General features: G+C 41.7%; 1 protein-coding gene across 7 annotated transcripts; it reads left to right on the top strand.

Moving 5' to 3' along the window:
* The first annotated feature begins 8997 nt into the window (after positions 1–8997).
* Positions 8998–85064, top strand: LOC118793453 (LIM domain-binding protein 2). Of its 7 annotated transcripts, none has more exons than XM_036551639.1 (9): positions 8998–9271; positions 26547–26649; positions 53813–53985; positions 60273–60395; positions 68010–68093; positions 74954–75077; positions 77503–77553; positions 78520–78659; positions 82902–85064. In XM_036551639.1, exons 1-9 carry the CDS (start codon positions 9140–9142, stop codon positions 83130–83132), a joined length of 1161 nt encoding a protein of 386 aa, XP_036407532.1. In that variant the 5' UTR covers positions 8998–9139; the 3' UTR covers positions 83133–85064. The 7 variants fall into 7 exon arrangements, with proteins under 7 accessions (XP_036407532.1, XP_036407534.1, XP_036407531.1 ...); XM_036551641.1 differs by having other exon boundaries at positions 77500–77553; positions 78523–78653; positions 82902–85063; XM_036551638.1 differs by having other exon boundaries at positions 77500–77553; positions 78523–78659; positions 82902–85063.
* Positions 85065–121896: the final 36832 nt, after the last annotated feature.

Raw genomic sequence — 121896 nt, 5'->3', positions numbered from 1 at the left:
CAATTGATTGATTTTCTTATTAGTTGATTAATGAGATCAATTGGATCTGGTGTGTTTAGTTAATTAAATAGCTATGCATTCCTGCATATTTTAACATTCTAAAACCTGTTTGAATGGGGTCTTTAAAGCAGTTCACTGTATAACTGTTTCCACCAAACCAACTTCAAGAATGTTGACGGTTTTAGCTGGATGCAATCTACATTAGCAGAGTACACAACCTAGCTGGGACCAACTAGCTAGAAAGTTACAAGTTGGAGTCAACAAGCTGCTGCCTGTCTAGTGACTGACAATGACCAAATGAAGCAGATAGCCACCTTGATATAATACCAAATGACTGTAATATAAGTGAAAAAATACATTTCATGTTTAACATGAATTTTCATGACATTATAGCCTGATTCATTGGATTATATGCGCTCTCTCATCTGGCTGATACTTGGGGTGAAATGACTAAACCGAAAGAGAAAAGATTGACTGGGTAAATATGCAGACTGATCTCATTTCTGTAAAAAATGAGAAGATGTATCAGAGTGTCAGTGTAATTAGAGCTATGGGCAAAACAGAAAGAAATGTTAGATCAACCTTTCCAAGATATTTGCTTCAGTAATTGGTTTAGTAGAAAACAACACATTACCTTGTTTGTGCAAATTGGAGGGAGACACAGAAGGCTGAGAATATTCCTAATTAACTTAAGCCTTGTGAGCCACAAAGTTTAACAATTATGTATAAGAAATGTAGAAGTTTCTAAGTAACAATAAAATCCAATTTGAGGATGCCTTGTCTTAAACTGAGTGATATTGTGTTCATTGGGGTCTGTTATTTTCAAGTTAAACAGTCAGTGATTTTTTTTTTCCATTAAATGCACAGTATCATGTTTGACACTTTGTTCATGTAAACTTTCAGCATCTTCAAGGCAAAATGTAATTCCACCTTGATGCACTTTGCACTAAACGCATTTCAGCAAGTGCTGAGGTTTAATTATTCTTATACACTTAGTTTGCTGTATTTTAAATGACTAGTTACAGTAAATTTCAGCAAGCACCAAATTTATAATGTTGCATAAGTTGCAAAAAAAGTCCTCTTCCCATCCACTGCACAGTATCCTCACCACTAATGTTCTGTGTTGGCCTCTGCGGCTCTGCAGTGACTTGTAAACTGTCTTTTCATATAAATGTAAGTGCCAAATATGTGTGAACAATTATGCACAAAGGGTGCTGTCAAAGTGGCATGCTCATAAATACATAGATGTGATTCAGACAAGAGAAAAAACAATTATGATCAGAACTTCTTCCGTACATAAATTTTATAACATTTTGATGCATCACCACTGGTCTGAACATTAGATGTCATACCAGCGAGTTGGTTGTGAGTGGTAGATAAAATTAGATTAGGTGAAGATTTTTGTTGTTAACAAAATATTGTCACAAAGATATTTTTCCTGAGACCAAAACTCCCAAAATAAATAAGAAAAATGTACGTGTCCGGAGAAAATCGACAAATATATATTAACCCGCACCTGGGTCTTTTGCACAGTGAACTAATCACATCTCTTGTTGTAACTGTGTCATGTGCAGTAGTTGCGTTGCATTTGCAGGTCTGAATCCCTCTCTGACACATGATTTGCATTGTGTTTGCCACCCAGCGGGTGCACAGAGGCAGTACCAGGCAAACACCGAAAGAAATGGGTGGCAGTGTAGCATAGTGGTTAAGGAGCAGGACTTGTAACCGAAAGGTTGCTGGTTTGATCCCCGGTGAGACACTGCTGCTGTACCCTTGGGCAAGGTACTTAACCCACAATTGCCTCAGTATATATCCAGCTGTATAAATGGATAACATTGTAAAGAACTGTAACCTATGTAAGTCACTTTGGATAAAAGTGTCTGCCAAATGAATAAATTTGAATAAATGTGAATAAATTTAATGAAACAACTGTGCATAACAGAAGTAATCCTTCCATTGATTGGTGGTATGGATGAAATAAGATGCCACCTGCAGTGCACAGCAATGCCAACTTTGACATAAGGACTGCCCTGCATGTCTAATAATACTGTATAACACACCAGATCATTGTGGCTGACACTGATCTAAGGTGATATTGAGTTGAGAGAAGTACCTCATACATCATTACTGTAACTGGCAGAAGTAACACAGACTTCCCCTTTATCTCAATACCTGTACAGTCAATATAACAGCAGTTATACTTTCTAAAACATACACAGCACTGAAAATGCTTGCAGTGTAAACATATGCAATAAAAACTGTTTACATAGAGAAAATACCAGATTCTGTGAAGGAAATGAAGCTTAAATGGCTATGAACATCACAATTACACACATTACAGGAGTGATACAGTCAAAATTTTCAGTGTGATGCTGTGCCACCTCATTTTGAGAGCAGCAGATGGTTTTGGACGTAAATCTGCAGCAAAACAGTTACACTTCGTGCGGTTTGTTACCATAGAAACACTTGAGAAGAGTAGCCCAGAAAAGGGGCTAGTTTCTGTATGTGATCTGAACCATTTTGGTCTTCACTGAGATGTTTTTATTTTGTTCACCTCTGCATTTCTGGCCCACGTCTTCTCATCCACCTCTTTCTCTCGTAGTCTTTCACAAAAAGACACATAACACATATTAAAATATGCAGGTATGTTCCTTTTGACACATACAGTCATCACACTCACTTAAGATAGCTTTTGGCAAACAATTAAATCTTGTTAGAAATGTCGAATGAAAGGTCTCTGTAATATTAAAAATGCAGATTTTAATTGAAAATGTATTAATAGATTTTTCTAATTTTTTAATTACTTAACCAGTTGCCACAGGCTTTTGGGTGGGGAAAAATCCGTTTTATCAAGATATATTCACTTTCTATTTCTGAGACTTGATTTCTTTTTTTCTTTTTTCAAAAATTGAATTACATTAGTATGCTTATCATTTAGAGATATTGTAATCCATTCTGATGGCAGAAGACAATGGAAAAAATCCTCATTTCATGGTCTTGGGAATTCTTGCAACACATAAGCGGAGAATATTGGCAGTGTGCAAAATCTTTGACACCCATGCTTCATAGAGTGTGGCAAAATAATCCAAAGCCAATTAAAGGAATACATCACCGCATGAGAGACAATAAACATACAATGCGATCAGCCTACAGATTAACAATCTGTTCTGGGCAGAACAGACTGTCCAGGAGAAAAATGCTTCTGCTGAAAGTGAATCCCTCCTTTCACGTCTTTATGGGGGACCATTCTGTCCCTTTGCTGTGCAGTTTGTGTTTGACCTGCACAAACACATTTCAGCAAGTCTTCCGTTTTTTGAAAAATGAAATGAAAAATGACAAGAATGACTGTATAAATTCTGAAGTCAAAGCTGCAGCCAGACTGTTAAGGACTGAAATCAAATAGTGCTGTGCTATTTCAGTGGCAGTACTGAGTCTTCAATAGCAAGGTGAAGCTGCGGTTTTCAATTCATGTGGTCCATGAAAAATAGTGACTGCATGGCCAGACTACACTACTGTGCTACACTATACCATACCATACACTATACACTATATTACACGACTACAAAATGGTTGAAAATAATTTGAGATGTGACTGTTTTGTGAATTCTACATTCAAGCAATGGCAGTGGTCTATAATAATACAGGGTCCAGACTCAGAGTTAATTAGCATCAAGTATCAGAGATGCCACTGAACTGAGACTATCACAGTTCCTCCTATTAGACAAACATAATTTCATTCTAAATGTCTGCTTTAAGCCTTTATTTTTGAGACCCATGGCCATCTGGGGCAAAACAATGAACATATAACAATTGTGAAATACAGATAAATCAGACAAGATGGTTATGACTTGCTATCAATTATGAAAAAAGTATATGCATTCTACTCACTGATGTACGTAACCTACTGTTGAGGGATGCTGAATTATGTCCATTTCAAATAAAATCAATGGATCCTATCATATGTATCCATCAAGCATAGTGGTTTCCTTGCCAAACAAAACATGGTGGCCAGTATGGATCCTGAGTTAAGGAAAAGACATTTTCCCTCCATAAATAATGTCCTGTTTGGCAGGACAAGTATAAACAGTCAAACTGACATTAAATAGTTGAGGCCAGATGGCATGTTCATAGGAGATACATCTATTACAATGACAACAGGCATGTCAACTTAACTCAAATGTTGAAATTTATTCTTGCTGTGAACTTGGCCTGGGTCTAGCGGGTTAAATCATATAACCATCATTTTTGTCACCAATCTTAGACCAAGAAGCTGTAGAAAATAGACTAACAACTTTGTTAGACGGTTGCTGATTCTCTGCCAAAAGAGAAATTTGACATTGGTTTTGTAAACTGTATTGTGGGTTGCAATACAGAATTGATTCATTCATGCTGGAGTCTCATGCACAGATGGAAATTAAGGGTTCACAAGTCATATTGATTTCTCATGATGGAAGTGTATCTTTTAAGATTTCCATCAATTTTAAGACATTGTTCTATCATTTCTTTTTTTGACAGATGAATTCTCATTTTGGTCACTAAAGGTTAGATTAATATCTTAAATGCAGCAAAGTATAAAATGGCTTTTGTATTATTCTCCCTCATGCTCAAAATTAGTTTTTAGAAATGAAAAAGGATAACATTCATTGCCAGGCCATTGTTGTCTAAATACTTTTCATTTTTCTACAATCATTTTAAGAAAATTAATAACTGCATGGTCCTGTTTTACTGTTTTTTCCCCACATCCTGCCTTTTTGGTTTTTAAGTGCCACATTGACATTATGTCAATAGAGCTTAAATGTGCTTAATTTCTAAAATTCAGACATAATTAGAACCGGACTGAAATGTTACAGAATTTATTACACATCTTAAACTGACATAACCATTTCACATACATTTATTTTCACTGCAGCTCAGTTAACCTCCAAATTCATCAGTGATACTGATGAGCTGAATTTGGAAGACTAGTGTCCTTATATGGTCTTATCTGGTGCTGTCTGGGGTTTGCTGTTCAGAAACCTTTTATGATATTTATATTTTGGTAATACTGATAGCATGTCGCTGTGGTACACATAATAAGTGAGGAATATTTTTTCAGACAGGGAGAGCTGGAGCTTGCTTAATTTGCAGTCAACTTGTTCCCAAGAGATGCTCTGCCTCCCTGGCAGAGTCTGAGATTCACCGCTCTCCAGCTGAATTTATTAAGGGGGAAAAAATCAATCCTTCCAAAAGCATTCCTGAAAACCAAACCTGCTCTGTCTTGCTGTGGACATAAGGAAAGGCCAAGGCTATAGCTTCTTTTAGTAATGAAAACTAATCATTGATACATGTTTTCAGTCTACTTAAAATTCTTTGATAGAGTTCTCAGTGCGGAATGCTTCAAACTACCTATGTGGCTAAGGTCAATGATTCTAATTATTTGTATTTTGTATTAGAATGAATGGTATCTCTCTCCATTGCATGGATCACTTTGAATAGCCCAGGTTACACTTTACAAAGCACTTGCTATTCCAACAAGCCGTTCTTAGGTCTAATTAGACTTTTGTTGTTTTCTTTACATTGACTTTACTTCCATGGACAATTTTGACATGGTAAATAAGCTCTATTTTGATGGAACAGGGCACATAAATGTGTGCTAACATTCACATGCACAACTGTTAAAAGGCTGAAAATGTAGAAACAGAGAAGTGGAAATCAATCAACAACTGATAAAAGGTCTGTAACATTTTTTGAACATGGAGAAATATGAAGAGATTACCTCCAGGAACAAGACCAGTTACTTTTGCCGTAGATCCACTGGATTAGATGGGTAAATAAATGATATCTTGATAGAAGCATAGATAGATAGATGGTTAGAAGGATGGAAAGACAGAAAGATACATAGATTGATAGCTGTGTCTTACAACAAACATCCAAGCAGGCACACGCTGTTGACTTGGTTTTTTTTTTTTTCAGTGTGTTAACCTGATTTCGATTTCGGAGGGCCTGCGCTATGTTTCGCACCTGAGAGAAATGCAATAGCAACAGAGAGACAGGGTCTTCTTATCCTGCACACAGATTGCTCCTTTTCAGAGGGCTGCACAGGCAGTGATATAGCATCCCTGGATATCATTCTGTTCGTGTGTTTTTGTATCATTTGTTCTTATTCTTAGCTTCTGCCTGTCAATCATGTAAGCCCAGGCACTCTGGCATGCCAGCAGTCCCTCTCTTTATCAGCTTAACCACATAAGCCCCTTTAGTTTGTTTCTCTGGAGCCATTCTGCATTTTTGCTCACTCAAACCAATAGTACGGATTGTTGCAGCAGAATATGTATCTCTGTTTGAGCGAGGATAGAACAATAGCTTTGCAATAACGTTTTATTCTTTGCCTTCCACTGTCCTCACAGCCTTAGGATGCTAGCACGCCATAATGCAAATTAAAATAGTTCTACTGGCTGATTGTGGTGTAATACTTTTACCAACCACTAGGGAAGCTACGTGCCCATCAACACTCTGCTCTTTACACAGCCCAATATATTAGGGCCTAGGTTGCTTAAAACGTCTCCATTGAAGGTGAGAAAATTTGCTAAAACCGACTTGTTTGGATGTATAGGGGGTCCTTGAGAGTGAAACACATTCACTATGACATGAATGTACAATAGCTCATTCTCTGTCTCAGGTAATGTCTTTTCTATGCAAAGTGCAGTGCACTCTGCTAAAAGCAATTATATCTGTCCAGGATGATTTGATTCTTACATCTACCAATTCTTAAAAGCAGAATTCCACATCAATGGGCAATGAATAAAATGGAAGACTGTTTTCAGCAACATTTTTTGAGAAATGTCAGTGGCGAAATTCCTCTAACAAGGAACAAAATGTATTAGAATGTACAGTATTGTAATGCAACCATTTATTAGGTAAAATAACAATAACAATATAACTAACATTAACAATTTGAATGTCGCCATGCAAATTGCTAGCACTGTGTGTGCTACCACACTGTGGTGTAGTCAATGTTCTTGAATAAAATAATTAAACATAATATAATCATCTTACTCACGTTGATTATGTTTGAGTGTTTCTGTGATTGGCACAGTGCAGGCCACAAAAGTGCATTTATTGTCACGTGATGCCTCCCTCATTCTTCATGAAGCCCATGGTCTGTTAGGACCTTAGCCATTGTAGGCTGTGGAATGATCAATCTCTTAGCAGACTTTTTTGGGATTAGTCTTAACAATATCACCAAGACTCAAGAAAGCATTCTTCACTGCTTTTTCTGGTATCCAGGCACTTTTAAAACTTTTTTTCCGCATACTATTAGGTACGAGTACATGGTAGGTATTTTGGAAATCCGTGCAACATAAGAGGTGCACTACATTCAAATTGTAGTGTTTTTCCCCCTTTTCTTCCATTTATTGAGCAGATTTGCACTCCATAGAGTATTGTATTAAATCTTGTTAGTGAGTCCAAAATGATTCTTATCTCAAGATTGCTTGATATAAGAGTTTTTAAACACAGGAATGATTCTGTCCCAGTATTTTTGATCACTGCAAGCAGCTAATGGATTATATCCTTATGGGCAGTGCACAGTATTACAATCTGTGATTGAAATATTACCTTAACTATTACTTTCTTACACAGTATGCTGTTCAAAACAGCATGCATGAATAAAATAAACATTAATGTCATTTACCTGCAAGGATCAAACGTCATGCAGAATATGAGGGCCGCTTTTGTGCTTGCATGATCCGCAAAGCAGTTTTCATACGCTGTTAATGGGTAATGTTTAACAAAACCAATATTCAGGAATGACTACGGACATTTTAAAAACTCTACTCACAAAAGCCATTTTATACGACAGTTGAAACATCTGACATTCTTGCATCTACTGTATTAATTCCTAATACAGCAGGATTCCTTAAACAGTTTAGGGGAGGCTCCCGGTAATGCGCTTTTCCAACTATTTGTCTTTGATCTTGCTCACGTTGGCCCTCATACAGCTGTATTTTAATGAATTAATGGTTTTGTTTTCCAATATCTCTGTATTTCTAACACATGATTTAGCTTCGTTTAGCTTTCGCTTGGGTGTGCATTGTATTTTTTTAATTTGTGCATCTCGTTCAGACGTCAATAATTTGTATTTTGTTCTTGTATGTATTGTATTTACTTATGATAGGGATAGTATATTCATACATTAGGTTGTAGCACATGGCATGCGATGACCCCCATTGCTGAAGACAGTCACATTTTTAGTCCGTATGGATTATTTATTCTGTTTTTATAAATAAATACTTTTGTCAAAGAATAAGACCAGCCATGAAATATCGGACTACATGCCTTATTACGCAAAAGGCTGAGGACAGTATCACTAGATTTTCCTTGTTTTCGTAGCCTGATAATTTTGTTGCCCTTTGGAACGGGTGCTTGCCCCACTTCACACTTCAGCTGAAAATAAGTGTGATGACTGGTTGTCAGCAGGAGCCGAACGAGTGGCAAATAAAGGAAACAAACAGCTGTCAAAGTTAGTTTCTTGCAGTGATACAAGTATTTTAGTTTGTTTAAAATGTCTCTTTTCAAGCATGTTTTGCTGTCTTTCCGAGTTTACCAAAAAGAAAATACTTTTGCACATATTGCCAGCTACAATGTAATTAAGAAGTGCCATTATTGGAGCCTACATCACAGTCACAGTACCTAACTTGTTAGAGTGCATGAATTGTTTAAAGCATTTCTCAACTGGTGGGGGCTGCGAGCAAAGAAACGCAGCAGTTTAAACAATCCCGCTGAAATGTTGCAGAGACGTCCCTCTCAGGACCGTCGGTCAAATTAAAACCAAAACCGTTCAATGTCTGTGTCGGTTTCCGAATTACAGTTTTCCAGTAACTCCACGGAACGGACAGGAAATGACCCTTCAACAAACTGTTGTTCTGGGAGCGAACCGCACAGCCTGAAGCCATCCAATAAGCCCCCACCCCTTCCCTCTCTGATCCCGTCCCTCCCTCTCCTGTTTTTGCAAGTGCAGCTAGCTGCTCCTTCGCAACGTGCATCCAGTGTGACTACTGATCGCTGTTCAGTGCTTGCAGTGTGCACTGAACATAACAGCCCATGTGCTCTGTATGGATGTTGAAATCGCGCAGTGTATCCTGAACCGCGGCGAGCAGACAATATGTCCAGCACACCCCACGACCCGTTCTATTCTTCCCCGTTCGGACCTTTCTATAGAAGGCACTCACCCTACATGGTACAGCCCGAGTACCGGATCTACGAGATGAATAAACGGCTTCAGTCTCGCACAGAGGTGAGTTTTTCAGTCTAAGCTGCAGATGTTTATCAAAGTGTTGAGTGCGTGGTGTTTGCGCGTGGTTCGTTGCATGTATGGCAACGCGTCCGTCGTGGTGTCACGCGTCTCTCACGTTACTTTGTATGTGTGACACTTGGTATCAGTCAATTTCTTCACATTCGCCTAAAGGTGCCAGGGTGTACGATGTCAGGCATCGCTCTGACGGTTTTGCAGAATATTTCCTAATCATAACTGTTACGGAATTTCAGAAAACATTGGTACTCCGCAATTGTAGTGGACTGCCCTGTACCGTTTGTTACCTTAACCAATCTTCTCAGTCGCGCTTGAACACCGTCATTCTAAATGGGGTTCACATGGAAGTAAAAATGATCAGGAATTTTGTAGTCGTATACATTTTAAAGGTTATTACATGATGAAAAAATGACTACTGTCATTGTCGGTGACGTTGCTCAGATAAGTTTTTTCCGCAATCTAGCGAATTATCATCTCATGCCGTTGCATTTATTTCTTATTCATAGCCTAGCAGGCTGAGAAATTGAATCAACGTGAATATGAGAAGTCATGCTTAAGTTTGAACTTGATTAAGTGATAATCAATCAGGTCAACTTGGTTCTGGCTCCAGTACCTGCATTATTTCTGGAAAAACACCAGCCTCTCCGTTACCGCTGATCTTTCATTATCTGTAGTACCTACAGCTGTGATTTGTTTCCTTTAATTGTTCTTTTAAAAAGCAGAATTAAAGATTAGCTGTGTTCTATTGATTGTCACAGCTGCCCGGGTGTGCTTAAACCTGTGTATACCTGCTTTAGCCTACCACTGAATTGTGTCGTAATGTAATATTCAATATGCTGCAAATACAACCTGATACTCTAAAATTATTTTCTACGAATCTTACGACCAATTATGATTGACAGCAGTTGTGTTAAACTCTAATGAACGATGAGTACGATCTTCAAATTCCGTCTCGATTTATATCGTAGACAACGCTTAAATTAAACTTAAACTTGATTTAAAAAAAGACCTTACTCCCCCTGTACTCATCAGGTAAATCAGCTTGTTATAACTCCTGTAATAGAATTATCAAAATGTATAAAAACAATGGATCCAATTTCCTAATACTTATATAAAATTGTAGTCTGTAGAAAAGAGCTGAGCCCAGTACATGCTAATGTTGTTTTAAAAAGACAGACTTCATTTAAAGGTGAAAAACTGTAGCCGTTGGGCATAAATGAAATCATTCAGAAGTGTAATGGGAAATGATGCCGGAGTTTACGAAAGGTCATGATTATGCACATTTTATTTGTTTTGTGACATTTCAGTCTGAAGCCTTGTTGGAAATTAAAAGTGTCACTACAGCAAGGGGTACAGGCCTTTGAACTCTCGCTTTCTCCAGGTGGATGTTTGTTTAAATATTGCTGAGGTACACAGCTAAGCAATCGCTATGTTCATCTATTCCAGGAGCATTTGAAAACTGATTCATTTTTGCTTATCAGGATTTTGAATGCTATATGTCCCTTCTCTCCTCTGGTAGGTGTGAAAATTCATGATGCTTCTAAAAAAACATTTAAAATAGTATAGATGGCATACAAGGAAACAATTGCCTCAAACAAACCAGGCACCTTCCTAATTAACCATGAAGAGGCATTGTCCGCTTTCAAATCACGTAGCGAAAGAAATTGATAAATGAATTTGTATACACTGTTTTTAAGAATCAGGATGTGTGCTAAAGAGGAATTTGAATTTAACAATAGCCACAGGTAACTAGGCTGTTGCTCCATTTTTTTCTTTTCATGTACAAGAGTAACATTATTTTGAATTTGAAGAAAATATTCCACTAATCTACAAACCTGAAAACAAAGACAACAGATTAAATGCATACTGCAGTAGCTGAGGCAAACCGCAGCAGAAGAGGTCTCTAAGACATATTGTATTAGACGCTTGCTCTAATCTCATAAATATAGTGTTGTGTTGAGTGCTTAGAGGCTTGTAAATCAGGTCACCTTAGGGATTTAAAAAAGGATCATTTGTCACTCCGATGTGTGACCTACACCAGTAAAGTCTCAGTCTGTGTGACTTCAGTAATCCAGGGAAGATCTGTGACTGGTTTATTGCCACATTTTGTGTTATAATGTGAACATGAACATGTCAACAACCTGTAGGAAAGGGATGCATGGGATATACATGGTAGGCTCATGAAGCCGACATACAGTTCACTCCCAGCGGTCCTTGGTGTCACAGCAAAAGAGGCACCCTTTCTGTGGCTTTATTTTAAGTGTTCTGAGTGGTAGCATTGTCTGGCTTGGGCAAATACATGTGGAGTAAAGATTGTGGCATGTAGTGAAAAGCATGTCCGGGCTCATTCTGATGACAGAGCACTCGCAGAATAAATGGTGAAAAGTGCAGCATTTTTCATCAATATGGTATAGACGCACATACACACTACATTGTGCCCATGATGTGTAGGGAAATATATTCTTTTCTGCTGACTTGTGAACAGGCAACTGGTTTGGAAATATGTTCTCGTGAAAAAATCCTCAGATTGAATGATACTGTGAAATTCTGATATTCTGATCAGGCTGAGTTATGGAATATACATGCAGGGGTTTGAGCAATACAGCTGGAAACTTCAGCACTGTTGGCATGTTAGCTGAGGACAAGATAGCCACAGTTAGGTGAGCAATGTCTGAGTCACTGTAGTAAAGAGAGACTAGCAGATACTGTGACTAGCACTTGGGGAGTCATACATCTCTCTGTGGGGTAATAACAGATTGACAAATTTACTGCTGAATTTGGCTTGCTCAGAGTCACATTCATGCCAAAATGAGTTTGCTGTTTGGTTATGAATACTTAGTCATGAGATAAACCTGAAAGTTTTTTTTTTTTTTTTTTTTTGCTTCAGATTCAACATATGAACATCTCTGGATAACAGTATCATCTTGTTTCCAACAACTAAATCGCATGATTATTTATTATCAGTTTCAAAGCAATTTGTAACAAGATTCACAAGTATCCAAGATGACATTCTATGAGTTGTCAAACATACTTGTAATGGCGAATATAATTTCACAAAAGACACTGCAAATGTGTTATAGGTGTGAGCAGGGTGTGAATCTCACATCATATGGAAGTAGGTTCACTGAGGTGTGGCGCACTGTAGCTTTAAGAAAACTGAAGCAGTGTTGCAGAGGTGCAATGGCAAAACATTATGAATTATTCATGAGAAGTGGTGTAAGCCCCCGAAGACTTCCACTCCCCTACATCCGTTACCAAGGCCGCATTAACTCTATGGCACACCAGCTAATGTTTTTTCTTAATCTTTTAACCAAAGAATCTGCCTGAAGTAGTATGGTTCAATAACACAATTAATTCAATACCTTTAGAAGCCAGGATGACATAGTTCACATAAACTTTCAGACAGAGCTTATGTGTTCTGTGGTATCCATTTAAATGGGCATGGATGGCCACTGCACTACATTCAGTCACCATGAACCGAGGCTGAAAAATAAAACAAATGCAAGGTTAATGAGAAACAAGATAAAAACATAGAACAGCATTCCTTTGTGTTAAGGAAAGGGTCAGGCCCTGACCATAGATGTTAGCACACAAGTGTGAAAAAAAACAGAACAATCATCCTATATGATAATCAGATCTTGCCATGTGGCGTTTGCATTGAATAAGTTGTGTGATAAAATTAAGGAAATCACAGTAATGGCAGCAACAGCCATTTTTTCCTTAACGTGTCACAATCACAGAGCATTTTTGACACTTTAATCTTATGTAAAGAGCTTTGCTGTGTCATTGTTTTTGCAGGTAAATTAAGCGTATATTACAACAGCGATGTCTGAATCTTTATGAGGACAAAAAAGGGTGTGGCCAAAAAGGCATGTCAATAAATAGGCTGTCCTGAGGGGGAGCAAAAGTAAGAAGGAAAAATGGCTAGCATCCCCCCTGTAAAATGAGATTCTACATTACTTAAACTGTGAACATAAAAACCAACACAAGTGACACATTTTGATGAATCAGTTGATTGTTTGCAATGAAATCAGCACACATTTCCACAATACACTTAAGTGTTTCATCAAAAACATTTCACCTCAGTTTTGTTTTGTTTGTTGAAGCTTAAGGAGCCGGCATCTCAATTTTGAAAAATACCGACAGAGCATATTGTTTCAAAAAATAGCTTTAAAAGGAAGAAAGTAATCGTTTGAAAATATATCGGCTCATGCGTGCTTTGTTGTATTGTATCGTCCTGTGTTGCATGAAGCCCTGACCTTACAAGGAGTAATGACAGAAATGCTTGGGTATGCCAGTTATACTCACTGCAGCTGTGCAGGTTGATAGGCAGTAATGTGATTCCTTTTTAAAGAGCAAGACAGGACAATTAGATGGTTTCTAAAATAAAAATAATTCACCTCTGAGGCTGCTTAGGTTACTTTCTCACTTATGTTAGATAGGTTTCTCCCTATCTGAAATTATTCTGTTTTGTCAAGTTTCAGGGTTAAAAAAGGCATAATGATAGAACAGTCTGCCTATAATTCAAATTCTGATAGCGCTGGTGACTGTGTAATTTGCTACTATGGGAGCATTAAGGGCAAAACTGCAAAGTAATGCTGAAATAATAAGAAACTGTTATGTCTGTGCTCGGCATTACTGTTCAGGAAATAATTTACACAAGATATCAATAACCAGGGTTTTTGGGGGCCTCACCTTTGCCGTTACCCTATTCATCTGGCTTCGAGTCATAAGGGAAGTTACGCATGGGTACTGTAACTCAGTGAGCCACATAAAAGTTAATAAACCTGTGAATAAATAATACACTGAAGGAAGAGTGTCATGAACATGCCTTGTGTTAATGGGGGAACTGGGCCTCTCTTGTGCTTTGGCAAGTGAATTTGCTCCTGTTATCGAGTAGCCGCTGCCGGCAGACAGGAAGTTAGCTGCGAGAAGGTGACCCCGGTAATCAGACAGAAACGCTCACAGGCTCGATTCTGACACCGTCACTGTTCTGGGATCACCTTAATCCCACAGCCTCTTTTCGTCTGTACCTCATACCATTATTTGGGCCCCCAAGGACATAGCTTCTGTTTTCATGGAACTGAGTGATGTATGGGGTATCATACTTTACACCTGGTTCAGAAAGCATCAAAGTATGGTGGGACAGGTCCCCCCACCCCCACCCCCCAGGACAATGTTGGCGGGGGAACAGTTCAGCCAGTTTTGAAATTCGTGACACAGTACCAGAGGCCTTAAACTCAAAAGTTATTAAATCAAAATGTTTCCTGATACGGTTTTTTGTGTTTTCTGGAAGGCCTTGGAGCACGCAGGTACTCCTTCAGCTGATGGCTTAGACACAACTCTGGCTTTATATTGTGTGCTGAAATGTGTACAGAATTTTTCTGTGGAGAAGCAAGCTTAACATGCCTGTAATATTTAAAACGCTTACATTTTGTTGTAATGTGTCTCCCTGCATTTTTCGTTTTAGTTTGGAGGTAATGAATTGGTTTTTTGTCCAGTATTAGAAATGTGTACCATTGGGTCTTTAATTGAGCAAGCAAGTCTGAAGAAAATTAAAAGGGGTTTTTCATCAGAGATTTTAGTATTGTCTCTGCCTGTGAAATATGTCAGTGTTTATGCAAGTTTTTTTTTATTATTTTAGAGCAATGAGAATGCCTTGTAGTTACCAAACAACAAAAGACCTTTTAAGGATGAAACCTCGAATGTCCCCCACGAGCAGGCCTGAGGCAACTGTGGCAGGGACTTTTCATTTGAAAGGGGGGTGTAAGGGGCAACACAAGGAAAAGGTGCACTCAGGCCTGGTTTGCTCACAGAAAATAAGCCAGCACAATACAGTGCTACAGTCTGAGAGTGCAGGAAGGAGGGTGAATAGTGAGTACGTTTGGGGGAGTGAGGATGTAATGGGTTATGGGGGTGGGGGTGATAGTGAGGGAGAAATGGAGGGAAATTGAGAGAGGTTGAAGAGCTGATTTTAGGAAAGGGGTGATCGGTAGGTTGTTTTGTGGGTGTATTCTGGGCTAGAAGGTACACTGGAAGGAGGGTGGACTCATCTATAGCTGTGAGGTTAACACATGCTCCCGAGACAGCAGTGAGTGTGCCGTCCTAGACTTTTCAGAAAGTCTAAGAATTTGCACAGCATTCTTCTGGCATCATATCTTTCCTCTTAAATTGTTCCGGTGGAATTTTGATATTGGCCTGTTTTCACGATAGAACAGAGCTGCTATACTTGTTTGACAGTGGAGTCATTAGTTGAAAGGTCACCAGTAATAAGGACAAGGGGAGAAGGAGCTGGGTGATTGGGAGGATGCAGACCAGAGATGATCCATGATTTTCTACGCTGCGGGTAGTCTCATGGAGCATGGCCATATCTGCGTTATGACTGTGTGGATCGCTACAGTTGGGATTATAGATTTTACTGTAGAAATTTGTGTGTGTGTGTGTGTGTGTGTGTGTGTGTGCGCGCGTGCATGTGGGTGTATGAGTGTGTGTGTGTGTGTGTGTGTGTGTGTGTGAGTGTGTGATTATGTGAACACACACACATGCACACAGACTAGGTTTAACATCAGAGGTACTGTTTCCAGACCGCGCAGTGTGAATTTGTTGATCCAGCGTGCGCTCAATGAGAGAGACTGCCTCTGTGCAGGGCGTGACACCTCAGTGAATGCAAATAAAAAGCAGATTAACATTCAGAGGAGGAGCCTCTGTGAGAGCTCATTAGCATACATCTCGTTAATATTCGGCGGGAGAGCAGGCCTTAAACATGTTGCCGTGAGAAGACTGTAGATAGTAAAGGGGGGGGGGACAATTGTGTTTAATAGCATTCCAGATTAATATCAGACTGCATCTAATGTGTTTGTGTACAGTGGCTTTATGTAAATTAGCAAGCATTTTTACCTCCTTTTAAAAAGAGCAATAATGGAGTATACCTAGAGCTGCTCACCAAAAATCTGATCTGAGATAAACTGACCGGTGTGCCATGTCAGTTTCACTACGTCCTGTGACAGCAAGCTGATGCAAAGCCCTTGACTGGGGGCAGTTTCAGTGGTTATTTATTTGTATATACATTCACTGGGGTTTGGAATTTAACTGTACAAAATGGGGTATTTTCAGTTTGCCTGTGGAAAATGCTTTGATTCCTAAAAGTTCCTGTATAACAATTTGAAATGTGATCAATAAGTAACAAAAGGTGTGCATGTGAACACACCACATAGTATCTTTACTGTATGTAGAGGTGAATAAAAACGTAATATTTTTGCAGTCCAATTTTTTTTGTGATCCAAATAGGTTATATGATGTCTCATTTTGGTATCATACAAAAACAACATACAGTATTCTTAATTGGTTTGTGGAATACACAGAAATTTTGATTGCAGATTTTCACCTGATATGTCAGTTCAGCTCATAATAAATGAAGACTCCTGAGGTGCATACAATGCTTACACCAAATTTCCATCAGTAAGGGTGAGAGAGTTGATCAGCAAGATTGTGAGTGCAAGTGATGAAATAAAACCGTTGTTGAACCGGTCTTGTTACTGCTATCCCTGGCCATTGAGGTAAGATCCTATTATATTTCCAGTATCAGATATTCTCTCTCCCCAAAGGTTTAACTACTCTTGTTTTAATCTGCATTTCCGTACCTATCAGTGTATATAATGGAACAGATTATGGCTCTTGACTTTGTAGAGATTGCAATGTTGTTTGCGGTCTCAGAGGAGTGCCAGTGTCTTTACAGAGCACTCCTTGTGATCCACACAGTGAAAATTGTTTCAAGTAATTTGGAATCTTTTCTTGCTTTCTTAGCATTCAGTTATCTTCCCTTTTGTCGGATATTTTTTATATCAACCTCTGTGAGCAACACCGTAATCATTGTTGCGTGCACCTCATAAAACTCATCCAGTGCTTCCAGCTCCGGCTTTGCTGCTGGATATGTTGTGCACCCAAGGTGTGGTTCATTTGCTTCGGGTTCTAGAAGGCCGCTCTGTCGTCCAGTCTGGAAGCCAAGTCTGGAGGTGAAGTCTGGATGTGCGGATGTCAACATTCCCTGCCAAATGAGGAAAGCAAGGCTACCACGCCGTTGCTTTAAATATGAAATTGGTGATCGATCCGGCTCGAGCTAAGGGGCATGCCGCCTGCTCGGACCCGCTGTAAAACCCAAGGCCCCCCCACCCCCCCAACGTTCCTCTTCCACCATCCTGCACTGGCTCCCCTTGCGGTGCTTTTGTCCTCTGCTGTAATCTGCGCCGCTAACCTCACTCAGCCATGCCTGTTCACATGAACGCGGCCTGCCGGAAATGGATCCGCCGAGGTGTAGTATCGGTGCGTGGTTCCTGGCTCGCCACTGAGCGGCCTGATCTTATAGCAGCGCTGGTAATATGGACAGGCGGGCATTAGCAGCGATGCACTTACTGCAGATCGATAAACGGCGTATCAGCTCCCGGCCGGATAGAGGATGTTGCTGGGGCAGAGCATGATTCGACACATTAGACTGAAACAAAAAAAATACATGCCAAACAATAAGGAGCGGGGCCGGCCCTCAGGAAACTGGAACAATGCTTCCACCTTTTTCCTGCGAGTTTCCCACAGTTCCTTCCAGGCTACGGTGCTGCACTGATAACAGATAGGAGAGACGATTCCCGATTCCATTTACGTCTCTGTTTTGTCAGCACGCGAATCAGAAATAGCTTCTCGTGTTTGAATTCGCTGGGCACGACAGACCGTTATGAGAATTGCCAAGTGGCGTGACCGTTTTTTTTTTTTTTTGGAGGGTTTTTTTTTTTTTTTTTGCAAGGCACAAATTCAGAGTCACGTTGATTGTGTAGCACGTGGTGTGCAGTTACTAGTGGGTCTTGCGTCCAAGTTGTGCATGGTGTAGCTTTCGATTTGTAGTGCACAGCAACATCTCATGATTGCTCAGCTTTCATGGGCCTGACTGTAAGTTGATTTTATCAGCTACCCCAAATCTCAGCAGTCTGGGGCAGTTGAGTCTCTAGTTTCTTTCACTGATATTGTGTAGGATTATGAATATGCAAGATATTATTGAGATATGTCATTGATTAAATATAAGCCCCAAGGTAACCCAGTAATTAGCTCAGTGTTTTATCATAAGTAATAACTTATGGAATGTTGGTGGAATGATTTATACTGTTAGTTCCTTTGTATTTAGAAATGAACAGGGAATAGATTTCTATCAAGAAAGTGCAAAATTGTGGTGATTTATAAATTATAATGATTTAGAATTGATCTCATTGAGGGCATTGGCCAGGGTACTACATCTATTTCTATTGAGAATTTAGCCCATTCATTAACTGCTGGAACTATGGCATGAATTCCCTTCGTTTGACAGTTAGAAAAAGAGCAAGGCTTGACTGTTTAAGCTGCCGTTACTCTGCATACCTCATTTGAAAGTCTCAATGTGACACTTCTCCCATTTGACTAGGATTTAAGGAGAGTGTAAATGATTGATTTGTTTACAGAGAACACCTGATGCACTAAAGCCCACGTTCGTCCGGTTCCGACATTTGGGGCACCACAACATGGGACTGTCACATGCCACTAACATGCTTCCACGTCAGTCATCCTCTCCAAAAGTCTCCTCAAAAAGATCAGGAGCCATAAATGTGGTTCGGCAGCATTCCCCTGATCATTCACTCAAAGAAATGCCACCGTATGATTCGGAATAGCCTTTAAGGTGACAAAGGGGATTTTTTTCTCTAAAAAAAATACTATATTATTATTAGTGAACAACGGAGATGATACAGAATTGAGGATGCTGAATGGCTTTGGGAACCAAAAAATGTCCTGACATTTGAAAAGGTTCATGGAGGTCTTAATTTTGCCTGAAGAACAAGCCATCTTAAATTTTACTGTGCGCTTTGAATGAATCATCCCCGTGAATTAAGAAAAACGAACTGGATAGACCTCAGTTTCAAGAACAGATGAAAAGCTGTTGCATTTTACTTTTTTGTAATACATTTTGCAGTATTTATTTATTTTTGAGTTAATGGGTAAAGGAGTTGTAGTGGTGTTGTTGAAAATGAAGGTGAATCTACTTTGTGATTGAATTTCTCCGAAAGCAAGCAATACAAGACTACTCTTAGTCTTCACTGACTTGGATAACATCCCTGGAATTTTCCACAAATTCAGCTGCTCTGTGTTTGGTCTCATATTATCACAATATCCAGTGGGTATGTCACAGGACTTAAAGGATTGAATGAATCTGAATATGTGTAAATGTATTACATTGTAAACAAGCATTGGCATTTTTTGTCTAAAAGTCAAGTCAGGGGAGTGTTTCTTGTCACTTTTTGTATTTAATTAATTCTGAGCTAAGATAAGGGAGCTAATTAAAACTGTATGAAGGAACAACAAAATTTAGTGAAAACAGGGTGCTTAGGTACACTCCTGCTCGCCTTAGCCCATGTTTTAAGGATAGCACTTGATAGCAGACCTTAGACTAAAAAAGGCTTTGTTTATTTCACTTGTTTAGTAATGAATATTAATGTTGGTGAAACTTTATAGTCCTGTGGTGTCACCTTCCAACACTCTGAAGCATGAAGTGGCGGTTTCATCTGGAGCAGTACAGTAGAAACTGAATCAATCCTCTGACCCACATGGCAGTCCCAAATTGCAAGCCCTGCTGCAACAATGGTTTTAAAATGGCATACAAATTTCATCATTCAGAAGGGCTACCTGTATCAGTAATTTCAAGGACAGTTATACCAACTGACTGCCTGATATGTAGTGGATTGACATCAAAGATGACAATTTTGATGACAAAATGAATAAAATAGCATACAGTTTAAGGAATGCCTTTTACCTCTGACACTGAATGTACTCTCAAAAATCCAAGACGCACAGCCCTGGAATAATGGCATTAACTCTGAAAACTAAATATCAGTATCATTGTCTCATTTAATACACTGTCATTTGGAATGTGGAGACAACTGCTCTTGAGAGTTTTTTTTCAGGTGAGCCGCAGAAGCGGATCTGCGAAACATCTGTGACGTCGCCCCCACAGTCAGTCTGGGAGAGAGCGCTGCCGCGAATAGCTACAGCGCTGTTTCCCGCGTCTGATCAATCGCCAAGACCTTAGGGAACGACTCCCCTGACCTGTGATGCAATACCGCTTTCCCGCACATAACGCGTCCAAAATTGCTGGCTGACGAGACGGCATCATTATCTGTGGCCAGGGGTGCCATCGGCTTGCTGCGCCCCAGAGTCACCATTCTGTGGATGGTGCAAATCCGATATACCATGATGTAGATTATGTCCGGAGCTTCACTGCAATAAGGCAAGCTAACACGTAGCTCGCTCTGGCCTGCGGTGTGTGGAGAAGGAGCACTCGAGTTGAGCCACTGTGAATTGCATGAAAAGGAAGCGTGGAGTGCACCTGACATTGTGTGCCCTCTACATCTGCCTGGAAATGGTGAAGACATAATAATGAGAGCCAGGACAGAGCTGCTTTTAACTAAGAATGTAATTGCTTAGTCCTAATGTGGCACAACGCACTGTACATTAAAGCGTCCTTGCCTTTTGAGGCATCGCCATTGTTGTTTTTTAATTGTAATGTTTTTCAACTCTCGAGGGAAAGACAGGCAGGCGGTACATCGGCTCCAGCTTTCATACATTGCTTTTTCTTTTACAGCTTCATATTCGTATTTTTTCAAGGCTTGAATATGATGTTGACATTGTTTTGAGCGTCTTGCACAAACAGGGCTTTGTCATCACCGCCTGTTTACTTAAGAGTGGACTGACATGTTTTTCTTTGCTATGCGTTTCAGAGTAACTACTTGCGTCGCTAGCACCATGCAACTGGATGCAGCAAATCACTAGCCTAGCTTTCGTAGCAGTGTGTTTTTGACAGAGGGTACATGTCTGGTGTTGCTTGCCTGTGCTTTGGGGTGGAGCTTTGGGGTTACAAAGCAAGATGCTTATATTAATTGCCCACATAACTGTGCGTTCCAGGAGTTCTATAACTTTCTCTGTTATACGTTGGCATCTGTACTCAACCTGACATATTTTATCTTCTTGAGCATTGTTTATTCTATCTTATTGTTTAAAGTAAGCAGTCTTATTATCTGTCTTATTGTTTGAAGTACACCTTTGCCACACTCTCTCTCACGCACACACACAAGTTCGCACGCACACGCGTGCACACACACACACACACACACACATACGGATGCCTCTCACTCGCTCGTGATAGAATCTTAAGAGAAATCCCAGGTGGGACATCGAGAAACCGCCACTCAATATTGACATTGAGCAGTGTGGCTTATTTAGCCCTCAGTGAAGCAGGTATCGTCAAGAAGGAGTTACAATTATTTACTCCCGAGCCACAAGGCTGCAGTCCCTCAAATCCTGTGGATCCAACATAAATCCTCCCAGCTGTCTCACTGTTATCCTTATGAGAACAGGCATTGACACATTGATAAATCCCTTTGACAAGGGTGATATGTAAAAATCAATATCACTTTATCAGCTGGGCTGCCACAGACAAGCATGTTAGTTCACCTGAGGTCCCACCGTGTGGTAATTTGCTGTGGCGTCTTACAAAGACTGCTTCAGCTCACTGTTACATATTGGCCATATTAGATTGTATTTTTCTGAGGGAAGAGCTGAATGAATTAAGGCTAGAGCACAGGATTTGGCATGCTTTGCCCAGAGTGTAAGAGGATAATGGGTGTTAAAGGAAGCAACGCTGTCGGGGCATATTGAAGAGGAAAAAATTGACACTTTTATATTTCTTTCAGCTCTTTAGTATCCTGAATTAATTTGGAAATTTGGAAGTTTCAGTTTTGTAATTTTTCATGTAAATGAATGTGGTATATTTCAACACCATTGCAACAGCTTAAAAGAAATAATTTGTTTTCTCTTGTAATTTCTTTCAAAAGATTGCCTCAGGTTGCACTGATTGAAGACACCTTTACTGGCTATTGTTTCCTTAGCTGGTGTTAGAAAATATCCTCTCTGCAAGCACTGTTACCTCAGGAAGGCTACTGTACATTGCCAGATTTGCCAAAAAATGTCTAGTTGTGCTAAAAAAGGTAAATACTCTAAAAATGCCAAGAGTATAGACGCCAAAATCATTCTCCTCTGGGCTGTGAAGGAGTTGCTTAATTAGTTACATTACCGCTGTGCTGTACATTGTATGGAATCACTGTTCTCTTCACTTCCTGTCTTAATGCTTGGACAACAGAACAGGGGCCCAAACAATGTGTTTCGGTGTAGCTGTACACGAGAATCGCCACAGCTGTTTCTCGCCATAATCGCTACTGTCGAGCGAGAGTACACGATCGGTTCTCTGTGCCACAGGTCCTGTCTGGAAGGAAACGATTAGAAAATCACAGCGAGCTGTCACACCGGTAACACGACGCAGAGTTTTAATTTGCCTCGCGTGACCTTTTCCTCAGAAGTGCTCATTCGGGGGTGGGACGTTTTCGCAATATTGCAGTCGTGACGCCCGTCACTCGGGACAGGGCGCCTTCCGCTCGACGTGAGGTGTCACTGTCATACGATTTTTATGTCAGATTGTATCATTTTGTGGGTGACGGGAAGCCATCCGGCCCGTGAGACGGGGACTCAGCTGCGCTGAAGGTTATTGGCGCCTGCATGGTAAACAAAGGTTATCCTGGGAGCGAGTTATTTTCTGCTTGAGGGATTTCCCCGAAGCCGGATGGCTGGGCCGCCGCCGCATGTCACAGAGCGCGAGCGTCCTCTTCCTGGAAGCGGGGTTGTTTTCAAAAGATTTTTTTTTTGTTTTCAGGTTACCGGCCGCGCTTGGATCGAGTTCACCTATAGGTCAGATAAGCTAGAATTCTTGCAGGTGAATTTGGTGAAGTAATTCATACTTTTCGATGGTAGAACTTCAGATGATGTTTTTATGGTTTCCGTGATCCTTCCATTTGTGGATTTCGAGGCTTGCACTGTAGGATTTTTGTCGCCATATGTCACTGCGCTTCCTTCCTGTCCAAGTGTTAAGACCGAAACCTTTTCTCTGACCTGTGGAAGAGGTGATGTCGGAAAGTGTATTTGTACGTTTGTGCATGTGTGTGTTTGTCTGTGTATATGCTTGTGTGTATGTCTGTATGTGCATGTCTGTGTCTGTCCGTTTGTGTGTGTGTGTGTGTGTGTGTGTGTGTATATTGTATGTGTGCATGTGTTTGGCATGTGTAGTGTTGAGACAGCTTCATACTGACAGGGAACACAGGTCAGCTGCTGAAGTAAGGCAATCCAAGCCAGCGAGCATCACAGACGTTGACCCCAGTATCGGAAATGTGTCTCTGCAATGAAACCAAAGCATTGAGCCATCCCACTGTGTGGATTTCACCTGCTGAAAGAGAAATTTTGGATTTGAAGACCTGTGGCAGAACAAAGGTCATTCAAGTACTCCAGTGCATCACATTGAATTGATCAAATGTGTTTAAAAAAAAAAAAAAGATTCTTGTAGAGCCATGCTGTGTGTGTGTTATGAGAGGTGGTACGGCAGAGGTTTATTTTTGTGAACAAAATAAAAAATGTTTCAGTATTTGCATTTTTTGTTTGTCATTGTGTGATGATTTGCTTTCTCTGAAATATGTTTGCAGTAGGAAATCTGGGAAAAAACAAAGTGTTTATAATATTCAATTAGCAAAAAGTAATATACCTTTAGTATGACTGTTTGTTGTAGACTGCTTGATTTCATGTTCAAATGAGGGAAAGTGAACTGTTCTGTAGTCATACTAAAAAAAAAATACTAAAAACAGGAAAAAATATATAGTTCTGTATGTAGTTAGTTAGTATGTTTCATTAGTACGTGGTGGTGGGGACTTGTGTCATCAGACAGCGGGATTTTCTGCAGAGGTCGCGGAGGCTGCCGAGTCCCTCTCCGCCGTTTAATCGTGACCCCGGCTGACAGCCTGAACCAATCCGGTCACATTCGCCCCCTCAGACCGAGCCTGACTATTGTGGTCAATTATCCAGTGTCGGAGTCCTGCTGTGTTCGACATTAATGCATCAGAGCCGCCCGCTGCTTTCCTGGCTCAGGTCCCTGAATCCTGTGCTCTGGTGTGGGCTTTAATGCAGCTCCACAGTTCTTGGGGACTATGCCATCGTTATGTACAAACGTACTGCCTATTTCTTTGAACACTTACTCCTTTTATCATACCTGGATCACATTTAACTCACTTTTCACTACCCTTGATCAAGTATAAGTAAGACATCAGTGGTGTGTGTGGTTTTATATTGTAAATGTGCAGTGAAGACTATGCCTCTTTAAATGAATTGATCTGTGAAATTGATTCAACTGGATGTATTCACTGCCTTCCTCAGCAAGTCACTGCATTTGTGGCATTGCTGAAGGTGCAGTAGGTGGCGTGGCAGATAGGGGGCGCCCCAAGAGCTCCACCAGGCCTGCCTTCATTACGCACAACAGCGCGTCTAGTGATAGCCTGCTCTGCTAGTGGTGCACAGGAGAGCTGACGCCCCTACAGAAAGCGATATGGACAAACATTCAACTGCACAGAACCTGCCTCACTGTATCAACATCGTTTGTCAGGGCATCGCATTCGCTCACACATGAGGGCATGTGCTACAGCCAGACAACCACCGTGTAAAGTACTTCTCCTATTAATGGAGCACTTTTGTTACCTTGTCACAGCCTGTGACTCGTGATAGGAGAGCAGCCATTGGTTTGTGTAAGAACAGTAGTACAGCAAAATGGTTAGCATGTGAGAGTAATAGATACTGTTGGAGGAGGGGCCATTTTTCCTTGCTGTGAGGCATTTACCGATTAAAACCAAATGAGATGAGGTGGTTCTGTTGCTGCTACTGTATCATGCGAGCACAGTCACTGTCACCCATGCTTGCTTAAGTGACGACGCATCATGCTGTTTATTCAAATTCATGTGGACTACCTGTGCATGTGGAACAAGGCTTTTTCTGAGGTCCTCTTTAAATGTTTAACATAGTTTTTTTCCTTTAATAAAGACAGCATCTCCTCCATTACTAATAAGTGATTGACAGATGTACTGAAAGCCATTGAGAACAGTATTGTAATTGCTATGGGCCTTTATCATAACTTATAGTAATGAGTATAAGCAGTTATTACCAAGCTATTAAATTCTCACACATCAATTCTTACACGCCTCAAGCTCTGCAGTCCCTGAAATCGATGAGCTGTTGTGTCACTCAAGAATCAGATCATTACTAAGGATCAATTGTAAAATGTAATGCATGCTTGAATATGTTGCTTATCGTTATCCATTTTGGTAAGATTGAAGCTCTCCCTAGGTTTTCATACATCTGCACATTTTGTGCCCTTTCCTAGAGCGGTCTGGAGGAATTGTGGGATGGATGTGTAGCCCAGCGCACATAAAGACTTTATGACCCCGTCTGTTCCCGGCGAAAAGACTGTAATTCAGGGCAGTGTAGGTTTGGGTGCAGACGGTATACCTCTAATGTGACCACAAACGGCTGCCCCATGCACGTTTTTCATAGGAAACTCAGTGAAATTGTCATATAGGTGTGTTTGTTGAAAAATACTTGTAGTGAATGTCAGTCATAAGCTGAAGAACAGAGCAAGTGTTGTTGCACATAGTCTAGACTACAAATAGTCTTGACCTATTGTACCGTGCTTGTCAGGGTCGTTCAGAAAGGTATTCACTCACATTTCCCTGTAAGAGAATAAAAAATTGTACTGTATCATGGGTCTGTACTGTATCACAGCACATCTTACATCCTGGGATGTGACAGTATGTTTCTCTTGGTACTCCTCTTTTGCACTGGGCTAAATACTGTTTGCTTTGACTACATTTTCATATTGGAAAATGGCTCATTACAGTACGCTTGAAAAAATTCGCCGGCCACAGAAGTGTTGATATAATTTCCCCACAGTTGGCACAAAAGATATGATATGTTTCACAATGCTTAATTCTGCCATCCTGTTTGTATTTACTCTCTTATTGTACTTATATTGGCTGCATGGAGACGTTTGATGGTTTTGCTTGTTTTCAGTAACTAAGGGCTGTTGACACCAAGGTCCACATTCAGTCTGACCATAATACACTGGAGTCATGAATTCAAGCAAGAGTTCATTTTTGAGACCTGAGGTTTAGCCATTACTGAAATCAATGGAACATGCTGTGCAGAGAACCACAAGAAATGCAACACTTGCTTAAAGTCATTACTCAAAGATGGTGGATCTAGTGTAGGCAAGATGAGCTAGATATCTGAACTGGTATCCATACGTGTGATTGACACTTCTTGTCTTCCATTTCAGGAGAGTGACAACCTCTGGTGGGATGCCTTTTCTACCGAGTTTTTCGAAGATGACGCCACATTAACGCTGTCATTCTGCTTGGAGGACGGACCAAAGAGATACAGTAAGGGTCGAAACACATCTGTGCCTGCTTTAGGATCCAGATTTTCAATTTGTCTCATGTGACCTTTTGCTCTGAGATTTGCCTGGTTTAGGATCCAGATTTTAGCATAGGCAACTGCTAATCTTGTTTTACTTCATGGTGTGCAACCAGTCATCAGAACTCACGTGTGCATCTGTGACAGCTCTCTTTGCCCACTGCTTATGTGTCAGAAGTGATTTTCCCTGTATTTAAAATTTAGTAGAAGCAAGATATGAAAAAGATTTTGGTCTCATAAATCTATCAATATAGCTCATTTTACAATCACACATACCTTAATGGGGTTCATAAACATAATCAACCATAATTGCTTAAAAGTTTGAAATTTACTGCACACTTAGAGGTAAGCCATAATGGACAACTGTGAAAGACTTCATCCTAACATTCTCCTTAAAAACGGATCAAATCCACAGTGAAAAATAGTCGTACCACCCTATAATTCTCTCCTGCTGGATGTAGTTGACTGGGGGTTTTCCTGGTTTCGTGGCCAGATTCTCAATCAAGGTCTCTCAAATTGGCAACCTTTGTTTACTTTTTAGCTAAATAAATCACTCATAATTGAACCTGAGCTGATGTGTGTTGAGCATTCCAACACAAAATGGCTGCCCATGAAGGTGCTTCTTATCGGTAGCGGTTGAGGCGAGTCAGTCCAACCAAGTGCTGTGATATGCATGAACGACACAATATAAGGTGGACTTTGTCACTGACAGATCTCGTACTACAGAGAACATAAATAAAAATGTATGTTGTAACTAGAAGGTTGCAGGTTTGAATCTGACCTTCTGCAAATACTCAAATTACTACAAGATACTACAAGAAAAGGGATCAGATGTGTGTAATTCTCCTGAGAGAGGGGAGGCACAGAGGGATTAAGAGGTTCTCAAAGGATGGCGCTATCCTCATCAAGCGGAGTGCTGGTTTTTCTCCATCCTTGTATGTACATATGTGTATTTTTGTTTTCCTTTTCTGCCCTTACGAGCGGCACTGCCAGATCTGCTGGAGCGCCAGCCGTTTGGCAGCCCGGCTCCTAACAGGATAGGCTCTTCATGCTTTCTGCTCACGCCGGAGCCGTGGCGCTACCAGTACACCATATCTGCCCCTTTTTTTTTTCTTCCCCTTTTCTGTTTTTTTTTCACACGCGCTGTAGATTTTGCCAAGGTGATTACGTCTCAGAATGGAGAGGGCAAAAGGGATCAAACCGCCGCGGGGCGTGTGCGCGGCTCCGCGCTCAGATTACGCCGCTTTCGGATTGTTGGGAGCGTTTTTGTGTGGCTTGATAAAAAGGCCCCCTTTCCAAGCTCGGCCAAGCCTAGATGAGGCAAACACAACAGGCTGAATTCATCATGGTCTAGCAACTGTCAGTAGGAAAAAAAAAAAATCTGTTTTCAATGCAGCACACTCCGAATTCTGGCTGGTATTTTTCCTCTACCCCTCATCCTCTTATTGTGATACATTTCTTGTGAAAAAATACCGCATGGGCATCTGACGTAAGCCTGGATGAACTGGATGTTGACATCTATTCATCAAAGGAACTGGGGGTCCTGTTACTGGAAACTAGGGTTGCTTGTGTTCTAGGAGAAAACAACCTCCAGATCAAGGAAACGTTGACACATTGCTAATTGAAGTTTCGTAGCCTTAGGTTTTACCTCTCTTTCCTTGGACTGGTGTCACATTTCACACCACTCCTTCGTGTTCCCTAACAAACCGTGCATACGCAGAACAACAGTGGCACAGTCAGTTGCTACAAATGATCTGATAGTAATTAGCTTTATTATTAGGCTTTCTTCAGATTTAAATGAGAAGTGAAACAATTACCATTTTCTAAATTGTGTAATATTTTTCCGTGCCAAGGCAGCAAATATGATGTCAGTGAAGACAGAGCGGACGTGAACAATGAAGCCAGGCAAAATGATGGAAGTAGTTCGGTAGTTTGTGACCCAGTAGGTCATCTCTAATCTGTAAATTAGATTTTAAATCTCAGTGGAGTTGTCTGGCAAAATAAAGGATAAATTACTAAATAATATCAAAAAATTAAAAATTCAAGTCAGGGTGCACCTTTTTGCAGGTTTTTTAAATCTCTCGATCGCACGTCAGGGCAGGTTTTTCAGTGACGGGAGGTTTTTTTTTTTCACGCCTCGCCTTCATCCGATGATTGAAACGTCATGGGCTGTATTTGGCAGGGCCCCGCTGCCCTCCCCCAGCCATGCGGAACGTGCATCCTGCTGGCCAAAGCCAGGAGCGCGGCCTCCATATTCAAATCGCTCCCATCATCTCGGTACAAACCTCGGCTCAAGCGTGCGAAACGTCTGACACTGAATTCCAAATGAGCTCATTTCCACCACCTTTCCGCCACCTCGCTTTGTACCGCTAATATATTTCGAGCTGCCACGCCGGAGATGTCTCGGTTTCTTGAAGTGGTCCATCAGCGGCGTAACCGTGTGTTGCGAGGGAACATTTATGACATCATTTTATTGTACATATATATACCCTGGCTATGGAAATGTGTATTCACTTTGTGAGTTCTTCTGGAATGTGTGGCAGAAAGGTAAGCGGCTGCAGTACAGCAGAAGGTAGTCATACTTGCCATGACTCAGTTTGTTAGCATGGGAGGATGCGGAGAAGTCCGACCTGTCAGTTTTTTGAAAGTACCCTTTTTTCCTTGGAGAGAGAAATTCAGCTTTACAATGACTCACACTCAGCAGAAAATTCCAAACTGCTGCATACTTTTAGGCCCATTCACCCCCCCCCCCCCCCCCCGCTCAATTCATGACTAAAATGAAAACCCAGGAATGAATGTGAGCCTATAGCACAATAGTGGTTAGCGTTCGCCGTAAGCTGTGGACTTCACTTCCCATCAGCCCCCCTCTGTGATGCAGTTTGCCTATTGATCCTGGTCCAGCCGTTGTGACTGTGGGTGGTGCTTAGTTGCAAGCACTGTAAGTAGCAAGAATCAAAGCTTTTCCTCAGGTTTCTTGCTTCTCCCACACTTTGAGTGCAGGGTTGTAGGAGTAACTCTACATAAACGGGGGGGGAGAGATGTGGCCGACAGCAGCAGTGAGGCCTGACGCAGTCTAGTTTTCAGTGTATGTAACCCACAGATGGGCACTCTCCATGAATCTCACAGAGGAGAGTCCTATTGTAACAGTGTACTTTAACAGAGTGCACTTGAACCACTCAGAATAAAATGTGAATCTAATTGATTTGTACTTTATAAGCGGCCTGGGCTTGTTGTTTTATCTCAGATACATTGCATGGCAGCTGACAGGCCCACAGTGGAATCTGAAGGCGGAGCGGTTGTAACGTTGCTAGATAAGACAGGGCGCTTTGTTACCCCCGACCCATCTGGCAGGTGTCCGTGTTCCGTCAGCCACGGGGGCTGATGTAAAACAGCGAGGCCCCGTCTCGTCTTCCCGCGTCCTTCACTCCGAGGTCTGCGGCACTCCCGCGAGAGATTAGCGTTCGTTATACGCCATCTCCGCCAGAGTGGCTGAGAGCTTCGCCCCGTCGCCGCGGCGGTATCTGCTGATCTGCTGTGATTAGGGTCAGGCCGCTTGTCACATCTCGGATTCCGCGGTTATGTCATCGCGCGGGAAGACACGCATAGGTGAGGGCAGGACGAATTAAGATATCAGCCTCGCTGGTGAAAATTGCCTTTCACAAAGGGGGGAACGGGGCCTTTCAAAGGAGTGTCACACATTCTTAACCAAGCTTTTGGTCTTGAATTTTTAAGTCTCTAACAAGTCTTTGTCAGATACATGCATTCCCATGATGCAGTATTCCCATTGTCAGTAAGCCGTGACAAAATAAGGAATGAAAACCAAATGTAACTAGGAATGTAAAAAACCTCCTCCAAGTTAAACAACAAGCAGTGAAATAAAGTATTGTCAATCAATACAATATAGTCTGCATCTTTTCATAAATAGAACTATATTTCATATCATTACAAATCTCAGTTGGAGATTGAGACTTGATTTCCTATTCTCCAAATGTATCACTGCTTTGTTGCATGCCTGAGAGGTCAGCAGTCCTACGAGGAGTAAATCATGCAAACTGTATAACATAAATATTGTAATACCAAAGTAGGGCTTGAATATACAGGAGCAGATTCACAAAATATTTTTCCTCCAGCATAATAAACATCAGGGTATGCCAAGAGTAGCCATTTTTCAAATGGGTATGGATATTCTTTTAGCAACAGGCCCTGCAAGCATCTGGGGTATTTGTTTTTCTTCATTTTGTTGTTGGCAGCATATGTGTGCCCATTACAGTGTCAATTAATTCTCCCCTGTTGATGTTAATTGTCAGTTAAAAACAGCTGCTTGTTTCCTTTGGTATTACATGTCAGTCTCGTATAGCACTTAATTGGTGAGCAAAACCAACCAAAGCAAAACAAAAAACTTATACAAACAAACTGTAAACTGTTATTTGAGCAATGAGATAATACTTGCCCTCCACATGCAAATCATAGTGAGGAACACACATTGTAAATCAGGTTTGAAATGACAGAATCAACTATAACAAAATATTGTTACTATTGAGATGCCATAAACGTGTCTTTAGACATATCTTATAGTTCATTTGTCACTCTGACCATGATCATATTGTGGTTTTTTGTGTTGACCCCTAAAAGGCTTTGCCAATGCAGCCTTGCACTGTGTATATACAGCTTTTGGGTTGCACAGTGTGTCAAGTAACCACATCGGCCAGGCTGAACTACAGTTCACTTTGTGGGCATAACACAGTTGCTTTGAAAAGATTTATAGTCCCTTCAGTGGGTGTAGACTTCGTGGGGTTAAGCTTCGTCCAGTTTCATTTTGTGAATAATTCTTTTATTTCCTGCAGACCTATGAAGGGCTGCTTTCACTATGACTGATGTTATAGCACAAAAACAAAGCACTCGTTAGAAAGGGAGGAAACTGCTCATTTTCAAAATAATCAGTGCATACGGATATGTCTGACAACAATGGCAGAGGTGTGGTCCAACTATTCATCCTGTGCAATAATTCACCTCCACAATATTCAGATTTGTTTATTTTTAGCGGCGGTGAAGTTCTCAGCGAGGAGAACAGCACCACCTGTCCCTAAGACGGACGGTCCTCTGTTGTGGTCAGACAGTGAAATGTCCCTAATCCCGGGCATAAAAGCAAATTTAATCCCTCTCAAATGAGTGATTGCGGAGAAACCTAAGCGGGCAGGACAGTGCACACTGTGTGCTTTACGTTAATCTGCCTGCTTTTACCTAATTTGCTTTCCAGAACGGGATGAAACGGTCTGATTAACACGGCCGCGCGGTGCGGCGGTGTGCGCGCGGCCCTCCATCTGAACGGCCAACCGGTGAAACGTGCTGAGATTAGTCAGGGCGTTCTCTTAACTTGCCTCCAGTGTGACCGTCGCTGTCGGTTCGCCAAAATCTGAACAAATGGATTATCTTATTTGCTCCCCTTTTTAAATGCCACAGTTCTGTGCTCAGAATAGAAAGCAGTTAAGTATAGAGATTTACTGTATGTTCAGTGATGCACCTGGAAAATGCCAGATGTACCTATCAGCAGCAGACTATGAGGGTACAGTAGAGGATGCAGAAATCTTGCCTTTAGAGTGATCATCGCTCTCACCATTTTTGTTTTTGTTTTATTGTTTTTTTTTTTCTTTTTTGCATGATTAAAGAGCTTTCCAATTAGGGGGATAATCCATACCCTTTGGCAGGTAATTCCCATTCTGTTAATTGTGTCTCGAGTAGTAGCAGCGTTCCTTCCTCACTTCAAATTAGAATTTAAATGTGACAGTTGAGTTCCGTTTAATTAAACCAATTGAATCGTTACAAAGACAGCACTTTTAACATAAAGATGTAAGTCACCCCGTAATTACATTTCGCATGAGATTTGAGGGTGAAGCGTAACTACAACATCTCTGCATTTCCAGCAGTGTTTAAACGGCGGAGTTACGCCCAGATTTCCTCACACCGTGAGCGTCCCCCCGCTGTGGGCCTGGAGGGCAAAGGGGAAAGCTCCTCCTTTTCGAATTCATCGCAGTGGGCCTGACCAAATCCTGCACCTACTTTACATTACATTATTGACATTTGGCAGATGCTCTTAACCAGACGGATTTACGTAGGTTACAGTTTTATCCGTCTATACAGCAGGATATTTACTGAGGCAATTGTGGATTAAGTACCCTGCCCAAGGGTACAACAGCAGTGCCACATCGGGGAATTGAACCAGCAACCCTTCGGTTGCCAGTCCTGCTCCTTACCTCTAAGCCACACTGCTGCCAACTTTCTGTAAATCTGAAGAAGAGGAACAGCATCACGAGATACAATTAAGGGAAAGGCAGCCAGCGGCCAACTGGTGCAGATTATTTTGCCAGTTAATTTCTCAATACGGCACGGCACGGCACGGCAAACCAAAACAGGTGAAGTAAATTGTCAGAGTAAAGACAAGGGTTCTAAATGATTGGTCAAAAAGTAGGCGGTCACTGGCACCCCTATGTTGCTTTCCAGCGTTTATGACCTGATGCCTCGTATGGGCTTGCGTGGCGAAGGCCAGTCCCCGAAGTGAAGCGGCGCAGGTCTGATTATCAGGTACGGGAGGCATCAGCAACACGGAGCTCCTTTCCATCGTGCGTCTCACCATGGTAACAGGACCGCTGACTAAGTCAAGTAGGGATTTGCCTGGGCGAGAGCTGTCAGCGGTGCTCTGGCGGGAAGTGGATTGGTGAGCCGCTCCTTTTCGGGCCGACTGTCTCTCCTCCCCGCTGGCTGGAGTAACCCCGAACGACACTCGCCTTAGACAGCGGAAGGCCTCAGCCTCATTGCACTCAAAAAATGGACCTGTGTGCTAAACCCTTACAGCAGTAACAGCCCTTAAATGTGTTGGGAAGATTCTTTAAATGCACTTTTCTGAAATCAGAGAGGGTTTTTAAAAGCACACCTTGACACCCGTCTTTGGTTTTGGCTTATGTGCTGGTATGAAACGGGAATCAGCTTGTGCTGTTAATGTGTAAAATGTACACTGTGTTGTTGACAAGCCAACTGCTGTATACCTATAACAGCAATTGCTTGTATTAGGACATATTCAGATGCCTTGTTGATTTTTGCTCTGTCTACATGATAATAGCTTTTGTAACAAAAAAAAATTAATTGCAGCGGCTTTAAGCACACCTAGTGGGTGAAAGCTATGATCAAGGTGTGATTCAAATTTGTCGTCAGGATCAGCTGTCACTAAAATGAACAGGCTTTAATGGAACGTAGACTAACACCCATGGAGTAGTTTTACTCCTAAGCTGGAACATGTTTTTATTCTCCTTCCATGCTCCCATCCCCCATCATCTGTCTCTGTCCTCATCTGCTCGCTCGCTCTCACCCTCTCCCTCTGTCTCGCTCCCTCTACCTCCCCTCTCTCTCGTTCTCTCTTGCCCTCACTCCCTTTCTCTCTGTCTCACCCTCTCTCTCTCTCTCTCTCTCTCTGTGTGTAGAGGAATATTTATTTCCTCTGGTTCTCTGAGCAGAGGATTGAAGCTGCAGCTCCATGTGTGTATATAAACAAGAATACATTCCATCCATTGTTAAGAAATACAGAGGAGAACAGTTAATGCGTTAGACTGTTCAGCCCTGTGTCACTCACCTGTGTGATCTCATTCATTCAAACGCATACATTGTATCAGGGCAGGAATCTTTTGTGTTCATTTGTATATATAATACAATGCATTATTGACATGATGGGACTATAGTTTTTCAGACCGTAATCAACTCAATGATGATTTGTAAGTGATACTTTACTCTGAAGTAGCATGTTATTACTTCACTGTTCAATGGTAACTAATGTGCTAAGGTGTTGTTTACTTTCGTAGAAGAAATTACAGCTCTTAACGTTGTTCCCAGTATGCACAAAAAAGTGCGCATCTGGAAGTGACCACAGTAAACTGGTATGCACTGTGGTTTTTGAAGACGATGATGCAACTGCAGTCTTGATGCTTAAGAGTGGTTTGGCCACCATCACTCTCCGTTCAAATAAATATGAACCAGAAAATAGCCACGATGCAAATGTGCTCAGCCAGACTTGGAGTTATGAGTTGAACTCCTTTTCCATATTTACATGCATCATCTTACTAAAGAATTTTAAGTTATGGTTTAAGTAACAGACATCTGTTTAAATTAAATGCAGAAGAATCTACTCTACAAGTGCAGGGGAACAAAAACCCTGCTGTCTTGAAGTATAAGATCCATTTTATGGTGCTTAACAGTGACGGGATAGGAGAAATTAGAGTCTTTTTGATAGATAAAGAAAAGAGAAGACTCCACCGGTTGTGCGCTGTTATGTGTAATGTGATGGACAGACTGCTACAGGGCACTGTAGAAGCACCATGCACCTGTACGCAGGCAATTTTAACTTGAAAAAGGACAGTTTATTTTAACCAGAATGTCAGCTGAAAATCATTACCCGTCGCCTTTAAAAGCACGTACCCGCACTGAGCAGTGCTTTTTGATCTGATTTTCACAACCAATCGAAAGCCTTGGCTGGGATTAGACAGAACATTTTGGAGGCGTAACAGGATAATACCGCCTGCCACTGTGCTGCCGGTATGATGACCTGGTTAGGGTGGAGGGCACTAAGGTGATATGAGTTAGCCACCCCAGTCAGCTGACTGAGCTGAGAACCGTTTGCCCTAAATGGTGACCAAGAAACATGACCAGACTCCGTGGAACATCTTACTAGGTGGATCGAGCCCGCATGAGCTAATCAAAATGAGTCGGACTATCATGAGAATTATGCATTGCCTCGTTAATATGGGTCAGTGATTGACAGCTTACCTCCATGCATTATGAAGTAAAGGAGGCCCTCTAATCACTGCCTGTTGGGAACTCCTGTAAACACCTTGTGGGACCACTGCCACAGGACTGCCTACCAACCCTGTTTAGTTAGATGCCAAGGAGGTGTAAAGCTGGCACTAAAGCAAAAGTAACACAAGGTAGTGATTGACAGTGTGAAGCATGTGTACTGCCACGAACCGTGTTATGCAATCAAGTGATCCACGATCCATGATCAAGTGATCGTCTCCCAGGCATGTGATCCATCTTTTCAGGGACCAGCACCACTTCCACCCCTGGGACAGTGGAACAGACAGGGGAGGCGGGGCTGCCGAGGTGTCCCAGCGTGCACGCGCCCCTCCCCGGGCTGAGGAGGAGGGGACGCGCGCGAGCCGGGTGATTGACAGGCCGCTCGGCTCCTGCCCCGCCGGTGGAGCGGCATAGGTCCGCCTGGCGCTGCGCTGAGTGACAGCTGACTGACAGGGCCGGCTCGGGGAGCAGCCAGGATGTGCACCGACTCCACTGCACTGCAGAGAGGAGGGGTGGGGGGAAGGGGGGGGTGCAGGGGGAGGGAGGGATCGAACAGAGGAGAAAGAGACAAGTGTTCAAGCAAAAGAGTTGAACGAGAGGGAAAGCGAGGGAGACGTTTAACCCATTCCCCGTCCCACGCGCCCCAAAGCTGTCTGTGAGTGGCGACAGGAAATGGAAACTCTTGCCGAGTGCAGCAGTTCTGTTTTGGATGGCCGTGCGTCTCATCTTCCTGCTTTCTCACCACTTTTTGCATCCCGTGGAAAAACAAACTGTTTCCCTCGCAAATTTTGGAAACAATAGCTGTCAGAAATAACCTCTGCTCACACAAATTCACTGTGGCTCTGTAACTGTAAGAGCTGTTGCTGAGGGGCCTCCCTTGACCCATACTCACAGCTGCTCATGTGGCAACACTTTTTGGGTTAGTGTGTTTGTGTGTGTGTGTGTGTGTGTGCGCGTGTGTGCGTGTGTGTGTGCGCAAAAGTGTGCACACACTTGTGTTTTCACATGTCTGCATGTGTGCACGGCTATGCTTCTGTGTGTGTGGGTGTGTACATGTGTGTGACCGCATGTGATTGTGCACACACGTGTGTTTTCACGTGTGCCTGTGTGCATGCTTATGCCTCTGTGTGTGTGTGTGTGGGTCTGTGTGCAAGCTCATATCTACGCATCTCTGTGTGCTTGTATGTGGACAGCACAGAAGATGGTTCCATTATTGTGTAGGCTGTAGCAGAATATATTTTCAGGAAGAACAAAACATGTCATGCTGACTTATCTCACTGGTTCAGATACATTACTGTTATGAGCAACTATTGAAATGTCGTGTGTAGATGAGGTGTTGCTGTGTTGTATCACTGAGATGATACAACGTCCTCATGATACAGCGTTCTATTGTAGACCTGATCTGACCATGGAATATCTTATGAGCCTTAATTTTTCACATTTCACATTTTGTAACAGAGTAATGATCACTGGGTGTAAGGATTCAGCCAGTTCATATCACGTCTGGAAGCTGTTAAAAACAGTTTTCACAGTTTAAGATCAGCTGCAGGCTTTGGAATTATTAGACTATGAATTTGCTAGTGCCACTTGGTGTGAGAAAATGCCACAATAGCCTTGTTCAAGTTTGTTAGACCAGTAGGTCAAGTAGTGTCACAATTTCAAACAGAAGACGAGGTATAAGCGGTGACAGCCAGACTTGAACAGATCTAAAGAGATAGTGGGAAAATAACCTCAGTGTTGCTTGACCAGTCAATGTTGTACAGCACAAATTGAGAAAACAGAAGAAGTCTCCTACCATGCTGGGAAAAACGTCGACTGATATTGACTGCATGAGAGACTAGGACAGTACCATTGGTAAAGCTCATTCAGTATGCAGATAATTTGAGCATCTTCAAACAGTCACCGGAAAGGAATGAGAAGGACCAAGCAGCATCGGAACAAGGGAATACAGTAATCCAATATGGGGAGAAACTAGAGGCTCCTCCACAGATTGAAGAAAATAGCTGAACTCAATAACACTTTCAGCAAGTCGGAGGAACTGTAACAAAAGTGACCTCCTCACAGATTGCTATGAGATTGGAGAAGTACTATGAGAAGACCTCAAGACAGTAGGCAAGTTAGATCTCAAGTTAGAATGCATAAGACAACTTACAGGTTTTAATTCATAATGATGTTAATCAAACGTGGAACATACTTTTTCGATATTTTCAAAAACACCCAACAAAGAGCCACAGACTAGGCTTTTGTGACTGTGGTAGATCATTGCCTGATTGGGTAGTGGACCTAGAGAAACCGAGACTATATGTTTTCTACCCCTGAAATGCATGTCAGAAATACTACTTCATCACTTTCCATTTCTCTGTACAGTTGCTGCTGCCCTGCCACCTGTTCAGAAGGACTGTGTTTTCCATTACGAAAGAAGATGGATACAATAAATAAAAACAATAAAATGCTATTTTTCCTTGGTCATCAGGGTTATAAAGTAGTTATTTTGTTCTGTTTTCAGTAGTATTTCTGTATAAGCAGGAAGTAAAATCATAATCATAGTAATAGCATTACTGAGTAGAAGTAGTACCCTGTAGTAGAAACAGTATAAGTAGCAGTTGTATTAATAATAGTAGTACTGTTACTAGCATTATATAGAATTAGCAGAGGTTTCCCTCAGTAGTAGCAGCAGATCAATTTTAGTAGCGGGCATTGCTATTTTACTACTTTAACAGTTAATCATAGTATTTTTGATTTTGTAAAAATATATACATTTTTTCATATTGATTACCATGAGATCGTCAGTTCTGATATGACCTGCACATGTGGATTCTGTATGAACACATTTAACAGAAATGGCAGTTAGAGTGTATTTGCTGGTACAGTTTTTTGCTTATCCCCATAATAACATAAACTGATTTTCCTGAAAAAGCTTGTGGTTTGTAGCATGTCTCACTGCACACTTCCAACAAACAAGAATTCATTATGGGGGCTTTTGCAGTTTCTTTTGCAGTGTCCGAGGTGGCTTCTTCTCTTAAACTTGTCTTGGTGGTTGTTTGTTTCTTTATATTTGTGAGTGCACTGGGTGGTATATTAATGGTTCCCACAAGTGAAACAACAGGCTTGAGAGTATATAAAAATAAAGTGTGTTGTTCAGTGTAGTGTTTAGGAACAGTATGGAAGCTGGATGTTATGAATCCATAAATGGTCTCTCTTTTATCAATAATGAAGGTGAGTCGTGTTTTCTGCCATTCAGTTTGAGCTTCACAGTATACAGTAAAAAAAAAAAAAAAATTAAGATAATACATCATTGTTGCGGTCAAATAAAGAGTGAGCCGAAACAGACACTCAGCCTTGAAAAGGCTCCCCCGACTCACTTAAGACAGTAAATGTTTATATTGCATTATTTCAACGCAGACTTTTCCCTTTGATTGAACACCACTCATGTCTGCCTGACTCCTGGTGTGCCAAAATCAATGATAACGACAGAGCAATTTGCTCATTGTTGCTTCAGATAATCCCTAATCAAAACCAGAGCTGATGCCAGAGCTCTCGTCGTGTGGCGTTTGTTCCTGAAGTGTGTTTTCCTTCCCCAGGGAGAACGTAAGGATTTGCAATGGAGACCAGTTTTTAAACAGCTGGATCCAGTCTCACAGCAGCTTAAATTCACCGGGGAGAAAAAAAAAGACACTCTTCCGCGGTTCTTTACAACTGAATCGAGGCAGCCAGCTGCGAGGAATTAGAGAGCGGTTTCCAAGTTTGCGTCGTCATAGACATCAGTTTAATACCTGATTACAGCAGTAGAGGTAGTATTACCTCAGACAGAGGTTACATGGGAGACAAATGGAAATCATTTTGTCTCCGCTGTTCTGGGATTTGAGTTGAGACGAATAAAACCAAGGTGGGCGTTCACTCCAACTGCTGTTGCCCCTCATCTTTATTGTGTAACAAGTTTAAGCAAGTGTTTGTTGTTTTTTAATTGCCATGGCATCACCAGTTTTGCAGTTTCTGAAACGAATTAAGTGCCATGTCGCCAGTAATCTAAACAATGTCAGACTTGTTGAATTTGGATGAATTTGTACGCTCTAGTTAGGAAGAACAGAGGCTTCAATTCCCACATGTGCTGTTCCTAAAATTTTTTTTGAAGCACAGGATCATGGGTCCCTTGTCACTTTTTTTCCCTCTCTGCCAAGCTGAATGTTCTGTGAACTCGGTGTGGGAGGAGAGAGTGTTGGTGGCGGTGGCGGTGGTTACCCATGGGGCCTTTCGTGTGCTGGATGAGAGATGGGCCAGCCCCTGCTGAATTATTGACCGGGGCACCAGAGCCTGGGGGAGGCCCCCCCAGCAGGGCTTGTGTGACCCCAGGCCTGGTACAGGGATGCCTGAGGGTGACAGGAGCCCCGCTGGAGTGTGGGGGTGGAGCAGATGTAAGGATATGAAGGCACCCAGATCCTCCTATCATCTGGAAAGGTAGATCTTCGGATAGAGTATACATTTATTTTTATACAGCTTTTAAGGCAGAATTAATGAATGCTTATTGTTTTAGCTATTTCTTTCATTTCTTCTTTCATTCTTTCTTTGTTTCTTTGGCTCATCCCCCTCATAATAACTCATGAGAGCATTTCAGCTTCAGTCACTCTCTGGTGCACGTACTGGTCATAGTCCCCAGATGTGCACAGCATGCTGTCTGTTGAGCAAGGACCAAGGCCATGACCAGTATTAACACCAGTTGTGTTTTTTGCATGTGTACTTAAGTTCTCACAATGCTCACAGATCTCCATGTTTGGCAGATTCATCGGGGAGGGATTGTAGGTGTGTGCAAACTGCTTTTCATGGCAAACAGTCCCTATAGCCATGCCAAATATTTGACACAAAGTACAATTTTTTGCATTTCACAGCATTTTCTCAACATTTCCTGTCCAGATCAGGCACATTAATTGTGCATAGCATCTTTCTGATCTTTCTGATCTGAGCCTATGGCCAACAAGCTTCTTTTTTGTTCATCTGCTTTTTAGCATTTAGCATTCTCTTATTTCCCTCACGCTTGATTGAGTATATATGTCTGTGTATGTTGTATAGCTCTAGGTCCTTAGCTGTGTAAAGCATGGCTGTCACTGAATGCAGTTTTTGGATAATGTTTTGCAGAATCCATTCATTTGTTTCTCATTTGACACACCTCTCAGGCATGGTCTCGATTGTGCTGCTGATTGTAGCTCAGAGTCACCTGTCATTCAGCATTAAAGTCATGGCATTTGCCTGAAAATTCTAATATTACACTTTTAATATGTAGATTTTTTTTCACTGTGAATATTGGAAAATTAGAAAAATATTTTCATAAGTCTTTTTGAAAATTTAGGAAAATTCTCCATTGAATGCAAAATAAAGAAGCAGAAAGAATATATGTTTGCCAGTAGTGGTATAAATGATTCAAATATGAAACCATCTGGAGATATCCCATACCTCGTGTCATTTCAACATTGTCCTTTCGTTTGAGCATGCTTTCTGCAGCATTGTTTAAGATCAGAGTTTAACAACAGGTTCAGTCACCGATCATAGACCTTCGTCCCCCTGATACAACCTTAACCCCTATGGTAAAACACTATGACTGTGCCCCTTTGATACAGGCATATACTGTACATACTGAGCCAAACGCAATATCCTGAACGTGATAATAATGAGCAAGTACACTCTGTGCGATAGAATAATAGCTCTCACTTTTTTTACTGCGGTATGAATTTACCCTTTAGATGCTTGCGCAAGCAGACTAGTGGGAATTCTCAGCAGAATACCGAGCCCCATGCAATATGGATGGAGAACAGAAAATGAAGGTCACAGCTGAGCATTATGAAGGTGTGCGACAAATATAAATAAAATCAGTGGCTGTGTATTTTTCATATTACCTTTCCGAATCTTTCTAGATGTATAACTGAGCTTAAATGAACAAAACATATGTATGGAATTGCATGCCCATATTGTCAGAAATCAACAGATGAGGTATATAATTACCCTCATCCTGGTCTTTATTACATTTGGCTCATTATGACTGTTCCTCCATGTAGAATTGGAGCAGCAACAGCATTCTACCTCTAGAGGTTGAGGTAGCAAAAAAAAAAATGTCATTGTACTTGTTAGTTTTCAGTTCTCACAGGAGACCAGAACTGTAATCTTTTCATCTAATCATATGCTCAGTGGTGTAACTTTAAAATACACAGTATTTAGGGCTTATGAGTCACTCTGTCATTTAGGGTGCTTCTCCTGAATTCTGGCTGAGCCCCACAGCCTATGAACTGGTTTAGATTGAATCTGGGTGGCGGTATTAGCCCTGAATGATGGGGAAGTCACAGCGATGGATGGAACATAATTGGCTCAGTTCTGCCAGGGTAGGATGGGTTACATTGGCCAGGTTTCCCCCGTTGCACTGTTCAATAGTACCCTCTAGCAACTGGTCAGACGCTCCGATAATGTCAGTGGGGGATGCACCTATCCTCCATTCCATGTTTGCTCTCCTGTGGTGCACTGTGGGACTTGTGGCGCAAAAAAAATAGCCGCTGGGTGAGTGCGAACGTAACGGACGATCGAATTCTTCATGCTTCAGCAATGCTGTGCCAGTGCAGGGGATGAGAGCTTTAACCAAGGCTAAAAGGGGAAACGGCACAAAAATATGTTTTTTTCTATGTTTTTATCATAAAACAAAGTAATATGTAAAGTAATAAGTAAAATTCGACTAATTTCAAAATATGTTTTTTGGAACAGTCAACTAGTTTTTCTGAACACTGACATTTTGAATCAAGAGAGGTTCGATGGTGGTTTCCAGAAGTTGCCTCCTCATTTGTGAGGTTTTTGACGACAGTATGGACCGTGAAGATATATTTTTTAAATCCAAACTGACCCGTTGCTAAGAGGTTTTGTTAAAAATGTGTTTGCCACATTAAAAAACCATAGAAGTGTGGCACAGAAGCAGCACAAGTAGTGTTAAAAACTGTATACTAAAACTAAAAAAGAGAGATAGAATTAAAGTTTTATGACTGATACATATTTTATGTTCTGGGCAATAATGCGCACATTCTTCTGCAGTGTGTGTGTGTGTGTGTGTGTGTGTGTTTGGTTTTTGTTGTTTAACCCCTTCCTCCCTGTACCCCCCTGCAGTTTCCTGTGTACTCTCACCAACTCGGCCGTCTCCTGCCAGTCACAGCAGTAATTGCTGCCGAAAATGCACTCGGCTGCTCTGTGGAACTCCTGTAATTTACTGCAATTAGTTCTGCTACAATTAAAAAAACATTATGAGAGCACAGCAGCAAGGCTTACTGTTCAACCCTCTAAGCTGTTAAAAGCACATTCAGAGGGCACTGCTGCCTCCTTGCCTTCCCCTGCCCTGCAACTGCCCTGCGGTGTCAATACCCATCACCAACCTCTCTGGGCAAATATTGCTGACCCCAGATCTGTGACTGAAAGAACACATTACAACTGTTCTGTGCTGTTCTGGGGCCAGATTACACCAGACCTCCTGTACAGTAACACAACTTTAATTAATGGCTATAGTGAAAAGTCAAGCTGGTTTGGTTATTCTTACCAAAGGGCTCATCAGTTGCTTGTTCACATGTTACTGGTTGGAAGAAACGGTAGGTATTTAATATGTCTCTCCATCAAACCAACTTTACAACTGTAAAATTGTTAACCTTGCCACTCCAGTGTATACAGTACCCTCACTTTTAATCTACAGATATAATATAACAGGGCAGTACTGGCTATTAGATATGAATATTTTGCAGTTCTTAAATAGGAAAGTAAAGGTAGCCTGTTACTTTGTGTGGAATGAAAAATAGAGTGCAGTCAGAGAGAGAGAGAGAGAGAGAGAGAGAGAGAGAGCGAGAGAGAGCGATAGAGAAGTGTGGGTTTCTGCATTGAGTGAATACCGTTCCCTGGAGGGATAATTACCGGCAGGCAGGGTGGGTTTCTTATTGTCAAAACCCCACTCTGCGTGTGTGCCACGCTTGAAATGAAAATCTCATATTATACACCAGGCACCGCACTTGCTCCAGTCAAAATAATAAAGAGAGGCGCGGCACGAAACGCCACGATGGCTCCCCCCCCCCCCTTCGTAACGCAAGATCACAGGCTCCGAGGTCTGACGACCGGCTCCGGCTTTGTACCGCAGGGCTGTGCACACTCTCAAGAAATAACAACAAAGGCTCGGATACGCGGAGTTCGCCAAATAAAGAGAGATATATTTAGGATTAGCGATCGTCGTTGCATATCAAAGCTGTCGGAACGGCGCTCTTTGCTGATGGTTAGTTTTCATTTGTTTGAGTAGCAGACACATTTATCCACAGTGACCTACATAGCTAATGTTTTATATTCAGATTTGTTAGTTACTACAGGTGGATGCTTAACGAGACAACCCTGGTTGGGTACCCCGCTCAAACGTACGGGCGGAAGCACAGCAGGAGTTCGAAATTGCAACTTTTTGTGTTGGACTAAGGCCAGCTCCTTGCCAGCTATGTCACACTGCCATCCATAATACCGAATAACATTCTGTCCTCAGCAATTTCTGTAGCACATGAAGTCTCTGACAGCATTTACCACACCTTTATATTTACAGTATAAATGTCTGTGTGTTCAAAAATGAACGGTACAGTTGCTCTCATTACCCCTTCACGTTTGTTTTACAGCACTGTAGCTTTCAGCCATCAACTCAGCGCAGTATAAACTTAATGGAATCTGAGGTATAAAAACCACTGTGCTTGTGCTATCCACCACAGGCACCACCACTTCTCACTAATGTAGCAACATCCCATGGTGTTTAGAAAAAAGCTGTCTCATATTATGGAAAATTAAATAAACATGCAAGAGATTAAGGAATGTGTGCTTCCTGAGGAGGAATTATCTTTTTTTCTTTTATTCTGGCCAGCTGTGTGCTTTCACTGTCACCACCCAAAGCTAAATGTAACATGTCAGTGTGTATACAGTCTTCATGCTCATCAGCTCACTGTCTGGTGTGCTATCCTGTTTTAATTGGATTGACTTAAGCACTGAGGACAAAGAAATTTAATACAAATGTAAATCTTTCTACTGTGTCAACAAAGAGTCAGCTGTCTGCTTTTGTTCTGTGGTTTGCACTTTTAAAAATTTAAAATTACATGTACTGTATGTATATATACAGGAAATAATGGAAACAGCATATGAAGAATAACTCATTTGCAATTAAAAAGGAGGCTACACATATTAGGTTTCACATATGTTTTATATTAATGTCAATACTATTTTTCAATGTGTTTTCTACCATAAAATCCAGTTTAAAATTAGCACTTTATTATGTCAGTTTCCAAAGCAAAATGAGAGATCTAACACATTTTGAAAATCTCAAATAGCTGTTGACTGAATTGCAGGTGCGTTAGTCACAGATACTGAAAATTTTTTTAATGTGTCAAGGGGTATTGAAAATCATGACAGCATATGCCAAATAAGGAAAAATTGCATCAAGGACGAAGAAGAGTGGTCACAAGCTGAAGCTCACTGACACCAACACCTAACAGGATATTGCTAAAAACTACGGCCTTAAAAATGACCACAGAAGTCAATCTATACCTCCATGACCCAGTCTTGACCTTCACAAAGCTGATATTTATGGTAGGGCTGTCATTCCAAAACCCCTTGCATCCAAGGCCAATGCACAACAATGCATGCCCTGGACTTCTAGAAAAAGTAATAGGATCTGATAAATTGTCTTCTTCTTTTTTTCCCCCACATCTGGATTGGTTTATTTTTGGAGAAAATCAAAAGAAGCCTTGAACCCGTGTTAGCTGTTCCTAACTGTTTAACATGGTGGTGGATCTGTTATGGTGCGGGCAGTCATCTCGTTGGAGTCATTGGGTCTATCACTGCATTACTCTGCATGGTAGAATTACAGCCAAGGAATACAAAGCCATATTAGGTGGCCAGGTGCGCACTATGGTGCAAACATCGTTTCAAAATGATATTGCCCCCATAAACACTGCTACATGGATTCAAGAGTGGTTTAATGAACATCAGAATGAAGTCAAAGACCTTCCATGACCTCCACAATCACCAGCTCTAAGCACCATTGAATCTTTATGGAACGTTCTGGAATGTGGAGTATGGAGAAGGTTTCCACCTCCTTCCTCTCTCAAAGAACTGAAGCCTATCCTTCTTGAAGAATGGTCTAATATCCCACTAGAAAGAGCTCAAAACTCATGTAGCAGCATTCCAAGACAGACTGAAACTGTTCTAAAGGCAAAGGGTGCCCCAACTCCTTATTAGTTAATAAATATTAATTTATTGGTGTTTCTGTTATTTTGTCTATCCCATATATGTATGGGGTACATACATATTATTACTATTACTATTATTATTATATACTATAGTATATTATACTATATATAATATGTGAACATGTGAAGATGAGGCAATATACACAGGCAACATAATTGCAAATGAGAGAAATCAAAATTTGAAAGAAACACAATCATGGCAAAGGATCAATGGAAAGCTGTATTGCGATGGCGTGTGGTTTATGATGGACTCAAATCACAGAGGTGTGCTGAGGCCTTGAACACACCTTTCCTTCTCTTTATTCCTGAATGTGTGTTTGTCCTGATGGATTTTCCCCTCTTTCACTTATGGTTGTGATTTATATGTGTACTGTAGCTGTTTTAAGCAGGGTGGGGGCTGTTGGCAGGGCTGGATTGATGAGAGGGGGGAGGGGGGTGGGGGTTGCAGCCTGGGACGAGGGGGAGGAGTGTGTGTGCTGGCGGGGGTGGGGGGCGGGGGGCGGGAGCGGTGGGGGTGGGGAGTTGGGGAGACGTAGACGGCCTGCATGCTGGCTGGATGTACCATGGGGAGGGGGTTGAGGAGGTAGAAATAGCATAAGGGGGGGTGAACAAGACTAGTTTCTGTGGACTGTATTCAGATTGGTTTGGCCAGCTCCTTAGGAAAATGAACTTTAAAAATTCCACCGGCGATCAGTGGAATCGCAGGGGTGGCTGCTGTGCCGTGTGTGCAGCACTCGATAGCGGTGCAGCTGTTGGACAGGCACAGGCAGCGGCAGAGGAAAATAAAACCCAGCCTGTGATTTAGGAGCGCCGTGCACACAGGGCCCTCTGCAAGCTTCCCCCTGGCGCAAAGTTACGGCCGTGACATTTGGTGGCGTTTTAAGGTTCCCTCCCTCACGGGCCCCCTCCATGAAATGAGTTTTCGGTTACACCTCGGTTCCTGGTGGACGGAGCTCCATATCACAAAACCACCGGCGCCTGTAATTCCGTGTGATGCTGGGGGTGGTGCTTGGGGGGAGGGGGGGGGGGTGAGAAGAGATGCCAGCTCAATACCTAGTAACAGAGAGCGGGGGTGGCAACACCAGGCTGGCACAGATGAGCGGAGAGCTGGGAAGATATGCACGCCAGGGCTGTCGGAGCACATTCACTGCGTGGCCCCCGCTCTGCTCCGAGTCTGCAGATGGGACATCTCGAGACTGCAGAGCCACACTCACGTTACCGTGTACCAGTCAGGGCGGAAGGTGCGCCATGATGCCAGTGCACCATAAGAAATGGACTACTTTAGTGGCCTCTCTGCTTGCCACTCGTTCCATTACATTATTGTCGTTTAGCAGACAGTCTTAACCAGCATGACTTAGGTTACATTTTACATATTGTCCATTTGTACAGTTGAATATTTACTGAGGCAGTTTTCGGTGAAGAACCTTGCGCAAGGGTACACAGTGCCCCAGCAGGGAATCGAACTAGCAACTTTTTGGTTATGAGTTCGACTCATTACCACTATACCATACTGCTGCCCTCAGCTCAGCATTGAAAGAGCTGGATCCACGTCCCAACCAGAGGGGGTGCTTGTACATCAAGCTGCTTCAAGGCACAGCAACCAGGATAAGCCATGAGGCACTGTCCTTTTAATAGGACAATAATTAATCCTTGTAATAGGGAAGGGAAGTGGAAGTGCACTGTTTCATTTGAGACTTATGTAGACGCTGTCATTGGCTCTAGGCTGCCATTGTGGTGGAATTGTCCTGAGGAGACCATGTACCAAATGTCTCCTACCAATCTGGTAGTGTAATGTCATGCCTCCCCAATGACTCCCAACCTGACGATGTAAGACAGGCGCGTGCTTTTCAGTCTTGCTGGTCTGGCCGAAGACTCAGCAGTGTGGGTGGAAATCCCTCACACTCAGACCCCAGGATCCAGCTTCTCCCCCTGCCGCCTCCTGCTCTTCATTTCCATACGTCCTTCTCCGGGTTTCGGCAGCGGTGGGGACTGCTGCATTCACTGCATAATCGCTCTCTCCCTTTCCCTCTCCCACTCTCTCCCCCACTCCCTCCCTCTCTCTCTCCCTCTTGCTCTCTCTCTCTTTCCCTTTCCTTCTCCCTCTCCATCTCTCTCTCCCTCCCTCTCTCTACCTTTCCCTCTCCCTTTTGCCCTCTCTCCCTCCCTTCTTCTCCCTTTCCCTCTCCCTCTCGCCCTCTCCCCCTCTCTCACTCTCCCCCTCTCCATCTCTCTCTCCCTCTCTCTCTCTCCCTCTCCATCTCTCTCTCCCTCCCTCCCCCTCTCTCTCTCTGTCTGTCTGTCCCTCTCTGTGAGTGCTGCACGCTTAACATGTGTCCTGATCCTTTTGGATAATCGCATTTCCATTTGATGGGTTTTTGCTATAATCATTTTTTTCATTGTTCCAATACCTTTATCAAGAGAGCAAAACAACCTAATATTGTGGCTCTTTTTATGTGCAATTTGGGAATATTTAGTTTTGGAGGGCAGCGTTGCTGATTTAGTGAAACACACTGCAAGGCCTTATCTGTTTGTCATTTTCTCCTTGTTTGTTGAAGAAACCTTTATTACTAGTGCCACATTGTAGATTAATGTCATTGAATGTCCATTTCCTCTGCTTGTTTTTGTCATTAAATATTTTAATTTTTGGTTAGAATTAAGAGTCTATACAGATGAGGTTTATTGTTAACATTATATTCAACTGTAATTATAGATTAGCTAACTGACATTTTGTATATACTATCTTACCTAAAGTTATGGGAATTTTTCTAGGATACTGTAGGAAAATGGGTATGACTATGTGTGGTTTGAAGAAAATGACACAACATTGTACTAGCCAGCACAGCCTGACCTCAACCTGACAGCCTAACCTGGAATGTAGAATTAGGGCAAGGCAAGATGCCCCTCTTCATTCGTGGAGTGTATTGATGATTGAATATAGGATTTGGGGACTGTACCACAAGCTTTCTGCCATGAGTAGACCGTCTTCCACAATGCAACATAATCTAAATTTCTTGGAATGAAGACGTGTTTTATTAATAACTCCCTGTGTCCCATGACTTTTGGTAAGATAGTGTATTCTAATTCACGTTGTATGTTGTTTTTTCTAAGGGATATTTTACCCTGGTAATCTGGTAAATGAGTTATTTGTACAGAATGAATCCAAGTACAAGGGCTGTCTGTATAACCTTTTAAGATAGACATAGACTATGGACATTGTCAGTCATAGTACATTACTGTCATAGAATTGGCCCCACTCTGCATTGTGGCCCTAAAACCTGGGTATTTACACTGTATTTACATGGGCATTACTGTGCACCTGTGATGTAACTGCTGCGTGCACGCACACTGTGGTTGTCACACAAGCCTCAAACAGGTCAACTGTAAGTGTGATGCAACTGTGTATGTAGTGCACACAGCAGTCAGAGTGCACTTAAGTAGGTGCCACTGTTTACAGAGGGATCCAGGTTTGTTTCGGTCCCTGTGAGCCACAGCTCAGCAGGATTCTGTATGTGGATAGGGAGAGCCTCGTGCCGCAGGTTTCTCTCTTCCCTCCTGGCCTGCTGTGGTCCGGATGGCGAGGGCGCAGCGGAGGCAGGCGCTGTGATTCCCACCTGCTGCGATGCAGCTCTGCAGCTGGGTGCAGCAGAGAGAGGGGGGCCCGCACTCAGCCAAGGCACAGGCTGCTGCTGCGCTCCTGCGCCTGCCCCATAAAGGTCTCCCGTGCTTCATGCAGTCTCCCCTGCGGAGGCAGAGGGGATTCTGGGATTCCCACTGACCCTCGTGCATGCGTACACCTCTGCCCTCTCAACTGGGGCAAGTAGAAGGATAGTTCTAATTCAGTTAAATATCCTCAACCCTTACAATACTGCATTGTAGAATAGAGCTCAACCACTTGGCTGGAAGTAAACTAAAACTGTTGTTCTTAGAACCTGTCTGTCATTCTCACTGTGTCCCAAATTCATCTATCCTCCACTGGTAAAAATGGCTATCTGGCACAACTGGACCTTTCTTTTGTTCAGTCAAAGTATATAACAGAGCAAGGTGCTTTTTTCAATTTGTCAATGTAAAAGAGTAGGTTTTTCATTATTTTACGGCAACAGGAGCTACACTTTCTCTTTCTCAGTGGTGTCTCAGTCCCTGCAGTGTGTGTGTGTGTGTGTGTGTGTGTGTATGTGTGCGTGCATGCATGTGTGTGTATGTGTGCGTGTGTGTGTGTGTATGTGTATGTGTGTGCGTGCATGCGTGTGTGTGCGCGCGTGTGTGTGTGTATGTGCGTGTGTGTATGTGTGCGCGTGTGTGTGTGTGTGTGTGCGTGTGCGTGCGTGTGTGTGTGTGTGTGTGCGCGTGTGCGTGTGTGTGTGTGTGTGCGCGCGCGTGTGTGTGTGTGTGTGTGTGTGTGTGTGTGTCTGCGTGTGCGTGTGAGTGTGTGTGTGTGTGTGTGTGTGTGTGTGTGTGTGTGTGTGTGTGTGTGTCTGCGTGTGCGTGTGTGCCGATCGCTGGGCTCTCTGTTGCTGAGTGGCAGCGAGTGCTGTCAGCAGTTCCTTCGTCTTGCTGCGCCACGTGCAGCTTAAATCAGCTCCCGCGCCTCCCAGAGATCCACAGCCAGCCGCTGCCTCACTCACTTCAAGCGGAATTTCACAGTCTTTTGGCTCAAACTGCTGGCAGCATTCCTGAGGACTCGGAGGAAACAATCCCATAAAGTGGCATAAATTAATGTGACTAATTAACACCATGTTAATTATTTGTAAATTGCGTGTTTGGATTCACATTATTCGGGAGGCATATGCTGTGCGCGATGTTTACCGAAACAAGCGCCCGCTAATCCCATCTCCCGAGTACTCTCTGCTGTTGGGCCAATCAGTAAGGCCTCTCTTAAAACATTAAAAGGGACAGAGAGAAAGGAAGGAAAAAAAAATGTTCAAACAAAAGATGAAAATGGGCATCTGAAACAAATATAAGCAGTCCTGTCCAATAGGACCATCTGGACTGAGATTCTCAGGTGCTCATTCGCTCTTACTTGTATTGTTTTGGCTATGCAAGAAATTTTTGCATTTTTGTTCAATAAACTTTCTCTCCACAGGCTGTATATATTTAAATGTTTTCTTCCAGATTAGATATATATTTGCAATAGATGTTATTTGTTATATATTGTGTATATATATTATAGTTATATTTGCATTTAATACATATTTGCAAATGTTTACTAGCTTTATACAGTTAATAAGTATAAAGAAAATGTTTGTTATAATATATGCGTACACATCCTATTACTTGTCCTCTTTAACATTCAAATATTTATTACCAGGTTACCACCCACAGAGTCAAAGACATTTGAATCCAGTTGCTAATGACCCTTTCTATTCATGTGCTTTCAAATGTAAATTGCTGAATTACAGTGCTATCAGTATCAATAGTGTCCTATCAATGGGATTAGCCTGCCCCCAAAGTGATAAAATAAAATGGAATATAAATGGTGACCTCCAGCTGTTCACGGTTGTACAATATAATCCAAATACAGAAATATAAATGCAAATACTTGTGAGTCAGATGAAATAAAATTGTTTTGAGAGAACCTGCGAATATTCAGATGCAATTCAAATGCATTTAGTTCGAAATGAGCAAATATTAAATACCCACACTGCATTGCATTTAGGTGCAAATGCATTTCTCCGTCACTGCTGTGCTTGGAGGGAGAGTGCATTAAAATGTATGAGCCGCCCCTGCTGTTTATCATATTAATAAATATTTAGAATAATGCCCGTCGAGCCTTCAGAACAGTATCAGCAGCTCCCCGTGATTGACGTCGCCATGTCTCTGTTTTCTTGCGCGGTGTAGTGATTTTCCAGCCGGTTTGGTCAGGGGGTCTGTGGTGCAGATCGGGGCGGTCGGCTTCCCAGAGGCAATCAGGGGTGCCTCTGTAAACATCTCTCAGTTCCGATGAGAGCCCCCCCCTCTTTCTCCCTCTCCATCACCCCCCCCCCCCCCCCCCACACACGTCTCTCTCTCAATGCCCCCCTCCCTCTATCTCCCCCCCTTTCCCCCTCACTCTGTGGCCTCTCTCTCTTTCTCTCTCTCTATACACCTGTCTCCCTCCGTCTCTCTCTCTGCTCCTCTCCCTCTCTCTCACTCTAGCTGTGTCCCTCTCTGTCTCTCCATACATACCACATCTTGCTCCCTTTTTCTTGTTCTCTCCATGTCCATCTCTCCACTCTCCTCCCTTCTCTCTGTCTCCCTGTACTTCTCTCTGTCTACCCCCCCATGTCCCCTCACTCTCTTTGTGCACCCCCCCACTCTCTCTCTCTGTGCCCCTTCCCTCTCTCTCTCGCTCTCTCTCTGTCTGCCCCCTCCCTCTCTCTCTCGCTCTCTCTTTCTCTCCCTCCGTACCCGAGGGCCTGAGCACATTAGCAGTCAGTGTTGCTGGCGGGCTGGGCTCCGCTGCATGTTTGTTTCTTAACCACGGGAGACTTCCATTTACACATTTAGACTGGGCCGCAGTTCACCGCCCTCCAGCTCTCCCAACGCCAGTCCCACAGTTTATAAGATTATGTATTTATTTAGTCAGGCCAGACTTTAGAAATTCAAAGCAAGCAGGTTACGGTTACTTTATTTTCTGAGTTCAGCGCTAGCAGAAACTCCCCATATTATTTAGTGTTTTGGAAGAGATTTGAATTTTCTGGTATTTCTTTAGCTTTTCCCCTGGGGTACCAGTTCTACATGTATTCACACCTCATGGAGCGGGATAAAGATGGATTATGCGGGCTTTAACTGGCTAAAGATGCTGGGTAATATACGGTGACACTGGCAGTTCATTTTTTCCCCCTTACAGCAACATGATGACCAGTTGTTTGCGATACGATTGTCACTTGCCAGCATCTCCCTTGTCTCAAGAGCGTAATTATCTCAGAGTGGCGGAACGTAAATACGGGAGAGGATCTATGCCAAGCCATTGCCAATATTTTGACAGGTTTTCGTACTGTGCTACATGATGAAGTTTATTAAACAATACAGGGGCTCTAGTGGGTATTGACTGACACAGTACCACTGTTAATTTTGTGCCAAGTCACACACAATGCCTCCCATCTGTGGAGTTGAAGCAATGACCCGCTCTGTGTGAAAGGGGACCAAAGATGCTGTCACTGCATGCTACAAACTGACATGAACCTTCAGCCTCGACCGTCTCTCCTTTGGTGTAACACCCCTACTGGTCCTCTGCTGTGCCATATACAGTAAAAATGTCCCTGGAGCTCTACAGTAAGTGGAGCTATGCTTGACCGTTCACAGTTTGTTAATCAAAAATATTTGGACAAGATTCTCGCTCCCTTTCGGCTTGAGAAAACACAGTGCTTTAGCCTCACAGACTCGCCGGAGAAAGAATGTGAGAGGTGAGCAGATCCACAGCTGTGTAATTCATCTTGATCCATCAACCAGTTGCCCACGGTAAACATTGTAATTAAAGTATTAGCTGCCTGTAAGATAAACACGGCTCTTTAAGAAACAAACTGCACTGCACTCTGGCAGAATTCTTCGCGCTAATGCAACACACGCCGTTTCTGAGCGAGTCAAGTGTCAGTTTAAATGTAGCAGTAATGGGCATAAGTCCAGCGGTATTCAAAAATCATGTTAAAATTCAGTTTCATTTTTGCATTCTATGGTTCCTCTCTCCTTGTCAACAATCCCGATACAACCTGATTTAACACAATCTGTAATTGTTTTTAATACCACTTGCTTGGCAGTGGGTACCACCAACATTGAATAAAAAGCGATTCACCATTTCAAGAATAGAGAACAGTGAAACAACTAAAGGTAGCATTTTATCTTGTTAAGAGGAAGATTTCTGCTTTGATTGCAGACCAGTGCAAAACTTTGAGATTTATTACCTCGTAAGAAAGGCTTAGATTTATGTACAGGCCAGTGAAAAACTAAAGGCAGTGCATTATCTTGTGAGGACGTCTGAGCATTGATTAGAGGCCCTTTTTCAGCTGAATGAATCCTTGTCTGTCTTTGTTTGTGCGCTCTGCAGCCATTGGCCGGACCCTCATCCCTCGTTACTTCAGCACCGTGTTCGAGGGCGGAGTCACCGACCTGTATTACATCCTCAAGCACTCCAAGGAGTCCTTCCACAACTCCTGCATCACCGTCGACTGCGACCAGTGCACCATGGTCACTCAGCATGGGAAGCCAATGTTTACAAAGGTAAAGGTTACCCTTCGAATCCCCGGAAGATGGTAAACTGCAGCGCAGGCATAAGGGCAGGTGCGAGTGAGGCTGTGAAACGGGTAAAAATTCAGCCTGATGACCTTTAAATCACTCCCAGACACCCTGAGACCTGAGACACAACACATTTTGTATGTACATATTCAGCTAATTCACCCATGACATTATGTCAGTCAGCAAATACATATGCTGTACGCACGCACACACTTATATACAGTATGTCTGGATTTGTTAATCTTATTTGCAATAATTATTATTTGACTGCACCAGACATTATTCTTTGCGTAATATTTATATATGGGGGTTTTTCACATCTAAAAGTGACATTTTATAAACATGCTTTGTGTGCCGCACATACATCTTGAATGTTGTGTGGTTAGTTTAATTCAGTCCCATCTTTCTTTGAGAAGTACAAAGGAATCTCATATTTAGAGGAAGAGGTCCAACACGGGGAGTTCTCTTTTCTCATTCGAAAGGGAAAAAAGCCATAATCTTTCTTTTTCTGTGCAAGGAGGTGGTCTCAGAAGTGAGGAAACAGCCCACAGAGGAAAATCCAAATGCAGGATGTGAAGGAAAATGCAGTGTCCGGGAACTGCAGTACACGTTGGGTTAAATCCTGTCAGTTTCACGGGACTGGTATGATCACAGTGAGAGAATGAACTGACAGACCTTCTGTAGCGCCGGCACAGAGCACAGAGAATTGTAAATAATGCTGAAGGTCTATGGTTCACAATCCCCACTGTCAAGGAAATACCACCAGGAGGGTCCTGGAGACTGGGCCGTCTGTAGGAGGTGGTGTGAACACTGTGTCGTGGTTCTGCTGCAGATAGGAGGTGTGGCACATGCTGACCTGTCAGTGCAGTCATTTAATTTAGTATAAGCCTCCAGCTGTCACCGTAGATGAGAAGAGCATTCGAACCCATTCATCTAATTTGATCATTATGTGTTTGCTGACAGCCATCGTCAGTAGGTGTAGGGCGACGCCCCTTCTGCAACTCGGCTAATTGTCAATGCAGAAAATTCCGTCGGGGAACAAAAATGGAATTACCAATTGCCCCCTGACTCCCTCTGTCACTGGGAGTGATGGTGTGCATTCTTAGTTAAGAATTTTTTAAATGTATTGATTGAGAAAACGCATCACACTCAATTACTGCCCCGTCCAGGATTTTCAAGAAATAACCCTGTTGCTTGAGAGCCATTTCAATAATGTCCTAGGGGCTGTAATAGGCACCTGACCGTCCTTTACGACTGCAGTCACTTCACCGAATGGGAGTTTTTTTTCCCATTCAGAAAACACAGAGCATGTGCACCGGCACCTGAAACTACTGCACGGTGTTAAGAATGTTCCAGAAGCTCTCCGGCGCTGTGAGTCATCCGCAGCGCGAGAGTCGGCGCGCGCAGCGAGGGCCGAGGGGGCCGACCAGCTCCTTTTTATTACCCAGCATCCCCGGGGAACGCCGGCGCTCCTCCCGTCCCCCCGAGGAGGGCCCGCGCGCCCGCTGTGGGTAATCAAAATCTGTAAACGGAGAGCGGAGGGGAGGGAGATTCGCCCGGCGGTACCGCTGCTTGCGCCCCTCTGTTGTCACAGCGTTACCCATTCAGTGCGCCGCGTCCTCCCGCTGCGGGGTCGGGCCCCGCGCCGCTGTACTCCTTTGTCCGCCGCGCCGCCACGGCGCACTGTTTATTCCGCGGGTAATGCGGCCCAATCTTACACCGTTTTTCCTACCCAGCATGCTCTGCCTGTGAGAAGGAAGCTCTGTTTAGGGTTTTATTTTTTCACTCTTTAGGCCAATAGCAGTCCCTCTCTTAAAGGAAATATGAATTAGCTTGATGTTGTGTAACCTGCTTCAGTATAACGTGTGCATTAAAGCTGTCAAGATCATTCCCCAATTTGTGCTGTGTATGAACGGGTTTTAACATCAGTCTATCTATACTACTGTATTTACAGGACATTTAACTAAACAGAGCACAGTTTAAATCTGCTCAAACTACAGGCAGATAAAACAAGAAGATAATATATTTTTATATATATTTATATATATATATTTAACTTAATATACAGCATTTGCTGCAGTCTTAAATAATACGCAATATCGGTTGTAATGTGACACATATACTTGTTTTAATATCACAATGATCACAAACAATTATTTGTTTCACTCATTCTGCACATCCTGCTTCTTTCTTTGGATTCTACCCTCACTCTAAAGTACGGGATACATGTCTCATCAAGCTCATCTCCCTCCAAGGTGACTTCTGACTTTAAATCATTCATTCCTCAACTCTGGTGGTCCTTCAGAATAAAGAAAGTGTAAGAGAACCTGTTCCACAATAGATTTCTCTGGCCAGCCCCCCCCCCTTATCACTTCCAGTGTGTTTAAGTTCTGAATAACTGCAATAGATTAGACCGAATTAATGTCCCCCCATATATTAGCCTGCTACAACCTCCCCTCTAAATCACTCAGCCAAGCATATGGGTCGAAAGGGAGAGTTTTATTGCAAGTGTCTAAAATCAATGGCTGAAAGGTTGGAACTTTCATCTTTTATGCAGCAGCCTTTCTTTTATTCACTAGCATTTCCTTGCCAGTTTTTTACATTTTTCATTAAGAAGTCTTCCAGCTGAAAATTGTGGTTATGCTGGGTAAATCAGGGCAACAAATAATTTAGGAGCCTCATGTAATGAGCTCGCTAACTCCACTGTCTGTTCAATTTAGCATAGTTGGTAGCTCTGCTGACACATAATAAGACATATTTTTGCAGCATTTCAGTTGCTTTCAGAGTATTTTGAATATTTATACTCCTGGCATGGATATATTTCTTAAGCTGTTGTTCAGCTGTTATTGTGGAAATGGTTTTATGAGCTTGCTTGCTGTCTGTATTAGAGCTGACTGAGTGAATGAACAAATGAAGTACTGTGAAACAGCAAAGATATTAAAGGTATAGCTGCTAATTGCAGGTGTGCATACTTCATAAACTACCAATGGCATTGAGCTATGGAATGGCGATAATCATGTCACCTTGCTTTGTCTGTTTGAAGTTAGGGCTGATATATATAGACACAGATATGCCTATCTGAATTTTTCTTATTTGATCAATGAAATAAATGACATCTTCAGCCATGCTTACTGTAGTGCCACAACAGTTTTTTTTAAATGTGTAATCCTTGTTTTTTCAGTCTCTGATCATAACAGAAAATGAGCATGTACTGTAACTCACAATGCTAATGAGCACTTCATGATTTTTAACATTAAAATTACTTTTTATGTTTTCTCAAAGCTTTTTTGTCTCATAACCAGTATCTTCAAAAACATAACCGTGCATGTCTGACTTAAGAGCTTGTGAGGTTTTTCTACACCTGTTTTAAATGATAATTAGTCTTGCCCCTAATTAGTCAACAATAAATTATTGGCCAATTAATCACCTCATTAACCCAGAACATAACAGAAATTAGATCATCTAGAGAGGGCAAGGCTCTGAAAAACATTGCACTTGCTTACATTGGTTTGTAAGAGTTAGGGACACCGCACAAAGCTAGAGAAGTATATTGTACCCGTAGTCAGTTTTTTAGAATGCTGGATCAGGTGCTGAATATTTGAGCCTTTTCAGTTTGTTTCAATGTGTTTGAGTGATGGGGCTGCTGTTCCGGTAAAAGCCGTAACACCCGGAATGCCCTGTGCTGCTGATTTGGGGTTTGAATGACCCATTGACCATTGCATAACTGTAGTATCAGCCAGCCTACAATTTATGACACTATGTCCAGGTTCATAGACACACAGTTTTGATTGGACTTTAGCTGTTAACTTTTGTAAGGTTGCTGAAGTCCCATGTTGCGGCAAGGCCTTGACCTTGTACTGACTGAGCCCCCGCAAAAAGTAATTGAGGTCGTTTTTTTTTTCTCCTCTTTGGACAGAAGCCTCTCTTATAACCAGCCATATTCTTTGTCCATAACTTTGAGGAATTAAACTAAGCAGACAACTCCTAAAACTAACTGAGTGCCATGTTTTGAATTTTGAACAATAATGTCTTCTGAAAGTTTGTTGTGGTGTTGACATATTTCTTAGAATATGTATATGTCTGGGAGTCTGTAGGAGTTCAGCCATGTCAAGTAAACTGATTTAACCAGTGCTATAAGGTAACTCTCCAACCTTCACCGCGTCGTTGATGAAAACATTTTTCAACTTGCTGACCTGGGTTAAATAAGGCTGTAGTAACTGGTCAGTAAGCTTAGTAATTGTTCATTTTTTCATGCATACATAGTAAGGGTTTTATATTTGTAGTAGGTTCAGAATAATTCAACTGCAAAGAGAGCTAGAAGCACTGGAACGGGTTAAATTATATATTCACTAGTTGGAGGAGAGAAAAAAATGTGCTTTTTTTAGTTTTTCTTTTCCAGCATGGTCTAGTGGTACCACGTGATAGGCTGTGTGCCTGCCAGCCTCTTTCTTGTTGATCCTCGGGAGACCATCTGTGCTGGGGGCATTGATTAGAGTGTGTCTGCCGGGATTACATCTTTTCTGTTGCCATGCCAACTAATCAGCTGATTTCGGTTGCCGTGGCAACAAAATGTCAGAGCTCAGAGTACCATAACATGAATTCAGCAAAAAAAAAAAAAAAAAACAGCAAATGTTTTCTTAATTGGCAGCTCTCTTGATTTAAGATTCTTTGTCGTGTAAATTAACCCGGCTCACAAAGAATTTTATTTATTTATTTCATTTTTCCCCAAAATGAGAGGAAAGAAAAAAACAAGGGGAGATCAGGCTGAATATGGAGATGGTGTATTTTTGTTGGAATGTAGGTATCTTATCTCTTTTGTGAGGCTTAATGTGCTATGTGTTGGAGGACCGACACATACAAAAATATGTTTTGCGCCTTTGCACACCTTAGAATACAGTTCAATATGACAAACATCTTTGATGTATTTTGGAGAGTGATGCTCTACAAAGCAAAGCATTTATAGCTGGGAATTAACGGAGAATTATGTTGAATATGAAAATAGCTAATCTGAAATACCTGTCATGTTTTAGCATAACTGGAGTTTGACAGTTGTAAATACACTAATAAAAGCCAAGACGCGCATCCAGTCAGGCAGGGTGACAGAAGAATGGAGTGTATTTCCAGTGTCACATTTAATTTTGATCCATTTCTTTTCATCTCAGTTCATGTTTGACACACGCCTCTGTACATAACACAATGCAGCTCCAGACCTATATAATGTACTCCTTCATCTAGGAGGTTTCAGAAACAGTACTGCATTATGTCTTATTTAAGTGGTGTCAGAGATATTTGTGGGAAGCCTATGGCAGGCTGATGACAGTATGGGGCTCACGCTGTTGTTTAGGGATTTTAGGTTAGGTCTGTCCTAACTTTAGGATTTATGAAAACACATCAAATTCCACTTTAACAGGAATTTTAAGGTTATTGTAGAGTAAGCATATATTTGGGGATATTGAAGGATATTCAAGTGAGAATAAGGTCAGAAACATTCAGTGCTGTGCATTGTAACTTGGTTTGTACCAAAACACAGATATCACACTACTTTGTTCATTTCATTTGTCTTTTAATTAATTATGTTATTGAATATATTTATGTATTACAGTAAAGATGATATATTTAAATTGCATTTAGGGTTGTTCGCTGAAAAACTTGTATTGGTGAACTGTTATTACAGAGAAGTATTTGTTAAGTATTTAACATTCTACTTGTTACAGATATATCCGTATGTCCATACAAATATATCAAAATTCTGTCTTCGTCCTGTTTTTAATGGTTGGTCACGTTATGTAAAACTGTTTGCATTAATCCCATTTTATATGATGTGTACTGTTTATCGTTGGTGTAGCCTGCTAAAGGGAACTTATTTCTTTACATAGATTACAGGTATTGTTCCTATTTTGCAGATCTAAAATACAAATTGCAATTACCATCATACAAAAATAGTAACATAAAACAGAATGCTTAAAACTGTTTATCCTTTGGACAGATGAAAAATTCTGGGATCAGAAACTCTGCATATCTTTTCAGCATGTATAGCAGAGGGTGATGGCATTCTTTTGTTCTTCAAAAATTAATTCAACATGTATTTTAAAATGAACTATGTCCATCATCTAATTGGCATTTCAAAGCTTTTAAATGCTTAGCAAGTAGCCTAAAACAAAACACTTTTTTTTCTTTTCTTTCACAAACGTCATCTCAGGTGCCTATTAAATGTAAAAGTACGTTGTGAAAAAAATGATCAACTGCCGTTTTTCCCCTTTCCACCCTGGCAGGTTTGCACAGAAGGGCGGCTCATCCTGGAGTTTGCGTTTGACGACCTCATGAGGATCAAGACGTGGCATTTCACCATCAGGCAGTACAGAGAGCTGGTCCCGCGCAGCATATTAGCCATGCATGTGAGTTTGTTTTTACTCTCTTCTGCAGTATCAGGACTTTAGCAGCCTCGTGTTTCATTTCAGGCATGTTAATATTGTAATGTGAGCTGTCTGCTCCATTATTCATAGACTTTTGAGGCTCCACACAGTATTAAAAAAAGCAAGCGAGCAATGTTTGAATTTTAAAGGAAGGAGAGAATTTTTAAAATTCAGTAGGTTTTTTTTTTTTAAAACAGAGTCAGCAGCAGACTTGAAAGAATGTCTCAGATAAAATGTTCTGAATTCTAAACAAGGCCAACTATAATATTCTTAATCCCAGCAAGTGTAAATTATTTCATTATTATGAAAGAATAATTTGTGTCTTAAATGTCATGAATCTCCTTTGGCTATGCTTCATTTTAAGGATGTGTATTCTGTCAGAAACATTTGTGATATATATTACTAACTGTTTATTAAGTATCACTGAAAGAGTTAATAAGATGATAGTAAGTGACCCGTAAATAGGTAATAAGCTGTCTTTGAGTGTTGGTATTTATTTAAGAAGTGACTAACTTGTATTATTAATGTAAATGTAAGTATTACAGCCTGATATTAATCTAAAAAATGAATATATGAGACATACATTTTTTAAAATGATTTAAAAATAATTTCACTCTACAACAAGAAACGTATTACCAATTTACCTGCTCATTACCTACTAGAAAAAGCTGTCGTACTTAATTAATTTGTATAATTAATTTGCTGCAATGTTTTCACTGACTGTTTTCATCTAGCAGCATAAATAGACCATTGAAATAAAGCATGACCTGTCTTTTAAAATAAATTTAGTGTAATTTAGTCATTATGTTATTACATCTTAAAACATGGGAAATGTGTTTGCAGATGGAAATATTATCTACATTGTTAGTTCCAGCCTATGATTTTCTGCAGCTAACTACCCAGGTTCTGGCAAAGAAGCAAACCAATCTTTGTCAGATCTGGTGAATATCCATAGCTCAAAGAAAGACCATTTAATGTGTTGGACTTGCTAATTTTACCTTTGTGTCTCATCTGACAAGCATTTTTATAACAAAGAAAAGTCCTACAACAATATTTCTGAACAGCCCGTATGGTATTTGAGTGAAGGTGTTATGTTGCATTTAAATGGATAAATGGAACCTTGACAGTTTTGTTGGCATGTGTAGAAGTATGGAAATATGGAATATGGTTTGTATATTGATTTTTGCATATGATGCCTGCCTGTGTGTGTGTGTGTGTGTGTGTGTGTGTGTGTGTGTGTGTGTGTGTGTGTACTTGGCCTTCCCATGTATCTGTAACACAGAATCACTGAGATCTGAAGAATCACTGAGAATCACAAGAGATTTCTATTTTTGTGGATTTATGTGATGTTTGTGTGTGTGTATGTTTTGTATTATTTTGTATTTTGCTTTGTATTCTTTTTGTCAGGATCAAATCAGCAAGCAAGCAATGATCATTCTTATACTCTTATATTTTGGCACTTTCACCCCTATATAACAAATAAATCCTAAAGGTGTGTTGGAGTGATTTCCACTGTGCAGTAATATTCACCAAATTTTCAAACAGAATTATAAGCACTGTTACCAAAATTAGCACTTGCCCAGATCAAGTTGGAGTCAATTGCAAATTGAATTGGTATGGACAATTTTCAACAGGATCTGCCCTATTCTTTGTAGTCTGGGTTGCTAAAACCAAGCATGATCGCTGCTTCTCTGGGGATGGACCCCACCCCAACCCTGTTTACAACCCTGACTAAATCAGATGGAAGATTGACAGATTCACAGGTGAATGAAATTAGGTTTCACAATCCGTGTCTTTTGTCTTTGGGCTTTTTGCAGGCTGCCCAAACTCCCACAGGAGCCCGCCTGCTGGGTGATTCTGCATTGCCTCTAGCATCATGGCATACGTGTGATGACGTATTAATATATAGCGTCATGATGTGAGCAAAATAATGTTGCGAGACATGCATTGTGATTTAAATCCAGCTATTTCAAGTACAAAAACGGGCATAACTGATTATGGATTATTCAGTTTGCCCCTGGGGCTATACAATTCCACTCTGCAGGAAATGAATTTATTGTAGGAGTTGGTGTGTGAGGAGCTCTGTTAGTGATGTGTAGAAGTTTCCACTTTTGATCACAGTGTCATTTTAATGAGGTAGGGGAAGGCTTGCTCTGAAGACCAAAGCACAATGTTTCATTCTGGGTACTAAATCCAGACTGCACACGTACTGTACCTCATATATCGTAGTTAATTGGTATCTGGAATTTGGGTATGTGCTCTACACAGATATACCTTGTACGGATGATCGGTTGAATATTTTTTTTATTTAATTCTTTGAGAAAAATGTCTCCTATCTTCATGGCCGTGTGCATTTAAGGAGTTGTCCTGTGTGCGTTTTCACAAACATGGCATCACTGATGAAGATTGTTCAGTCACTGGGAGAGGCGCTCGTTTTAGGCAGCATTTTCCCCCAGCTAAATTCAGCTGTTTACCCTGGAAGCTCTCTGCCACGGTTTTTGTCTGCAGAATTATTTTAATGCCATTTTGATGCCTCTGCATTGGCACCCTCTTGACTGCGGACACCGCGGCCTGAATGCCCATTGCATGTGGCGGAGTGAGCAATCTGCCACCTGCCCGCAACACCAATGCCCGGGAAAAATCAGTGGAGAAAGAGCAATTATCACAGAAGGTGAAACTGCAGATGTTTTTTTTTATTAATGCCGGTTGCAGATTGCAGACTCTGTGTGGGTTCCCTGCGACACAAAAAAGGCACCCCTAACAAAGCAGCCGCGGCTCCCGGTTTACGGCCGTCGGCGCATCGCTTTGTCCCTGTGTAATTTCATGTTGAAGAGTTGCTTGTGTATTCTGTTCATTAGAGGTCTCGCAGCAGAGAGAGCGAATGTGCAACAGTCACAGGGCGGGTCAGCGTTGGTTTGCGCCATTTAGTCCTTTTGTGCGTGTAAAGAAAAAAAAAAACCTGTGTGTGCGACGTATTTGTGCATTAAGATGTTTGTGGTATCAGTATTTCCCTAAGGTCAAGGAAAGGCCCCATGCAATTCAGCCCTGAATAAATGGTATTATAAACACATTCCATTCATCTCCACCTGAAAGCGTGCTTCTGCACTGTAGCCAGGTGTCTTCTGTTAGATGATGGCCTTCTCGGATTGTTCATTAATACCACAGCCTGAGTGCAGGACACTCACGTTTATTCTTAACGAGAGCACAATGACATTTATTAGTGCTCTGCAGCACAAAATTAAAAAAATGAAAAAAAATCAAACATATCGTTTGTGTCGCCACAACAATTTCTCTAATAAACATAGCTATGAAATGTACTTTTGATTAATAACGTACAAAATGAAACAAACGTCACTGTTTTAGGTTCATGTTGATATCAGTAAAATCAGGAGTAATATCACTATCAAATTTTTTTCCACTGATTTCTTGTCACAGCACAAATAAACAGAAAAATAAACTAAAAACAACTAAACTAGTGATTGCATGAATTTGCAATCACTATCAAAATTTTTTCTGCTGATTTCTTGTCACAGCACAAATAAACAGAAAAATAAGCTAAAAACAACTAAACTAGTGATTGCATGAATTTGCAATCACTATCAAAATTTTTTCTGCTGATTTCTTGTCACAGCACAAATAAACGGAAAAATAAACTAAAAACAACTAAACTAGTGATTGCATGAATTTGCAATCCTATTTGTGGTTTTCCTAGAAGCAGAGCAGTTCTGCAGTCATGTAAATATCAATGATTATTTCTTACTTTAGCCACCTATTAGTTATTGCAGAGACAGTGCTTTCTTTGAATTTCTTTGTGATTCCTGGCACTCGGCCAGTTTGATCCATTTTTTTGTTTTGTTTGTTTTTGTCAGTTGGAGAAGCGTAGCTGAGGAATGTTTGAACGCAGTATGTTCACTAGAGGAAGGTTCTGGTCTTTTCAATCTGATTTTTCTGTTTACTGCAGTCTAAGAGGAGATTGAAGACTCTAAGTACACAAGAGAAGTCAACCTCAAAGTCTCAATCTCGCACAACTCCCGTCCACGAAAAAATTTCGGATTCAATATCATGCCCGGCATCTGTCTGTACCAACTCACTTGCTTGTGACGGACAGCGGTGACAAAGTATGGGAAATGTATTTATGTGCTGTGGGATGTCTGGAGGTAATCATCGCTGAGGTCTGTACAGGCTAGCTGAGTGCTGCACTCTGACACCTCATTCACTCAGGGAGAGAGAGAGAGAGAAAGTGAGAGAGCTGAGGCAACTGCGTGCTGCCTGTGGGCTTTGCAGAGCCAAGTCCGTCCCCAGACATCGCACTTAATTCAATCAGCGCCCCCTAGAGACAGAGTGGTTTTGCAGTGACAGAGGATGATTGTGGTACCTGCCTGAGGCGGGGTTGCTCAGATCAGCACGCCTCACTCACTGTGCAAGGAGTACCGTGGAGGAGACCAGAGACCAGTGCCTATACAGTGTCCACTCCTTATTCGTCAAAGGTTCATATTTAAATGAATCAGCTGAATGGACCATCATGCCCTGTCCATTCGCTTGCTGCTTTGTTGCTTGCTGCTTGCTGCTTAGGGATGTGATATGTATGTTTGTGTTGTGTGCTGGTTTAAACACACCTTGTCAGCAGAATGGAAAAAAACAGTCATCTTAATCCTCCTTCTCAATTTTACTCTTACTGCACTGAAAGTAGGCAAAGCTATTCCACTCAAATGAAATTAAAGTGTATATTATGTGCAAAGCACAAGATTTGGCCATATGCATAGTTCAAGGACAGATAATAACTGTTTTTTTAATACTGCAGATTGATTGGCTATGATTAACTGCATGTAAAATGTTTAAATCCCATTTTAATATTGCGGGCAGTGGCTCCTCAATGTTCTGTATGGAACTGACCGGTCATTTTACTGAAGTAAAATGGAATTGGTATGGTACATTGTCTTATGTGATGGAGAAGAAAATGGCATGCTGGTGTCTTTGTTGCAACACAGCTGCATTCATACTGAATACCAGTTAATTGTCTTGTAGAATATACAGCTGAAACCACCTCTCGAAAATATTTTCACAGTCAAGTTAGCTAACTAACTAGCCTGCTTTTTAGCTCAGCAGTGGTATGTTTTTCATTGCCTATCTCCACCAGCATAATAACGGTTACATAGAATCCATGTGGATACTCCGCAACAGGGATTCTGTTTAGGGGGTTGTTCATCTCTTCTTATTTAATCTGTTGGTGATGTTGTTCTGAAATGTGTCATCATGGACATACAGTAAAATCAATTTTTTCTTGGTTTAAATGAAAATAATTACACATTAGACCGTTAAGCAATTCGTGGTGTATTTTTGATACACTGTAGATACCTTTGAACACTTAAATTGCTACACTGTAGGTGCAGTTTAACTGCTCTTTAAAGCAACATCCTAATAGTATCAAGATTTGTACACGGTACATTATGACTCTACCCCCTCCCCCATTACCATCTGAGGGTTTCTGTACCAAGGCATGACCCACTACTATACATATCTCATACGCTACTGAATGTGAGCACGCACTGCCCATCTGTGGAATCTGTTGAGTATTTCCTGCGTGGAATCTGTAGGGAGGAATGTTTTTGCTGATGTCATCCATTTTGATTGGCTGAGAATATGTTATTTTAGATTTATTCATAAAAAATATTGCAGAGCTGCCACCACAGTGCTTTGACTGTTTCCACTCTGCTCTCATGACATCGGGTTATATCTATAGGTTAATTACAGCTGTCTTTTTTATGTTTTGCGTACTGTTTTGTCTAACTTCTGTGCACAATTTTGAGAGACACATTTCAGTATGTCTTAAAGTTTTATTTCCCTACACTTAAATTACACTTAGAATTAAATTACAGGTACTCATGATGTTGTGTAAGATAAAAAAAAAAATCATCTTTATTGAGTGGGAAACAAAGCTTGTTGTTGTTAGATTGAATCAAGGCCATGCCTTACAGAGTACATGACCAGTAATACAACATGATTTATGTGTCCTTCACCCAAACAAAAGAAGCACTTCATTACCACGGGGGTGGAGTCCTTTGCATTTATGGTGCTTCATTTGCCAGCATTGATTTTGGGAACATTCCAGCTGCCTGTCTCTGAAATAAAAAGAAAAAGACGCAGTGAGAATGTCAGCTGTCAGCAGTGCTTCATTAAGTACATAAGTATGTTTCTTTTTATAAAGTCACTGCACTGCCCAGACCTCAGTGACAGCCTGTCATGGAGATTAGTTTACTATTTGCATTTGTATTTGCATTAAGCCATAATTCGATTTATGAGCGACCGATGTCCTGTTTTTTGCTGCAGGTCATAATAACTGGGATGACAATGATGTAAAGCGCTGTACTTTCCTTTCTGTAAACTCAACAGACACCACTTCATTTTCCTGCAAGACAATTCAGTTATAATCCAGCTTCCAAAGTCAATTAATGACACAATGGCTTTAGGTTAAAATGGCCTGCTGCAAACGGCCCACTCCATACCCATGTCTTCGATACCTGGCTAATGCTAACGTTCATATCATCCATCCCAGTCTATAGGCTAAAATGTATCTACGGTATGAATTTTAAGGACCCAAAAAAATCATTGTAATGGTTACAAAAATCATTTTCTGCTATGTCATGCCTCCTTTTCCTCACCCGCTGGCCTCCTACCCCTCTGTTTTGTCCACACCCCCATTTTTGTTACTCTCCTGACTGATCTCCTTGGACTATAGTGAGACGTTTGCCACATATTTACCCACTTCATTTTCAAAAATCAGCTAGTTGTCTTGCAAGCTATGATGCTAGTAGTCTAGCCAGCCTAGAATTCTACATGCATCAATGTCGTTCCCATTTTTTAAAGAGCCATGTACATTGTTCTCGTAGCCATTACAATAAATTTTGGGGATCTGACCATTCAAATCATAAAAATGGTTCTGTCTGGAGACTTTTTTGGGTGTTATTTGCTACTAAAATCCTTTTTGAAAAGATCTTAATTTCAAACGTCAAGTCAGGCAGTCAGACCTGCCAGTCTGAGCTGTTTTCATACAGAAGTCAAATCTACTCAAACAGGTATTTATTTAAAAGTGAGGGAAATTTGCAAGTGAGCCAAGGGAAATGGCCTAATTAAGAGTTACCACAGAAAATGTTTATTTCCCCTTTTGATAGTAAAGGAGCCAAAAGACTTTCTTCTTCTGTCAAATTCTGAAGACTATTTTTAGTGATTATGTTTTTATTTCATAAAAATATATTTCAGAAAGTAAACTGAGAGTCAGAGTGCTGGTCAGAACAAATGGAAATCCTAACAAATGCAATTGTTTTATTGATAAAAAAAATACACATTACTAAAAAGAAACCGTAAGAAAACTTTCAAAACCTTCTTGAAAATAATTTAAATAAGGGAGAGAAGATAGTTGCATGACAGACACCTGTAGGCTGTGTGATGGAAAGCTTGGTTGGGGTCTTTAGTGTGTCTGCTGGATGGGTTGTTTCGGATCGTTTGTGTCTCTGTCAGAGGGGATGGCTCGGGTTTTTAGCGTCCCTACCCAGACGGGTTGGTTCGGATTTTCAGTGTCTCTGTTTCTCTTCTTTCCAGGCGCAGGACACTCAGGTGCTGGAGCAGCTGTCGAAAAACATCACCCGGATGGGTCTGACCAATTTCACCCTCAACTACCTCAGGGTGAGAATCCTGTCACAGTGGTGCCATCCACTGACCCCTCTGCTCCAAAGATCACAGACGCCACAGCGTACGCAGCCTCCACCCATCCCCTCCCTCTCACAACACCCCCTGTAGTAGCTAACGTGCTTCCCCCCAGAATGACTCAGCTATTACAGGAAATTTTGGATTCTGTAGGCTGTAGGAAGAAATACAGTATCCTTCACAGAGATAAACCAATGGAAAGCGTATGACTGGCCTTACCAAGCACACACCAAGGAGGCAACCCCTTGTGAGGGTGACGGATGCATGCTTAGTACTTCCAACCAGATGCTTTCTCAGTATTTATGGCTTTCTGTGAGCCATTCTAGGCGCCCTTTAATTTAAGACGCCTGGGGCACCCCAGCCATTCATTTAGCAGTGTGCGACCAGAGGGTGACCTGTGAGTTTGTAGCAAATGGTGTTCAGGGTGGGAGAGTGGGCCTGGGTGTTGTGTGCTTGGAGCGCCCCCCCTGTCCCCAGCCCACCCCACCCACACACACACACACACACACACACACATGCACACCTACAAATGGTGAATATAAGAGGCCTTGCACCAGCTCAAATTATTCCCAGCTTTGTTGCCTTGTTTGTTCTAGTCATTCTGGCTTGAGTGACAGCTGGGGATTCCGACCCGAGGAACAAGGGAGAGAAAACTAATTGGAGATAGAAAATTAGCATAACATTAATGAATGTTCCCTGTTGAGACACATTATTTCGCTCGTGCCGCGCCGAGCGAATGGAGATCCATTATTGTTTTCTGGTGAATATTATGGCAGGACCGAGAGGCGGCTTGAACGTAAACATCATAATACGGAATGTCCTCGGCAGGATTGTTACCATGGTAATTCTTCAGGTCCCATGTTTACGTAGCTTATGCACGGAAAATAATGTTGTTTTTTTGTGTTGTTTTTTGTAAAATTTACAATTTTAGAAAACAGAATGCTAATGAATCTATCCTATTAAGTAGTCTTTTTGAAAGTTGCATTCCAGCGAATTTAATATTAAAGGCTGACTGAGTCTGAATCCCCCTCCACTATTGACCACTGAGATGAAATGTAGAAGCTTTCGAAAGTACTAGAGGAGAGTACTTTCAAGTAAGTTTTTTGGACCAGCAGTTTAATACCCTACTGCTTCTTGTCCAGTGCATGTTGCTTGCAATGTTAGTGTTGCGCATTGCACATTATTACATTAGAAGCTCCCTATGGAGTCATGATTGAATTCCTGTGGTTCAGCTTAAAGATCTACCTTGAGACCTTTTATTTGAAGCTGCATGTTGTACGTCTTAGAACATATAGGGGGGAAGCCACCGCCAAAGTTATACGGCATCACCAGAAAGTGGGAGCGTGTTGCCTGCTTTGAAAACAAGTACATGCGTTTTATCAAAACATGTCAGTCTTTTGCTGTATGGGAAAAAAAAAGGATTGCATGTTAAAAGCGCCTGTGATCTATTATAAAATTCCCGGTACATTTTTAACCTTGTCTCTGACAGCCGTTGTGTCGCTCTGAAGAATTGCTGTCACAGACGAGTCTTCATTATGAAGTCAGTGATGTAGTCTCAGTGGAGGCCCTTCTTTGTTTTTTAGTACGCAGATATGTACTCAATGAGCTTTGTGTGTGTCGGGCTCTTGTTATAAATTCCCGCCTTTTCATCCTCTTTGCAGCCTTTAACTCCATGGAAAATGAATAAAGCGCTTGTGTACGGCAGATATACATTGATAGTTTCCTCCACCACTCGAAGCACAGTGCGCCTATCGATGGTAAAATATTTATGAGTAGAATTGTGAATAAAAACGGATGAGCTTGGGTTGATGGGTTAACAAGGTGAGCTTGGATCAATGATGGATGGACAGAGGCACTTGAAGAATTACCAGGAGACACGCCGCATAGAATTGTGGAAAAAAAAACAAGATGAGCTTGGATGTTTTGTAAAACACTTGGGTCAAATCAGCATAGTTATGTGAAATGGCAGGATCGTGTTCAGAAATGCGGTCTATACGTCATATCAACAGGATGATTTATTTTCAAGGGTCAGTCTTTTTCAGGGGTAGCTGAAGTCATCATTGTAAGAAACCTGAATTTGACTTTAACTCTGTGCCTTGTCGGCACTCATATTGTGTGTGGAAGTGGCTACCATTACAAGTCAGCCTTGAACATTTTTTAGACAAGACCTGAAATGACCATGGCTCACACGTGGTCTTCCAAAAAAGCAGCAACACAAGCTTACATTCAAAGTTACTCAAAGTTAAGGACATGTCAAGAATGGTATGTTTGCAATAGAAATTTTCATCCTCTGTGTGGGAGGTTGTGCATGAGGAAGTGTCAGATTAAGGCTGTCAATCAGGAATAATATACCAGGGGACTGTGGCCCTGAGGGTGCCAGGATGAAACACCTTGGTCATGCATTTTCTCACAGGTTTAAAAGAGATGTCTCTGTGACTTTCCTGTTGCTCTGAGAAATCTCAGCGTGGGCGCCGGGTGAAGCAGGAATCAGATGTTTCTGTTTTTTTGAAGGGAGATTAGCTGAGAGCCTCCATTGTGTTGGGAATCCTGTGAAAATCTTTCCGACCACCCCAGCGTCAAGGTGATTTGCAGCGGTTCTCCCTTGAGTTTAAGCGCACCTTTTTCCCGCCGCTGAAATCAGCTTAAGCTGCGATTGTTTTTAGGAAGCCGCCCACTCTTTCCCGCTCCACTTATCGTCGACTTGAAAAGCAGTGGCAGTTTCCTGGCTGGGGGTCAAGCGGTCGTTTTGGCTGGTACATTATTATGATTATGCCGTGCAGCTTCTGCATATATTAAAGCTGCAGACTTCCTAGTATTCAGACTTAAAATAGCTCCTTGTTTGGGGAAAACAGTCCTGTGGATTGTTCCTGAGTGTGAGCTCAGTGCACGGCTCAGAATTAGGGTGTTTTCAGAGGAAAAAAAAATCATCTGCATTTTTTTTGTGTGTGTGTGGGAACACAGCCTACCATATTTGTTCAACAACAACTCGATAAGCATTTTTTGACCGTGCCTGTATACTGACAGAGCAGCGCTGTCAGCTGAATGGCATTTGCATTTCTGGACGCTGTACAGTCCCCGTCTGGGCAGTAATAAGGCTGAGGTGGACGTCCCTCGGAGAGGGGTGCCCAGAGCGCCGAGCAGCGCCAGGTGTGCGGAGGTTAGCTCATGCATAATGATAGCCATATGCTGCCGCGAACAACGACACTGCCGTGTCGCCTGTGGGAGGGAGGGTATCGGATCCTTTTGATTCTCTTTGAGGAGCGCTTTTGTCCGAGGTAATTCCCTTCCACTCATGTAGGTCTTAATTATGGGAACAAGTCCCCGAGAAAAAGTTACTAAAACAGACCAATGTTATTGTTAGTGCTGCGTTTGACTGTATTGACATTTGTATGTCAGGAGTCAGTCTCAGAAGGACATGAGGATGGCCATGCACGTAACTGTCAGTTTCCCCCAGTACATGTGAATTTTTTTAGTGGTTTATATGCCATCTGTCAAAGCACTTTTCATGCCAATAATTAAACAACAGCAAATGAAAACAAACTATGCAGGAAACAAAAACACATGGATACGGGATGCATATCTCAGTCAATGCAGAAATCAATCGCTCCATCATGTAACATTCTCTACGCACAATTTGTTTATGTGTAGATAATGCTTTGTCCATTTTCCATGTTTGTCATCCCTCTATTTTTATGTTGCCCCACACAACTTCCTAAACTGGCCCTAGTTTTATGTGTCTGGCTTTATACAGAACCGTAGTATTATCCTTAGTGCTACAGATTTGTGAAACTACAGAAACACTGAAGATTAATGTGCATCTGTGAATCTGAATGTGCATCTGAAGATTTAGCTGGACATTCAAGCTAACATCTGCACAAAAAGCCATATGACTATGAGTTAAAGATAGTTGCTTTACATGTATCATGCAAAGTCATTCACTGCTGAAGGTCATCACCAATACTCTGCTTGTGCACAGGTAGCTCTTGATACAGCTTATGATAGCACCCCAAATTCAGGACAGTGACATTTAGGTGGACATCTGACACCTATATGTAGCTGCAAGACACTACATGCACAATTAGCAGTGCAGAACACTTCTGCTCATTGGTAAGTTCAGGAACTCAAGGATCGCTCTATTGTGATTGGCACTCCAAGCACACCCATGCTAATATCTTATTTTGGCTCACAGGCTTTACCATCTCTGAGCTTGACATCAAGGCCTACAAATTTTGAATTTTGTAATCAAAGTTTCATAGGGTCGTGTTTATTTCAGTGTTACTTTCCACACCTCAAAATAAATGAAAAGACAGCTCCTGCGTAGGCAACGGGGTCAGCGTACTCACCTTGTTCATTCTCAGGTCATAGCAAATGTTCAAAAATGTACATTGATGGGAAGCATTAGAGTCCATCATCAAAAGGACCATTTTGTACATCATGTGGTTTGCTGCAGAATGAAAGCAAGGTTTTTCACAAACCCACGGCAGGGAAAAATACATAATGGAGGAGTCAATGCTAATACTAGTGTGAAGGTGGATCCTTCACCTTGATTGAAACAGTTACTTAAAAATATTGTTATATGGTAAAATCAGCAGTGTAATATTTGTATCTTTAAACTGAGCGAGTGCTTGTGAATGTTTGTTTTAAATGTGCATTTTGAGGATCCTCAGTGTTCATTAAACTTACAAATAGCAGATGGGTTCCATCAGCTTCATTCCAAATTAGATAATTGTCTGTGTGTGACAGGTGTTTGAGCAGGAAGCCAGCCATTGGCTGACAGACTACACTTGTATAATTAGTAGTGATTAAATACAGGTGTGTGGGTGCTAAAGAGCAGTTGAGCAGTTTTTTTGTATGTGGTTCTATCAATGCTTAGGGTCTTCATTTGTGCTTAATTTTTTTAACGTTGAATGAATGCATTTGTTTTATTTGTAAAGTGATCCTTTTGCTGTGTTTATGAGCAGTGCATCAGTCAGAACTGTAACACCTAGCTATTTATTGCTCTCTCTCCTCAGAATGCAGGTTCACATCTCTGGCTAAAATGGGACTGCAGCATCTTCAAATGTTCAAAACTGTGTGAAATAATAAAATAATTAATAAAATAATAAATTTCATTAATGAAATAATAATCAAAAAGCTAGAGGTTATTTCATGAGCTACAGACATTAGACATGTTGATTGTGAAACTCTTTTTGGTGTAAAATCGCAACAACTCCCAGAAAATTTGTGTCCTTTCCATTGGTGGTTTTTAGAGACCACCCTTATTAGTGAGAAACAGGCTTCTGAACTTTATTAAGGAGAAATATATTTGAACATTCATGCCAGTGTCTTTCCATAGCCCTACAGGAGGAATGCAGGCCTGGGAGAGTCAGTAGCAGGCAGCAGAATCAAAATAAACTCATGTATAACAAGAATGACAGATATCATACTTGTGTAAAGTAAATGGAGATTTGGAGTCTTCTTTTACAGAAGTTCAGATTCATTGTTGTGAGTGTTGTGTGCATTCAGTTCCTATTCTAAATGAAATTTTAATTCGTAAAAATACTAGGTTTCATTATCAAAATCTGATATATGCACTGTTTAAATGAAAAGACTTTTTCCCTGCATAATCTACAATATACAGTATAGTAGTTTAAACTTTGATTTTGACTATTTCTGCATAATCCAACATCCAATGATAATAATCCAATACTTTTTTCATTTGGAAACTGTTAGCGGGCGACAAATCCTGCAATATTGTTCGTCATGAAACAACATAATGAAGATAAATAGATTTCAACTGACTGTAGATTTTTGCAGTTTCAAACTCATCTATCATTGCTGCAGTGAGACTGGGAACTGCATTTGTAAAATTGCCCAAGAGGTTAACTGTGAAGCTGTAATTATAGTTAATTATCCAATCAATGACAATGTTTATCTGTAATATTTTACAATCTGCAAAAGGACTCATTTTTTATAGTATACAGGAGGTAAAAAAAAAATGTGCAGGCTAGCTTTAACTTACGCTTGCTGTGATGTTGGAAGGCTCACATGATCAGATAATTATCTTGCTGACTGGTCACAATTTTGAAAGTTACAGTGTAGAACAACCCTGCAAACCTAATTCTTTTAGCCCGCTGAGACTGTTGTTCATTTGCTGTTGAACAGTTTTATACGCTAACCAACGACCACCATAATTCATTAGCTTGAGTGCGTGTCACTTTTCCTTTATCATGACAGTATAATTGCATTTTGTGATGTAACTTGCAGTTATCACAGTGTTCAAGAACACTGTTCAACTTTATAATTTTTTTTAAATTACAAATGACAAGGAGTAGTAATGGCAGTAATGGTGTTTTTTAATGATCCATTCTGTATATTTTTCTATATTTATGCTGTTGAGGCATTTTCTAAGACTGCGGGGAGTTCAGACATGGACTTTAGATTGAAATAGTATTCTGTTCCCTAGCAGTGCCTCGCTGCTTCTGACCTTATCCTTGCCTACACCTGCCCTAAGTTTCCAAAACATAGCAGTGAATTGTGTGGTAATCTTATCTTATAACCCATAAAAGTGCATTTGTTTAGACTGCATGCCTTGTATTCTTGTGGTAATTACATTTTTTGTAAAGGCATTCTCAGTTCCATTAACCACATCATCGCCACTCAGTCATTATTCATCCATAGACAGAAATATCCATTTGTCAAAAACAGTCCTCCTAATGATATCCTGAATTTATTCTCTCAGTGCTTATTTTCTGTACCATGTGGACAACAAATCTCGGTGTCATGTTCATGCACTCAGCCACAGGTGTGTGAAATGTGGTTGAAGGTAACCGCTCTGTGTGTCCATCGTGTGCTTTCAGCTGTGTGTCATACTGGAGCCGATGCAGGAGCTGATGTCCAGGCACAAAAACTTCAACCTCAGCCCGCGGGACTGTCTCAAAACCTGCCTGTTCCAGAAATGGCAAAGGATGGTGGCGCCACCAGGTATCCCAGAATCCCTTGTGAACTCCCTCTTGCCGCTTGCCTCTCGTCCTCTCCTTTGACTTGTACAAATGTCTTTGGCCTCGTTCTGAGTAAAGGAGCTGGTGTGAATTGTCACTTTCCCAACTCCTGCATGGCATGCCGCCAAGTACTCGGCTTGACTCTTTTCATTTATGTCGTTGTAAGTAACATGTGTCAACCCATGTAACATGTGCACCAGGGATAACAATGCAAGGAACATCTAAGCCCATTAAAAATTATCAGTGACATCAAGGGGATTCATATTTAACAGCCAAAAGATTGCATTTTTTTTCCCAATAACACTTTTGAGATTTCAAGAAAAGCTGAACCGGAGTGTATCCTGCAACAATCGGCCATTATCATTCCAAATTAATGGCACATAAAACACCTGTCCAATGAATATAGAGGCGTGGCGAGTGATCACTATATTGGCACTGAGCAACATGATTGCCAGTTGTTGCCAGTTAAATTAGCAAATAGCCTCTTGATATTTTCCATCTCTTCACTACCAGGTAAATTATGCAGATATAATTAGTCAGTATCTCAATAATCTTCCTTTTAGCATAACCCTGTAAGTATAATCACTGCACAGCCTGAATGCAGGCAAGAAGTCTTTTTGAAGCCCCTTTTAGGCTGAGATATGCCTGCTTAAATGGCTATGTGCTACTGTAAATGATCTTCCATACACTTATATTTCCTGTCTTCACCAGTTATTTTTATTTGTATGGTTATTTCCCTGTTACTGTAAGTACATAACCCTTAAGAGTGATTGAGTGAGTGGCAATAAAACTGGCAATGGCCAATCACTGTGTTTTTAAGGGTATGTCAAATACAGCATATTTTATTGCAGAGAGGGTCTTTTTTAGTAGATGATATAAGGTGTTCATCATGATTGCAGTCCAAGAAGTCCAAGTTTGTTAATGGCTTTTCATTTAAATGAATGCACCATAAATGGTGGTCCCTTATAAATAAAAACCCTGAGAAAGTGAAAAGTTGGACCTGGTGTGTGCTTGGGTTGTCCAACTTAATAAAATAATTCTTCCTGAAAACAGAAGCACCAATTACCTAACATTTTAAATGACAGCTGTACAGTAAACCACCATTCAGAGAACAGCACAAGAGACCCTTTCGATGAATAACCCTCAATCAGTTGTTGTTTTTACTTGCTTAATTTGTGCTTTTGAGTCTGATGTTAAATGTTTGACCACATCAGTGGCCATTTTTTGTTGCCTTCTTATGGACTCAGTGGGTTGATCAGTGTCTGTCGGCTTGTGTGTGGGGTCGGTGTGGTGCCTGTGTTACATGTTCATCATATGATGTCCATCTCCTGTTCGTGCCGTTCCTCTATTGCTAGCAGTTTTGTCTTTCCTCCTATTCTTCTCAAATCTGGAAGCATTTCTGGTTTTGCAAGGAAGGAAGAACAGACATGTTCATGTGCTGATAAGCCGAAACAGACTTATTTTTGTCCATAATTTGAGGAAATTTTGGACTGTTAAACAATTGCTAAGCCTAAAGTTGTGTGTCTTATTATATGCCTTATAACTTAGTGCGGTGTTTGGCTTGAAATCAAAATAAATACATAGGAAAAAATAGGTCCATTAGATTCTGAACCATTAAAAACAGAGCTTTACAAGTTACTCCATTCCATGTCCTCAGATACATTCTATGTAAATTATTTTTGTCATAAAATAATGAAACATCTCCCTTGGTATGATTAGTAAGGTCCTCAGAAATGTATTTCGATTTCTTGCAAATATCATAATAATCTGCTCTTCTGTTAAGGGATCAAATTGTATGTTGTAGAATTGGAAGTCCCCTTTGATCAGTGGATTAGGTCCAATGACAAAGGTGTTAAATCCCTCATCCCCACAGTATTTGTGCTGAAAATATTATTAGGCCCATCTTCACTCTAACTGGCGTGGGTATTATCCTAAACTTTGAGAACTAAATTTAAGGAATTGTTATTTTTTCATGTCCTACACCTAACTTAATATAATAAAATAAACACAAAATCTATGGACAAGTGCTTAAATGTTTCACTCAAAGATAAGGACAAAAACCACATTGCTGTTTCAAAGAATTTGTCCATAGACTCTGAGCTGCTCTGACAAGCTTTGATGTTTAAGAATAATTTTTAGCGCTGCTCTGAAATATTGCATCTACGTATTAAACATATTCTTTCTGTACATAATTTACTTCCTGACTTTAAAATAAATATCAGACAGAATCCTCCAATGTGATCAATTTAGTCCAATTAAATGTAATAACTTGATGAGTACATTTCACTAATGCACAAATTTCAATTTCATCCATTTTACTGGTTGTCATGCGGGTCTTTGTTTGTCTCCATTTTATGGACGCTAATTACTTTAATAAATACAATTCCCTCTGGCTCCAATTTCAGCAGGACACCCACAGAACTTCAAAACGGAAATTTTCACTACAAATCACAAAAAAGGTACTCTTTCCTTCTAATCTTCTGATGCAAATGGAATGATCTAGCGATCGACGGGTGAGTCCGGTCGCAACTGTGAAAACGTGAAATACATTTTTGTGTCATGAATGCTCAATTGCTCTCTCCAGTGGCACTGTGACATCGAGACATGCATTCCCACGGCTGTCAGTGACTCGGCTTAGGACGTCTCTGTGTGTCTGAATAACTCCTGAAGTGGCCAGAGTTCTTGGCCGGGTTAATGATCATTCACAACAGTGGAGCGCAGCGGGGTCTGAATCCACAGTGTGTGTGAGCCACACTGAAAATAGCTTTTTCCCCAAATTAAATCGTAGATTGCAGAGTAATGTCCTGGGAAACGGTGCTTAACATGTGCATGTCATGGAATTCACAGGTGCCTCCTATTTGAATACCGTCCTACACTGTTGAGCATTTATGCAAAAGAAATGAGGATTCTCTCTTACTTATTGCATGCTTGGGGAGATGTTAAAATGCTGTTTGCTTTCGCCTCTAAACAAGATGAAAGTTGGGGATACTATGTATCACAGAATAGCAGAAAAGCACCTTTTATTTTTATGGAAAAACACACTCCAGAAACACAATGAATATTAAATCAACTACTGGTATGGCTTTTACCTGCACGTACATGGCAACACGTTTCAGCCAGCCCTTTTATTTGGACTTTGTCAGGCAGGATTGCTTTCTCAGAATAACTGAATTGCACATTTTTGTGCAAATAATAAAGGTGCTTTTCTGCATTTTTGGGAACTTCATTTTAAACAAAGCACGGTTTGTTGATGACAGCAACAGTGGATGATTCTTTAAAACCTTACTTTTAAATGTCATTTTATCAATGGGAGAGAATAATGAACCCCACTGTGACTATTACGGAACGTTTCCTGTCACCTGGATATTGTGCATGTAGGCACTCTGCACATTTACCCATTCTGCTCTCTCTGCTCCGTTTGTCAGCAGAACCGGCAAGACAGACGACGACGAAGAGGAGGAAAAGGAAGAACTCGGCCAGCAGCGCGTCCAACAGCAGCCTGGGCAACAGCAACAGCAAGAAGCGCAGCCCTGCAGGCAGCTTCAGCCTCTCCAGCCAGGTACCTGTAAGCATCTCTCTGCTGCTCTCGCCTGTGCCTGCACACACACACACACACACACACACACACACACACACACGCACACACACACACGCATACACACACACACACACACACACACACACACACGCGCACACATGCGCACACACGCGCACACACGCGCACACACACACACACACACACACACACACACACACACACACACACACACAATGTTACTTGTACACACATGCACTACATACATAGGCATAAGCACACACACACACAGACACATGCAACACCTGAACATACATGAATGCCAATGCAGAGAGATAAAAACACAAGCAGACATGCAGGTGCACACACACACAAACCTGTGAACTGAGAACAGTGCGGGGTTATTCATAAGCTCTCCTCATTTCTGAATCTTCCAGAGTATTTCAAATAATCCTCTTGTGTTTTTTTTCATTTTCTGTTGTTTTTTTGAATTGTTTTAGAATATGTTTAGAATTATGGTTTTTTTAATATCCTGGATGTTTTTTAGAGTATCTTGGATTTTTTTTGTTTTAAAAGAAAACATCTTGGCATTTGATGTGGGTGATCTGTAATGGTAGATGACTCAGTTACATGAAAAACATTTCACATGAAAAACATTGTGTTACCTACTTCACACCTCCACAGTGCTGCTGCTTGGATCCACACCAGTTCCCTCTGGGGATGCATGTTACCCCAGTCTAAAACCTGAGGACAAAAGGGTTTCCACACACCTGACACTTACCATTCATGAGAGATATGGCCCTCTGATGTTAAGCCAAACACGCCATGTCTGTAACATGTGCTTATTATATGGTCATGCTGCTGCATGGACCGCTCTCAGGGACCTGCAGAATTGATTAGGTATGGTTTTATCCACAAAAGGCTCATAATGGACATTTTTATCGCCCCTGTGCTTCATTTAACCTATGCGCAGAGTCTGATTACAGGACTGCTTGGCATCGTTTCATCCATGTAGGCAATAACCGAGTTAAACTGCTTTTACCCATCTGTTACTGCACATACAGTCACACACATGGGTAAGGGAACATGTCATACATGTGTCCCTCTGTTCCAAAGAGCATAGAGTGGGATAGACTTCTGTCATGCAGTGTATCATTTTTCCAAGCAGGGCTGCAGAGACAGGCCATGGTGCCCCATTGAGATTGATTGGGTCTGACATGCTGGGCCAGCTGACCGTCTCACCTCACTGCCCCCTTACTGGCCTGCCAGTATCCACCTTCCAAATCCTCTCCCTCCCAGAAACAATTCTGCTAATGTGAATTTTGCTAAACCATATGTCTGCGACAATACTTCCTCCTCAAACACTGGGCGTAGCCTTGAGTAGCCATAACCTATGCACATGTCCCCGGATATGCATTTACATACACATATACATATTTATACTGATTTTAAACTATATTTCTCCAGTTCTTTAATGAAACCTTGTTCGTTTAGGCCAGATGTTTTTGGTGTGATTTCAGGGATTTGTCTTTCAGGCTTTGTCCCTGTGTCCTACACACACACAGAACATCACACATACACACATACACACATACACACAAAATAATTTTGCCAAATTTAAATTAAAAATGAACAAAAATGAAATTTGGCTTGGTAACTTTGCATTCAAGTTTCCAAAGGCAAACCCAGCTGCCTACGGTGGCTCACTTCCTACAGTGTTCGTCAGGACTATACACTGTGTCTCATTAGCGTACATCTCTGTAGGTAATGGGAGAGCACATTACAGCCCCCCCCCCCCCCCCCACCTTTTATAAGGCTGACGAACGGCTTCAGTAACAGATGCAGTAACACACAGAATACATATGTTGCACGCCTGCTTGCTTTGTCTGAGAAGTTGTACTTTTGCTGCTGAGCACACGCCTACGTGCTCACAATAACAATGCATGGTGTTGTCTGGAGGGGAGGGGGATTCGGTGAGGGTGGTTGGGGGGAGGGGGGGTTGCGTCACATATCCAACAGTGGCCTCTACTGGTGGCTGTGGTGAACTGAGACGCCAGGCATGGTGCAGTTGCTGCCCACGTCCTCAAGGCATACTTCACCTCACAGTCTGAACTGTTTAATGACTTTTAGAGTAAAAGGTACTCAGGGTATTGCTGTGCAAACATGAATCATCAGGAAGGTGTTTGACTGAATGTAAAAACCCACTCGCAAATAAGCCCTGTAAGGTCCGTCGACTTGGTGTGAGTAACTAAACACGTCCAGCCAAGCAGTTTCCCTGGGGTTCATACTCAAGCACTTCATTGACCTTTTGATGGAAACGTAAAATGAATTACAAGCATGCAGGTAGATACAAATGTAGAATTATAATTAATTGGCAGTTCATATAATACGTATAATTTTAAAAGGGATGGCCCTGGATGCCCTTTAATCTGTCAATGACCGTTAGAATGAGTGGTGTTGAACGCCACGGCATTCATCTGGGGGTTTTCAGCACAAGCCAATCCTGATAATCATGATTTCAATACAGGTTTTCAATTAATGGCCTTCCCATTGATGCTGTATAGCCTGGAAAGGTACAGATGTAACCATGCTCTTTGGTGCTGGCCCAACAGGGGTGCTAGTCAAGTTTATATTGCCCCATAAGCTAGCCCTAATGAGATGAGTACACAGGAAGCATTATCAGTTTAATTGTAATTAGTACTCTCGGTCCTCCCTCCGTATAACAGCAGCTGGAAGGACTGGTGTGTTTTCCGCGCAAATTGGCTCCGTGTTTCCTGCACAGAGGTAGGTGACAGGCAGGCTGCAAAAACAGATGGCAAATTCAGGGCTTGTTGGCAATCAGCAGGTTTTTGCTAATGACTTAATTAGCTATGCAAATTGTCAAATCAGTGTGTATATTGTTGTATAGTCAAAACCTTACCTAAATTAATTACCATAATTAAGTAGCAGAACGTCAAGTATATTGGCGGCAGCTGCGGGGAGTGGGGTGGGGGGAGAGCCCGCTGGCTCGCTAACGGGCTCGGGGTTCTTGCGACTCGGATAAATAAACCCGTCGTGCGTCTCTCCCGGCGCCGTCGCACACGCCGGGGGGGGGGGGGACTGGGTGCTCTGCACCGAGCCGACGCGAGTGATCAGCGGAGTGTGTTCCGTTTAATCTCTGCCCGCTCTCCCGTGTACACGCCGGCGCTCGACTCCCATGGTGCACCGGGGCGGCATAAAGGAGAACAAGCTCCCGCTGGCGGAGCCTGGACGCGCTGTCTGTCTCGCAATGCGAGCGTGGCGGTGTCAGCGCTTCTCCCTCGCTGCTCGGCGCTGCGGCACCAACTCCCTCGCTGTAACTGATACCGGACTCAAAGCTGCAGGCCCGGTTCTGTACACAGGCCAGTTTCCTCTCTACACGCCGGACCACATGGGATGTGCTTTTTCATTCACCTTTTAAGCCTTTATTTAATCCGAACGCTTTACTTTCTGTTGTGAGGAAGCGCATTCACACTGTGAGTTCTCTCTCTGTTTACACCTGAAATCAGTGCGCAGTGCTGCAAGGCGTCTTCATTTCAAGCGACCGGGATGAGAATAACATCAGGCATATGATCAGACCCTTTCCAAACGTTCCCAGCTTCGACCCTTGATGCTCGGTTGACTTCTTGAAATACAATCTCCATGATTAGTATTGATTGAGAGGCTGGGAGCCTGCCTGCCTGGTGTTTAATTTGCAGAGAGCTCTCTGAGGTCCTCTCGCTCATTCGGGTTCATTGGCTTGCCCACAGGCATGCCTCACCTCTGTGTTCAAATCTCTTGTCCTTTAGGCCACTGTCACAGGTGCGGCAGGGGGTCATGTAGAACAAGCTCAATGCCCCCAAGAAAGCCCGCCAGCTAGTTGACTTTTTCAACTGTTGCAAACATATAACACAAAGCACTTCATTATTAAAATAGGTTACCCGATACATTACATCCATTCTTTAATACCAGCATTGACTTTTAGAAAGCTTCATTTGTGAATTACTGAAATGAGCTGGATCTCATTAAGTCGCCATGGGATTTGAGTGTAATATATTCACCATTTATTCTAATTATTTTCATCATGTAATTATTATGTGCTTCTTAGATGACTTCAGACCCCTTTAAAATGTAAAAGGTGACTGTGTATGGTGTGGGTAAGAAGCATCGACTGGTAAAGCTTGACCTAATGGCTACAGCGGCGGCAGCTGCACGTGTTTGTATAGGAAGCAGGAAGTGGGCGCTCTGACCTCTGACCCCGCTCTGTCCTGGCAGGACGTGATGGTGGTCGGGGAGCCGACGCTGATGGGCGGGGAGTTCGGGGACGAGGACGAGCGGCTCATCACCCGCCTGGAGAACACGCAGTACGACGCCGCCAACGGCATCGACGACGAGGACGACTTCAACAACTCGCCCGCGCTGGGCAACAACAGTCCCTGGAACACCAAGCCGCCCAACAACCAGGACACCAAGCCCGAGAGCACAGCGCCTCAGCCCTCGCAGTGAAAAACCGCGCCACACACACCTCCCACCTGCAGGGCGGCGCCCTCTCAGACCATACACTGTACTGTACACTGAACCGCGCCACACGTTCTGCGACACGCCGCCACATAGCTCTGACAGAACCTCTGACAATCCAAATTCACCTTCTTGTAATAAAAGAGATGGGTTGCTATATGCAGAAAATGAATACAAATTTTTTACATATGGATGTGTATGGGAAGGAAGTGGACTGAAAAAGACTCCTTTTACTGTATATAAACCCAGCCAACAGTCACCATTGTGTCAACAGGAACCTACTGTTTGAGGAATCCAGCAAGCTTTTGACTCACAAACGAAGGGCAGGGCCCACTCTACTTCAATACTGTTGTTATACTGTCCAGCCTGAAGCTTTACCAGCTACTCTTCGCTCACAATCAGGCCGCTAACCTAAATAACTGAAAAACACATGAGACAACACTGGCTCAGTCAGAAAGCCTTATGGGAATTGTAGTGGTGGTGTCTGAAGGAGGGCTGATCTGTCCTAAGAGCAATTAACTCAGTTGGACCCATTCACAGAGTTGGGAGAAGATCTGAAGCGATCCCCCTGTTTTCTGCCATAGTGAAATCATTTCAGCATATTTGCATTTTAATTGGAAAGCCAGTTCATTTTGAGTGGCTGGTTTTTTTGTTTTTTTTGAAAAAAGTTTATAATGAAACACAACCCCTTCCTGTTCATTTCATTCTATGGACTGCTTCAGAGAGGACTGCTCATATTCTTAGATTACATTTTAAAGCACTGTGTTATGGCCCTTGTGAAATGTTATTGTGTACAAAAATTGGGTCCATTTGATTTAGCATTTATTTGTATTGTTTTTTTTTCTCTTATCCTTTACCTCCTTTCACCTTGTAACAATCTGGTCTTGAAAAAAGTCACGTGTCTCTTTTATATTGATTCCCAAACTGAACAACACCTAACAGACTTAGCATTAATATCAGTGACAACTTATGATACCACAGCATGATAACCATAAAATTAAAAACATAAACATATCTGAGTTGTGGGACTGAGGTGAATATTTATTTGACAATTTCTGCATGATTTCTTTTTGATGACATGTTACAGCTCTCAAATGATCACAACTCAGATGCAACAAGCAGCACAGCGCATTCACAAACCAGTGGTATCTGGCTCATACAGTGAAAATACCACTCACATTAAATATATTCCGATTCAAGTTTTGCCATAAAGTCATGGAATTAGTGAATCATAACAACACTGACAGAGGCGTGATGACATTTCCAAAGTTAAGACCAATGTCACAAAACCACTGAACTGAACGTGCACTTCGCTCCGTTTCATCATTCAGCCGCGACTTTGACGTGTAGGGCGAACATTCCTATATCAGCTCCTCTCAGCTGTACATTCAGTTACACAGCTTTACATTCCAGCCAATTCCAGCTCTTCCCTCAAAGGTAGAACTGCCATTATAAAGCAGACAACTTGTTAATTAAAATTAATTTAATCACACAATTGACCTCTGAATGAGGTTAATTCCTCCGATCCAGGCACTCCGCAGACTGTATTTCAGTCGCGGGCGGGAAGAGTTCCACGTGTACACAGCAGCTGGGTGCTTTCAGTGCATGGATAGACACATGATCATCTACACCACTTCATTGAAATGCAGCTTTTCACGGCACTGGCAGTGTTCATTAAAAACCATCCCCAGCATTTGTCAGAGGTGCTTTTTGTTGCAGTTTTCAGGGGTAAATATCACAAATATCCATTGCTTTCCAATGTTGATGGGAAATTTCTGGTAGAAGAAAAATGACAACCAGTGGAATTAGCATGTGTGTCTGAAGAGACAGAGAGTAACCAGGTGTGCTTCTTAACAGAACAGGGCTAAAATAGTCATGCCATCAGTTTCTAACAGGTAGATTGTGCTTACACCATTAATTCAAGAATGCTGAATAATTAATTCTGATTAATTATAAGATGGCATTAGATATAACATAATAGATTTATAATACTGAAATTTGGAGGAAAAATAATGTCACCTTCTGGCTAACAGATCAAGTCCTGCTACATCCTGCTGTAAATCCATTGTCTGCATAAATGGAAAGAATGGAGTTTGCAGTTTCATGCATTGAAAATTGTTTGCCAGTATGAAAGTCTAGTGTTCCAACTAATTGTTTATATGGTGTAGTGTACAGGCTCACTGAGGTCTCTGTATACAGCTTTTCACTGAACTCTTCCTGCTAATGACTGAAATTCACTGGATGCTGATTCTTTATTATTGGAGATTATACATTACATTATTCCATCTTAAGTTATCGAACTACGGAGGTGGTTGATTTTAGGTTCCACAACAAGGGATAACACTTTCATTTTAAAGTATAGAGAATCCACCATGTACTGGTCTACCGGTTGCTACAGTGTCTTCGGATTAACTACTTATTACTGTCTGTTCCTGCACTGTGTGGTATATGATGGTGTAATTACAGTCGCAGCAGTCTTAAGTAGTCATCCACCGTTATTAATTAAAAGACAGGCACCCAGTTCATCAGTGTCATCCTCAGCCATCAGCTTCCCATCCCATAATATGTCCTGAACACTGTCCCCATGTGAATGTCCCCTGAACACTGTCACCGTGTCACTTGAAGGAATGTCCCCAGTAATAACGTCAAACTACAAGTCTCACGTGAGCAATGCACATACACTGATGACAAGACAAGGCTACCAGAAAAGTAGATTTTGATCAAACTACATTTCTGGATGTTTGTCACCTGTAGGTCACGTTCTTCAGTTTGGGAGGCCTGTTATATGGGCCAAAGTTCTGTAAATAAGCTAATGATCCAGACATTTGAAATGCATCCATGCCATTCCTTAGAGTGAATAGGCCCTTGTGTTTTTATTGTACCTACCTGAACACGGATGTTTTTATTCCATCTCTGAAGGTCATGAAAATGTCATCGTATGGCAAACTGTACCATTCAAAATGTAAGGAATTAACTTTTTAATATCTACCAAAATCTATCCTATATATTACACAATTATACTGCCACTTATGCAATAAATATGCATATATTGTGGAATATTTTGCAATATTTGTAATGTACAATATTTTTAACAATGTATGCATACATCTGCATATATGAGTGGCTACAGTTAGTTTATTTTCCAATATATTTAGCATGTTTTCACTCATATTCGAAATATATTCCTTACATTTTGGATTTTATGTTTCATCGTACTGTACTGTTTTCACAAGGGGTCAGTAATTACATACTAAACATTTTTCTTAAAGAAAGCTGTGACCTCGGATGTCTTTAGCCTTCTTACCTATGTGTATTCATGTGATCATTTGTAGCACATTTCTGACTTTGTTTGAGTCTCATATTAATACCAGTACAGCACAACTTGTAAAATACTAGCAGATATGTCTTTGTCATTACTGATGTATTTTATGTATGCTTTGCCATTATGCGTGCCAATAAATTGTGCTTACATGATTACTTTGCTTTGGACACAACACTTAAGCCACAGTTCATGAAATTCAGACACAGACATATTGTTACAGCCAAGCATAACTAATATAACCAAGCTACATTCATACACTATAGCCTTGTGTAAAAAGTCATACAGGTAAGATATTATTGAACTGAATAGCATTTAAAAGGCCACAGAATGAAACGTATCCATGACACAGAAGTACTAATCATTATTTTTGTACTTAGATTTTTGTATGCATATACAGAAAACAAACATTGTCTTTGAAATTATTTGGACTGTCAAGGCGATACATCTTATCTAAGTGATATCTATTATCTAAGTTTTCGGGCACAACAAGGACCATTAATTAAATGTATCACCATTATTTTAGATACAGGGGAATGTATGAATGTATGATCCCATTATGTGGTTGTGCCCTACAGGTTAACATCAGAACTGTTGGACTTGTGAGCCCAGAGGACTGTGTTTACACAGAGAGACCGAGTCAACATGTGGGGAACATGACACCAACGTGGACGAGCAGGCAGCAATGACAGTTACTGTATGTACAGCCCTGCTGGCACCAGGGGTGGTTCTGTGGGAAATAAAATCCCGGGCAAAGCATTTACAGAGAAGTCATCTGAGGCCATTCACTCAGTGTGCATGTGATACATCCAGCTGAACGTTCTCCATGGGGGACTTTCGGGTTCCCGTTTAATAATGTATGCATGTCAAATGACAGCCGTAAGCTGTGATACCAGCTCTTAAAGAAAATACTCACCAAACGTCTCTACAGAAGCTGCATTTTGTATAAGGATGTTGCTACAAATTCTACTTAAAGTAATTCATAGTGAAATTCAGCTTTTCTGCATGGTTATGGCATTATATTAGTTGCCGCTCTGGTATGAAGAAGATATTACAGCTGAAAGACACCAGCCTCTGTGAAGTAAGCAACTTTGTGTAAGCATTGCTGGGATGCAGTCTCTACATCTGGCAACAACAGCAGTAAGCTGGCACCACTGTGTCGACAGTTAACGTCATTTTCCAGAGGACGGACGTACATGCCCTTCATTGGCCTGGTGACACGGGAAGACAAGGCTGCTGCCACTTTCACAGCAGGGACAGCAGGTAAAGAGAGGGGACAGTGGGAATGGATATCCACCCCAAGCATAGCTCTTTTAGCGCTTGAACAGTTGAACATGAGTCTTGATTGCCGCTGTTCATTAACGGCGGCAATCTGCATCCAGCTGCTAACTGTCTCTGTAGCTCATATTCAAGACATTGCTGTACTCCAGGATACATTTTAAAGGACTGTGAATAAGCTTCTGGTCACACTTACATCGCAGCTTAAGATGCCCTTTTAGCCTTTGTTTATTATGTGAGCTTAACTAATTACATGGGAAGCTATCCCTTGATAATTGCTTGATCTACCTCATTTTTTCATACAACTAATTTATGGTTCGGGACACATTTTAAGTGTGACAGTGACTTGCAGAATTAGTAATAATACTTGTATTTGCTATTATGTAATAGAAAAACATTCATTTCTTACCAAACAGTTTCCAAAATAAATGGATACAATCTGCTTCTGCGAGCGGCTCAGGGCTGTGCAGAATATTCTAAGACTGTACTCTCTCGCCATCTTGTGGTGGCAACCTAACATGTGTGTATACTTCAGACTGGTGCTTCATGGCCTTCACTTTTCAGTTTTCCTTTCTGTTGCATTTATTTTAGGGCTACCAAACTTTTTAAACTATCATAATTATTGTTTTATTTAAGTCAATCTAGATAAATTGATATTTTTGTCTCATTTTAGAGAATGTCTCCAAATAAAACAAAATTAAAAACTAATTTTGTTTGAAAGTCCTGAAATAGAAAAAGACCCAGTATGTTATTTTCTCAGTTCTGCACAGTGAGACTAATAATCACTAGTGCATACCAACTTAGAGCTATGAGAAAGGGAGAGTATCAACACTGGAAAACAGTCTTCACTGATCCAAAGATCTGTATACATGCAATGCATGTTCTGAATTCTGCTCAATCTCTTATACTGCTACTTACAATTAATGTATTGGGTCTCTTAAGTGGTCAATTTCCAATGTTTGTTGTCTGTCTTTCTTATGTGTATTCAGTACTCACTAATGATATGTGCAAGGCGGTGCACTTGTGTCTTGTATGAGTACTTAAAACCTAATTAAAAAGATAATTTGAAATCAAAAGTGGTATGATTTCAAAAAACAGACAGAGGTCTAGACATTTACATACAATTAAGGCAATTTGACAATTTGATTAATAAAATTTCATATTTTATAGTGCATTTTTTACAATTGAAGTTTCACACAGTCAGTTTTCCAGAGGGAATCAAAAAACCAGAAAACCCAGAGATAACAGGGAAAAACTGGAAAATTATTCCCTGACCCCAGGAAAAGGCGGCCGAGAGACTCCTGGAAAGCCAACAGTGAGATGGAAACTCATGGAGGATTGTGAATAAAATATCCATGAGTTCATTGTTTAAGTCTAAACACTGATTGGTGGCTGGAGGGCTGGCTGTGCTGGACTCAGACATCCAGCAGCATCCAGGGGAGGGACATCATGAGCTGGCTAATGCAGTCCAGGTCTCTGTCCTTTGAGGCAGGATACATGCTGATCGGCAGGGGGCGGGGCTGCAGGAGCACTTGTTACTCAGATGGCATGAGAGACAAAGAGAGAGACAGACAGAGAGATGGAGACAGACAGAGAGGAAGAGAAGGGAGACAAATGTTAGTGGTTGTCATAAGAGGGCCTACCAATTTAGGTGCAGTACGTACAACAGCATATGAGCAGAGTCTGGGAACTATAAACCAACAGCCATGAACGCTATCTCAGACTATCCCACCCCATTTAGACCATGAACCTGCTATAACCACAGGACAAACCCACTACAAATGAGCTGCTGCCATTTCTCAGCACCAGAAATTTCTATAGCCAAAAGCCAACCTCCATCTCAGAACCTAGTTTAACTGTAAAGACTACTATAAACATAGGTTTTTTATCCTTGACAGTATTGAGATCATGCCTGATTCTCAGGTGAAATTAGATTATTTTAGCTGTCACCCCCGTCTTTAATAAGAAAATATCGGGGCTGACAACTGCCTCGTGGAATCAATCCTTTGGGGTCACTAAGTGACAGCGTAGAAGTTTATGGGGCCCATGACTATCATTTCTTTTTTGTCTAAAGTCAGAAGCAGAAAGATTGATGTCAGTTTTATATATAGAACTAGGCAGCCAACTGTCTGGAGCTACAGTACCCACTTTCTGGCTGTATGTAGAAGCAGGCTTAATAGCGTGGCCATGCATAAATGCACTTGTATAGCGGTTATCTGAACCAGTCCATGACAAATTTTTAAGTGGTCACTCAGCATTACTGAGGTGCAAGTAAACACAGTGAAGGCTCCACAGTAACTATCTAATAATTCATCTAAGAATTATCTAATTTTTTAATAACAATGGATGGCCATTTTTTTAACATCTGCATTACAAGACCTGCTTTTCAAATCCTGGAGGTTTATTCTGCCTCATTGATAACGATAGCCAAAATTTGTCCAGAATGTTTACACATATTACTGCATGTACCCAAGTGACAGCGTTCATTTGTTAACAAACACAGCCTCACTACTTAAAAAACACAGTCCAATAATTCACTAATGATTCACTGACGGTACAGTAGTTATTTCTTTTAATTCTTTCGGTTGTTTATTTTGCTAATCCTGAGCTCGGCTACTGTCACCATAAAAACCCCTATTTGCCTGTTGTAGACTGAATACGTACCTCCACTGTGAATCATTACAACTGGGCCAAATGTATTTGATATAAAAGATCAATAAGCAGAGTTTATTCAAATCCAGTATCTTGACTTTTCATCCACCAGTCTGGGAAGTGGGGGTGTGGGGGGGGGTGGGGGTGGGGATGGTGGGGTCTCTGCTCAGTTCACCACCTCTGCTGTGCTGCAGTGTCACTGCAATAGAGGCCACCATAGTCATGCTCCCTGTGAAGCTCTTCCAGGACAGAACTAATCAGAAGTCGGTCTTGCCGATGGGTCTGTTCCTACCTGTATACGTAGAAGAGGAGGTAGGCACTCCTCTCCCTCAGCCGTAAAATGGAGTCTTGCGAGCTCCGTTGGACCACGTGGTCATCAAAGGTGAGCCAGCTGTCACCATTGTGGCCATCACAGACGTAGTGACCTGCATGGTTACACACTCGTGAGTCCCTGTGGATTCTTGTTTCCTTGTACATTCAGCTTTATTACTTTTTATACTGACAGTCTACATATTAGGGGGCTTGTGTGTTTGTGTGAGTGTCTGTACGTGCCTTACCACAGGTAGTGCTCCGTCCAAGGTGGGACAGGACGCTCTTTAGTTTTTAATGATGACCCTGGGGAGCAGATTGAAAACAAGTGTAATCAGAAAGGGTTACAAGTCCCACCCAATGTCTTCCTCCAGAACCTGGAGCAACAAGTCCTTTCCTCTGTCTGTCTCTCTCTCTGCCTCTCTCCCTATCTCTCCCATCTGTATTTATCACTCCCTCTCCGTTTTCCACCTCCTCACCTGATTGGCTCCTTTTCTCTCTCCCTGTCCCACCTTTCAGGGGAAAGCACAAACTCTCTCCTCACTATGACTATAGGACTCACTTTCCCAATTGTCACTTTGCAGTCATGGCTAAATATCACCTGCTCACTTCTCTTTATTGGCTCTGCTGTTTGTCTCACTGGTTGCTGTCTTTTACCTGACTTGTTTCTCACTCTACAGGTGTTAGAACTGAACACATTGTCATTACCTGAAGAAGGGGAGGAGGCCTCCATGCTGAGCTTGATGGCCAGCTCAACCTGCTCCTCTTCACTCATTGTTTCCACCCCACTGCTTTGGCTGTGGAGAAAGAGGCAGGAAGTCACTGGTATGGTGGAGCAGAGATGGAGTTTTCCTCTATGAGCCAGTGAGTGGTACTATAAAGATGTGAACCTTTGTGACTGTGGGAACAGATACAGTCTGTTACACTGGGTGTGTGTGCCTAAGTGTGTGAGCACAGGCTCACCTTCCTGTCCCGACTGGCTCCCGAGGCGTCTCTACATTGGGAGCACAGTGCGGGTGCAGGGAGAGCTCCGGCGGGATGGCCACTTTACTCTCCAGCTTCTGGAGGGTCCAGCTGGAGGTCATGGTGAACCTCTTAAGCTGCAGGACAAGTACCCTGTGCAGAAACAGAAATGGGGATTTAACACTAATACCAAACATGGCTCATTTCAGTCCACTTCCAACCATAACTGATGCTCTTATGCTCTCCTGTGGGTGTGAGGCTGGATCTGTTAGACATGCTGAAAGTGAGGGGATGAGGTGGTGCTTACCGAGGCAGGGACAGCAGCCTGGTCTGAACGGTGGCCTGCTGTCCAGGGCACTTCGGGCACCTACAGTCAACCTTGGTCACCTTTAGACAGAAATCACAGCACGGCATCAGCGCTTTGCTCAGAGGCAGTGGCCAACATGCAATGAACTGATGAGTACAATTACCACAAGTGCTCTGTGTTTGTGTGTAGGTGCGTGTGTTTGTGTGTTCCTGGATGAGGGGTGGCACTGACCTTAAAATACTGTTTAAGGCTGTCCTGTAGGTTGCCTTGAGGAACCAGGTCTAGGGACAGATTGCTGTAAAATTCTGTCCCACAGACCTGTGCTCCACACCTTCCAGAGAGAGAAAACCACAGAGAAACATACGTTAACACACACAGAACAAACACTGATACTGTTTTACTTCACACAGTAATTTCTTACCTTCTTTTTTACTACTCTTTTTTCATAAACACTGCTTGTAGTAAATATACACGGGTAGTTTCAACTGAAAAGGCCCACAGCTAACTGGTAATACCGAAGTGAAGACCGCTTACCTGCAGCAGGTTCGTACTACCTGCACCCGGAAATCAAAATATGACTCTACCGGGCAGGAGTACGAACCGAGGGCATGTCTCCTCTTCAGGGACTCTGACTCCTCCTTGAGTTGAGACAGCAGGACACTCAGAAATTCGTGTGCATCCTGCAGGTTGATGAAAAGAGACACCATGAGGCACGGAGCATGATTCAAAGAGTGTGCGTGAGTGTGTGTGCCAGAATGAGTCATCTCCCACCTGCTGCTCATCCCCACAGAAGTCCCTGTAGTTATCAGAGACAGTCTTCTTCAATGCCCTCACTAGCTTCACCTTGTCATTCATGTGGCCGGACCTGGCCAAGTGTAGATCTGAAAAGCACCTGCAGGGGGAGACAGAGAGGCAGCAGAGATCAGATCTTCACTCACAAATACTGCACCTAAACAACCCTTTCCCATGGCCAGAACTGGCCCAGATAAGGCTGTGATGGTGTGCGTGGGTTTCCAGTGCAGCATTGGGATGTAATATGCTACATACATTTTAGTAAGAGAAATGTTACAGACACATGCAGAGTAGAAAAATACTGTTATTTTCCATAGTTAACAGTTGTGAAACCAAAGTTTGAGGTATTAGTTTGCAAGTTAATGTTAAAAAATAGCTAGTGGTATGAATATTCTGCACTGATACTTGTTGCACAGCACTGATATTGCCATACTTGGATAGGTGGCCTCTCAGGTCCGGCCTACAGTGGTCATCCCGCCTCCTGAGCTCGCCAACAAACTGCTGCAGCCCAAAAAGGCACTGCAGTGTGGCGTTCATATAGCAAGAGTTGCCGATGTTTGGCAACCTATTGCAGAAAAGAAGACATGGACACATCTTTAATTGTCAGTTTTTGGGTACTTCAGACTTCCATATTGAGGCAGAATATTCTTATACCTCTTTAACCTCCACTAACACGGTTTAATTGTTAATTTAATCTAAATCAGAATTTAAAGAATTTCACCAAATGGTGACTAAATTGAAAACACAAGAGTTTGGAAGGTACCGGTCTCAAACAGTAGTAGAACTTATAGTCCAGACAGCAGGACACTTCAAATTTGAATTACAATGGAAAATACGTCACTGGTAATGTTTCTCTTTACCACACAGTCTCTAAATCCTTGTGAGAGATCTTCACATTCTTACCCTAGCAAGGTGTGGTCTTTTGCAGGCCTTTCCAGCGAATCACAGGAGCTGTGTGATTGCTGGCGGACACTGCCAGAGCTCCAGCACGAGGTGGTGCTTTGAGTGGTGGTGGAGCCTTTGCCATCATTTATGTAGTCCCAGATGGTTGCCTGTCTTGGTGCTGACCTGCAGGAGGGCAACATCTCTTGAGTGATTTCCACAAGAGCACTGTTTAAACTACACTGGCACCATCACACACTTGTGCTCCTCTGTGTGTTCCTGAATTCTTTTTACTGATCAAGTTTGATTTTCTGTCAGAGTCAGAAACTGAAGTCCGAAACTTAGATAAATGGGTATTGGAAAGGATATGTCCTGTAAAGAAAATGACCAATTACCGTTCCTGAGGGACGCGCTTTGGGACGGGACTAGGAGATGGTGGACACTTGAAAAGAGCCGAATAACTTTTTGTTGTTGGAGGGAGGGGAGCCGCCTTTGGTGGTGCTGTGGGGGAAGGTTTAGGGGGGAGGGGAGGTTTATGGGGCGGTGTGGGGGTGGGCTTAGGGGGGGGACAGGGAGAAGGTTTAGGAGCTGGGGTGGGGGAGTGCTTAGGGGGGAGGCAAGTGGGTTTAGGAGCTGGGGTAAAGGAGGATTTAGGGGGGAGAGAAGAAGGTTTAGATGGCAGGATTGGGGAGGGCTTAGGGAGGAGGGATGGACCTGATTTAGGAGGCGGGGTTGGGCAGGGCTTCTGGGGGAGGGAAGAAGGTTTAGGGGGAGCTGTGGCAGGGGGCTTGGGGGGGAGAGAGGAAGAATGTTTAGATGGTGGGGTGGGAGAGGGAAGAGTGGCAGGGGGCTTCAGAGGAAGAGAGGGAGAGGATTTTGGGGGCAGCGAGGAGGAGGCTTTAGGGGGCTGGATTGGTGGGGTGGGAGAGGGCTTCGGGGGAAGAGAGGGAGAGGATTTTGGGGGCAGCGAGGAGGAGGCTTTAGGGGGCTGCATTGGTGGGGTGGGAGAGGGCTTCAGGGGAAGAGAGGGAGAGGATTCTGGGGGCAGGGAGGAGGAGGCTTTAGGGGGCTGGATTGGGGAAGGTTTTGGAGGTGGAGAGGGGGAAGGTTTCAGCGAGGGAGTGGCAGGCAGAGACGAATGACAGCTGTCAGTAGATGTACTCTGCGCTGCCTTCCCTTTCTTCCCCTGCTTCCTTTGCTTCCTCCTTTTCTTTGATTGTTTCCCCTTTTCGTCAGGCATGGGTTTACATGCCTCGCTGGGGGAGGGTTCAGGAGTAGCAGGGGGTGGAGGGACGAGGGATGGGATGGATGGAGGGGGAGGGATCTGGGAGAGAGTGGGAGGGGGAGTGAGAGAGGGAGGGGGAGTGAAAGAGGGAGGGGGGGTGAGAGAGGGAGGAGGGGTGAGAGAGGGAGGGGGAGTGAGAGAGGGAGGGGGCGTGAGAGAGGGAGGGGGGGTGAGAGAGGGAGGAGGGGTGAGAGAGGGAGGAGGGGTGAGAGAGGGAGGAGGGGTGAGAGAGGGAGGGGGAGAAGGACCTGGAGCAGGGCAGGGGATGGAGTCAGAGGACTTTGTCTTTGCCTTCTTCTTCTTATTGATTTTTGGCCTTTTTCCCTGATCCTCAGCTCCAGAGGAACGGGAGGGGGAGAGTGTAGGATAGAGGGGTAGGGAGGGGAATGGTTTTGGAATTAGTGGAGTGGATGTGGTAGAGGACAGGGATGGAGAGAGCTTGGAGGAAGGGGAGGGAGGGGGTGTAGGGTAGAGGGAAGGAAGGGGTGGGTAGGGTAGGGCAGAAGAGGTTTTAGGGGGGGATGGCAGGGACAGTACTAGAGGGAAAACAAAAGAAAAGGTTTGAGGGAGGAACAGATTGTTAGGGTGAGGGAGGGGTAGGGTGTAAGGGACAGGGTGGGGAAGGGCATATGGAAGAGGCAGGAAGCGGTGTTTCCTAGCTGCTGCCTTCCACTGCCTTCCATAAAAATGGTGGTCCTCCTGTTTCAGAAAGGATGCAGGCCTTTAGAAGCTCTGATCTATTGACATTAACTCAATGTCTATTTAAAGCAACATTCAAAGAAATTACAGTCGGTAAATTTTGGAAATCAATAAATCAGTATGAACTAACATAATCACTAAAAAAGTATAACCAAGAAAAAACTAGGAGGAATCAAAAGAAATCAGTTAATTTACCGTTCATTGATACACTAATTCATCAATAATTGATTGATTGACTGATTCTGATTAATTAATTTGAATGATTCTGACTAATTCATTCAAATGTTCATCATTCTATATATATATATAAGAAACATAATATATGAATAATTCTATAGTTTTTTCTTATATATTAGAAATGTGTTTGGGAAGTACCATTCTTGCTTAATGTGTATCAAACATTGCAGATGTGATCACTGTATAAAGTTTCCAAGGAAACTGTGTTTATGAAGAATCTCCTCTGAGAATAAATTTATCTCTGATCAATACTGGAGTACCTGGACTACACAAAATCGCAGCCTCTGTAGGTGCAGCTGGATCTTTTGCAGCTCTCCAGCCTTCTGCAGAAGAAAAGTAAGTTTACAACTTTTGCAAAAAAGTTGCTATTTGTTACACATATTTATAATGTACTTGAGTAAAAGTAATTTCAGTGTTGTAAGTGATTCATAGCCATTTAAATAAACAAAACTATGTGTACGACTAATGTGCAGGGCATGTATATTCTACTGCTCCTAAAATTGAATATTAACAGATTACCCTACTGTTTCCTTCCAAATGTGGAGGAAAACAACGGGGTCAGATTAGGTGAATATTCATTTTTTTCACTCACTTTCAGAAAGAGAAATTAAAGATGGCAATGAAATACATATGCTATTTTGAACAGCGTTCTTAGGCTGTCCTCTTTACAAATATTGATGAAACTGGACTTTTCTTCATTTTTTTCCTCATCAAATGCAAATAGTTTCTCTCATCAACATACCTGGTGAATCACAGCATCCTGCTGGATCAGGTGTGATTTCCTGCAACACAGAGAACAAGAGGCTTTTCAACTTTCTGCTACACAAGTCGTTACCTTAGGATTCTTATTCCTGTTTTGTAGCGCTGTCACATCCCGTGACAATACTATATACATCTTTCTCCCTCACTAACAGTTTGAACAATTTGCATATTGGTGGCTTGTCTGGAGTTTAAGCTAAAGGCTGTAACAGCAATTAAGCTTTCATCTTTCATCATCATTTTGGCGTATCTTTTTTATGTTCATGTGATTTGCAGATACATTCACACCTTTATAACATCTAGCACCTAACCTTGATTTGTCTGCCTGCCATCTCTTTTTACACTGTTATATGTGCACACAGCCCATTGTTCCCAGATCAGAATTTGCCTGATAATTACCTCTGTGCTGCCTTCTTCGTCTGGAGCACATCCAGCTTCTGTCTCAGATTTGTCATCCAGAGCTGATTGCTTCTTTGGTCATTTTCAAGACCGGCCTTCACCATGTCAGTGGTTTCTGACACATTTGTCATCATTTCCACGATGTTTCTGAAACAATTCTTTTAGAAATATGAAAACAACATAAACGTCAATGGATGTTTTGAGAATGGTTAATTCAGCCAAGTAGGCATGCAAAAGTCCTATAAAATTTCCAGTTATTTATCAAATTGATTAACCTATGATTCTGAAAGTAGGCTGTATCTATTACAATTTTAGGTGTTATTGATAATGTTAACAGTTTGGCCAACAGCTGCTTTCAGTTTCTCACCTTCAGCTCCTCATTCTCATTTTTGATGCAACCCCGCAATGTTTCCACATTGTCCGGGTGTTCAGGTGTCATCTATAATGCACAAGCACAGGTACAAAAATGATTAAACGTGTTAATTATTTATATTCGTATTTATGTGTATATATTTATATACATATTCCTGTTTATACTACTATTTAACCCTTTCGCACGTAACTCATTTTATGCTATGTAGCGCATGTTGCGTTATATGGTTCGTTATATTTTCATTAGCGTTATTAAGCTTCTCATAGTTTTCACCGCCGCATTTGCTATACTTTTTGTGTTAAATCGCTGTTTCCTCAAAGCTAAAATTAGCTGCAATTTTTCCAATCTCGTGTTGTAATCGCACCGGTGTTAGCATACTCGCTAAACGGCTAATCACATCGGTGTGACCGTACGCGGGAAAGGGTTAATGGCCTACAGAAAAAAGGCTTCTCAGACTTACTCTCACTTTCAGCTGTAAAATCCTGTTTACAACAGCAATCTTCTGTTCTGTCAGCCTGATTATTTGCTGTGCCAAATCATTTTCTTTGGCTAAAACAATAGCATTTAAAAATAAATAAGAACAAACATTGCCATTTATTAAATGTGATTCAATGACACGATAAGCCATGGATCAAATTCATCAGATAACCTCAAACCAGTCTTTTGAGTTCAAAACCTCTATCCATGTAAAAATGCATTTGGTTGGTATGGTACTGTATTTTAATACAAGTTACAACACAGGGCAGTGTTTGACGATGTTTCTTAATGTGACCGGTAGGGGTCAGGCCTGACACGTTAAAATATGCTTAAAATTCCACCTTTACTGTGGTACTTACCATCACGCTGTCCGTTTCCAAGCGGATTGACAAGAACCGTATCCCGGAAAGGATACGATAAAATTCCAAACATGCGGCGCATGGCTGCCATGTTCTTAAGTTATGCGTCGCGTACTTTATAAGCACGAAGATAACACAAGTTGATAACAATCAGTTGATAGTCACTAGTATTTCATACAATGCGAAATCGAATGACAAAAATGGAAAGCGCATGGAAATATACAGACCACACGCATCTTCAATTCTCCTTATGACGTGAGTGTGAGTGAAGCCTCGCGTCACAACATGCAACTGCGAAACATGACCACGAATGCAATTCTATCATAAAACATTTTTTTTCATGGCCGTTAATTTAGTTCAAACAAACAGAACAGCCTTTTCCAAGCTCTCTAATTTCATAAATCACCAATAAATACGGTATATAAATGTATGTGGTCGGATGGACTTTGCTACATACAACATCATTTAATGCAGCACAGTACCATAGTACTCAACCCCTTAATGTAATTACTGTTTTCACTTGAAAATACCAGGCCGTTTACAGGCCAGCTAAAAGCGTTCTTGTATTATTTGGTAGTTTATTATAACATGATAACAAAGCTGTCATATCCACAGAAAAATTAACAGATCGGGAGCTTGTGATAGTCCCTGTGAATAAATTATTTTAAACGCACCTGACCGATGTTTCTAATTTCCTATACCTATACTAGAAACTTGATTTTTAGAGATAAATTCCTCTCCCGTACCACTCCATTAATCAGCCCTACAATTTGGAGGGTTTTTTCTTTCTTTCTTTGCGACCATATGACATAATTACGTGTACAAAGTTAGCTCGCAGTCGCGGTTTACCACAAAAATTGGGCTACTTTTTAATAAAGTTGTGTACGGACTGCCTTTTTTCGTGTGGAGAGTATGTTTATAAAGACACTGCGGTCGCAAGTAAGTGTTGTATGAGGCAAAATGGCGTGTTTTCCTGTATATTGGACAAAAGTTCACAAAAAAACATGTCAACCAGAGGCTGGGGCAGGGAAGAGAGCGAGTTCAGAACCGCATGAGGGTTGAGTGGGTGACGCGTTTGCTTCCCGCTCCGTTTCAAAATGTACAGAAAGCGCGGGAAACATGCAGAGCTCTGTGACGGAGAGGAAAGAGAAGAGAGAGGGAAGAGGGAGAGAGAAAGTGATTTTGAGCCAGTGTCGCAATGTCCAGAGGAAAGAAAGCGCAAGAAAGAGAGGTTTGGACGAGCAAGCAAGCTGCTACGAAGACTTGAGAAACGAGAACGACAGCAGAACCAGAGAGAGAGAGAAAGGAGCTAGCCAGCTAACTTCCTCGCAAGTTATACGTAGGATGCCAGGTAAATTGTGGTAGGAAACACTGTATGGATTGGGAGAGAGAAAAGGACATCCCGGATTAAGTATGGTGGAACAAAAATTTTAGGAAAATTTTCTATAGTCAAAAGCCATCATCCATCTCTTTTCCATAGTCAAAAACCATCATCCATCTCAATAAATATGCCATATTCACTGATTGCCAGGTTTTTTTTAAACTGACCATACCTCTTAACAACCTACAAACGAAACTATAAAGTGCAGTATTTTAAACAAAATAGGACCATCTTGTTGAATATTACCAGATCTTCCTTCCAGACACTTGAAGATTATTCTGCTTCATTGGTAACGAGAGTTAAAATTTGTTCAGAATGTTTACACATATTACTGCATGTACCCAACTGCCGGTGTGCACTGCTTAAAAAAAAGTCCAACAATTCACAAAAAACTCGCAGACGGTACAGTAGTTATTTCTTTTAATAACTTTGGTTGCTTATTTTGCGAATCCTGAGCTGGACTGTCATAAAAAAAATTCAGTAACGCAAAAATAAATAGGGCCTAAATAACGTTAGGCTACGATACAAGCCTACATGGTAACAAGAAAATTCCCCATTGTCATTTAACTTTCGATGCAGCCTATAACGGTCTCAAATAAAATTAATGTTGATTAAAAATAGAAGGGTAGTATATAAATTTTGTTTCAGTGTTTTAGGACATTTTATTTAATTCAAACTGTGTTTGGAGGGAATTATTTTTATCGGACATTGTGACCGGAGAGATTTAAATTTGTCGGACTTCACAAGATTTTCCCGGTCAAAGTCCGGTAATTACCGGACAACGGAAACGCTGCTGTATACGTAGAAGAGGAGGTAGGCACTCCTCTCCCTCAGCCGTAAAATGGAGTCCTGTGAGCTCCGTTGGACCACGTGGTCATCACAGGTGAGCCAGCTGTCACCATTGTGGCCATCACAGACGTAGTGACCTGCATGGTTACACACTCGTGAGTCCCTGTGGATTCTTGTTTCCTTATACATTCAGCTTTATTACTTTTTATACTGACAGTCTACATATTAGGGGGCTTGTGTGTTTGTGTGAGTGTCTGTACGTGCCTTACCACAGGTTGTGCTCCGTCCAAGGTGGGACAGGACGCTCTTTAGTTTTTAATGATGACCCTGGGGAGAAGATTGAAAACAAGTGTAATCAGAAAGGGTTACAAGTCCCACCCAATATCTTCCTCCAGAACCTGGAGCAAAAAGTCCTTTCCTTTTCTCTCTCTCTCTGCCTCTCTCCCTATCTCTCCTCTCTGTATTTATCACTTTCCCTCTCCCTTTTCCATCTCCTCACCTGATTGGCTCCTTTTCTCTCTCCCTGTCCCACCTGGCTCTGAGTCTCGGCTTCAGGGGAAAGCACAAACATAATCAGACTCTCCTCACTATGATTGTAGGACTCACTTTCCCAATTGTCACTTTGCAGTCATGGCTAAATATCACCTGCTTACTTCTCTTTATTGGCTCTGCTGTTTGTCTCACTGGTTGCTGTCTTTTACCTGACTTGTTTCTCACTCTACAGGTGTTAGAACTGAACACATTGTCATTACCTGAAGAAGGGGAGGAGGCCTCCATGCTGAGCTTGATGGCCAGCTCAACCTGCTCCTCTTCACTCATCGTTTCCACCCCACTGCTTTGGCTGTGGAGAAAGAGGCAGGAAGTCACTGGTATGGTGGAGCAGAGATGGAGTTTTCCTCTATGAGCCAGTGAGTGGTACTATAAAGATGTGAACCTTTGTGAATGTGGGAACAGATACAGTCCGTTACACTGGGTGTGTGTGCCTAAGTGTGTGAGCACAGGCTCACCTTCCTGTCCCGACTGGCTCCCGAGGCGTCTCTACATTGGGAGCACAGTGCGGGTGCAGGGAGAGCTCCGGCGGGATGGCCACTTTACTCTCCAGCTTCTGGAGGGTCCAGCTGGAGGTCATGGTGAACCTCTTAAGCTGCAGGACAAGTCGGTGGCCTGCTGTCCAGGGCACTTCGGGCACCTACAGTCAACCTTGGTCACCTTTAGACAGAAATCACAGCACAGCATCAGCGCTTTGCTCAGAGGCAGTGGCCAACATGCAATGAACTGATGAGTACAATTACCACAAGTGCTCTGTGTTTGTGTGTAGGTGCGTGTGTTTGTGTGTTCTTGGGTGAGGGGTGGCACTGACCTTAAAATACTGTTTAAGGCTGTCCTGTAGGTTGCCTTGAGGAACCAGGTCTAGGGACAGATTGCTGTAAAATTCTGTCCCACAGACCTGTGCTCCACACCTTCCAGAGAGAGAGAGAGAACCACAGAAAAACATGCGTTAGCACATACAGAGCAAATACTGATTTACTTCACATCTTACCTTCTCCTTTACTACACTTTTTTCATAAACACAGATTATAGTAAATGTGCGCGGCCATTTCCAACCGAAACGGCCCACAGCTAACAGGTAATACCGAAGTGAAGACCACTTACCTGCAGCAGGTTCGTACTACCTGCACCCGGAAATCAAAATATGATTCTACCGAGCAGGAGTACGAACCGAGGGCAAGTCTTCTCTTCAGGGACTCTGACTCCTCCTTGAGTTGAGACAGCAGGACACTCAGAAATTCGTGTGCATCCTGCAGGTTGATGAAAAGAGACACCATGAGGCACGGAGCATGATTCAAAGAGTGTGCGTGAGTGTGTGTGCCAGAATGAGTCATCTCCCACCTGCTGCTCATCCCCACAGAAGTCCCTGTAGTTATCAGAGACAGTCTTCTTCAATGCCCTCACTAGCTTCACCTTGTCATTCATGTGGCCGGACCTGGCCAAGTGTAGATCTGAAAAGCACCTGCAGGGGGAGACAGAGAGGCAGCAGAGATCAGATCTTCACTCACAAATACTGCACCTAAACAACCCTTTCCCATTGCTGGAACTGGACTAGATAAGGCTGTGATGGTGTGCGTGGGTTTCCAGTGCAATATTGGGATGTAATATGCTACATACATTTTGATAAGAGAAATGTTACAGACACATGCAGAGTAGAAAAATACTGTTATTTTCCATAGTTAACAGTTGTGAGCTTGTCATGCTTGTTAATGTGAAAAAATAACTAGTGGTATGAATATTCTGCACTGATACTTGTTGCACAGCACTGATATTGCCATACTTGGATAGGTGGCCTCTCAGGTCCGGCCTACAGTGGTCATCCCGCCGCCTGAGCTCGCCAACAAACTGCTGCAGCCCAAGAAGGCACTGCAGTGTGGCGTTCATATAGCAAGAGTTGCCGATGTTTGAGGGGGAAGGTTTAGGGGGAAGGGAAAGTATGGAGAGGTGTGGCAGAGGGCTTGGAGGGAGAAAGGAAGAAGGTTTAGATGGTGGGGTGGGAGAGGGCTTCGGGGGAAGAGAGGGAGAGGATTTTGGGGGCAGGGAGGAGGAGAGTGTAGGTGTTTGGATTGGGGAAGGTTTAGGAGCTGAGGAGGGGGAAGGGATAAGGGAGTGGCAGGCAGAGACGAATGGCAGATGTCACTGGTTGTTGTCTGCGCTGCCTTCCCTTTCTCTTCCCTGCTTTTTTTGTTGGTTTTCCACTTCTTGTCAGGCATGGGTTTGCATGCCTCGCTGGGGGAGGGTTCAGGATTAGGAGAGGGTGGATGGATGGAAAGGTACGGGTAGGGGAGAGAGTGGAAGGGGGTGCCAGAGAGGGAGCTGGAACAGGGCAGGGGATGGACCTGCAGTTCTTCATCTTTGTCTGCCTCTTCTTGCTGTCTTTTTTTGTCATTTTTGCTGATCCTCAGCTTCAGAAGAAAGGGAGAAGGGTTTTGGCTAATGGTTTTGGAAGCAGGGGTGTGAGTCTGGGCACAATGAAGAGAAAGAGGGTATGGGACAGAGATGGGCAGGGCTTGGAGGAAAGGGAGGGAGAGGGTGTAGGGAAAGAAGGGGTGGGCAGGGTAGGGCAGGAGAGGTTTTAGGGGAGAATGGCAGGGACAGTACTAGATGGAAAATGAAAGAAATACTTAGAGGGAGGAACAGATCGTTAGGGTGAGGGAGGGGTAGGGTGTAAGGGACAGGGTGGGGAAGGGCATATGGAATAGGCAGGAAGCGGTGTTTCCTCGCTGCTGCCTTCCACTGCCTTCCATAGAAATGGTGGTCCTCCTGTTTCAGAAAGGATGCAGGCCTTTAGAAGCTCTGATCTATTATCATTAACTCAATGCCTATTTAAAGTAGCAGTCAAAGAAATTACAGTCAGTAAATTTTGGAAATGATGAATACATTAATCTGAACTAGGCCAATCCGTAAAAAGTCAAACAAGGATCAAATCATCAAGAAAAAACTTTCCCAAGAAAAGTCTTTCCCAATACTTCTTATAAAAATTGCTAAAGAATACTGTTTCATTTCTGGGTGATCAGACTACATTATTAACAGAAGAGAGCAATTAAAATGAATCAAAACCAATCAATTATCGTTCATTCATACACTAATTCATCAATAACTGATTGACTGACTGCCTGATTGATTAATTCAGTCAGATGTTCCTAATTCTAAATTAGAAATATGTTTGGGAAGCAGCATTCTTGCTTAATGTGTATAAACATAGCAGACATGATTACTGGATAAAGTTTCAGAGAAAACTGTACTCATACAGAATCTCCTCTGGGAATAAATTTATCTCTAAATTTATCTGCTTTGTAATTATTTGCATATAATAATAAGTATTATTAATATGTATTTATATGTACAGATAATATGTATTTATAAGTACTTCTGCTATGTACCCATGTATCATTGTGGAATCTTTGCTCATATTTATGACAAGCCAAAACTCAGACCTCACTATTAGCCAATTCACACTACATATTAACCAAATTTTGCTCCTATCGTAATTTCACAGCCCTTTTAATAGCCTATCTTGCTTTCAATGTTAAATGGACTATTTGTATGTACATTCCATCCATTTGATTTTTGTTTACGAACTGGAACTGGACAGATGAAAACTGTTTCTTTTGTACTTCATGCACTCACTCAAAAACAAGAAATCCTACATTTCCAATAAAATGTGTTCCTAAAAAAGGATTTCTCTCTTTCTTGAAAGGCAACAAATCAGAAACTGTAAATAAATGTAAAAATTAACACTTTAAAAAGACTGAATGCATGTCGAGTACAACCTGACCCACCTCAAGCTGATTTCCCAAATTCAGGTTAAAAACTCCAATTAAATAAATTGAGTGACGACAGTTTCTCTTTTCTTTTTAAAAAGTATTGAAACATTGCTATTGTGCATACTTTTGCCTAGCAAATTGTGATGAACTGTTGAACAATTACACACACACACCATAAATATATATAAACCTTTGCATTGGTAGGTTTATTAGCATTGAGCATGTTAGCATCACCAAAGGTAGCGTAACAACACACTTGGAATTACTGAAATAACCACCAGGAATAATTACTTGGCACACATGCTATATCACAATTACACATAACAATTGAAATACGTTTGCCAAAGTGTGTGTAGAATGTGCTAATTAGTTTATAACTCTGTCTGGTGGTAGCCCATTGTTGTGTGAAACACCTGATATAAATTAGTCTATCAGTCATTGGGTGAGTTCGTATTGTTGAATTAGTATGTGTTGTAGTGGTCTAACTAATAAGAATGTTGAGCCATACATGAACAGAAATGGGAAGAAATGGCATTTTGGAAATGTAGATGACAAAATAAAAATTTGTACCTTTTTTCTGATTCTTCATATTTATGCTTGTTTATTTATTTATTTTTTTAAATGTTTAGGTTGCAAATAGGGCTGCTCTAATAACCATTTGTTACGGTCTAACCAGAATCATGGACCAATCAGATAACTAATTTCTTCTTTTTCATATTATTTTATTATATATCACATATTATAATATTTTCATGTAAATGTATTTAATGACATAAAATACATTTATACACATACATATATATACTATATATATCCTTTTGCACATTTTAAAACTGTATATATATATATATATATATATATACCTTAATCTTTTAAACTAGGTTTTATTTGTTTAGTTTTTTGTAAGCCAGCCTTTTTGGTGATTACATGTAGCCTGTTACTTATTTATATGCTCTTGTGCAATTTATTGCTTTTATTGCTGTTATAAAACCCATGGAAGGTCATTTTCTTTTGTTTTTTTTTAAATCTATAAATCTATAAATGGATCTTACATTAAAAAGATGTGTATGAGTCTGTCTGTATGCGTATGTATACATGTATGTATGTATGCGTATGTATACATATACGATGTACATTAATGTTAATAATAATAATGGCAATATAGAAGTAAATAACAAGTATGTTTTCATACAAAACAGTGTTTGCAGCCCAAAAATTTACTAATCAGATTATGTTATAATAGTAGGCTCTCCCTTTCCTAATATGACCACTAGAGGCTATAAGACTGAGGGCACTCCCTCTGGGGGTTACTTCTGTAATAGCATTGACACCACTGGAGTCAACTGACTGAGAATTTATTGAGAACTAACTGAAAAGTAACTCCTTCCACAATGACGATCTAGAGAAGGGAATTATTATTATATTATATATTATAGATTATTATAGCCTGTTAACCAGTTATCACATAGTCAGGCTGAAAGTGTTTGATTGGGAATTTAGCCAGGACAGTCATAAAAAAATGGAGTATAATAATAAATGGTAACACTGGTTAAGCGGATTATTAAAAACATTGGAATTAAGCAATATATTGACCATGTAATATTGTACAGTTGTATATTATCACAATAACACATGCAAATGCAGTTCAATTGATTTTCTTTATTTAACTGTAAAAGGCATGAAAATGACAATGTCATTTAATAATATTCGAGCCCTACTAAATCACACACTGCGTAATGTCACAATCTCACTCTAATTTTTTCTGACAGAAAACCGGATGTAACTAATTGTTAGAAAATGATTAAATCATTGCGTCAAAGACAGAAAGGTGAATACTCCTCTAACATGTAAGGTGATAGCTTAATAGTATTGGTTAAATAAGTTCTCTTGACTGTAGCTACTGTAACTAATCTGATGCTGTCACAGTAATTAAACTGTATTTCATCAGTCAGCACCAAAGATGTGGAAAAGGAGGAAATGTTACAGGAAACTTTCTGTGAACTAATAACGTAGCTCTCCTGACATTCCTGCAATTTTGTATAACCAATTCGCCCTTTAAACATTAGCTACTTAACCACCCTTCTGAAATGTCTTGGGGGAAACTACAGCCTGATGCCCAAATGTACATTTTTTTCTCTTGTTTAGGAGACTGCATTATGCATTAATTTATTATGCAGTCATGATTTTAAGTCTGATGCAAAACATGGGTTCTCCTGGGTGCTGTGGGATTAGTATTGGGGAAAATGTAACAAAGTAGCTTTTAAATGTGTATATTAACAAGGTCAGTTGAAACGTATTTACAGAATGCGATGTCAAAAAACATTTTGGAAATTCTAATTTTTAATTTTTTTTTTTTATTTGACAGCTACAATGCGCACTAAACATAATTTCTGCCTGTGCACCTATGTAGGAGTGCCGGCTTTAGCAGTTATGCTAATTTCCATCTCTAGTCACTGAGCAGGTGTGAAACAGACAAATGTATCACAGGATGAACTCTTGGCATTCGAATATGAGTTCTTTCCCACTTAATAAGTGTATAATAATTGACAAATATATAATAATATACACCAATTGACACCTGCGCAGTAATCTGGAGGCATTAGAAAAGAAAAGCCTTCCTTTTTACTTTTTTGGCCTCTAATTCAGTAATTTATCAGTCAAAATTTGATTCTTGCTGCAAAGTAAACTCAGTTATGGCATGTTGACAGCATCAAAAACATTAATGTTCATCTAGAAAACTCTACTCATATAGTCATACCACACCCAGCAAATGCAGTGTGCAGCTTCCTGATGCCCTTGCATGTGGGTGGGAACTTTTCAAATATAAAATGACCAAGACAGAAACCAACTAGCTAATCAGCTGAAAGACTGAAGAATTCAAGGATTAATGCAAGGCATGTACTGAAACTCATCAGTGTGAGTTGTGTTCCACTTCTATCAGGACACACACTCGTCTCAGGACACTGTACGCTCTGGTCCCATTGGTTTATACTGTCTAAACTGATTTGACCCCTCTTTGCCAATCACAGACGACTGCATGTGGGTTTCCATGTAAGCAGCTGGCTCAAATGGTTAGTATGCTTGGTCAGCATTCTTGCCTCAATTGCACGTGTTACGTCATTGGGCAGGACGTTTTGTGATATGCCACCCGTGCACTGCAAGTGATGTTATCCTAATTCACTTCACAGAATTAATGTGTTCCTTATCCAATTTGTCCGCTTCCAATTGTTCTAGATCCCTTGTGAAAATCGTAAGAAGTCCATAAAGGGCCTCTAATTTTCCATTACCAACCTCTAGGAGCTGCCCCATTTGGGGCTGACGAAGGTGAAGTTGGCAAAGGCAGTCTGATCCAGAGACTCAACGGTGGTCTTGTCACTGTGGGAGAGGCAGGCCTTTTCATACAGGAGCTCCTCATCAAAATTTCTGCAGTCGTTGGGGGCAGACTATGATAGACAGAAAAGTAACATCAGCCACAAGAGGCACAAAACAAGGCCTTAAAACTACTACTCGACAGCAGTCTCTGTTTAAGGTTTTATCAGACGGAAGATTGGAGAGCTTAAAAAGGATAAGATAGGCTGTTACAGATTTGTGCCTTTGTCCTACTTTTTTTCCAAGGCCCCTACAATTCATGAATAACTATCGATAACTCACATTTTAGGAGTTACCTCTGTGTTAGGCATGAGAAATCCAAATTAAAGCAATGGACTAGGCAGCAAATGTAAGTATGGCGGATTACCCGTGCTACACTCAGCAGCAAAACATTTCTGTGCACAAGTTGCCCTGTAAAGTAGTAGCACAGTTCCACTGTTACCACAAATGCTATAACCCATTAGATCTTACCATTGTGGGCTTGAAGGGGGGGTCCACTTCCCTCCTCTCGAGAGCAAGCCAGTCGATGTCATTGAAGAAGGCATGCTTTCGGATGTCCCCCAGGACGGTGAGCCTGAGGAGGGGTTCCTTCTCAAGGAGCTGGAGAGGTACAAGAGATAACAAGACACAATGAGCGACGAACGTGAATTTGACAGAAAGACAAATTAACTAACCCCTTTTCTAAATGACACAAATCAACACAGTGATCAACAGAATGACTCGCTGGAAGATGAACTCTACACTGACTGTGGAAAAACATGGAGGTGGTGAGAAAGACTGACCTTCTCAATCAAGTCCTTAGCCTCCGGAGTGGCCGAGTGGGGGAACTTGGGAGTGTCCATGCAGACTGCATCAAGAAGCTGCTCGTTGTCACTGCCTTTGAATGGCAACTGACCATACAGCATCTCATACAGCAGGACCCCAAATGACCACCAGTCCACTGAGAAGGAGTATCCCTCTTCATAGAGAACCTGGCGGAAAGAAGCACTGACTAAGACAAGGACATTGCTACAGAAACACTGTGATCTATAACCTGTATTGACTGACACATTGACTCATGTCATCATGTGTTAACCCTGCTTTCCGCTTAACATACCTCTGGCGCCATGTATGGTAGTGTCCCACAGTAAGACTTGGTCCTTTGCTCGCCAAACATGTCATCCTTGGAAATGCCAAAGTCGATGATCTTAATGTGTCCGTTCTGGGCCAGCATCACGTTTTCTGGCTTCAGATCTCTGAGAGAAGGCATATATATTCTCATAAGTTCGACAACAGTTACAGTTTTAAGAAGGTAATTACAATTACTAGAAAGATTAAACAGATTTTTAATGAAACTAACTGGAATATTTACAGATTAGCAATAGAGATGCTTTCTGTATTAGGAATAGAGTTGCTTTTTCTCTCTTTTTTTAGGATGCGCATGAGAAACACGTTTTACCTGTAGATTATGCCTTTGGAGTGGAGGAACTGGAGCCCGCAGCATATCTCGGCCGCATAGAACCTAAAAGAGAGAAAAGATGGTGAAACAATTGCCACGCTACCATCACCATGTCCTGCCACCTCCTATATCCTCCACTGTGCAAGGCACATTGGCATGTTCAAAAAAGGAGGCCCCGTTTAGAGTGGGCTGGTATGAGATCGGGTTCTTAACCTTCGCTGTTCAGTTTGCGATGTCAGTTACCAAACCTGAGTTCCTTTCACACGCGTCCCGGGAGTGCCGAGAAGAGCTCCCAGGACATGTGTGGAGGGAGGTGGTGGACACTGGTACTCACCTGGCTGTGACCACATCGAATTGCTGCATTGTCTCCAGGTAGAACAACAGGTCTCCGCCACCAAGATACTCCATGACAAAGAACAGGTGTTCCTGTGGACACAGATAACACTCTCACTCATCATCTGGACACAGACTTGTCTGAGTGAGGGCTATTTCCTTGGTCTAAAAGGTGGAGTGTATCTAAATGACCATGAGGTGACACCTTAACTTTGGAGCAGTACAGTTGGTTTGAGTACAGTTGTGCTTGGAGGTAGAGAGGCAGTACCTTAGTTTGGAAGCAGGTGTACAGGTGCGCTAGGAAGGGGTTTTCCCATGACAGTGCCAGCACTCTCCTCTCCACTATGGCGTATTCTGCGTATTTGTTGTTCTTCTTCACAGCCTTTATGGCAACGTACTGCCCGGTCCTCTTTGCCTGTGCGAGCAGAACCTGAGGGAGATGGGAGTGGAGATAGTATGCTTTTAGAATCCTTCAGTATAGCATTTACATAGGACATGTACTTTTGCATATATAACAGCATGAACACATTTAAAAAGTCAGGCATCTTAAGTATAGTTTAGAGTGCCCATACAGTACTACAGAGAGCCTGGTGCGAACTGGTTTTCCGTGCTTACCTTGCCAAAAGTGCCTCTGCCCAACACTTTATGGAGCGCAAAGTCCTCGAAGCCGATGCATGTCCGATTCGGCATGTGAGACGGGGAGCTGATGGCGACAGTGCCTTTCCTCAGCTTCCCACACTGGGAGTCTTTGAAAACAGAAACAAAGATGCACAGATTAACCGTCTTCATCAACCGTCTTCATCAACAACACCCTCATCATCTCACTACACACATGCTGAACTCAACTCAATGGGACAGAAGAAAGGAAATGGAGGAGTGGAACAAACTAATTTTGAGTCTGTCTCCCTGAATAAGTTTTGCATCTCGTGGCACAATAAACCTTAGACAGGGTACTAGTTAGACTTCTGGGGTTGGTGTCCTCACCACAGGACCAACAGAGTTTGAGTATGTCCTTACCCTCTCTGTCGCCAATCTGAAGCAGCTGGCCTGAGGTGCTCTCAGGCTCCTCCTCGGCCCCCAGTGTGCCCAGACAGATTGTCTCAGTCCGGATAATCACTGTCCCTCTGCTGGAAGCGCTGGAATTGGTGGAGGTTCCAATTCGAGTGACCCTCTGCACGGAGTTCCCCACGTCATGCTGTGGCCATGTGCTTTTCTCCTCCTTCTCATTGTGGAGCTGCACACACTTTTCCTCCAGGTCATTTAGCTGCGCGGCCTTCAGTTCCAGCTCACCATCGAGGCGAGAGGCCTGCTCTTCCATCTCACAGAGTCGTGCAGCCTTCATGTCTAGGTCTCCGTTGAGCCTGGCAGCCTTCTCTTCCAGGTCACTTATCTGTGTGACCTTCTCTCCTAGGACATCATTGAGCTTAGCAGCCTTCTCTTCCAGGTCAGAGATCTGTGTGACCTTGTCTTGCAGGATATGATTGAGGCTAGCAGCCTTCTCTTCCAGGTCAGAGATCTGTGTGACCTTGTCTTGCAGGATATGATTGAAACTAGCAGCCTTCTCTTCCAGGTCAGAGATCTGTGTGACCTTGTCTTCCAGGATATGATTGAGGTTAGCAGCCTTCTCTTCCAGGTCAGAGATCTGTGTGACCTTGTCCTCCAGAATATGACTGAGCCTAGCTGCTTTCTCCTCTAGGTCACAGATCTGTGTGGTCTTCTTTTCCAGGAGATCATTGAGCCGAGCAGCCATCTCCTCTAAGTCATGGAGCTGTGCTGCCGTCTCTGGCATATCAGTATTGAGCCGCCCAACTGTTTGTTCCTGGCCACAGTCGAATTGTTCATCTTTGGCCGTGTGGATTGGTGCGACTTTCTTCTCTGGCACCGAGCAAGATGGTGCAACCTTCTTGTCCAGGGCAACTTGGACTGGTCCACCATTTTTCTCCCTGCCAGGACAGACTGGCACAACCTTCTCCAACCGAGTGGGGCGGGGGCAGTGGGCCTTGTTTGAGCGTGGTTGGATCTTTTTGTCCAGGTCAGGGAGGGATGGCTTCACCTTCTTGTCCAGATCAGAACAGGATGACGTGTCCTTCTGGACAAGAGCAAGGCGAAGTTGCTGGGTCTTGTTTATGCGTGGCTTATCCAGTACGACCTTCTTGTGCAGGTCTGGCCGCAGTGGTGGAGCCACATCATGACCAGTAATGACTGGCGCAGTGCGCTTATTCAGAGCAGGTCGAGCCACTGCAATCTTCTTGTCACGTTGGGGCCACCACTATAATAATAGTAAAAGAATACAGTACAATACAGTGCTCGAGACACCACCAAGCACTTACGGACTTATGATCAAAGTGAACATATGCTTGTCGCTAATGAAACAACGTATCAAATGCCACACTGACTTTTTAAGGCAGATGACCAGGAAAAATAAGAAGTCTGAATTTTTTCAATTAGCTTAGCAACTGGTAAACCAATTTAAATTCCATTTGAGGAAGAAAAAAACATTGATGGGACATTAGATATCAGCCCATTTCATTCACAGATATGTAGAACGCATATCCTTCGCCATAGACACTGCCAATAAACTATCACACTAATGTTAATGCAAATACCAAGCTTATAGCAATATAGCCCAACTTCAAAACAAACAACACAATGAGCACTTACACGTAATTGTTTGGATGGTTCCATCCTGATTCGGTTAACCGGAATCCAACATTGCACGTCGTAGATTTCATTTAAGATGTGTGATACCTAGCTATTCCTAGCGTCTACTGTGCTAGTTTACCTGCGCATCCACTTTTATGTACTTGGTAAGAGCGCCGCTGTTTGGTGACGTCATAGTGGCAACCGATGACGTTACAATACTACTATGGAATGACCTGGAAGCTTTGTTGTAGGTTCTTTCGCTTACGTAAACATGCAGCGTTCTAACCAATGCAATAAGCGTTTAGGTATTAATGTCATTCGTGTTTGTATACTAAGGTTCGGATAGGGAAAAGTGGAAGCCGGAATTCATTATTGAAGGCTGAAAGTGCTAATAAACAAAGTCGGGAATTCATCCAAAGCTTTATGCTGTCACATTTATGCAACACATCACTTCTACCTTAAGACAGTAATACTTAAAATAAGATGTATACAAATCTTTTTAAAACAAATAAAGTGAGCAGTGATTACACAACACATCGCCTGTCGTCTATATTTAGAGGGATTTTTGATCTTGGGAAATGTATAAACTTTTCATCTACAATCGTTGTTTGACAACAAGAGGAAACATACAACACCTGCGAAGTTTCAATGGTAACTCAAATTCAAGTTCAAAGTTCTATTAAAAAGGATTTTGTATTTACATGTTTGTAAAAGTATTCTTCCGTCCTGTTATATAGCCGCGTTAATACATATTTGTCAGGTAGGGAGCTCGATATTTGCTTGGTTGTTGAATTTCGCCGGTGTCAAATCTACCTACCAAGCCTACTCGCCGGGACAGCAAGCAGCAGTCACGTTACGCCTGCAAACGGCTAGCTCACTAATCGTTATAACGATTCCAGTAGCTGCTACCCGGTGCCTTTTCGCTTGAGAAGAAATCAGTAGCAGTAGCAAATCCGTATTAATTATCTATTATTGTTTCGTGTATTCAGTATATCAAACAAATTCATGCTAGTGTATGTGTCAGATATCTTAACTGACTAGCAAGACTAGCAGCTGGTTGATGGATGATGGAATACAGGTAGTTGGGTACATTAGCTATGTTAACAGTTTAGTAGCTGGTTAACGTTAATTATTTTTGAGAAACTTTTGATATCATTTGACCAGACCAGAAAAAATGGATTTAGGAGTCATTTACACACGCGATTCAACATCGCATGCACAATAACAGAAAAATAATTTGGATATTACCTTTCTTATTTACTTACCTGTCGTTGCCAACCGTTATCCTACCGATACCACAGATATTGCCCTGATCACGTTCTATGGAGTTTGTCCATTCAGTCCCCTACAGCCCGTTAGATGTAAATTAATTTGACATGTTTGACCCTAGTGATACTTCAGGGGCATATGCTTGGCCCTGATGCAAATACATTGCACAAGGTAAATTTCTTCAATAACTGACTGTAAACAATGCTTCTTTTCAGTTTTACCTTTCATGTTCTGGACCTCTTTTCTACTTGAGATGTCTAACCAGTAGCATTGGTTAGGCACTGGAACAGTGAATGAACTGTCATCGCTACCACATTATGCAAGAACTGGATCAGGAAACGATAACCCGTCAGTAATGATTCAAAATCAAGCCAACGTATATCCGTACCTGAGCAAACAGCACCCTCTCGTGACCAAACGGAGATAAGCACCAGAATCTCTTAATTTAAACGGAAGCACTCGGAGCAAGGCCCTGGTCTGAGTACAGTGGAACCCTCCTCCAGTTCACATATTTTGTGTCTTAAAAATTGTAAAAGATGTTGCACTGACTCATAAGAGAAGCCAAAAAGGAAAAATTGAAAACAGGGCTGCAGGTTGGCTTTTATTTTTGGCCTTATCTAATATCAGTGTCTTGACAATTGTATGTTATTCACCTTTCTCACTCTGGCAATCTACCTTGCTTTTAAAAATAATCTCAAAGATACAACAAAATCACAAAAGGTTTAAAATGACACCACCATAGTGGTACTTGATCCTGATCCACTTCCCAATGAGTGCCTTCAAATCTTTACAATCCTGATTCTCCAATGTTGATGGGCTTTTCAACTAGAGATACACAAGCAGTGTTTGACAGGTGCTGAAGAGGCAAATGATGCCCACAAAAAAGATGAATGGGGTGCACCATACACGGAAATAATGCACCCATCCAAATGTCTGTGTCAGACTGCAGGTGAACATTTTCAGCAGGCAATCACACTTCAGTGATTTTAATACAGGACTTTACTGGAGGTGAAGTTGAAAACATCAGCAGCACTGATTATAGTGTGAGTGGTGAGTTTCCTCTAATGTAAAACTACCTGACTAACAATAAAGCCAGAGAATGATGTTTAAGCTTTGGACAGTGTTGTACCTAATGTAACTAGTCAGAGGCTTTGAGGGGCTTTCAGTCCTGCACGGTACCCCATCCTCTCGTTCAATCTTAAAGCTAAGTGCTTTACTTCAGTTGGTCTGATGTGCATTCAGCTGTGTACATCGACAACCTGAGGGTAAGGTGTAGAAAAGTGTGGGTGTAATATATGCATTTTCATTTGAAACTAATTCCATATTTGGGTGCAGCGTAAGACAGCTTACTTGATTATGTGAATATTTAACTTTGAGATCACTACTTAATCAGCATTCAAGTGTTTGTTAATTAAAAAAAAAAAAAGGTGATTAGTTTTTTTCTTATTAATATTCATGCAGGTGACCTGAAGATCCCTGCATAAAATGAGATAACTAATTCAGATTATCAGTTGTCCTCCCTCAAACTGGATGAACACAGTGAATTATTATTTACACACAAAGACTTTTCATGCTCAGTGTGAGGTAAAATAAGTCAGAGTTCAAATATTTGATCTTGGGAGCTGTAGAAAATTACAATATACAATTATTCAAAATTGTACACATTCCAGATTCTGGTTAGAATGATAGAACCTTGGAAGCCAATGGAGGTGAACAACTACACAAATTCACCCTTTCCAACAAAACCAGGGAAATAAGGAAAGATTGTAGTCAGAAAATAATAGTACATTTCTTTTGTTCATTAGTAACAAAGAGCATTTGATTCTAACACATCTATCAAGGTTGAATTACATATTCTCACAGTTCATGCAACACCATTAGATTGCAATCAATCTTTCAAGTCCATTGTGCTTTTGGGATTATATTTGTGTTAATAACATATATTCAACTGAGTTGTTACACCCCTAACATTGTACATGACATTAGTGGCATTTAGCAGACACTCTTATCTAGAGCAACTTACACAGGTTACAATTTTTACATGTTATCCATTTATACAGCTGAATGTTTACTGAGGCAATTGTGGGTTAAGTACATTTCCCAAGGGTACAGCAGCAGTGCCCCAGTGGGGAATCAAACTCGCAACCTTTAGGTTAAGAGTCCTGCTCCTTTACCACTATGCTACACTGCCACCCCCATATCCGTGTATCCGTGCAATCAAACCGGTTTTAATACTGGAGACTCTGGAGTTTTGCAGTTTGGTTTTCATTGAAAGGGGAGCAGTTGGTGAAAGAGTTGGAGGGACAGAAGTACATTCCACATATTCACAGCTGGAGAGAAGGAATGGGATTGAAGACCAAAATATTTTGGAGATGGACAGACTGGTATAGCAAACTACAATGACCTCCAGTAATACTGCAATACATAGTACATTATGTTGCTTGTGTGGGTGGATGTGAGCAGGCATGAGTAATTCATAGTTCATAATTTGTAATGCTTTATAAATGCATTACACTGCACTGTGATAATGCATTATATGTAGGCGTTTCACAAAAAAGATTGCCAACTAATTTGTCGTTATGTTCATTAATACAAAGACTTTTTCAGTACCAGTCAAAAGATAATGGAAAACATGCAGTGAAACATTTTGATCTAAAGATTTTTGCTTTAATGCTTGAAATGTGTTTTTTAGACAAATATCAATAGAAAAGTTGATGCTTATGCATGAATTTCTTTCCCAAAAAATTTAATTTTAAAGAATATTTTTGGCTGCTTTGAAGAATCAACAAAATAAGAATATAAGAATTTGTTTAACACTTTTTGGTCACTGTAATAACTCCATTTGTGTTATTTCATAGTTTTGATGTATTTACTATTATTCTAAAATGTGGAAAACAGTAAAAATAGAAAAAACGTAGGTATGGTACTAGTACTCTGTGTTTAGTGGGTAGCCTCTCTATGTCCTGTGTGGGATAGAAGATGTCTGACATCACTCTGACCCAGTGGTGTATGGTGAATAAGCCAAACAAGCTTCATTTTGGACTAACTGAACATCCCCCTCACAGTTCTTTTAGTGTGAAAGAATAGATTCCCGCACTGTGCTTTACTGCTACCAGGGGTTTCTTTGTTGAAATTGACAACCATGTTTCAGCCACAAAAGTCTGCCTTGGGTCCCTGGAGCTCACACACAGCCCTGTGGGGATACAGTGGAGAAGTCATCAAAAGTTCAACTGCAGAAGTAAGCGGAGACATTATTCAGTTAATTAATCATGACATAAAGTTCCAAGCAAAACTGAAACCCAGATTACATGATTTTATTTCTCATTGATTGCGTGTGATTCACACAAGTCAGGTCATTCACTGGTGTACGTCCTGTATTTGTGTGTGTTTTCTCAAATAACAATTTATGTCAAAATTCAACATTATTTTTCACTTCGTAGAAAATAGAAATTTGCCTTTTGCTTCCAACACCTCAGCAATAAACGCTGGATAAAGACAGGTGGCATTATAAGACACATTTTATGGTATACAGTTTTGTATTAGTATGTTGTATAGATTTCAATGTATTACCATGCATTAGCTGGGGATCATTTGGAGGACTTTACTAATGATGTTTTAACACTGAACAGAATACACTGTATATACAATGATGCTTTGAGACAACATTGTCATATTAACATTATACAATTTTCCAGTTTTATTAGCGCTTGCAATCCTTTCTATCCTTTTTTAATGCATCTTTAAGTGTTCCAGAATAATGAATCTAATCAGAGTTGATAGAGACAATGACAGATGACATTTACATTTAAGAAATGTACAATAGAATAAACGGCTCAAATTACCTCACGGTGCGCTGTACACAGTTTTTGGCTTATTTGTCAGATCATATTTGAAAAATGTAATAGATTTCTGTGTCCTCCACCTGAATCTTGCCTCTGTGTGATTTTCGGTACAGAGATTTGTCCATTTGTCAAGCCCTATCACTGAAGCCTTCATCCTAAATCACTGTCCTGACCCCTTTCATTTCCTCACATCACTAACCCCGCCTTTCCCTCATTTTTAGAAACTCGCAACGGGCCGTTTAGAGCGTAACCTCTTTTGTTTTATATATTTACCACAATCGTGCGTGAAAGATCATTTATCATGAGCCTTTCAAGTGTTTTAAAGATATTCTGTCACTTTCTCTGTCACTTTCTCTCCCTCAGCTCTCATCCTTCCTGTTCAGAAATGTCAGGCTATGTGTTTTTAAATAAAACCTGAATGTGCATGCTCTATTGTCAGCGTGTATCTTTTTAGTTAGTAATGAGCAATGGCAGTAAGCGGATGTGAATTTCTATCTTGCAGCTCTCTTTTCTTCCAAAAAAGATAAAAAAACCCCCCCAGATACTGAATTGGACCCCCTGAAAGTAAAGTGGGGGAGCAGCAGGAGATAGTATGAGGCCTGCTCATGTGCTGCCGGAGAAATGAATAGCTCAGTCTCTTGCGACCGGGGCACTGAAGCTTTCTACCTGTCTAATAAACAAAGGCATTAGTGGCTGCTTTGTAATGGCATCGTTGCCTCTCAGATAACAGCACTGATGCAGGCAAATTTTGTGGGGCTGTAATCAACTGACTGCTTGGTATTCACTTAAAGGGCACCTACAGGGCTGTTATGTGAAGTATCTATAAAGTTCATATCTAAATAATTCCTTACATAGGCCTATATCAAAAGAGACATTGAAACTGATGGTGTTTTTTTTAAGTATTTGAAAACTTGGAGGAATGCTCATTCTGATCTACTAAGTATGTACCAAGTACCTCTGTCATGAGATGTCTCAACATTATTTGGATTCTTGGAGTAACTCATTTGTGTGTGCTGTATTTACTGTGGCAATTGGAGCAGGATGTCCATTTTAAGATTACCTTAATGTATTGTACATTACATTAAATTACCTTATCAGCATTTAGAGGATGCTCTTATCTAGAGCAACTTACATGTTTTTACAGTTTTTACATCCATTTATACAGCTGGATGTTTACAGAGGCAATTGTGGGTTAATTACCTTACCTAAGGGTACAGCAGCAGCGTCTCATTGGTGAATCGAACCCAGCTGCAGACCTAATGTACTCACCTGACCTAGTCTACACGTTTCACAGGGAGGCTTCCTTACTTAGCATATGAGTAGGTGGGCTGACACACTGTGAAAACGATAAAGCAGGGCCTTTAGAAGCTGACACATTTCAGAGATGCCTATCGTGCAATGTGATCAGAATGAACCCTATAGGTTCCCTCATAAGTGAATCAACAAACACTGTTATTCATCCAAAAATTGAACACCCTTATCACTATGATGAATTTGTTTTAAAAAAAACCCCTAACAATTCTTCAGTAAAATGTACATTCCTTCCCTCTGTCTGTCTCCTTTGTTCAGGGAGATCATTGTGTCCCAAAGAGCTTACTCTACAGGATGTCACTTGGGCCTTCAGGCTCTTATCGGTTTTCTTTTATAAACGCACAGTAGGCCTTCTTTGGAGCAACTGCTGCACAGTACATTCTGAGCTATGCTCAGCAAGATTCATATCTTGGTCAATTTGTGCAATAAGGACAAGGAATACAGGTTTGGCATAGATTGCATTGGTATTTGTGTGTGTGTGTTTGTGTGTGTGTGTGTGTGTAAGTAGGGACCATGCCATGAGGATAGTGTTCATGTTTCTTAAAGGTCTGTTAATGGGGGACAGTACTGACACCTTTTGCTGTTTGCTGCATCAGACAGCAGCTCCAGCTGGGCCAGCTGCAGCTCTTGGCTCATATGCAGTGTCCAGCATTTGACCATGTAATTCCTACATGGCCACAGGAATGGGCTTTCATTCTTGTCACTGACCTGACACCACTGCCTGTCCTGAATTAGCCAAAGCAATGAGAAGAAGCAGAGAAGAAGAAAATATATGACTGCTGTAAAACTGTACTTTGTACAACCCTTTGTCCTAGTCTGCCATCCATTGTTTTACTGAAGGTGAAGACGGGGGGAGTCCTAACAGGGGAAAGTATGGTACTGGTAGTGGTAACTGGTTTACTTTCTCACAAGCATATTAGGTTTTCTTTTGTTATATGCAGTTGCACTCCATGAAGTGGTGGAAAGAACTGGGACGGGATAGAACAGTAACTCTGAATTCAAGCCGCACAATAAACCAACCACAGTAAGTAGTGGAAATATTGCATAGTTCAGAGGTACTTGGTTGTTTTTTGCACAGCCACAGCATTTGGGATGAAAGTTTAAAAAAAAAATAGAATGGTGAAAACAGTACATTGTCTAAAGTTGAGAGGAATTTGGGATTTTTGCAAAGGTTGTGGAATGAATAAGGAGGCCAATTATTTGTCCAATTCTTCACAGCCAAGCTATGTTAAATAACTGCAGCTTTGCCTGATGGCTCTGAAAGTGCAACAGATGGAAATCATTTTGCATTTTCCCAGCCTTGGTCACGGTCTGTTTGAATTCCTGTGCAAGAGGGCTCCTGGCTAATCAGAGTAATGTGTCTATGTCAGAACACCTCAGTGCTGTTTCAACACTTCATGATTATGCATAGTGCCTTGTATTTAATGCCTCAGAAATAATAAATAAATATATATATGTAGTCGCTCTGCTGTCGATACAGCCTGCAGGTGAGTTTACAAGCTCAAGTTCATGAAAAGAGCCTCTTCAGAATGCAACACTAACTGTACTTTAATTTGGCTTAAACTGCAATGGTTACTTGCAGTTATCTGAATACTCCCCCCCTCCAAATAATGTGGAAATCATAACACAGAAACAAAAAGCAAAACAGCAATTACACTGAAATTAAATGCTATCAAAGCTTTAAACGGCTAGCAACACACTTACAATCAGTATACTAACTATTCTGGTTTTATCTCACAGAGGTTTAGTGGACTCAACTTAATTGACTCAATTTTGATGTAGATTTTGGAATTTCCTATTAAATGCAGTGCTCTGAGAGTGTAGGTGGGTGAATGTACTTAAAAATATTAATGCCCTGTGCTAGATATAGGAGGTTAGCCGGGGATCAGGGCAACGGCTGCTGTTTCAGTGCTGTTTCTGACGGTACTGAAAAACTGAACAGAAAATGGCACGCCATAACACCTTTGCCACACTTTCACACATTAGTGAGATCACAAGGACTAGCCTTACTTGCATTGTGCACAAGAACATGTATTTGACCTTGAGCACTACCTGTAGCATTATACAACTCCAAGCAAACTTCTTTCACTGTCTGAAGCTGGTACTTAACCACTTAAATGAGTTGCTTATCGATCATGTTTCCTTATAATTAATTGTATGCTCTTCACATCCATCACATCCACACACACACACACTGTAATCTCCTCCATAGCACTACTGCTGTGTAGAACACCCGTTATTAAACAGGGAGTGATTTTAACGGGGATCCATTGCTATCTAATTGCACCTCCATGTTGGAGAATATGTGTGCATATATTCATAAATAAAAAAAACCCTAACAAGTAGTCAGAAACCTTTCTTTTTTGTGGCTTGATAAAACATGAAAATATTTTAAAGACGACTGAAATACATTTCCAAGCAGCACACATTTTTTCCGAATCTCCGATCAGCACAAATGTCAATGTCAGAAAATGCATAATAGGTGTGCATCAACATTTATTGTTCTGTAGTTTCTTTAGTTATTGTAATCGTGGGTATGAACTAATGACATTTAAAAGAAATCCTTAACTGCAACTCAAAAGCAATACAAGCAAAAAAAAACAGATTTATGGGATATGACATGACACGACAAAGGAGTGGTTTACAGTTTGCATTCGCAAATTTGTAAAGGGTCGGTGGTCATCTCTAGTTAGATTGCAAAGAACTTTTCTGTTCGGTTATTCTTACAACGTTGCCGCGCTTTCCTTTAGTACCCTCGCTTAAGTGGGATGTATTTTCCAATATGATGCATGATGGTCGTGGTATTCGTGTAAATTGTCATGCATTCTGTCAAAAAGAATCTTGATACTTTTTAGTTGTTTGCAGAGATTTCCTTGGACATCGCGCAAGCATGAGGTCACACTGGGGCACCAGATAAAAACGAGGGTTAAAGCTAAGATTGTTTATGTAAAAAGATAATTAACTCTACGTC

The sequence above is a fragment of the Megalops cyprinoides genome, chromosome 18 (genome assembly GCF_013368585.1).
Source record: "Megalops cyprinoides isolate fMegCyp1 chromosome 18, fMegCyp1.pri, whole genome shotgun sequence".
NCBI lineage: Eukaryota > Metazoa > Chordata > Actinopteri > Elopiformes > Megalopidae > Megalops > Megalops cyprinoides.
This window is presented reverse-complemented; position numbering and strand designations above follow the sequence as displayed.

Excerpts from the sequence above, each read along its gene's own strand:
- LOC118793453 (XM_036551637.1), top strand. The coding sequence starts at position 9,140 with ATGTCCAGCACACCCCACGACCCGTTCTATTCTTCCCCGTTCGGACCT. Across the intron at positions 53,986-60,272 it reads GGAAGCCAATGTTTACAAAG|GTTTGCACAGAAGGGCGGCT; the intron begins GTAAAGGTTACC and ends CCACCCTGGCAG. Across the intron at positions 75,078-77,499 it reads AAGGATGGTGGCGCCACCAG|CAGGACACCCACAGAACTTC; the intron begins GTATCCCAGAAT and ends CTCCAATTTCAG.